This window comes from Salmo trutta, chromosome 1, assembly GCF_901001165.1.
Source record: "Salmo trutta chromosome 1, fSalTru1.1, whole genome shotgun sequence".
In the NCBI taxonomy this organism is placed as follows: domain Eukaryota; kingdom Metazoa; phylum Chordata; class Actinopteri; order Salmoniformes; family Salmonidae; genus Salmo; species Salmo trutta.
Window position 1 is genome coordinate 32,121,854 of NC_042957.1, and position 144,179 is coordinate 32,266,032.

The 144,179-nt window shown below is 42.6% G+C and overlaps 6 protein-coding genes across 8 annotated transcripts; 4 read left to right on the forward strand and 2 right to left on the reverse strand.

Annotated features, from left to right (window-relative positions):
• Window positions 1-7,273: 7,273 nt before the first annotated feature.
• On the reverse strand, window positions 7,274-23,592 carry LOC115194206 (tyrosine-protein kinase SRK2-like). The gene is made up of 8 exons (XM_029753685.1): window positions 22,712-23,592; window positions 20,720-20,841; window positions 17,606-17,769; window positions 17,033-17,201; window positions 11,557-11,715; window positions 9,085-9,266; window positions 8,698-8,863; window positions 7,274-8,380 (listed from the first exon to the last, which is right to left on the reverse strand). The coding sequence occupies exons 1-8, from the start codon at window positions 23,086-23,088 to the stop codon at window positions 8,172-8,174; spliced, it is 1,548 nt and encodes a 515-aa protein (XP_029609545.1). The 5' UTR covers window positions 23,089-23,592; the 3' UTR covers window positions 7,274-8,171.
• An 8,175-nt stretch (window positions 23,593-31,767) lies between these two features.
• Window positions 31,768-87,697, forward strand: LOC115194225 (5'-nucleotidase domain-containing protein 1). The gene is made up of 12 exons (XM_029753736.1): window positions 31,768-32,248; window positions 32,928-33,019; window positions 33,334-33,405; window positions 33,583-33,692; window positions 33,855-33,934; window positions 34,050-34,131; window positions 66,596-66,770; window positions 69,489-69,586; window positions 78,038-78,159; window positions 82,412-82,585; window positions 84,870-85,038; window positions 85,858-87,697. Exons 1-12 carry the CDS (start codon window positions 32,156-32,158, stop codon window positions 85,971-85,973), a joined length of 1,383 nt encoding a protein of 460 aa, XP_029609596.1. The 5' UTR covers window positions 31,768-32,155; the 3' UTR covers window positions 85,974-87,697.
• On the reverse strand, window positions 34,302-40,741 carry LOC115194222 (collagen alpha-1(X) chain). Its single transcript, XM_029753721.1, has 3 exons — window positions 40,633-40,741; window positions 39,974-40,118; window positions 34,302-36,789 (listed from the first exon to the last, which is right to left on the reverse strand). The coding sequence occupies exons 2-3, from the start codon at window positions 40,101-40,103 to the stop codon at window positions 34,934-34,936; spliced, it is 1,986 nt and encodes a 661-aa protein (XP_029609581.1). The 5' UTR covers window positions 40,104-40,118; window positions 40,633-40,741; the 3' UTR covers window positions 34,302-34,933.
• Window positions 87,698-87,948: 251 nt separating the features above from the next.
• On the forward strand, window positions 87,949-116,363 carry LOC115194213 (dermatan-sulfate epimerase). Of its 2 annotated transcripts, XM_029753707.1 has the most exons (7): window positions 87,949-88,111; window positions 89,954-90,044; window positions 90,385-90,859; window positions 100,696-100,949; window positions 107,520-107,759; window positions 111,676-111,883; window positions 112,920-116,363. In XM_029753707.1, exons 3-7 carry the CDS (start codon window positions 90,429-90,431, stop codon window positions 114,661-114,663), a joined length of 2,877 nt encoding a protein of 958 aa, XP_029609567.1. In that variant the 5' UTR covers window positions 87,949-88,111; window positions 89,954-90,044; window positions 90,385-90,428; the 3' UTR covers window positions 114,664-116,363. The 2 variants fall into 2 exon arrangements, with proteins under 2 accessions (XP_029609567.1, XP_029609558.1); XM_029753698.1 differs by lacking the exon at window positions 89,954-90,044.
• A 1,883-nt stretch (window positions 116,364-118,246) lies between these two features.
• Window positions 118,247-119,934, forward strand: LOC115194231 (NADH dehydrogenase [ubiquinone] 1 alpha subcomplex assembly factor 4). The gene is made up of 3 exons (XM_029753749.1): window positions 118,247-118,479; window positions 118,863-118,954; window positions 119,045-119,934. Exons 1-3 carry the CDS (start codon window positions 118,347-118,349, stop codon window positions 119,351-119,353), a joined length of 534 nt encoding a protein of 177 aa, XP_029609609.1. The 5' UTR covers window positions 118,247-118,346; the 3' UTR covers window positions 119,354-119,934.
• Window positions 119,935-123,606: 3,672 nt separating this feature from the next.
• Window positions 123,607-141,147, forward strand: LOC115194239 (probable G-protein coupled receptor 63). 2 transcript variants are annotated; one of them, XM_029753758.1, is made up of 2 exons: window positions 123,607-124,125; window positions 139,409-141,147. In XM_029753758.1, exon 2 carries the CDS (start codon window positions 139,538-139,540, stop codon window positions 140,798-140,800), a length of 1,263 nt encoding a protein of 420 aa, XP_029609618.1. In that variant the 5' UTR covers window positions 123,607-124,125; window positions 139,409-139,537; the 3' UTR covers window positions 140,801-141,147. The 2 variants fall into 2 exon arrangements, with proteins under 2 accessions (XP_029609618.1, XP_029609628.1); XM_029753768.1 differs by lacking the exon at window positions 123,607-124,125 and adding an exon at window positions 124,141-125,167.
• The last annotated feature ends 3,032 nt before the right edge of the window (window positions 141,148-144,179 follow it).

Genomic DNA, 144,179 nt, shown 5'->3' on the forward strand with positions numbered 1-144,179 from the left:
TCATTTTGCGACAATAAGCCACCTCCAACTTTGTTTTAGAGAACTTGGCAGTACGTCCAACCGGCCTCACAACCGCAGACCGTGTGAATGGCGTTGTGTGGGCAAGCGGTTTGCTGTTGTCAATGTTGTGAACAGTGTCCCATGGTGGCAGTGGGATTATGGTATGGGCATAAGCTACGGATTTGTCGTGCCATTCATCCGCCGCTATCACTTCATAAACTAGATTTAAAAATGTGCATTTAGAAGGAGTGCATGGGCGAATTTAGTTATTGTTCACGCCCACTTCAGAGTAGGCGTTCCCTAACGGAAATATGCAAATACATGCTACAATGCGCCAATAGGATCTCATTAGCTCGTGCTTGGCTCTGCCCCCCTCCTTGCTTGTTCTGTCCACTGCTTCTCCAATACGAAACCTAGATCACACTTGTAGGCGATGTCATGGCGACATTGGCTAGCTAAGCTCACGCGTAGAAACACTTCATCGGGTCTAGCAATCTTCTTGCACCGAACTGCGCATGTGCAAATCATAAAATCAAAGGTGCTCCTTCGATATAAAGTAGTGAAAACATGTCAGTTTGTCACTTTCATGAGGTTCAAGTAATAACTTGTTCAACTAAAGACATTGGCTTGAATCCACATTGTGCCTTTAGATTCAGAGAAAATTAACAACTAAGGAATAATTGTTCACTTCTCTCATTGACTCCTCAAACCCCAAACCCTGGCCTGGTCTGCTTAGTCTGTTGCGCAAGCGTTGCCTCTGGGTTTGTCTCTGGATTTAGAAACTCTGTGACCAATCTGTCTTGTAGGATGTGGAACTTGTATTCAAATTTGATATTGAGCATCCACCATTCAAAAAATGAAACATAGTTGCCCATTTTTATACTACTGGCTCTCTTATGACTCTTCATGAAATAGGTCCAATAACTATATACAGTTGATGTCGGAAGTTTACATACACCTTAGCCAAATACATTTAAACTTAGTTTTTCACAATTCCTGACATTTAATCCTAGTAAGAATGTCCTGTCTTAGGTCAGTTATGATTACCACTATATTTTATGAATTTGAAATGTCAGAATAATAGTAGAGAGAAAAGCTTTTATTTCTTTCATCACATTCCCAGTGGGTTAGAAGTTTACATACACTCAATTAGTATTTGGTAGCATTGCCTTTAAATTGTTTAACTTGGGTCAAAGGTTTTGGGTAGCCTTCCACAAGCTTCCCACAATAAGTTGGGTGAATGTTGGCCCATTCCTCCTGACAGAGCTGGTGTAACAGTCAGGTTTGTAGGCCACCTTGCTCGCACATGCTTTTTCAGTTCTGCCCACATATTTTCTATGGGATTGAGGTCAGGGCTTTGTGATGGCCACTCCAATACCTTGACTTTGTTGTCCTTAAGCCATTTTGCCACAACTTTGGAAGTATGCTTGGGGTCATTGTCAATTTGGAAGACCCATTTGCGACCAAGCTTTAACTTCCTGACTAATGTCTTGAGATGTTGCTTCAATATATCCACACAATTTTCCATCCTCATGATGACATCTATTTTGTGAAGTGCACCAGTCCCTCCTGCAACAAAGCACCCCCACAACATGCTACCACCCCCGTGCTTCACGATTGGATAGTGTTTTTCAGCTTGCAAGCCTCCCCCTTTTTCCTCCAAACATAACGATGGTCGTTATGGCCAAACAGTTCTATTTTTGTTTCATCAGACCAGAGGACATTTCTCAAAAACGTACGATCTTTGTCCCCATGTGCAGTTGCAAACTGTAGTCCGGCTTTTTTATTGCGGTTTTGGAGCAGTGGCATTTTCCTTGCTGAGCAGCCTTTCAGGTTATGTCGATATAGGACTTGTTTTACTGTGGATATAGATACTTTTGTACCTGTTTCCTCCAGCATCTTCACAAGGTCCTTTGCTGTTGTTCTGGGATTGATTTGCACTTTTCGCACCAAAGTACATTCATCTCCAGGAGACAGAACGCATCTCCTTCCTGAGCGGTATGACGGCTGCGTGGTCCCATGGTGTTTATACTTGCGTACTATTGTTTGTACAGATGAACGTGGTACCTTCAGGCATTTGGAAATTGCTCCCAAGGATGAACCAGACTTGTGAAGGTCTACAATTTCTTTTCTGAGGTCTTGGTTGATTTCTTTTGATTTCCCCATGATGTTAAGCAATGAGACACTGAGCTTGAAGGTAGGCCTTGAAATACATCCATAGGTACACCTCCAATTGAATCAACTGATGTCAGTTAGCCTATCAGAAGCTTCTAAAGCCATGACATTATTTTCTGGAATTTTCCAAGCTGTTTAAAGGCACAGTCAACTTAGTGTGTGGACATTTCTGACCCACTGGAATTGTGATACAGTGAATTATAAGTGAAATAATCTGTCTGTAAACAATTGTTGGAAAAATTACTTGTGTCATGCACAAAGTAGATGTCCTAACTGACTTGCCAAAACTATAGTTTGTTAACAAGAAATCTGTGGAGTGGTTGAAAAACAAGTTTTAATGACACCAACCTAAGTGTATGTAAACTTCCGACATCAACTGTAGCTAGCTAAATTATTACAAACGTTGTGACAGTGATTTTATAGTTTGCAATTGTGAGAAAATAAAACAAGCCATCTCCTGAACATATTCTGTGCAAGGACGCTGATCAGCTGTGTAGCTAACTAGTTAGCTAGCTCTTCCGTCAATGACCTAAAAAGCATGCTTAGCCTGTTTGAATGACCCTGAGTTGTAGACATGCAGCACTTGGGTTAGCTACTTTCAAGCTATCCCATTACCCTTTGCGAGATACAAGACAGATCAGTGCAGGCGGAATCAATGCGCGATCTGACGTAAGACAATGGGACAGGGACTCTGCTCCCCTACCTCAGGAATGGGACTGTATTATAATATGCAACCTTATAACACCTGCTGTAAATATAAGACACTATAACATAGTATTCATTTTAAAAGCCATATGAATTCTTAGTTTCACAAACTGCAATCTATGGAACAGGATTTTCACAAGGAGTGACATCGAGGTCACAGGGGTCACTATGGCGATGACAGCGTCTGCATCCCAACAAATATCAATTTAAACTTCTATAGCACTTTCCATAATAGAAATATCAAAGCACTTCCCAATCACAAACAAACAAGCAATATATCCAATAGAGGCCAGTTCATGGCTTGAGCAGAGGCAGCTTGAAGAGGGCAAGTCTGGGAACCAGCCTGAGTCTTATAGCCACAGGACTTCTCCTCTTCCACTCTGTGCAGCATCCACTTGGGTGATGCCTCAGCAGCTCTGGGCACCAGAAAGCTCACCACACAAAGTTCAGAATAGAAGCCAGTGGTCCTCTTTACGAACCCTCTGCCTCAGCACTGCTGGATTCCTCTGTCTCCCATTGCTTTCACGCTTCAAGCAACTCCTCACATTATGTTTTCAAAAGATCAGGAACTGGCAGCCAGGTGAAATACAAAAGCGGGTACTGTTTCCAGATGCATTTCAAAAAAAAATTTTGTATTACATTTGTAATGCACTTTTCATTATACAGAATAATCTCAAAGTGCATTACTAGCATTTCATTTATACATTTTTTCAAACAAAAACCTTAGCCAGTTACCTAGCTAACTAACCAAGCCAAGAGTTGACCTATCAGTCAATCTGCAAATCTGAGGCTCAAAACCAGCAGATATACGCAATAAAACGTATTGTTTTTGTAACCAACATTTTTAGTTTTTGATAACAATCAAAACCAAATGGCACCATATTCCCTATATAGTGCACAGTGGTGGAAAAAGCACAACATTTACATACTTGAGTAAAATAAAGTTACCTTAAATGAAAATGACTCAAGTAAAAGTGAAAGTAACCCTGTAAAACACTACTTGAGTAAAAGTGTAAAAGTATTTGGTTTTAAATGTACTTAGGTATCAAAAGCAAAAGTATAAATAATTTAGAAGTCCTTATATTAAGCAAACCAGACTGCACAATTTTCTTGATTTTTTAAAAATTTACAGATTGCCAGGGGCACACTACAACACTCAGACATTATTTACAAATGAAGCTTTTTTGTTTAGTGAGTCCGCCAGATCGTAGGCAGTAGGGATGACCAGGGATGTTCTCTTGATAAGTGTGTGAATCAGACAATTTTCCTGTCCTGCTAAGCATTCAAAATGTAACGAGTACATTTGGGTGTCAGGGAAATTGTAAGGAGTAAAAAGTACATAATTTTCTTTAGGAATGTAGTGGGGTAAAAGTAGTCATAAATATAAATAGTAAAGTAAAGTACAGATACCCCAAAAAACTACTTAAGTAGTACTTTGAAGTATTTTTACTTAAGTACTTTACACCACTGATATTGCACTACTCTTGACCAGAATTTGTACACTATATAGGGAATAAGGTGTCATTTGGAACTCAAAATGCTTGTTTAAGGCGCTCAAAAAGCTTGTTTGAGGCGCGGTGACGTCATTGATTATCTGAATGCATACAGGCTGGGATTTCAGCAGGAACGCTGGAAACTATTCCAACAGTTAGGACTACCTGAAACATGTTATAATGGAGAGGTATTTAGTATTATGTAATGTCTTGGTTCAGTTATAGCTAGGTCACACACTCACCAGATATGGCATCTTTAAAGCTGGAATCCTTATTGGTGAAACAGACATGTTCGTTTGCGACGTTACGACAACAAACATTTTGTTTCCCACTCGGACATCAGTGCAGGTGCGATAGTAGAGCACTGTGTACTGCAAAAAAAATGTTTTACCATGCTGCGCAACGCTCCTCAGATCTGCCCGCAACAAAAACAATAACATTGGTAGAGCGGCCAAGGATCGCTGTTTCCCCCTACGGCTAATTCCGTGTTTTAGTGCAACAATAACAGCATCTGCCCACCAGAGCCTCGAGAAATGTAACCACTCTCAATTAATAGACAGGGCTATAGATGCAAGGACTGACCATCCATGTTGAGGCTCTACAGTGTTTGTTTACCCACATTTGGAGTAAAACAAGCTTATATTTTGGGTTATGATGGGGGTACGACAGTTGAACTAAGCTCATGAGGCATTTAAGGGTTATATTCTAATGGGTATATACAACTAATTTAATTCCAAAAATGGATGTAGCAACTAAGGATTCTAGCTTTAAACTGGTTTCATGTCATAGCAAGGCAATGTTACGAACAGTTTTAAGTACAAGGAGAATGTTAGCACCATCATGTGGTAAGAATGGTAAATTACACTTTTGAAGAATGAGGTTGAAATGACTTATTGCTTTGTAATATTCTAACTTTAAAGAGCGACTGCCTTCAAAAAGTAACGAAGTCCTTTGAAAACGGCCTACGTGGCATTGATACGAGCCAAACAGTCTTTCTAGTGTCAAAAATTGATGCGTAAATAGGATAACTTTGGTCATAACGTCAGTCTTGTCTAAAACGGAGTTTGGAACATCCGTGCGTCACAACAGGTTGGGTTTTGTAAATGAAGGTTGGGTTTTGATTAGACGATGTACATTTGCCCATTGACATGAGATGAAAAGCTGTGTTGGTTGCTCTCTATCCAATAGCATAGTGAGACAGACCTGCCCAGCAGTCCCGAGTTTGCGTACGTAAGACAACACGTCAACACTGCACCAAACACCTTATTTTGATGTAAAATTGCGCAACTAAAACATCCGTTGCAAAAATGTCAACACTAATTAGATTTCGTGGATAAGGTCGAGAGCCATGCGTCCTCCGAAACACGACCCTGCCAAGCCGCACTATTTCTTGACACACTGAACGCGATGAAACAAGACATCCCGGCAGGCCTAACCCGGACGACGCTGGACCAATTGTGCGTCCGGTCTCTGCGACACAGCCCGGGATCGAAGCCGGATCTGTAGTGACGCCTCTACACCACTGCAGTGCCTTAAACCGCTGTGCCACTCTGGAGACCCGTTGAAATCGCGTTTTTCTAATGTGCAACAGAAAAACACGTGCCAATCGGAGTGTGGCTCTTTAAAACAATTTATTACAAAACAGAATGTATCAGCGGATTTAGTGTCCCTTGACCGAAACTGTTGGCAACATGTTATCAAATAATTAAAAATAATTACAATTAGCTATTCAGAACAAGGTATGGCACACAATGTTACTGTATATTCATATGTATACTGAGAAAAAATATAAACACAACATGCAACAATTTCAATGATTTTACTGAGTTACAGTTCCTATAAGGAAATCAGTCAACTGAAGTTAATTAGGCCCTAATCAATGGATTTCACATGACTGGGCAGGGGCGCAGCCTTGGGTGGGCATAGGCCCACCCACTTGGGAGCCAGGCCCAGCCAATTGGAATTAGTTTCCCTTAAAAAAATACTTTAATACAGACAGAAATACTCCTCAATGTCATCTGTCCAGGTGGCTGGTCTCAGATGATCCCACGGGTAAAGAAGCCGGATGTGGAGGTCCTGGGCCTGCGCGGTTACACGTGGTCTGCGGTTGTGAGGCCGGTTGGACGTACTGACACATTTTTTTAAATGACGGAGGCGGATTATGGTAGAGAAAAATATTAAATTATCTGGCACCAGCTCTGGTGGACATTATTGCAGTCAGCATGCCAATTGCATGCTTCCTCAAAACTTGAGATATCGTGTTGTGACAAAACTGCACATTTTAGTGGACTTTTTTCACCAGCACAAGTTGCACCTGTGTAATGATCATGCTGTTTAATCAGCTTCTTAAAATGCCACACCTGTCAGGCGGATGAACTATCTTGGCTAAGGAGAAATGCTCACTAACAGGGATGTAAACAAATTTGTGCATACAATTTGAGAGAAGCTGTGTGTGTATGGAACCTTTCAGGGATCTTTTATTTCAGCTCATGAAACATGGGACCAACACTTTACATGTTGCATTTATATTTTTTGTTCAGTGTATATTCTCACCACAGATTAATTAAAACAAATTTATACAAAAAAAGGTCTTATTCTTATGTATCAAACATGACATTCAATTAATCTTTCAATAAACACATTTAAGGAAATAATCTTGTTTTTTTTTATGAAGTGTACACTTTCATACAGGTTATGATCTACAAGTACAATCAGACATTTTTAAAAACGTATAAAATATTTTACAAAGTGATTGGTAATTATCAACAAGCACTTGTACAATTCCGGTCTCACCAAATAAGTCCAGTGTCACAACTTTTCAGTCATTGATCCATAAAATAGGCACGCTACAGAGCGAGAAAGGAGGTGGCACATTCCAACACCTCCGATCCATCATTCAATCAACATAAGGCCAATGCAGTGTGGAGAGCAAGCAGTCTCCGGTTATTCAATTCCAGTTCCTATTGCACAATAACAGCATCCCCACTATGACATACATAGACATTAGGTGAATGTACAATAAGATTTACTCTCCAAATCCTTCCCCCAAATCCAATTCTGTCCAGTTGAATCATATCTACTCTTTCTGTAAAAATATTCTATCAACATTACTCGGTCATTCCTATGTATTCATGAGTGTTCAGTGACATAGTGCCCTCTCTCACCATGCTTCAGGGTGGATAAAGCAAAACAAACAATATACGCCTGATGAATACTTGGCAGCCAAGCAGTGGAAGAATGCAGAGTGAATGCAGAACTATTTCGCCAATCTAGATAGCTCCATCAGTCTTACCGGAGAACAGCTGTTGTTATGAAAGCCCAACCGGGCCATGGACAGAGTTTGTGATGTCATCAAAGAGCATCTAGTGAGTTTAGCAGTCTCAGTATCACCGATTTAAAAGTGCATTAAGTTTGGCGAACAAAATCTTAAAAAGTGGGAGTGTCACAAACGACAGTTACAATAGAGGATTATCCGTCATAGTCATGTCGGACTTTCTTTAATGACAATACATGAGCAGCCAAATAAAACCTCCACAAACAATATTTTCTGATCAAACATTTTATGGTCCCACGTGTTCGACCGCAAAATATAATCCTAAAAAATAGATATTCAACCATAATGTGGTCAGGGAGAGGGCAGTTCAACAATGCTAAAATCAATGCTACCTGCATGCTAGATACAAAGTGTTGGGAGTATGAAATGCCTTTATTTGATTATATTACTTGTGGCACAGTGGACATACCCTACTTTCCTCTGCTGACCCATGAGCAGAGCATCATTGATCCCTGAAAACAGTACTAGTAATGGTGGGCGTCATCGTAGGAGTTCACATCCAGGTCAAAGAAGTCCTCTAGCTTCCACTGTAGGGTCTCAAAGGTGGGTCTGTCGTTCTCATTCTCCTTCCAGCAGTCAGACATGATCTCATACATCACCTTGGGACAGCGTGATGGGTTCGGCATCCTGTAGCCTTTGGGCAGCTGCTGAACCACCTCGTAGTTGGTCATGGCTGGAACAATAACAGGGGACTATAGTTCTGATCTCACACAGTAACACAATCTAACCTGATGCTGTGCATTTAGTGTGGATAAACTATGAACGCTCCCTTGAAATTGCAAGTGGTGTACAAATAGACAGGGTGTCAGGTGTTTTTTTTAAACTGTTGACTGTAGTGCATGCTACTCATACAATATTCCTACCCCGCCCACTTACAATAATGTACACTCAAAAAGTCCACGGTAGTAAATAACAGGATTAACACTGACTGATCACACCAGCTTTATTTTCTATTGAGTAATACATTAAACATGCATGTAAAAGTCTTACTTGGATAGGGCATCCCGCCAAAGGTCATGATCTCATATAGCAGAATGCCGAAGGACCACACGTCAGACTTGATGGTGAACTTGCCACTGTGGATGGCCTCTGGGGCGGTCCATTTCACAGGGAACTTAGTGCCCTCTTTAGCGTTGTAAACGTTCTCACTCTCCATCTAAAACAACAGAAATAAAATCTGAATCCTCAATACTTTAAAAGAGCAGAATAAATAAATACTTTTAGTGGGCCTCCAACAGTTTGATTTCATGTCTTAGAAAGAGAAATGGAGACTGGTCTTGAGAAAGACCTTGGCGCCAAATTCTTGACAAACAGTCCCAACTAATAACAAATTATCCCCTTTTCTTGTTTTTCTTACAAAAAGATGGAGATACCCACCATGAAGACTCTGGCGAGGCCAAAGTCAGCCACCTTGCAAATGTTGTTTTCTCCCACCAGAACGTTGCGGGCTGCCAGGTCTCTGTGGATGTAGTTCTGCAGCTCCAGGTAAGCCATCCCAGCAGCCACCTGGGCCGCCATCTCTATCTGGTCTGAGATTACCAGCTGCGTACCCTTGTCCTCTGTGGAGGAGAGAAGGTAAGTACCATGGTCAGAGAACTGATATTTCATTCTAATGAGTGCTTAAGTAAAATGTTGTAGTACAATTTCCAGAATAACAGTGTGCATGCAAAGGTATGACTATGCGATTCTTTGCAAAAGTTTCTGAAGTTTAGAGTCCCCCCTAAAACAATTGCTAGTAATGGCCGAATGTCTGCATTTGTGCCAGTGTGTAAGGGCGTCTAGTAAAATATAGGGGATGTAATGCAGACAGGGGCCACCAACATCAATTTCACATGGCTGCTCCAAGAGGTGACTATCACTCTGACAGGCAATGACACTGCATATTTCACGCTATGGCACAGCATCTCACATTGGGAGAAAAATTCAAGGAGTGCTAGCAGTCACCAGGGAGTCCATAACATCAGATTATATTAAATATACAGTGCATTCGGAAAGTATTCAGACCCCTTGACTTTTTCACATTTTGTTACATTACAGCCTTATTTTAAAATTGATTAAATAGTTATTTCCCCCTCAATCTACACACAATACCCCATAATGACAAAGTGAACAGGTTTTTAGAACAGTTATTTTTTTACATTTTTTTTACATTTACATAAATATTCAGACCCTCACTCAGCACTTTGTTGAAGCACCTTAGGCAGCAATTACAGCCTAGAGTCTTCTTGGGTATGACACTACAAGCTTGGCACACCTGTACTTTCTTCTCTGCAGATCCACTCAAGCACTGTCAGGTTGGATGGGGAGTGTCACTACACAGCTATTTTCAGGTCTCTCCAGAGATTTTTGATCAGGTTCAAGTCCAGGCTCTGGCTGGGCCACTCAAGGACATTCAGAGACTTGTCCCAAAGCCACTCCTGCAATGTCTTGGCTGTGTGCTTAGGGTCTTTGTCCTGTTGGAAGGTGAACCTTCGCCCCAGTCTGAAGTCCTAAGCAGGTTTTCATCAACTATCTCTGTACTTTGCTCCGTTCATATTTCCCTCTATCCTGACTAGTCTCCCAGTTCCTGCCGCTGAAAAACATCCCCACAGCATGATGCTGCCTCCCATGCTTCACCGTAGGGATGGTGCCAGGTTTCCTCCAGATGTGACACTTGGCATTCAGGCCAAAGAGTTTAATCTTGGTTTAATCAGACCAGAGAATCTTGTTTCTCATGATCTGAGTCTTTAGGTGCCTTTTAGCAAATGCCAAGCAGGCTGTCATGTGCCTTTAACTAAGGAATGGCTTCAGTCTGGCCACTACCATAAAGGCCTGATTGGTGGAGTGATGCAGAGATGGTTGTCCTTCTGGAAGGTTCTCCCATCTCCACAGAGGAACTCTGGAGCTTTGTCAGAATGACCATTGGGTTCTTGGTCACCTCCCTGACCAAGGCCCTTCTACCCCGATTGCTCTGTTTGGCTGGGCGGCCAGCTCTAGGAAGAGTCTTGGTGGTTCCAAACTCCTTCCATGTAAGAATGATGGAGGCCACTGTGTTCTTGGGGACCTTCAATGCTGCAGAAATGTTTTGGTACCCTTCCCCATGCCTTGACACAATCCTCTCTCGGAGTTCTACGGACAGTTCCATCAACCTCGTGGCTTGGTTTTTGCTCTGACATGCACTGTCAACTGTGGGACCTTATATAGACAGGTATGTGCCTTTCCAAATCATGTACAATCAATTGAATTTATTACAGGTGGACTCCAATGAAGTTGTAGAAATATCTCAAGGATGATGAATGGAAACAGAATGCACCTGAGCTCAATTTCGAGTCTCGTAGCAAAGGGTCTGAATACTTCTGTAAATAATATTTTTTATACATTTGCAAAAAAAAAACCTTTTTCACTTTGTCATTATGAGGTATTGTGTGAAGACTGATGAGGATATATAAAAAAAAATCAATTTTAGAATAAGGCTGTAACATAATAAATTGAGGAAAAAGGGAAGTGGTCTGAACACTTTCTGAATGCACTGTATGTAACTTTCAAAATATAGAAGCATGGCCCGTGTGATGCATTTAGCATATTCTTTACAGGCAACTGTATCACACAAAGTGAAGAGGGAGCAAAACTGTATCTTTTTTGGGTTGTTGCCAAATTAACACTTCATCTAAAACGTTCCCTATACACATCACTCAGTTACATAAATTAAAGAAAAGTCTGTACTGTATTTCAACTCTCTACAGTTGGCACATTGTTGAGGTGGTGTTCTAATCTAAACGTCCAACAACAACCAGGGTTCGGTACAATGAGGAAAGTGCAGTGGTCTTGTGTGTAGGTAGGTTACAATGCAATACACTAGTGTGTTCTTACGTTGGAGATAATCCAGCAGACTGCCATTCTTCATGAGCTCTGTGATGATGTAGATGGGTTCCTCCACAGTACACACGGCGTAGAGCTGGATCAGTTTGGGGTGCCGCAGTGTCTTCATGATATGGGCCTCCTGTAGGAAGTCCTTAGCGTCCATGGTGCCTGGGATAACAATAACATGTATATGTTGTATTGCACTCTAACACTAGCTGGAATTCAATCCAACCTGCACTGTGACGAGAAATGTTTTAAATGTCAAGTGCAGTCAAAAACGGGATTTTCCTGTGTTTCATATACTGAACAAAAATATAAACACAACAATTTCAAAGTTTTTACTGAGTTACAGTTCATATAAGGAAATGAGTAAATTTAAATAAATTCATTAGGATTTCACATGACTTAGAAAACAGGTATGCATCTGTTGTTCACAGATACCTTAAAAAAAGGTAGGGGGCCACCCGAGTGGCTCAACGGTCTAAGGCATTGCATCGCAGTGCTTGAGGCGTCACTACAGACATGGGTTTGATCCCAGGCTGTGTCACAACTGGCCGTGACGCAGCAATATTGGCCCAGCATCGTCCGGGTTAGGGGAGGGTTTGGCCAAGGGGGGCTTTATATGGCTCATCGCGCTCTAGTAACTCCTTGTGGTGGGCCGGGTGCCTGCAGGCTGACTTCAATCGTCAGTTGAACAGTGTTTCCTCCGACACACTTCCGGGTTAAGTGGGCGGGTATTAAGAAGCGCGGTTTGACGGGTCATGTTTTGGAGGATGCCTGACTAGACCTTCGCCTCTGCCGAGCCCATTGGGGAGTTGCAGCGATGAGACAAGAACGCAATTGGATATCACAAAATTGGGGAGAAAAAGGGGGCAAAAAAAACAAATTAATACACATATATATATACACACACACATACATACACAGTTGAAGACGGAAGTGTACATATACCTTAGCCAAATACATTTAATCTCAGTTTTTCACAATTCCTGACATTTAATCTGAGTAAAAATTCCATGTCTTAGGTCAGTTAGGATCACCACTTTATTTTAAGAATGTGCAATGTCAGAATAATAGTAAAGAGAATGATTTATTAAAGCTTTTATTTCTTTCATCACATTCCCAGTGGGTCAGAAGTTTACATACACTCAATTAGTGTTTGGTAGCAATGCCTTTAAATTGGTTAACTTGTGTCAAACGTTTTGGGTAGCCTTCCACAAGCTTCCCACAATAAGTTGGGTGAATTATGGCCCATTCCTCCTGACAGAGCTGGTGTAACTGAGTCAGGTTAGTAAGCCTCCTTGCTCAGCAAAAACACTTTTTTAGTTCTGCCCACAAATTGTCTATGAGATTGAGGTCAGGGCTTTGTGATGGCCACTCCAATACCTTGACTTTGTTGTCCTTAAGCCATTTTGCCCAAACTTTGGAAGTATGCTTGGGGTTATTGTCCATTTGGAAGACCCATTTACGACCAAGCTTTAACTTCCGGACTGATGTCTTGAGATGTTACATTTACATTTTAGTCATTTAGCAGACGCTCTTATCCAGAGCGACTTACAGTAGTGAATGCATACATTTCATTAAAAAAAAAAATTCTCCGTACTAGTCCCCCGTGGGAATCGAACCCACAAACCTGGCGTTGCAAACACCATGCTCTACCAACTGAGCCACACGGGACCTGTTGCTTCAATATATACACATCATTTTCCTTCCTCATGATGCCATCTATTTTGTGAAGTGCACCAGTCCCTCCTGCAGCAAAGCTCCCCCACAACATGATGCTGCCACCCCCGTGCTTCACGGTTGGGATGGTGTTCTTTGGCTTGCAAGCCTTCCCCTTTTTCCTCCAAACATAACGATGGTCATTATCGCCAAACAGTTCGATTTTTGTTTCATCAGACCAGAGGACATTTCTCCAAAAAGTCCAATCTTTGTCCCCATGTGCAGTTGCAAACCGTAGTCTGGCTTTTGTTATGGCGGTTTTGGAGCAGTGGCTTATTCCTTGCTAAGCAGCCTTTCAGGTTGTCGATATAGGACTCGTTTTACTGTGGATATAGATACTTTTGTACCTGCTTCCTCCAGAATCTTCACAAGGTCCTTTGCTGTTGTTCTGGGATTGATTTGCACTTTTCGCACCAAAGTATGTTAATCTCCAGGAGACAGAATGCGTCTCCTTCCTGAGCAGTATGACGGCTGCGTGGTCCCATGGTGTTTATACTTGCGTACCATTGTTTGTGCAGATGAACGTGGTACCTTCAGGCGTTTGAAAATTGCTCCCAAGGATGAACCAGACTTGTGAAGGTCTACAATTTATTTTCTGAGGTCTTGGCTGATTTCTTTTGATTTCCCCATGATGACAAGCAAAGAGGCACTGAGTTTGAAGGTAGGCCTTGAAATACATCCAAGTGGTATACCTCCAATTGACTCAAATGTCGTCAATTAGCCGATCAGAAGCTTCTAAAGCCATGACATAATTTTCTGGAATTTTCCAAGCTGTTTAAAAGGCACAGTCAACTTAGTGTATGTAAACTTCTGACCCACTGGAATTGTGATACAGTGACTTATAAGTGAAATAATCTGTCTGTAAACAATTGTTGGAAAAATGACTTGTGTCATGCACAAAGTAGATGTCCTAACCGACTTGCCAAAACTATAGTTTGTTGACAATACATTTGTGGAGTGGTTGAGTTTTAAGGACTCCAACCTAAGTGTATGTAAACTTCAACTGTATATATATATATATATATATATATATATATATATATATATATATATATATATATATATATATATATATATATATATATACATACATACATACATATATATATATATATATATATATATATACATACATACATACATACACACACACTGCTCAAAAAATAAAGGGAACACTTAAACAACACATCCTAGATCTGAATGAAAGAAATAATCTTATTAAATACTTTTTTCTTTACATAGTTGAATGTGCTGACAACAAAATCACACAAAAATAATCAATGGAAATCCAATTTATCAACCCATGGAGGTCTGGATTTGGAGTCACACTCAAAATTAAAGTGGAAAACCACACTACAGGCTGATCCAACTTTGATGTAATGTCCTTAAAACAAGTCAAAATGAGGCTCAGTAGTGTGTGTGGCCTCCACGTGCCTGTATGACCTCCCTACAACGCCTGGGCATGCTCCTGATGAGGTGGCGGATGGTCTCCTGGGAGATCTCCTCCCAGACCTGGACTAAAGCATCCGCCAACTCCTGGACAGTCTGTGGTGCAACGTGGCATTGGTGGATGGAGCGAGACATGATGTCCCAGATGTGCTCAATTGGATTCAGGTCTGGGGAATGGGCGGGCCAGTCCATAGCATCAATGCTTTCCTCTTGCAGGAACTGCTGACACACTCCAGCCACATGAGGTCTAGCATTGTCTTGCATTAGGAGGAACCCAGGGCCAACCGCACCAGCATATGGTCTCACAAGGGGTCTGAGGATCTCATCTCGGTACCTACTGGCAGTCAGGCTACCTCTGGCGAGCACATGGAGGGCTGTGCGGCCCCCCAAAGAAATGCCACCCCACACCATGACTGACCCACCGCCAAACCGGTCATGCTGGAGGATGTTGCAGGCAGCAGAACGTTTTCCACAGCATCTCCAGACTCTGTCACGTCTGTCACGTGCTCAGTGTGAACCTGCTTTCATCTGTGAAGAGCACAGGGCGCCTGTGGCGAATTTGCCAATCTTGGTGTTCTCTGGCAAATGCCAAACGTCCTGCACGGTGTTGGGCTGTAAGCACAACCCCCACCTGTGGACGTCGGGCCCTCATACCACCCTCATGGAGTTTGTTTCTGACCGTTTGAGGCCTGCTGGAGGTCATTTTGCAGGGCTCTGGCAGTGCTCCTCCTGCTCCTCCTTGCACAAAGGCGGAGGTAGCGGTCCTGCTGCTGGGTTGTTGCCCTCCTACGGCCTCCTCCACGTCTCCTGATGTACTGGCCTGTCTCCTGGTAGCGCCTCCATGCTCTGGACACTACGCTGACAGACACAGCGAACCTTCTTGCCACAGCTCGCATTGATGTGCCATCCTGGATGAGCCGCACTACCTTAGCCACTTGTGTGGGTTGTAGACTCCGTCTCATGCTACCACTAGAGTGAAAGCACCACCAGCATTCAAAAGTTACCAAAACATCAGCCAGGAAGCATAGGAACTGAGAAGTGGTCTGTGGTCCCCACCTGCAGAACCACTCCTTTATTGGGGGTGTCTTGCTAATTGCCTATAATTTCCACCTGTTGTCTATTCCATTTGCACAACAGCATGTGAAATTTATTGTCAATCAGTGTTGCTTCCTAAGTGGACAGTTTGATTTCACAGAAGTGTGATTGACTTGGAGTTACATTGTGTTGTTTAAGTGTTCCCTTTATTTTTTTGAGCAGTGTATATATATAAAAAATAAGGTGGATAGGAAAATCAGTCAGTATCTGGTATCTTGTGGAATGTTGTCCCACTTCTCTGCAATGGCTCTGCGAAGTTGCTGGATATCAACGGGAACTGGAACATGCTATTGTACACGTCGATCCAAAGCATCCCAAACATGCTCAACGGGTGACATGTCTGGTGAGCATGCAGGCCATGGGAAAACTGGAACATTTTCAGCTTCCAGGAATTGTGTACAGATCCTTGAGACATTGGGCCGTGCATTATCATGCTGAAACATGAGGTGATGGCGGCGGATGAATGGCACAACAATGGGCCTCAAGATCTCATCACAGTATCTCTGCATTCAAATTTACATCGATAAAATGCCTGCCCATTCCACTCTTTTCACAGCGTTGACATCAGCAAACAGTTCCTCCACACAACTCCATACACGTGGTCTGCAGCTGTGAGGCCGGTTGGACGTACTGACAAATTCTTTAAAACGACACTGGAGGCGGCTTATGGTCGAGAAATTAACATTTAATTTTCTGGCAACAGTTTAGGTGGACATTCCTGCAGTCAGCATGCCAATTGCACACTCCCTCATGACTAGAGACATCTGTGGCATTGTGTTGTGTGACAAAACTGCACATTTTAGAGTGATCTTTTATTGTCCCCAGCACAAGGTGCACCTGTGTAATGATAATCCTGTTTAATCCGCTTCTTGATATGCCACACTTGTCAGGTGGATGGATTATCTTGGCAAATGAGAAATGCTCACTAACAGGGATGTAAACTAATTTGTGAAAAAATATGAGAAATAAGCTTTTTGTGCGTATGGCACATTTCTGGCCTCTTTAATTTCAGCTCATGAAACATGGGACCAACACATTACATGTTGCGTATCTTTTTTTGTTCAGTGTACATACAGTACTTAAATTGTTACCCAGAAATGATTTGATATTGAGATAAAAACAGCTGCATTGGAACTTTAAGGAGATACAAAATTAAGGATTTGAAATAACGTGATTTTATGGGTTTAAGTCCTGTGTTTGTGTTGTACAGGCTATTTACCAGGTTTGAGGGTCTTCACTGCTACTGCAGTGGTGTCGTTCCAGAGGCCTTCATGAACCTCTCCAAATTGCCCAGCGCCCAGTTTATTCAGCAGTTTGACAGACGTCCGGTCAATCTCCCAGTGGTCGGCAGTGTTGTAGGACAGACCATGGGTCTGAGGCGCCTCCATCTGACACGAGAGAGATACAACAATCAGCAGAGACAGGAACTGTCCCAAAGCAGAACCTGACACCCTGTCCTCTTTACTGTTCAGGAAAACCACATGACTGTTGTTCTATTGTCCTTTGTGAACGGTCAATGGTGCTATACATGGTTGACACGGAACAGCATCAGGCTAGGATCAGCATCAGGCTAGGATCAGCATCAGGCTAGGATCAGCATCAAGCTATTGTATTAGGCCCACTATTTGAAGAGGGTTTCTGTGATCTGGATATCTTTAGCAAATTTGCCAGGCACATTAGTTCCATAAAGTGTGTGTACGTCAATTCAGATCAAGAGGGCCACTAAACAAATCCGATTTATCGCAATCACACGATACAGTAGTTAACAAAGAAAGTAAACGGAACACCATACCTTTTTACATGGTTCAAGCAGCCGTACACAGAGACCATCTTCCAGTTTTGAGTAGTGTTCCACCAACTCCCTCAGAGTTAGGAAGTTCTTGGACGCCGACACGTAGTAGCCTCCAGAGTCCATCTTCCTTACTTTGTAGTGCTTCACTTTGCACTGGTCCAGTACTGAAAGATCCATACAAAAGCATAAGGGCAGAATACTAAAAAGTGTGAATGAAGACAGTAAAATCAACCATGGCCATGAAAATGTGTGCCGAAGAGTAAATAAATGGGGAAAGTACCATGTTAAAATCTGTTTATATGGCCATTATGGAATAATGAGCTGCCTACATGAAAACACTATTTTTGGTGATTTGGCTCATTGTACTGAAGACGTTCAGAAATTACAAGTCCGTGGTAACAGAAGGATGCCGAGACAATGCCAAACCACAAAATATTGATTGCAAAGTTAAACAAACCATACAACTATGCACAAGGACTACTTTAAACAATTTCCACTGAAAAGTTAAAAACATATTTACTTGAAGAACAGTAGAGAAGTAAAGTTTGGTTAACAGAATAACAGGAAATCTCCCTCAGTTTTTTCGGTGACCATGTTTTCCAAAAACTCTTAAATATCTCCTCTGAATTAAGAACCAAAGATGTCTGCAGAAATAATGAGGTCTCAGTTATGACACTGAGTTTGACTAAAATTACGTTTTATTTTGGGTTATTGAACTACAGTAAGTGAAGAGAATGACGTCATGGGTCCCTGATCTGTACCATACAGAAATGCATCATTACGAATGTCATTCTCCTCATGGTGATGTAACCCCTAGTACACAAAAGGTAGAAAAATGTAATATCCTCTTTTGCATGTTTAGGTATTATTCTACACACTGGCTATTTTTCTAATGAGCTCAAACAAGACCAAATTTGGTTGGTCTGGACCAAATCTGTACCAATCATAGACGTCTATGTTTCGCAAGTTTGGACATCACAGTACAGCACAGTAGAGTACAGTAGAATGGAGTACAGTAGAGTTCAGTAAAGTTCAGTAAATTATACTGTACTCTACTCTTGTACTAAACTTTACTGACCTACTGAATACACTACTTATCTGTACTGTGCTGCCCAAATTTAGAAAACAGACACTTATGATTGGTTCAAATTTGGACTGACCAAATTTTAACTACTTTTTAACATCATGGATGTCCGGTGTCGGTGTTCAGTGGGTGAGAAGGCTGGTTACAGTAAATGGGAAGATATTAATCCAGTTTAAAAAGAATAAATATACAACAACAAAAAGTTACAAAACAACTGATTGTATCTCATGAAGGAGAAAGGAAACAGGGAGAAATATATTTTTAAAGCTGATCTTGTTTAATTTATTTATCATTTTAGGGGGAAAATGGGAAGAGAGGGGGCTCATGGGTAAGTGTCAGTAAGAACAGGCAGAGTTGACTAACTGGAGAGAGAGGGAGAGCGAGAGCGACAGGGAGAGAGAAAGAGCGACATGGAGAAAGAAAGAGAGAAGAACGACAAAGACAGATGGAGGGGTTGTCCAGACTGTTTTCACACTTTTGCTTTGACCACCACACCACAGAAAGAGAAAGAAAACAGTGGAAGGGAGGACAGTAGCAGGCGACCCAACTTTGGTTTGTGACAACTATGAATTCCCGTTGTAGCCAATTCAGTTGCAGGCATTCTATTACCGATTTGATAAAATAATGTTTTAAGCACTTAAATCAAACCACATTGTTATTAGTAAAAACATTAAGTAACAAGGGGTAGACCTACCAGTTAGTTATGTAAACTTTCATTATCCGGGAGAGGAATTAGAAAATATCTTAAAGACATGTGGGCTTTTGGTAACAGAATTACAAGACAATGACAAGACTCAATATTTATTTTTTTACACTTACAGAAGGCAAATAATTTCTACAAAACCAGAGCTCCCGAGTGACGCAGCGGTCTAAGGCACTGAATGAGGTGTCACTACAGTCCCTGGTTTGAATCCAGGCTGTATTACATTTGGCCGTGATTGGGAGTCCCATAGGGCGGTGCACAATTGGCCCAGCATCATCCGGGTTTGGCTGGGGTAGGCCGTCATTGTAAATAAGAATTTGGTTCTTAACTGACTTGCCTAGTTAAACAAAGGTTAAATTAATAATATAAATCTTGATATTAGTTGGCAGGGGTCTTTACTTCAACAATGCGTTTTTATGCATTTCTAATACCTTTTAAGACTTTTTCTGCTAGATGTTTAAGACCCCTTTTCCATTTGTTTGACCAGAAATCAAAGTATTTTCTTATTCCTAATTTTTAAGATTGAAAAAGGTTGAAGAATGTATATATGCATTAATAACATAAAAATAAACTCTTAGCTTTCATTTGACACCAAATTTCATGTGCTCCAACTACTTTATATATTAGTTAGTGCTCATGGGGCTTTTTACATTCAAACGCCCATGACTATTATTATGACTATTATATGACTATTATTATATTATATGACTATTATTATATGACTATTATATTATATGACTATTATTATATGACTATTATTAACATGAACAATGCAAAGGCAGATAGCAACACCACTGAACTTTCCTGTAATCAGGTTAATATGAGACTATCACATTTGTCGTGACTAAGTTTATACACCACTATAAATGTATAAGCAAGGGACTTTTTCCTTCCGACAGAAAAGGCCAGCCAGACTCATGTGGCCCTAAGTGATGTTATCACAGTCTCTTTTTGAGAATTAGAGGTCTCCCTATTTGTTTAACTTTATGACCTTGAACCATCAAACACTTCAGTGCACTATGGGAGACTGTGATTTACCCAGAGTGAAGTGGGGATTGTTCAGGAACGAAGAAACAACTTGAGTTATTTGTGCATCGAGTTCCCTCCTCATACCGGGATCACACGGAAATAGACTGATCGAAAAATAAAACCACAAAATACAATCCTGAACAATAGAGTCGAAAACACAAAATGTGTCAAACATCACAAAGTCATTCAAAACCTGTTCCAATAGCATATTGCGAGAGTGCATACTTGGTGGGTGACAGATCTGAGCTTTAGTCTCTTGCAGACGCGACAAGTACAAGACGACGACGCTGAGATTTACCTGAGAGTGAGAGCTCTCCTTTCTGACTCTCAGAGTGTCTGATGAGAAAGGCTCCATGCTGGTTCCCCTCAGACAGAAGCAGCTTCTCAGCATCCAGTCTCTTGGTGTCCGCAAAGTACCATCTGTATAGCAGAACAGGAGGAAACAACGGTCAACCCCAGCATCATAGATATTCACTGGCACTGCACAGTGATATTTACTTGGTGGGTAGGTACATTAAGGCGTTCGCCTAGCTTAGGGGTTTTACCAATACATCAAACAGATCTATACGATTGATACGATAGGCATCCACTGATCAAGTTAATCAGTTTATGTACACTACGAGACCGTGATACTTCAGTAAAACAAGTCCTGATTACCAAGACAAAACCCTCAAGGTTTCGCAGGATGCATCACACTCGGCCGTGACTGGGAGTCCCATCGGGCGGCGCACAATTGGCCCAGCGTTGTCTGGGTTTGGCCGGTGTAGTCAGTCATCGTAAATAAAGAATGTGTTCTTAACTGACTTGCCTAGTTAAATAAAAGCTCAATTTAAAACAAATAAACATTCCCACAGACAGTGTGTTGAGAAAGGCAAAAACTAGACTGCAGCTTAACTAAAACCAGTTTCATGGGGATGATCACCAGGACAATACTTGAGTCACACCCAAAATAAGATCACTGACTTTGTTCAGAAGATGGACACCTCATTAGTAAATATTGTTTTTTTTTTTTTTTTACATATGAAACACTTTACTTTGAATTGTATGTCTCACTGGCATTGATACATTGAATAAAAGGTGCGGTTAGTTGTTTTTAATAGGGTATGATAAGATTAATTATTTCCATAATTCTTGAACAGACCATTTCTGAATGGTACATGTTCCATTATTTCAAAGCATTACCCAAACATTACTTTTGACCAAGATACCCAAGTTTTACTCTACGCCATGTCATGCGAAGTGCAATTTCCTTGCTTAACCGGTTTCTTTCTATATTTAAACAGTGCACTTGTATGTGTGTTGACCCTACAAACGGTTTTCAAAATGTAAATACAGCTACATTGAATCGCTTTAGACTTTAATCACTTTTACAGTTGTATTTTCATCTGATCTGGATAATTATTAACTCATTCATTGTACTTCCTTATTAACTTGTTTGACCAATCACTTAGGTCTAGATACATGGAACAGCACTAATAGTGTGGCATTTGCCTTTTGACTTAATCTGTTCACAATATCAAAAGTTGGAGTGCATTAAACCAAACACCAGTGCTTTGTAAATTTCAAAACAATGACATTACTGTAGCCTATGTCAACTGTTGGTTAGTTGTGTGCCATGTGTTTGTTTGAGAGCAGTCACCCAAATCTGAGGCCTCATCTAGGACTAGGTTATGAGGAAGTGCTGGGAATCCATAAAGCACTTACAGTATGGTGACTCATCATATTCCACAACACCGAGTCAATGTGCAACTCTGAATTTAGCTCATCTTTGTATTGGGATAATAAACATTCAACACCAGATTGCACCAAGGCTATATAGAACATGCTCATAAACTGTGAATGTATACAAATATTTGCCAGATCCTCCTTGGAATGGTCCAGTGGTGTAGGGATACCAACAGGTCAGTTATGATGGTTAATCAAATAAGCACAACAGAAGAGTGTCAGGTAGATAGTGTCCCCTCCTAAAACGATGGCTAGGTGATCAGTGGGATCAGGGGTAAAGCAACTCTGGAACATGCCTCAAGTGTGTGAGAGTCTTTTCTGCTTTACTCTGGCCTCAAACTGCCCAAGAATAAGTAAAGGTTATAAGGGATGTAGAATGAATTTTAATAGGCTACTGTGTTTTCTGTAGCCCATTTTGTTCTTCGCCTCTTTGAATGAAGCCACCATTCATCAAACCTGACCTGGTGCTGTTCTAGTCTAGTCTATACAGTAGCATATATCAACTAGTTCAATAGAATCATTCACCCAGCGCATCATTTTAAATGTATATTGGTAGGCTACTTACGGCTCCGCATCCAGGCTCTCCACAGGTGCCACATAATTGGCTGGAATGTAACCCTTCTTGGTAGCTGAAATTCCAGTGAGTGCTTTTGCATACCACCAATCACCAGCACCTTTGTCTAGAGCGTCTAACATGTCCCCGGCATTGAAACTCAAGTCCTCCACGGTTCGGGCGGTATAATCATAGAGGGCGATATAAACGTTGCCCCGTCTCCCAAGGGGTATTGGTGGCAAAGCCCTGTTGGTGGGATGCTCCGCATGAATGTTTTTGATCACCACGATTTCGCTGAACTCCTTCCCCGGCTCTGAATCTGACGGCGGTTTATTAAAACACGGGAAAACAGTCTGACAACACCGCAAGCACGTACCTCGAATTTCCATTGTGAATACTCACTGGTTTATCATACTAAACCAGGTTGTGATCAAATAAAATGTAAGCCGTCCCCTTTTGGCGTTTATATTCCACTTCAGTTAGAACGAATTTCACATGGATTGGATCCTAAAAAGTTTCACTCATTCCAGAAACGTCTTGTCAACCCTGGTCTTTGGACTGGAATAGCACAAAACACCCTGACCAACAGTAAAATAAAGCGATTTATTGCACGAGGCCAACAGTCACCATGTTTCCTGGTTAGCCTAGTTTAATTTATCAATCTTCTGCTGAGGATACCTGTGTGCACTTTGAGCGCTACCCGCAGGGGTGTTTACTTCCATTGCACCGCCTGCAGTGCAATAAGTGTACCTGTATCATTCCTACACCATTCGTAGACAACTACCGTTAGGGTCTATTAGACTTTAATATCACCGAGAAATACTTTTTAAAAAAGGTTAAACTACTACACGCCTTTATAGGGTTAGTGTTCCCACATGTCCATACCTCTGTTACAGTCAGTGCCGTGTACTCATGGATTCCAAGGGAAACCAGGCTTCCCCCCCCAAAAAATGACCAAGAAAAAAAATACGTAATTTTATGTTTATCTCTATTTTTTCTTCAATTTGCAAGAGGCTGGATGTATATTACACTCTACGTGTAGGCCATTTATGTGACGTTGTCTGGTCCAAACGAGTATGACATTGTTGCTGCCTGCAGCATTGAACGCAAGGGAAGCCAGCGAGCTTGGACTCTCTTGACAACAAAAAAAAGTATAATAATTTCCTAATTAGCATTGAGCTAAACTGAGCGAGTTAAACTGTGAATGGTCCTGGCGCAACAGCTTGGATTTGCCATAACTCCTATCAAATCTCATTAAGAGCATAAATCATTGACTGAAATAGTGTTGCATTTTGATGTGTCGTTTTCCTCCGGTGGCTAATTTAGTTGTCACTGTATTAGACTAAGCATATTTGATGATGTCGAAATGGTGCTGGAATAAAGGCGGCAGATGCTGTTTTCTTTGTGACTTGCGGTAACTATCTGTGGTTCTAAATTAATAATTGTTTAGTGGTCCGAAAATTTTAACATTAACTTGCTTGACCATGCTGTAGGTCATGTAACTGTCTGTTATTGTACAAGTAATATCCTTTGTGAATTTAACTGGACAGAGGTTGCCCGGTGATTTCACCCACGCACTGCTACTGGTTAAAGCACGTGTTACCTTATGTTAATAGCTATCAAGCGTACTCCAAACACCTGTGTCGGAACAAGGCCGCCAGAAACGTGTTGTATGGTGAATTCAGAGAGTAGGACACCATATAAACTGGGACAGCGTCGTCCTGACATGTTTATTTATTGGTCTGGGAAGAGCAAAGATCGAAACTATTGTTGTTAATTAAGCCACATGATCAAATAACTAATAACTCGTTTTCTTCTTCGAGACTGGGTTGGCGGATCGCATCCAACTTTTAAGGTGCATACACCGCCACCGACTGTACTGGAGTGCGAGGCCAGTCATGGCCTACCTCATTACAGTTTCTTCATTAGTCGTGTTCCTCTAAGAAAGTGAAATGGAGCCCTAGACACCACTTCCCTCTGCTTTTCTCCCCCCACTACACCACACAAACCCAACCCTGTCCGGCCTCTATAACCCTTTCACACAATTTCTACTTCATACAGTTCACAAAATATCAACACATGCTTCACCGTTTCCTCCCCTAAACACTCACACAGACCTGTTTCAAATTAAATCAAATTTTTATTTGTCACATACACATGGTTAGCAGATGATAATGCGAGTGTAGCGAATTCCTTGTGCTTCTAGCTCCGACCATGCAGTAATATCTAACAAGTAATAAGAATTTCACAACAACTACCTTATACACACACAAGTGTAAAGGAATGAATAAGAATATGTACATAAAAATATATGAATGAGCGATGGCCGAACGGCATAGGCAAGATGCAGTAGATGGTATAGAGTACAGTATATACATATCAGATGACTAATGTAGGGTATGTAAACATTATATAAAGTGGCATTGTTTAAAGTGGCTAGTGATACATTTATTACATCCCATTTTTAATTATTAAAGTGGCTAGAGATTTGAGTCAGTATGTTGGAAGCAGCCACTCAATGTTAGTGATGGCTGTTTAACAGTCTGATGGCCTTGACATAGAAGCTGTTTTTCAGTCTCTCGGTCCCACCTTTGATGCACCTGTACTGACCTCGCCTTCTGGATGATAGCGGAGTGAACAGGCAGTGGCTCGGGTGGTTGTTGTCCTTGATGATCTTTTTGGCCTTCCTGTGTCATTGGGTGGTGTAGGTGTCCTGGAGGGCAGGTAGTTTGCCCCCGGTGATGCGTTGTGCAGACCTCACTACCCTCTGGAGAGCATAACGGTTGTGGGCGGAGCAGTTGCCGTACCAGGCGGTGATACAGCCCGACAGGATGCTCTCGATTGTGCATCTTTAAAAGTTTGAGTGTTTTTGGTGACAAGCCGAATTTCTTCAGCCTCCTGAGGTTGAAGAGGCGCTGCTGCGCCTTCTTCACCACGCTGTCTGTGTGGGTGGACCATTTCAGTTTGTCCGTGATGTGTACGCCAAGGAACTTAAAACTTTCCACCTTCTCCACTACTGTCCCGTCGATGTGGATAGGGGGCTGCTCTCTCGGCTGTTTCCTTAAGTCCACGATCATCTCCTTTGTTTTGTTGACATTGAGTGTGAGGTTATGTCTGCCTATCATCCACAACGTGACAATCAACATTGGGGCGGCAGGTAGCTTCGTGGTTAGAGCGTTGGGCCAGTAACTGAAAGGTTGCTAGATCGAATCCCCAAGCTGACAAGGTCAAAATCTGTCTTCTGAACAAGGCAGTTAACCCACTGTTCCAAGGCCATCATTGTAAATAAGAATTTGTTCTTAACTAAAATCAAAATTCAACCCCCCCAAATTAAAACCCTCTATCCTACATCCTTCCACCACATCAGCCTTCTCATTACGCTCCAACCCAACCTTATCTCCAATCCAATTAACAGTACCATCATCTCCACAAACAAGTCTCCCCTATCCGACCTGCCCGTCTTCACACTACTCAACACTGCAGCCGAATCATAACAGATCACCACTCTGAGTGGTTTCACCTCCTCCACCCATTTCGCAATCATTTTATTTGTATTTCCTATTGTGTCACTAGTGGCTGTTTTTTCAGCGCATGAAAGGGGTTGCTGCCGTTGCCATGGCGACCTAGATAAACAAAACGATTGATTCCTGTTTTCAACAGCAACAAATGCATCAAGCTAGAAAGCTTCCTCTAAAAACTGCAACAGTAGCTATCACACCTGTAACCACTTTACACTGTGCCCTAAACATTAGTCTTGTTATTTCGGAAATTAACGGAGCTGACGTGTATTTAAACCATGTAACTTTATGCAAGATGTTGGCTAGCTACTGTCAGTGTTTCTTCTGATTAACGTCGTTAGCTCCATGGAGATTGCATTGTCATCATTTTTAAGTAAAGCATTGTTTTCTCTGGATTGTTTTCACAGTTCACAAATTTGGCCAGTAAAGCCCACTGGTGTAAAGTACTTAAGTATTACTTATTATATTTACTTAAGTGCTACTTAAATCTGTACTTTACTACTTACATCTTTGACAACTTTTACTTATACTCCACTACATTCCTAAAGAAAAATGTACTTTTTACTCCATACATTTTCCCTGACACCTAAAAGTACTTGTTACATTTTGAATGCTTAGCAGAACAGGAAAATGGTCCAATTCACACACGTATCAAGAAAACATCTCTACTGCCTCTGATCTGGTGGACTCACTAAACACAGATGCTTCGTTTGTAAATGATGGAGTGTGCCCCTGGCTATCTGTAAATAAAGTAGCACCGTTTTCTTGTTTTTATCTAGTTTGCTTAAAATAAGGAATTTTAAATGATTTATACTTCTCATTTTACTTTCAACACTTCAATATATTTTTGCAATTACATTATACTTATTTTGATACTTAAGTATATTTAAAACTAAATAATTTTAGACTTTTACTCAAGTGACTTTCACTTACTTGCGTCACTTTCTATTAAGATATCTTTATTTTTACTGAAGTATGACAATTTGTTACTTTTTCCACCTCTGGTAAAGCCATGAAGAAATGCAACTCTTGTGAATTTTATTGGGCTGTTGTTAAGCATCCTGTCAAACTGTTAAGAAACACAGTGAGCACAGAACAGACATGATAGAGGGGGGCAGAGCGAGCTTCAAACAGGAAGCTCATCCCGCAAAGCACACGGTAAGATCATTGACATTCAGTGGCTATCTTTCTGTTTTGATGTTAAAGTGGAACTGGCAGCATTTTAGCAATATGAAATCTTATTGAAATCTGTTCATACACACCACCAGGAAGAATATGACACTTTGTTTTTGTTACATTTTCTGACAAGCGAGAACATTTAGATATGGTCATTTTCATAAATTCATAGAATGTTTGGGAATGATGTATATTAAGGCATTTGTGAAAATTCTATAGCAATATAGAATGGGAAAACGGCTGTGCGTTTTGGACAATTAATAGTCACTGCAGTAAATAAAACCTAGGAAAAAAAATAATCTGTCGTGTTCAGGACCGGTGTTTCAATGCAGACTGGTGCGCCATAGCCAATCAGAGCTACAGTAGGCCTATATGAAAATAAAGATTTACCATATGGGCCCTGCCATTCACTTTAAACTGGACTGTGTGTTTACAGGCAGTAACAACACTGACTTTAGATCATTAGAACGCATCACCAAAAGCCACAAAATAGACCAATGGATTTCTGCAAATATGGAAATACCACGGTAGTCCTCTTACATTTGGCAACTTCACCGTCCTATTGATCAAACAACCATGAAAAGGTAGGCTCTCCCCCTCAGTTGCCTATGCACATCAACAACACGATCAACCAATGCTAGCCAGTGCGAGTTGAGCTAAAATCTAACGAAGGAACACTAGATAAACCCTCAAACTTTTTCAGCTAGTTTGCAGTCAAAATTGCACTGATAAACGATTGGAATAGTAGCCTGCTCGTCTTTCTGCAGCATGCCTGCCAATGCATGCTTGTCCCAATCCACGTTTTGACAACTGAATGGGAACTTGCCTGACAAATACATTTGATTGACAACTAAGATAAACGACTGTTATCCACAGTTAGCTAGCTGTGCTGAACTTATGCTAACCATGACACCTGCTGCATCTCAAGCTCTAGCCACTGAAAAACGATATGAGGGGAAGTCGGCCACTCACTCCTCCAATGACATAACATCCTCACAGCAGCTAGCTAGCTAACGTTAGGCTCCGTGTTTTTAGCCAGAGGTGGGACCATGTCATTGTTTTACAAGTCACAAGTAAGTCTCAAGTCTTAGCATTCAAGTCAGGCAAGTCCGATTCAAGTCAAGACCGTCAAGTATCAAGTCAAGTCTCAAGTCCTAAACTTTGAGTTTCGAGTCCTAAACAAGTCATAATGTGCTCTTCACCAAATGTAATACCATTTCATATTTTTAACAATAGTATTACATTTACGCAAATCATTAATGCTTTTAAAAATATCTATATATTTATTACTTTCAAAATAAACGTTACATGTCCATTGAAATACATGGGTAGCCATGAGAAAGACCCCCCCCTCTCTCTGTGACAGCGTGGTAGGCTGTATCGGGTCGTGTGGGGTGGTTGCATAGAAATACATCACCTATAACAACCTTTGCCGTGTAGAATAGAGAATCTGGTACAGATCTATATATTGCATTTCTATCTAGAAAACTGTATCCGAATGTGGTGCCTCCGATGAAATAAGCCGCCGTTCTTCATTCATAATCAATGGTGAAAGCGCAAAACTGCGGAGGACAGCAGAAAGGGGGGTGGTGGGATTTGTGTGAAGCATAAACACAATCAGAGGTTCAAGCACTTGCCGAAATCAGCAGGTTAGGAAGAGTACACAACCATTCTAGGAGGCACTCTGCCACAAATGTGCTCATTTGATATTGTCCAGCTCTAAACAGCGTGGTGGCGAGTCAATCTGCAAGTCTAATATAGGCAAGCAGTGAGGAGCGCACATAACAAGCCAGCAAAAAGAAACTCATGTTTCATGGCTACACACTCATAAACACACAACCTCGTGTGATGGATAGCTGTCGGCTATATTAGCCACGCTTTACCGTTCTTTGTGCAGCTTCAAATGTCGAACAAAGTTGGACATTGTTGCGCCTCCGTTTGTAATGTTCTTCCCGCATGTTTTGCAAGTTGCAGTCCGTTTTTTGTTGATACAGCGTCTTCTTTATATTCGAAAATAATAATTCTGGGTATCATCATTCGAAGTGCTCCATCTGAATTCACCCGCCGACGTTCCTCTGCACTGCCACGCACAATTTGATTGGCTGCTAACCGATTCAAACTGCAATCCGTTAAATGAAGAGTTGATGCGCTGCACACTTTTTTAATAGCATCATTTTTAATATTTGGGCTTGGGGAGGGTATCAAGTCAGGTCACGAGTAATTGGTGTCAAAGTCGAGTTACAAGTCATCATATTTGTGACTCGAGTCCAAGTCATGTGACTCGAGTCCACACCTCTGTTTTTAGCATGATAAAGAAATACCTAGCTACATAAATGTATATGCTAGCCCGGGGTGTCAAACTCAATCAGCGCACAGGCCGTACTGAAAAAAAAACTAATTTGCGGACCAGCCTATTTATCTTTACAAAAAACGTGCAAGTGCGACCCAAACTGGCCATGCATTGTTTCATTGGAAAAAATATTGCCCTTTATAATATCAACTTATGTAGGGCTCCTGAATGGCACAGCGGTCTAAAGGCACTGCATCACAGTGCTAGAGGCGTCCCTACAGACCCTGGTTCGATCCCAGGCTGTATCACAGCTGGCTGTGGTCGGGAGGCCCATAGGGCGGCATACAATTGGCCCAGCATCGTCTGGGTTTGGTCGGGGTAGGCCGTCATTGTAAATAAGAATTTGTTCTTAACTGACTTGCCTAGTTAAATAGAAGGCCAGCATCCCGAAGTCGCCTCTTTGATGTTGAGATTGGTGTTTTGCAGGTACTATTTAATGAAGCTGCCAGATGAGGACTTGTGAGGCATCTGTTTCTCAAACTAAACACTAATGTACTTGTGCTCTTGCTCAGTTGTGCACCGGGGCCTCCCACTCCTCTTTCTATTCTGGGTAGAGCCAGTTTGTGCTGTTCTGTGAAGGGAGTAGTACACAGCGTTGTACGAGATCTTCAGTTTCTTGGCAATTTCTCGCATGGAATAGCCTTCATTTCTCAGATCAAGAATAGACTGATGAGTTTCAAAAGAAAGTTCTTTGTTTCTGGCCATTTTGAGCCTGTAATACATCCAACAAATACTGATGCTCTAGATACTCAACTAGTCTAAAGAAGGCCCAGTTTTATTGCTTCTTTAATCAGAACAGCAGTTTTCAGCTGTGCTAACATAATTGCAAAATGGTTTTCTAATGATCAATTAGCCTTTTAAAATGATAAACTTGGATTAGCTAACACAACATGCCATTTGAACACAGGAGTTGCTGATAATGGGCCTATGTAGATATTCAATTTAAAAAATCAGCCGTTTCCAGCTACAATAGTCATTTACAACATTAGCAATGTCTACACTGTATTTCTGATCAATTTGATGTTATTTTAATGGACCAAATTTTTTTAACTTTTCTTTCAAAAACAAGGACATTTCTAAGTGACCCCTAACTTTTGAATGGTAGTGTACATTTCTTAAAAACATGTTTTTGCTTTGTCATTATGGGCTATTGTGTGTAGATTGATGAGGAGATTTTAGTTTAGAATAAGACTGTAACGTGAAAGTCAAGGGGTCTGAACACTTTCCTAATGCACTGTATCCAACACATTATATATTTCGGAAATCCTCAGATGTGTGTCCCAATTTATCTAACCTGCTATTCCAGTCTACCAAATGCGAACTGAAAATATGGTTTTGACCCAGTGTACACAAATGGATGTCATGCCTCCTGTGAATATGATATCAACATTTTTTTGTCTGTGTGATTAGGAAAACTGAGGATTTCAGAAATGTATCTTGTGTTGGGCTAATACGTCGAAAGAGGTTACAGCAGACGGAAATGCAAAAAGTTTCCCACCCTAACTGAAAAATACTGTCGGCTACAACTGTGATAAAGCCTGTTAAAACAGTCTGGAGATGGAGTAGTGTTTGACTGTTTTTGCTGCCAGAGCCAGTCCACCTCTGAAAATTACATATAATGTCCTTATAGGTCCATATAAGGCTCTACTACTGTACACTCCTTAAAGCTAGAATCCTTAATTAAAACAATAACAAAGCGCCACCCCACCTCTGTTTTGGTGTAAATCTGATATATGCTAGAAATGTGACCACTCTCAAATTAATTGACAGCGCTTTGGATGCAAGAATTGACCATCCATTATATCAAAATTATAGTTTTACCTGGGGTTTGAGTATATACAGTGTTTGTTTACATTATTTACAAACATGGATTTAGCAACTAAGGATTCTAGCTTTAAGAGTAGATTCTTGGGCTAGGCCTATCCATATGGGTGGGCAAAATGTTAAGCTTTTAGTTTAGTTAATTAACTAGCATAAATAATTAAGGCTACAACTTTTTGAGAACTTCAAATTGTCTAGGATATGTGTGGACCCTATCAGAAAAGCCCCGCTCTTCGAATACCAATGCACATTGTTTTGATGTACTACGGTACACCCTGACCGGAAGCCTCGGGCCACAAACCTTTTGTGCACGTTCTGCGCACCTCCACCATGTATCACTATTGCGGTTAATACGGAATGTCAAACAATGAATGAACAATTCGTAGACCTTGATTTACTAAATGTGTACGATAGTGCCTGGTTATTGGAGACATTCTGTGAAGCATCCCCTTGTAACAGCAACCCACGTGTTGCCGTATAAACAAATATATTGGAGGGTACAGATTCGACATTGACAGATACAGTGTGCAGGCGTGTGTAGCCAACAGTACAATATCCTTGGTTTCGATTGTTTCTAGCACCCTCGTTAAAATGAGCGAATATTTTTCCCTTTCAGATTGTGATGTAATTGGTTTTGATTTGGACCACACTCTCTGTCGGTACCATTTGAAGGAGACCTCTAGGGTGAGTTTATTTATAGCTCACGGGCTGTTCTTGTGATTTCTGACAATATGATACTGTAACAATAGCTAGCCGGCTAGTTAGCTACTAAGTATACTAACGCGTGCATTCAACATAAACCATCCTTTCCAGCTGGCAGTGTCAAGTTAGTCGTTCATGGCTCGCTGCATTTGATCAATAGCTTATACTCACAATGTATGATGTAACGAATGGAATGGAATACATACATCCTAGCTACATGGTGTTAATATGGTAAACATTGCAGTTGCGATGCATGCGCCCCCCCAAAAACGACATTGTTATAATGCAACGTCTGGCTACCTACCTAACAACACTGTATAGTATGTGTTTACAGCATGCATACGTTTGATTTATACGCAATATGCTTGCAACAACAAATTAGCCAGCAGTCCAGCCAGAGTCACAGCTGAGTCTGTGTGACATCAGACTGCCAGCTGCAGAAACCCAATGGCATCCTCTCTTGTCAGGAACACATAAATGACATTGAAGTCGTGATTTATAAATAGGTTTACAGTGCATGCCAGCTCCATCACGGTAGTTGTCAATACAGCACAGTGTTTATGTATTGTACATACATAAAGGTTCAGTGTCACTGAATGTTCACCCCGCCGGTGGATAGAATAGAATGCAAGTGACCCTATATATTTGTGCTTCTTTGCAGCTGATCTATGAGAGCTTTACCAGGTATTTGGTAGAGCATAAAGACTATGACAAGGACCTTCTTATATTGACCCCTGCTTCCTGGGATTTCTGGTGAGTCTCAAGCAGCAGCAGCAGAATGACTGAAGTAAATACATTGTTCTATAGGCTGTAATCATTCATCACTGTGGTGTGCCATTGTAAATTCAGACTACCTGCATGCACCATTCCACTACTGTGAATGACTACCACATTTTCAGGTTAGATAAAGGGCACTTTAAAAAAAATGAAAGGCGTTGGATGAATGCATGGTGCCTCTGGGGAATATCGCTTACAGATTCTTATTGTTATTGCTTAGCATAGGTCATTGATCAACGTGCTTGTTCTTTGCCGGTGACCACTATGAAATGTGTGTTCTGTATGTCAAGTTTCAAAGGCTTAGTGGTAGACCTTGAGGATGGAAACTTGGTTAAGTTGGCTGAAGATGGAACTGTTTTACGGTAGGGTAACAGTAAACTACATGCTCTGATATTGAGTTCCTTTTATATTGATAGGAAAAACGCCTGTTTTGAAGTGTTTGTATCAGTGTACAATATTTGGGCATGCCTTTTTGTTACTCCTCTTTCCACCGCAAATGAATAAAAACCCTGATTTTTAAACCTGTTTGTTTTCATCAGAGCAACCCATGGGACCAATAACCTCAGAACAGAAGAGATCATTAAACATTATGGTTCAAAAAGGGAATGGAAAAACTTTAATAGCCTTAATACCTCATTTACAAAATCTAGTAAGTCTGTAATCTTGAATCTCTGTGTCCCATCCAAATTGTGAAAGCAGTTTTTTCTTTATTTTTGTAATGCAGTTACATTTTTATATATGTAAAGACTAAAGAGTGTTTATTGATTGGATTGTTTCTTACAATGAATATGTTCTGTTTTATTCTCTGCAGCAAAGTACTATTTTTATGACAACTATTTTGATCTACCTGGGGCTCTTCTCTGTGGAAGGGTTGTGGATATGTTGCGTAAGGTAAAATATAAATGTTTTTAAGTGAATTATGAATAGATAATGAATATGTTTACACTTTTTTTTCTTCTCCAAATTGTGTCTCCTTTCAAGAACATTATTTTGTTTTTGTGAACAGCGTGGGAATGAGGTGAATTCAGACTTCTGGAAAGACATTGTTGCTGCCATCGACCACAATTACAACACATCTGCATTTAAAGGTATGCTTATTACTTATGTAATAATCAATCACTTTCAGTTGTTGAAACAGTGCACCATATCAGAAATCACTATTTCAATTGGCCATATCAGTGGGCTGAAATAGTCCAACTCAAAACAATATTTTCAGATTTCGTACTGTAGACTGACACAAAAAGAAAAGACAACAGTATCAGTTTCAGAAATAAGACTTTATTCTTTACTTTGATCAATAAGTTGAACATAGCATAATGCATCCTCAGGCATATAGTTGTTTTTGACATAATACTTTTTTTGTGACTGTTTTTCATCCTGTGTGTTGCAATATCACACTGCTGGTTTGTTAAAGGTGTTGCGATCTGACTTACAACATTGCCTAAAAAACAAGCATGATTTCCTTTGCATGTATATTACAAGATATTTATTAAAGACTTTGAAAACAACAACAAAAATCTGCTATAAATGTTACAGGCAGTCAAAGAGCACCATTTTGTGAATTATTCAGACTGGTTTGTATTCCTTGATCATTGTTTGCTGAATACTTGTGCATATACTCGGAAAGGGAATAGTGATAACAAACAATTTAATTCCTAAATTATATTCTTCTTCTCATTTAATTTAAATGCCTTCATGAACCAAATGCCCTTCTTAATAGAATACTTGAGAGAATTGCTGCTCTTGCCTTTTCAGCCTTTTCAATGGCAAATTAACTTGTAGAATATTAAGTCAATCTTTTATTCTACAATGACAACCCAATCTCAATGGAAGTTATGAACTGAACTATTTCTTTAGGTAGTTTCTTTTAAGCTTTTCTTAGTGATTGTATCACGTTGAGGCAATCAGGAACCCAGAGAAAGAGCAGTGAACATTATCGGCAGCGAAGACACCATTGGTCTCCTCATCAGGGACCTGAATGTAGACTTGGTCATGGGCATTCAGCATAAGGACAGTGCTGCCAGACAACTGATCCAAGAAGCCCTTGTTGTACTCATCGTATGAGAACATGATTGGCTCACCATTTTTGTACAGTGCCACCAATGCATTAGCACCGTTAACATGCATATGGTAGGAGAAGTAGTAGAGACCTGGTACCTGGCAGGAGAAGATGCCAGTCTGGGGGTCATAGTGCTGCTCCCCATTGTAAATAATCTGGTTGAATGGAACGGGTGAACCCGCAGATGGGTAAGCCACCGTCAGAACAGCGCTGAAGGCGGACATAGGGGCCTTCATCATCTCATGAGGCATCATAATCTCATGGGACTTGATGGGCATGCTCTTCTCGTGATGGTAGACCATCTCACCAGGGGGACCAGGTGGGCCAGGAGGTCCCATAGCACCTGTGTTACCATCGTGACCTCTGGAACCAGGAGGTCCAGGTGGACCCATTGGACCAGACATTCCCTTGGCCATCTGGCCAGCTGGGCCGGGTGCGCCGGGAAGACCTGCATGACCCCTAGGACCTGCTTGACCTGCTGGACCTGAAGGCCCCACTGGTCCTCTTGACCCTGGGATGCCGCTCTCGCCTGGTTTCCCTGGGCCTCCAGGTGTGCCTGGGTGTCCCTTTGCTCCTGCAAGCCCATTTGAACCTGGCTGACCAGGAGAGCCAGCATGGCCCTGAGCTCCCTTGTTACCCTGATGTCCTGTAGCGCCGGTTGCACCAGGAGGGCCTGCTGCCCCGGGGATACCTGCCTTCCCTGCGTAACCCTGATGTCCCTGATCCCCCTTGGTTCCCTTTGCCCCTGGAGCTCCCAGCATGCCGACATCCCCTTTAGATCCCTGCACACCTGGTTCTCCCTGGAATCCTCTAGCACCCTGTGGCCCAGCTGGACCCATAAGGCCAGTAGCACCTGTTGCCCCAGTGTAACCTGTTGGCCCTGGCTCTCCTTTCTGACCGGTGGTTCCTGATGTACCAGGTGATCCTCTGTCACCTGGCATACCATTAGCTCCTGGTTTACCAACTCCTGGTATGCCAGGTGCACCTGGTTGTCCGGCATGTCCCTGGGGACCTTTAGGTCCCATATTTCCAGGCATACCTGGACTGCCATTCTCACCTGATTTTCCTGGTGCTCCTACCCCAGGGTTTCCACTGTGGCCCTTTGGCCCTGGCTGACCCATAGCTCCTGGAGCTCCATCCCTACCTGGAGTACCTGACTTCCCAGGCTCCCCAGGGTATCCAGTGGCACCAGACTTACCAACTCCGGGTTGCCCTGGCATACCAGAGGGTCCCATTGGGCCCACTTGACCGTTTGCACCTGGTGCCCCAGGAATACCAACTCCCCTCTCTCCCTTTTGTCCTTGCAGACCAGGGATACCTGGATGTCCTTTAAGTCCACTCTCACCCCTTGGCCCCATGCCTCCGGGCAGACCGTGTGGGCCAGGTTTGCCAGGAGAAGAGTATCCAGCAGGTCCTGGGCTTCCAGCGGAACCGGGTGATCCTCTTGGACCCATGGCTCCAGGTGCGCCAGTATGGCCCTTCTCACCAGGCATTCCATTACTACCTGGTTTCCCAGGACCACCTGGATTGCCAGGCTTGCCAGGTGCGGAGTAGCCAGCAGGTCCGGAGGGCCCGGGTGGGCCCTGTTGTCCAGGATGTCCCACGCCGTTATTGCCGGGAGGCCCAGGGGGGCCCATAGGTCCTGGCTCACCAGGGGATCCGGGAATACCTGGCTCACCTGAAACAGCTGTGGAAATGGATAAATGTAATTACCTAAGATGCCGGTAACAACTACAGTTAACTGTAATTGGTTTAGATTTTAGGATATCTTTTTTTCATCTCATTAAGTTTGTCAGTTTTTCCAGAGTAGATGATTAGATTTCAGTCAAGGTGAATTTTCCAGTCCGTTATCTGTTATCAAAGTATTCATGTAGTCCTGTTTTCATTCGGAGTGCATCTGAAATATTTGTCTATTTCATTTTAATTTGAATGGAAAGATATATTGATGCTCACTCGGTGATGCCCCAAATGGATCTTAGATGTTTTGAAAAGCTGATGACTCTGATATCTGCGCCCTATTTGTATGGGTGTGGATGAACAACTCTGCCATGCACCAGTTGTTACACGTATTGATCCAGTCATGGTTGTTGTGTCCTATTGAGTCCTGTTGCAAACATATAGCATCGGGGGGTTTCCCTGACCTGACTAAACTACCATCTCTCAGATGTCCAACCTGTGCAAAATAGAATTCATAAAGCAAAGTATGAAATTTCTCTTGAATTTCAGTTGGAATTTTTTGTCATTTTGCCTCTGCCTGTCTTTGCTCCATGTTTTTATTGACATTTGTTTAGTCACATCCATTTCTCTCTCTGTTAGACCACTTGCTTGTCAAATTGGTTCCTTGAGTAACCTATGCTTTGGTATTCCACTCTTAAACACCACAATGTCATTTAAACCAACGAGGCTCTGTGATTATGGAGGAAGGTTGTGGGAACTGACTGCTTTTCCCAGGGTCATTTTGACAGCACCAGTGGTCTGAGAATATGTTCATATAAACACTGGGGTCCTTGTACAATGCTCAGCATATTGAGACTACATTAAACTACTGTAGCCAGTTATTTTAGTTTCATTTGCCCACGCTATGTTGAACCCTTTAATTTCACAAGTTGTCTGTAGTGCGTGATTATGGTTCGTGGTCCTCCAGTTGACGTATGTGCATCGCCTTGAACTCTGGCCTAGGTCGTGAAATTCTGAAGGGATACTTTTATCCCCGTGTCTTTGAGAGGTTAGCCCACAATACCGCCACACCTTTGCCTATATCAATAACTTTCCTGAAGCCGTGTTGTTTGTTGCATATTATGCCTAACATTTTCTATAACCATTAATGTGTTCGCTTGAGCTATTTGTGTTAAATCCGGGACATTTTACCACTGTTCAGATATCAGAATTCAGTCCGTAGTGGTCAGTGTTTGCCTTGTACTGTAGCTTGGCTGCATCTCTGAGTTGATGACCCCGCCCCCCTTTGACTGACGCTGATAAAGGGACAGTGACCTTTGAAACTGAGTTTCCTTTTAGATATAAAACATCAAGGCACTAGCAGGCACTAGCAGTTTTTTATCAATTAATGTATTAATTGTATTATTAAAAGTGATTTTATAATTTACTGGCAAGGCTGTTGCTCCACAAGTAATGTGCGGTATAGTATTGCCATGGTGTAAGGTACATGCTACAGTACATGTACATGTACTGCTACAGAAGTCAGTAGGAAACATTTAGCTACAGTGACTGAAGTGGACTTGACGCATGATTTGTAGAAAAGCACATCAAGCGTTTGCCTTTTCCTGTTTTGGAATAGCACTTTGAGAACAAAATGGCCAGACAGGGCTGTAATTTGAAAGCCACTGAGGAGTAGGTTTGAAACCCGAGGAAAAACAGAAAGTGTCAAAACTGGACAGTTTGTCAGCCAAGTCAAACCTCAGAAACTGGAAGGTGATAACACTGTGGCCAGCTGTTCAACCTTGACTTGTCTAGGTAGGCCTAGGTCCTATGTCTATTGCCAGCCTCAAACCATACATCGTTCTATATATAGGCCGTGCCATGGCGCTCACATTATACATCCTGAGGATGGCACTTTTTAAAATCTTACAGCATATTTAAGATGATTTGCATTTTTGTCTACTCTACTTTAGGGCATTTGTTTTGAGATGTGTCTGGGACAATTTAAGCACTACAAAAGCTGTTTGTTTGGGTGTGCCCAGTGCAACGTGGTAACATCTGTTTGCATTGTTGACGTGTGGGAAAGTTTTGTATTTCTGTCAGAGGACACCGGCCATTTAAAATAAAAAATAAATAAATGCATCAGAACATCTTAAACAAAGCTACTGAGTGACGTAGTCTGGTTGAGCGACAACACTCGTCTCTGGACCATATTCTTGACAGAATGGTCCCGTCTCGTCAAGCCCCACTAGTCTTACTCTCTATACTTTCCCCGCTGTCTTCTGAGATTTCTCCTGAAGAGAGGATAGTAGGATATTTTGTAGGATATTTCAATATTTGTCAAGAGTGACATGGAATCTTGAAAGCAGTGTTATGTGGAAGCAAGCAACATTTAACTGGTGCGTTGGTGCTCTTTTCATGAGGCGTACAGAAGTGATAATTGCCCCTGGCTCTCACTTCTACAGAACCTCTGTGATCTGACTGTCAGCGTTGTTGTAGGAGAATGGTTATTATCTTAACTACTGTAATCATATTTTTATTATCCACTTTCTGTTGATGAATGACCGTGTCCTCTCTTGGGAGCTGTGGAAGGATGCATGGGCCCACGGTTTCCTATTTGTCACGACATCTATGGGCAGGTGAAAACCCTCAACAATTTGGACTGAGACATTGCCTCAGAATGCATCATTAAGTCTCAGTTTAAGTTACTTTCTCCCCAGTAAAGGATCATGTACTATCAATCCTGTTTCATAAGATAAGTATGTAGAGGTTTAATATACTACATCTGTGAGTGTTTTGGTAGCAATTAACTTCAACAGTAATGAAAGTTTTAAATGTAAAATAATGCTGCATATTTTGCTGTTTTACATTGATTTAACTTTTTTTATTTTTATATGTTTATTTGTCCATATCCCAAATACTTTTTTTTACCATGCTGTGCTTAGTTCCATTTGTTAAAGCTATATGGAATTCAAAACAGCCAAGTGTCTTCCAGTTTGACATTTGGGGTGTACTTGCACCCAGTATTTTCCTTTTGACACTGACGGCTATTAGGTGGCCAAGAAAAACTCCTGGCCCTAATGACAAACCTCCAGTACAGTCTAGAATTGTAATGAATTAAACCTTCCATCACCAAGAGAATGTACCGTAAAGCTGATACAGAATTATCTTCGGAACATTAACGTGCTAATAGACATGAATATGTTGAGACTTACTTTGGACATGGCTCTTAGTAGGATAATGCTGCTGCTGCTTGGATACTTTCTGTACATGGTAGTATCTCTCTGGTGTTGCCACGGCCAAGGCCACCAGGAGGAGGAGAACGCTTGTCACTCTGAGGTCCATCCTGTGAAGCTAAACCTGCAAGAAAGAAATGTAGAACAAAATGTTGAAATGTGAACGGTCTTCAACATACAGAGACACTACACTGGGATCTCCTGTATTTCTCATACAGTAGCTTTGCTGTTCTATTGTCACTACAGCAGGGCCTGCAACAACAAACTAACATTTCTGTGTCAGAATGACAAGAAACGAGAACAGTAGGGAACGTTGCAGACCCCAAATCTTTAGTCAGACTTCCAGAGCTAAATCAGATTCAGACCCCCATGTATGGGTCGTCCCTTCCCTCGCCAAGCGAATCATCTCATCACAATGATAGATAAGACACCTGCTATGAGGACGACTTGAGGCCAGATGCCACCAGTACCTACTGCCCCAACCTGATCCTCAACCATGCCCCTAACTGCCTCCCCAAAGACCCCAACTGCCTCCCCAATGGCCCAATGCACACTACACCTCACAGCACCAGGCACAGAGGGCCACACTCACATACACCCAGAGAGCAGACTAGAGAGAGCGGGCAGGGTACACTTACCAGCAGGCAGGCTCCAAAAGATCAGTGGGGGTCGGGAGGCTACTGTCCTGGCACGGTACTGTATAGTCCTTAGTCTGGCTGCTGCTACCCAGGCTACTGGGTACGGGGTATTTATACCAAATCTGTCTCCAGCATCACCCAGAATCTACCTAGTATAAAAGCCCCGCCTCGTTGTGATGTCAGCTTTAATGAGGGGTGCCATATCCTCAGAGAGAGAAGGCATGTCACTTCAGGATGATAGTCCTCTCATAGCATTTCAAAACACCACAGCTCCTCCCTCATCCATCCATCCTCAATGGAGCAGCACTGAACCAGATTTAATTCAGTTAAAGATACATTTTTATCTTTTTGTCTCTGAACTCTTTGACATTTGTGGGTATATGTGGTCGTATGTTCAAGTCGTAGTAATGCACAGAGCTATATGGGTATTCACTTTGATTCTTTGATGTCTTTGACATCTTAATTGCTGTGTTTTTTTAGATGAATTAGAAAAACAACATAAGTGTTCCCCTCTTCTACCCAGTTATGCATATTTTCGACTGCTCAAATACAGGTGCTGGGGAACAGTACATTCATTGTCTCCAAAATAATTTTATTGACAGAGTGAGTATTTTGCCCTGGAAAATTAAAGACTGTCTGTACTTGAGCTTTTTCCTCCTGTCACCCCATGGAGTCCCTCTCTGTAACAGTAAATAACACTGTGGATGGCCCAGACCATTGAGTCCTTATGGAGGGAACTTCCAGGCAACAAGTTTCAGACAAATGTGTTGTTTTCTTAACAGGATTTTCATGTCAGATTGTGGTAGAAAAATCAATACAGTATGTCAGCTTAATGAACTCTGGTAAACATTGCTTACGTTTATAGACATTTATTTACTGGAGAGTTAAATTGTTTCAACGGTGTGTGGTGTGGAGTGCATATAGCAGTACTGTGCCTCCACTGAGCCACAGTGCAGGATGGGTACACCAGAGGGCAGAGTTTAGTTTCTGTCCTCAGACCTCTGGTGGTCTGGCTTTCTCAAATGGCCATTGTCTCCTCCTTCAAATTATTTCGGGAAAGTCTACCGTGCACATTTGTCACATTTTTCTGCCTTTTAAAATTAAGTCTTAATAGGAATAAAATGTATCTACACAACCCGCTCCACATTTTGAAAGCGAAAGAAAAGTATAGAACATTTTCACAATAACATAAAATGTAAAAAAAAATAAAAATAAAAATGTATCATTAAATGCAGATGTCTTGTATTTTCAAGTATTGTGGTGGCAGCGTTATGTTATGGGCATGCATGTCACGGGCAGGGACTGGAGAGTTTGTCAGAATCAAAATAAATAAATAAATGATCAACACCCAGGTAAAAAGTTAGAGGAGACCCTGTCTCAGTCTTTTGGATACCTAACCCTGGGATAGAGTTTTTCTTTTTCAGTGGGACAATTACACAAATGTTAATGCACAACACACACCAGAATGGCTTTCCAAGAGGTGTTGATGATTGTTTCTAAGGGGTCTAGTCCCAGTCCTGACTTAAATCTGTTTGGAATTCAGAGACAAGTTTTTGATTTTGCTGTTCACCAATTATTCCTAACCAAATTTACTGAGCTTGAGCAATTTTGGCAAAAACAATGGATATGTTGCCGCAAGAGTTGTGCAGAGCTATTCAAAAATAATTTACAGCTGTAATCACTGCCAAAGGTGCTTCCACCAAGTATTACCTCTGGGGTTTAAAGACATGCGCAATCATTACGTTTTTTAATTTTTCATTAATTTAGAAAATGTTTTATACTTTTTCTTTTACTTTGAAAATGTGTAGCAGCTTGTGCAGATTTGTAGGAAAAAATCGGATGTAATCCCTTTTATAGATTACATTTTAAGGCGACAAAATGTGAGAACTGCGCAAAGGGTGTGTTGACTTTCACTAGGCACTGTATCTACTCTTACGTGCAGTATCTGCCTTTCAGAGTCTAGCAACTGTGTTTTGTGATGTCACCATGGGCTAGTAGGAAATGCCTACTCCCCAAATAATGACGTTGTTATTGCACACAATGTCAAGATAGCCTTCGATTTTGTATACAGAATCTGTGCCTCAAATTGCTCCTTTTGTATATTTTGTTTGTCTATCTCCTAATCTGCAGTATTTATCTTTATTCTTCTATGAGTTGTTTTGCACCTGTTAATCCTTGCCAGCTCAAGTCCTTCTGTAGTAGACTGAAATGGGCTCGAGGATGTTTTAGGTTTAGAAAAACCGAAATAGTGTATGCTTTTTTTTTTTCTCCGACATATTTCCAACTCTTACTTTTACAGCCCGCAGAAGAAAGCCAATCAAGCCACCGGGCATCCTTGGTAAACCCCTTTAGTTAAATGACAGAGTTGCAGGAGGTGGAGTCAACACTTAAAAACTTTACAGGCTCCAGTCCCCCCATCACACTTTCACCATGAAAGCTGTGTAGACCGCACAGTGCCAGCGTGTTTATTTTTTATCTGGGTCCACAATTTTTTGGTGTGTCAGGATTCATTCCTCCCTATCTAAAAGCATACTCTGTCATTTAACGTAAATGAATGCCTTGACTAGAGGCACACGAATGGAAGTGTACTGGAAATACCTTGTGGAGTATGAAAGGAGGAGTACCAGGTCTTACAGATAAATTTTTTTGCGCACGAGGATAGAAGTGAAACACCTTCAAGATCCCTCTATTTTGTACTTGTCATCAGTTTTGCATTGTGACCCTTGGGGGCCTGTTACAAAATGCATAAACATTGGCCTTTTTACAATAAGCATCGGTCACATCATATACATTGCCTCGTAGGACACTGTTACTGATTTACTGCCGAGGTGTGTTGGTCTCTCAGGCTCTTTTAGCTGCCGAAGCATCACCCAGGTGCGTGCTACACTTTCGGTGGTGGATGTTCCAGGCTACCTACCTACAGAGGAGGAGTAGCCGGGAACTTCAGAGAAAGCGGTGCCTGATGAAAAGTTCTATGCCTGTCTGACTGACGTTCTCCCGCCCTGGCTTTACCATCAACCCAACCTCCACTCAAGCCAGTTACTCCTTTACTGAACTGCATCCTCATCTGGCAGTGGAAGACCATCTCCCATGAACTGCCAGCTCCCTGAATTTGTTTTTTGTATGAAAAGCACTATATCAAATAAATGTATTCATTATTATTATTATTATTACAGCACACCTGAGCCACTGTATGATGTGGTGGCATTCCGAGTCAATGAAAGGCTCTGGAGAGAGCGCTGCGGTTGAAACTGTAGAAGAATATGCAGCTTCTCTCTCCAGACGGGACTAATTCACTTTCATTAGTTTTAATTACTATGATAATGACTGGAATTCTCACACATCGAAAATGGGGCCAACCGTTTACCCCGTTATCTTAGTGTGGGATACAGGCGTACTGTAGATCAAAAGTGCACTCTGCTATAATTTGTTTCTGATTAATAAGCACAAGGCCGATGTCTTAAATCTAGGCTAATTGATAGCGGAATCTTTTTCTATCTGTTTGAAATGGTCTTTTGTATTCGTCATTTTTTGTAATTTTTATGTCTGGTGTGCAAAATACCTACTGCTTTTCGTACTTTATTATTCTCATGGGTAAAGTTGGTAGACTGGTAGTTAGGACTACAAATAAAATGAAGACATTTTAAATCTTATAATGGGCAGCTCAGAAAAATCTCAATGATTTATAGCATTTTGTGTTTAGATTTATGAAATGTATGATTTTGCCATCATAATATCCCTCATAGTTGTCATAAAAATCATCATACATTTTCCCTGTGCTTGTCTTTGCTGCCCAAGTTCAGTTTTAGAGTGCTGTGGAAGGCACAGTCTGGGTTAGACAGATACGTTTTCTCTCTGTTATGAATCTCTCTCCTCTGTTTGTTCCCGGTGATTTGAGAATGCCACGCTGCCTGAGAGAAAGGAGGAAATAATTGCAGGTTGATGATATGACTAAGCTAGTTAGAAGAATGGAAAGTGGGAGTCTAAAGATGGCATGTTTTAGCTGGGAAGTGGCTGGGATACAGATTTAACATTTTAATAAACCCAATATGCCACTAAGAGGCAGTTGCAGCTTTATGAATGGAAGGATTGATGTTGGCCCTCCAGGCTTAGTGTGGGTGCAATTACAGAGACCCGAAAGACAAACGTCTCGAAATCACGGTCGGAAGCAGAACCAACCAACCTGAGGAGTCTGAGGTTGTTTCAGAATAGGAACCCGAAATGCATCCCTCCCAATTTTTTTTTTTGTTCTTTTCGAAGTTATAAGTATTTAATTAGAGAAATTACTGAAAAGCTGGTAATTGGAGAAAGAGGGGAATTTAGGCCAATGTTTTATTTTTCACGCTGAAGTCTGAGAATGTTTCAAATCAGATTTGGTTCCAATTTTAGGCTCTCCTTGAGGACCAGGTAATGGGAGGGGATTGTTAGAAGTCAATTATGTTCATCGAGGCAGGACGCAACACAGAAGCAGAGCCTTAATGACTAGTGCCTTTAAGTCTAACTATGCCTTCCACACCCTCCAGAGCCCTTTAAGTGGAACAAACGGCTCACATGGATGCTTGAGCCAATCCCATGGCTTTTGTCTGGTGTTGAGACACCGTCACTGTCGCTCAATCTTCTTCTAAATATCTTTGAACTCAGAAAAAGTAAGATTGAACATGTTGTCCAAAGCGCAACATTCTTGAGTCTGACAGAATTTTGCAAATTTGCAGAATATTTTCTACTATGGATCTAAAAGTATGCTGACCAAGAAGTCTGCCTCCCGGATTGAAATCTGCCGACTATATATCTTTGTTTGACTCTGAACTAAGCCAAAAGTTGTGTTGTATAAGGTGCATGTAGCTTAGGTTGATGTCTATTGCCAGCTTATCAGAGTTAGCTGTTTTTTGTAGGATTATTATAGTCATTTTATAGTGAGATGTGACATGCCATTAAAATGAGTAACTGGGGAAAGCTGGTATCCTATTTGGTTGGCTTGAGTTCCTGAAGAGGCCAAGGCTGCCATGTGTGCACTGACTGCATGTCTAATTTACATTACGTTAAACCTTTGATTAATGGTCACAATAAAGGAGGGGGAGTCTGCTTATATGGTTATATGCCTATATGGTTATATTCACCAAAAGCATATAATCTTACAGTCCTTTGAAAGACTATGGGATGTTTCCCATGTTTTTTCCATTATCCCTCACTCTGCTTCCCATGCACTTCTGTGTTGTTAATCAGATAGCTCCTGTCTAGTTTGTCATGTCCAACCCAGCCCCAAAGTCCAGCCCTTGAGCCTGGGGGCTTAGAGGGCTCTGGCCTGGGCTTGGCCGGGCTGGCTTGACTGTCTGGAGGTGGTGTTGGAGATAGGTGTCAGACGCCAAAGCTACCAACATGACCAGCCATGGTACTTTTTTGTTTTTGCTTCACTGGAAGGAGCTCTTGTGTTTTAGCAAATTACGAAGCTCCCAAAATAATCATGGTCGGATGAAAACAAAGAATAAGCCATGAATAAGCTATGGAAAATCCAAGCCATTACATGTTTGTAAACAGCCCATAGCTATATTTTAGGGCTATCTTAGTATGCTGCGTTTTCGCTTTGGTCTTTAGACCAGGATATGGTTGAAAACCTGAACTGCAGAGTGCCAAACCACCACTGGTATTCAAATGTGAAAAACCCACACTGATGCAGTAGGTTCACTTTTTAAGTTGCCTACCAACCGTACATGGATATAATGCCAATCCTCATACCTACAGTATGTTTTACACAGTGCCATTACACTGTAATGTCTGCACACACAATTTGTTTACGGTGCTTCTGAAGCTGCGGCCGATCATCCTTGGTGGCCTGCAGCACTAAAACATCTGGATATCCCCTTTCTGGGTTTCTGTCATATGTCAGATCTGTTTTTGTTTTTCATGGTTAGATCTTTTATTTTAGGTGTGTGGGTTGGGAAGAATCCCTGAACACCACTCTCAGTACGGTGGGAAGATTGTTTGGTAGAGTTTAAGAGGTAAGCTAGCTACTTCTTTTTTTTTTCAACAGAAATTCAGTGCCAATGAATGAGGAACAACTTCTGAATAACACTTTCTCTTGAATACCATGGTACCGAGGGATAAGCTCACTTTCCTTTTGTTGGAATTTAAATCAAATTACTCTCATTAGGCTGGCTAAAAAAAGGATTCCATATCTGCTCACCCAATTATTCTTGATGGTACTAAATTGTTTGGATAACAGTTTTTCTCTTATATTTTTAGCACACGTGTTAGAAAAATGTAAATGTCTAGATCTTTGTAGTTCACCACCATATGTGTTCCCTCATTTGATACAATTGTTGTTGGCCATGTACACTGAGTATACAAAACATTAAGAACACCTTCCTAATGTTGCCCTCAGAACGGCCTCAATTCGTCGGGGCATGGACTCTACTAGAAGTCGAAAGCGTTCCACAGAGATGCTGGCCCATGTTGACTCCAATGCTTTTCAAGTTGACTGGATGTCCTTTGGGTGGTGGACCATTCTTGATACACACAGGAAACTGTTGAGCATGAAACACCCAGCAGCGATGCAGTTCTTGACACACTCAAACTGGTGCGCCTGGCACCTGTTAACATACCCCAGTCAAAGGCACTTAAATCGTTTGCCTAGCCCATTCACCCTCTGAATGGCACACACATTGTCCATGTCGCAATTGTCTCAAGGCTTAAAAATCCTTCTTTAACCTGTCTCCTACACTGATTGGAGTGGATTTTACAAGTGACATCAATAAGGGATCATAGCGTTTACCTGTATTCACCTGGTCACTCTATGTCATGGAAAGAGAAGGTGTTCATAATGTTTTGTACCCTCAGTGCATAGGCCTAGGTGTTGTATGCATGTAACTATCATTAACTTAGCTCTTTCGAAATCCATACATTAAAGCCTGTTGAAACGTGTTGTTGTTTAGGTGTGTTTTGAGAACAGAAAGAGTGGGAGGAGAATTACACATACTTTCTGGCATGGAGCAGAAAGTTCAGAACTTTTAAAGATAGTGTTGGGTTCTCCTCTCATCCCAAAATGGGTGCTTCACGTGTCCAATTAGGCTTTGTGTGGAATCAAGCTTTTTCCCATTTTCTCCACGTGTTTGGCCTCCTGCAGTCGCAGGAGACGAATGAAATAGGGCTGTACAACACTGAACTTCGATTTCAAAGCACTTTCCTACCAGGAAAGAAATCATAGCATATAACCTATTTGAAAGGCATTTTGTCTCTGTGATAATTTGGTTTCATATGCAGACCTGCCAACCTGCGCGCATTTTGCGTACCATGCACACAATTTGAGGTCAAAGTTATCTGGTACGAAAAATTACCCGAAAATATGCAACAACAGGCTTCTAGTTGGCACATTGTGGTTTTTGACTGAACCGTCTGAAGTTGAAGCTGAGCCAATCAGACGCCTGAGCCAATCAGCTCTCCGCTCCGGCCTGCCCTCCATAGTCCGAGTACTATTTTTCTCCCTCAAGCTGGATGGCATCTCTCCACTTTGTCGGTTGATACCACTGATGTGTGAGGAAAAAGTTTAGGGAAAAGATAGAACGAGCTGTTTGCCAAATACATTTTCCAAAACTGTATGTGTTAGTCAAGCACATTACCACTACTATTTTGTAGTTAACTCCTTAGCTAAGGCATCATTATGACGAAGGTAGTAAGCTACAGCGTTTAGTCAACTAAGCGAGAGCACTTTCTTGCCCAGACATGCTTTGACTGCAAAGAAACGTGCGGTGTGCGGTTGTTCAGTGCGCGTCGCTGCGTGGATGGAAACAGACATGGCAGAGAGCTGTTAAACTAATACCGTCCTTCACAGAAAGTGATGTTAGTTGAAGATTAGTAGGACTATGTCAATTAATCAGATCTTGATCTATCCTCTTGATATAGCTGTATGTCAACAGTAAGCTAAGGATTTGATAATAGTAATTTCACCAATGACAACAAGGTGTGTTAAATGAAAGGTCTCCCTACTAGGCTACCAAACTGGATGGATTAGGTCAGGGATGGAGATCTGAAACAAGCTCATTATAGGCCTACTTTAGTTGTTTTATATTTCAAATAGCCTACAGTAAGCTAGAGTACAGTACTACAGTTGAAGTCGGAAGTTTACATACACCTTAGCCAAATACATTTAAACTCAGTTTTTCACAATTCCTGACATTTAATCCTAGTAAAAATTCCCTGTCTTAGGTCAGTTAGGATCACCACTTTATTTTAAGAATGTGAAATGTCAGATTAAAAGTCCTAGAGAATGATTTATTTCAGCTTTTATTTCTTTCATCACATTCCCAGTGGGTCAGAAGTTTACATACACTCAATTAGTATTTGGCAGCATTGCCTTTAAATGGGTTAACTTGGGTCAAATGTTTCGGGTAGCCTTCCACAAGCTTCCCACAATAAGTCGGGTGAATTTTGGCCCATTCCTCCTGGCAGAGCTGGTGTAACTGAGTCAGGTTCGTAGGCCCCCTTGCTCGTACATGCTTTTTCAGTTCTGCCCACAAATGTTCTATAGGATTGAGGTCAGGGCTTTGTGATGGCCACTCCAAGACCTTGACTTTGTTGTCCTTAAGCCATTTTGCCACAACTTTGGAAGTATGCTTGGGGTCATTGTCCATTTGAAAGACCCATTTGCGACCAAGCTTTAACTTTCTGACTGATGTCTTGAATTTTCCATCCTCATGATGCCATCTATTTTGTGAAGTGCACCAGTCCCTCCTGCAGCAAAGCACCCCCACAACATGATGCTGCCACCCCCGTGCTTCACGGTTGGGATGGTGTTCTTCGGCTTGCAAGCCTCCCCCTTTTTCCTCCAAACACAACGATGGTCATTTTGGTCAAGCAGTTCTATTTTTGTTTCATCAGACCAGAGGACACTAATCCAAAAAGTACAATCTTTGTCCCCATGTGCAGTTGCAAACCGTAGTCTGGCTTTTTTATGGCAGTTTTGGAGCAGTGGCTTCTTCCTTGCTGAGCAGCCTTTCAGGTTTTTTCGATATAGGACTGATTTTACTGTGGATATAGATACTTTTGTACCTGTTTCCTCCAGCATCTTCACAAGGTCCTTTGCTGTTGTTCTGGGATTGATTTGCACTTTTCGCACCAAAGTACGTTCATCTCTAGGAGACAGAAAGTTTCTCCTTCCTGAGCAGTATGACGGCTGCATGGTCCCATGGTGTTTGTTCTTGCGTTCTATTGTTTGTACAGATGAACATGGTACCTTCAGGCATTTGGAAATTACTCCCAAGGATGAATCAGACTTGTGGAGGTCTACAATTTTTTTGGGGCTGATTTCTTTTGATTTTCCCATGATGCCAAGCAAAGAGGCACTGAGTTTGAAGGTAGGCCTTGAAATACATCCACAGGTACACCTCCAATTGGCTCAAATGATATCAATTAGCCTATCAGAAGCTTCTAAAGCCATTACATAATTTTCTTGATTTTTCCAAGCTGTTTAAAGGCACAGTCAACTTAGTGTATGTAAACCTCTAACCCACTGGAATTGTGATACAGTGAATTATAAGTGAAATAATCTGTCTGTAAACAATTGATGGAACAATTACTTGTGTCATGCACAAAGTAGATGTCCTAACCGACTTACCAAAACTATAGTTTGTTAACAAGACATTTGTGGAGTGGTTGAAAAACTAATTTTAATGACTCCCAACATAAGTGTATGTAAACTTCCTACTTCAACTGTACGTTGCATCAGGTAATGGAATTATCCTGAATTTTCTCCCCAAACAAAATGAAGAAGAACACAGATTACTTTTTCACTAGACTATTCACATACAGAAAAATGTGAAACTGTCATTGAGACCACCTCAATTTAATTTAGGATCAAAAACAAGATTTCTGTGTTGGCAACCATTTTTTATATAATTTATGACTCTAGGTTTCAGGAAATGGCAGTTACAGGTAAATTATCCAACTTCCTTAAGCCAACATCAGCACCACCTTATCGGAAAATAAGGCGAGAGCCCTGATTTGTACATTTAAATGTATTTCTAGTCAGCTACTAAAGAGTAGCCAAGTACCCATGAATCTATAGCCTACCATTGTTGCTGAGGCAGTCTTCTGCCCACATCATTATTAGGCTAAATAAGATGCATTTGCCTGTGATTTGAACAGTGTGGGTGTTGCACGCACGCCTTTGTGGGGTCCGCGGGGCAGTTCCCCAAAAATGGCATCAAGCACCAGACACTGTTTGTGATGTGGCAGTCTGACAAAAGCAATGACGTGGAGTCCCAGATTGTTTAGATAAGCTACAGTAAGTGGTAGTGTTTGGAAACTTTCACTCAGCTGAGGTGAAGGTCGTGAAGTCAACTTCCCCCACTTGAAAAGGCTCAAGTTATTCCTCCACAAATCATAAACCAATCGTTGGTGAGGCGAAGGGAGCATGTGAGATATGAGCCAGGTTTAACTGCATTGGGCTCTATAACTGCACTTTAATGATCACTGGTGAGGGCTTGTTAAGCATGTCCCCGACTTAATCACTATGAAGACATGAAAGTCAGGTTCGCTCAGTGGAAGTATTTTTGACTTAGCAAAGGAAAGCAAAGTGATGAATAGAACCCTCAATTTTCTTGGTGTTTTCAGCAATTAAGTCAGAATTAATCAAATATAGCCTACCATCATCAGCAAAAATGGTTGTACTACGACTGCTTATTTTGAAGTATTTTGGTGCAAGGAAAAAGTGACTTTTTTGCTGATTTTGCTGACTTTTTTGCTGATTTGCTGATTTGGTAAATACCAGTGAGCTTACGTTTGCTTTTCAAGATACTGCTGATGACAATGAAGTATCACACTAAATGAGAGAATGAAAATGATCACCGAACAACTGTACATATCATCAAGGAAACGTGTATTAGCCTAGTCCACATGTTGTTAAAAGTGGATTAAAGCTGGAAAGATGTGTGTTACTGGCAAAAAATAAACATAACCACTGGAACAACTATACTTATCTTTTACTGCACATTGGGGACACCAGCACATGCAGTCTACTCCACCATTTTGCCTGAGTTTTACTGAGTGACTGGGAGGAGCACACATGAGAATATACGTTTTTAATTGTGCCAGTAAACTGGGGTATGGCAACACTGAAATGTGCTTGGTTTCCCTGGCAATCCTGCAGATCTAAATAAGAACTAGTTTGTTAGCTAATGCTTGTCAAGGGTAGCATTTAAAGGCAGAAAATATCAAACTAACCACGTCCTTGACCACTCATTGCCCTTCGTGTGTTCCATATATAGATTTGCCAAACTTGTTTTTCTACCCTTAGTTTGACCATTCTTTGTTATTCCTATTTCTTGGGTCAGTTTCCGCAGGCGCAGATTAAGCCTACAGCAGGACTGAAAAGCATTCTCAATAGAGATTATCCATATCGTTTTAGTCCTGGTTTAGGCTTAATGTTACGGCTGTCGTAGAGAGGGGACCAAAGCGCAGCGTGGTAAGTGTTCATACTTTATTATAGATAACGAAACACTTAAACAAAAGAAACAAAACAAAAGTCAACAGTTCTGTCAGGTCACTGAATAACAAAACAGAAAATAACTACCCACAAAACACAGGTGGGAAAAGGCTGCTTAAGTATGGTTCCCAATTAGAGACAATGATAGACAGCTGCCTCTGATTGGAAACCATACCTGGCCAAAACATATAAATATAAATACATAGAATGCCCACCCCATATCACACCCTGACCTAACTAAACAGAGAAAAACGGCTCTCTCAGATCAGGGCGTGACACTTAATCTGTGTCTGGGAAACCGCCCCTATACTCTGTTCCTTTACAAAAAAATGTATAGCACCCTTCAAATGTAATAAACACCAGAGCAGAACTGCTCCAAAGTATTTCTGAGCTGTGAGCCATCTAAAGCCTTTTAGATGTTGTTTTTATATACTTATTCAACCAAACTAATGTTAAAAATCACAAGAACAGTCTTTTTAGCCATGGTCCGTAGGTGCAATCTGTCAAGATTCAAACTGCTCTGGCCAACGGGGTAGAACAAAATCAAGTTTATGGCTTGTCATATACAAAAGCTGAAGAACTTACCCACATCCAGGTACTTTTTTTGCAGATGCTGGAGTTATAGGTGAATTGCTGAAAAAGAAAAAGGGGAAACAGCGCACGCTGCTGTTCATGTTCCCAGGTGATTTTGTTACAACGTTTCGACCCTTGGGTCTTCACGGATGACTGGTGAAGACCTAAGGGTCGAAACGTTCTAACAATAAAATCACCTGGGAACATGAACAGCAGTGTGCAGTGTTTTCCTTTTTATTTTTCATAGACATGGCATATGCCTTCAAATTCTATCTAATTAAAGTTTCCCTCACTACAGTACACCGCAGCCGTGATGAGTGAGCCACGCCGTTTACCAACCTTTACCTCCTGAAATGGTATTTATTTTCTGAGTAACTACCTGGTCTAACATAAGGGCCCCAACTGAGTGGAAGGACACTTGCTGCCAAAGGGTATATTTTTCTCACCTCAGCTTATCTAAAGCCATCTGGTGGCATTAAGTCATCACGGTCTACTTGGTTTCCTCAAGTGGATTTACTTGGTGGTCATCCATATTTCATCCATCTGTATCCATTCAGACTCTGGGCTAAAAGTAGTAATTGATCTGGTCGGGACTGCTCTTGTTCAGGACGGTCATCAGACTTTGGTGTACTGTCAAATTGAACTTTGGTGTACTGTCAAATTGAACTTTGGTGTACTTGTGAAATTTGAATGAGCAAAATAATTTTTATTCTGTGACCTTTTGGTTGTAATCTTTTAAGCACGCATGTGCAATGGTTTAATCTCGCAGCCTACTTGTCATGAATTGAGCGTGTACATGCAGCCCGTGTTGACATAGCAACTGTATCCATGTTTTTACAGCTTTGTAAAGCTACATGTTAAACTTGGTACCATGAAGTCATCCATGTCGTCACACGCTGTATGTTCCAAACGATACGACAGTGGAAAACTGGGCAGAAAGGCCATTTGGCTGTCTATGTTTACGTTTACAGTGCACCCATAACAACTGTGAAATGAGTTGGCTTATTTGCAGAAACATGAAAGGAGTGAATCATTGAGGCATTGTACTAGAGTAGAAGATCCCAGGCTCTCTGGTCTTTATTTCTAGCAGTCATTGTGGCCAGACTGCTACAGTACTCTCTGATTGCTCCGTGTTGTAGCCACTATCCATAACTCTTGGTTTATTTCAGTGGCATGGCCGTAGTTATCACAATTTTCTGCTTTTATGTTTTTAAGGTTGTCTTTGAAATGAGGTAGAAGCTTTTTTCAGGGTTGTGTCCGTATACAGGAAGGGCACAATTTACATCTGCTTGTCTCTGAGGAGTGTGTATCTCTAGTTGTGTCAACAGCATTTTCCATTTTCATTAGGGAGACACAGCTTCTTATTTGACCAATTAACATAAACACTCCATATTGTTAAAACTTTCAGGTTTTGGTTCTTGAATATTTTAATCTATTGTATGGTTTAGTTCATATTTCTGTTTGATAATGGTAGGGTGCAAGTATGGTGACCAGTGTTGCGTAATAAATGTACGTCTGTTTTCATACGACTTCTGGTAAGGCATCATGCTTCAAAGGGTGGGAATGTACACTGTTATGTCTGACACTTCAAATGATGTCCCCGTTTTGTTTGTTCTTTGATCTGTGTTAGATTAGTGAGATTAGACAAGCTTCTGTTTTGCATGCAACAATAACAGCAGAAGTACAGGTGTAGGATCTTAATTTGACCCATATTGTCACATTTGAACGTTTAGTCCGTAATGTTGCTTGATCAGTGGTTAGGCTTAGTATTTTATTAGGAGCCCCAACAGCTACTTTCCCTGGGCTGGCCAAAAGTAAGCTACATGAAAAGTGCAATACTGTTAATGTAACTGTGTGATTGTTGGTTTTCAGTGAATTTATGTAAATCACGAAGCTCATCTGCATGTGCAGAAAATCTCTCGGCAACAAAAGATGGATGAAATTAAGATCCTACATCTGTACATACCGTGCAAAACCAAATAGACCAGAAAGTCATTGTAGACTTAGGCAGCCATACTTCTAAAATCTAGGCAGATTTGTTTCTTGAGGGTGGGAGGGTGGCAAGTTTATTTGATCAGAAACATTAGTTCAGCATGTTTTTATATTCATCAATAGTCAATGTTTCACTGACATGCAACCATTATGTGGCCTCTTTAGGGGTGTGAAAAGACAGTTGTCATTCAGCACTATTTTCAGTATGCATGTTAGCAATTTGGGTTTAACTGTGTTGCCTGTACGGTAGCACCTTGATGTTGCCATAAATCATACTGTATGATGAATCCCATGAATAGGGCTTGCACAATTAATGTATAACCGTGTAACCGACGGTTATAGATAAAGACCGTCACGAACAGCTCAATGAATGACCACAATGCAGCAGCAGCACACATAGAAATAAAATGAATAGAACAGGCTTGGAACTTCTAACCCTGGCAGTTTGACTGGTAAACTCATGGGTACACTCGCAATGACTGCCTGGTATCGTTCTGCAATAATTTCCATGGTAATGTAGAATGTTAATTCAAATCATCCAATAGATGCGGCAAAGGGATCGATGGAACACAGACCTTTCCATTGACCAGATTGCCGCACATTCAGCAAATCTGATCTACCAAAGTGGATATTCGTCAAATCTGTCACGGTTGATGTATTGTAACAGGTCACCAATGTGGTTACTTAAGTCCGATGAGGATATATTTGGCTGTTTTCACTGCATAACGTTTAGAAGTTGTCCCTTTTCAGGTTTAGAAGAAGTGACTTCTAAATGCTAACTCCCATTCGTATAAGCTGGCAGCATAGCTAGCATACAGAAATTGGTGGTGGTAGTCTGTCTTTAATGCAGTTGATTGGTGACGATGACATGAGCATGTGTTGACATCCATACAAGCATTATACTCCCATTTTTACCTCAACAGTGTGAAATACACATATAAACAATAGCCTGAAATGTAGCCTAATTTTGCTGGGGGGGGGGGGGGGCAATAAAGAGATTGGGGATCTTTCCCCCATGGCCTTTTCCGCCACACGTTTCCATGGCAATTCCATTGTTTTGGTCGAGTTCGATTGACCTCTTTACCGCATCTATGCACTGTATTTTTTTGTAATGTCAGTTGAATCAACAGATCACAGCAAATATTTGAGCATATATTTTACTTCCTGCTTTGCTCCTATAGGTACACTTGCAATGGCTGCCAGTCCACCCGTTATGCCATCATTGACTTGAATGGAGACACCCATTCTCTTTCTATGGCAGCACATGAAGTCAGGAACGGAGGAGAGGAGAAAATGTGGTTTTTTTTTTTTGCTAGTGATTACTTACATTTACATTTTAGTCATTTAGCAGACGCTCTTATCCAGAGCGACTTACAGTAGTGAATGCATACATTTCATTTAATTTCATGCATTTTGTTTTTTGTACTAGCCCCCTGTGGGAATCGAACCCACAACCCTGGCGTTGCACACACCATGCTGGCGTTGCAAACACCATGCTCTACCAACTGAGCCACAGGGAGCCTACTTGCCAATTACCGTCATCCTAAATTCAATGAACGTCATAGCCCTACCCATGAATCCCACTTACGGTGTCTCTACCACTACCTATAAATAACTGTCTCTTTTGGGGCTAGGGACATGCCCAGTGGCAGATCTGAAAGCATTGTTTATGGAGATTGTACCTTTAGACAGGGGGGGGATCATTCATCTCCATAAGTGCCATAAGCCTCTGTCATTAAAACAGTACCTGGCTGGACTTGCTGCATGTTGGGACTTTTCACTTTCTGTTTCAGTCCTTTTTGCCTCCTTTTTTCCCCTTCCTGACTCAGCAGTTTTGTGACCAGTGGCTTCCACCTGGGAGGAGCATCATACCGTTTGTATTTCTGTATTTTGAAAGTTATATATCTTGAGAATGTGATTGCTAACATGTAAAACATTGTAGGACTATATCCGGGGCCTAAAATGAACACCCGCCAATATCCACATGTGGGTAGATTTAGATCTAATTTACTTGAAAGGAAAGTCTACTGAACTGAGACTTTGTTCTTTTGTTTCTTGGCTTTTAAAAATGTTTATTTTTTCACAAGCTAGGTTGTTTTTCAATGTTTGAGTTTCAACTTTTAGGAAAGAGAAGACAGCGCGGCTACTAGTCAGACTCAATCTCACAGGCACAAACATGACTTGAGTTGCCTTACCATGGTAACCTCTCACTCTTAACAGGGCAGGTGAACATTTTTGTCTCATCTGTGATATTTTGGCAATTTTTTTATTAAACAATATATAGCACATTACTTCTTACTAGTAATTTTTTTTAAATTGTTGAAACATTACCAAGCATGTTCAGATATTTTTTGTGTTTTGTTAGTGTAATTGTAGCCCCCAAAAAAGTATATTTTGGCTGGTAAAAATACTGAGTGGCTGGTAGCACTTTAGATATACCTGCCACATTAACAGGTAGACCAAAAAGTAAATTTTAGGTTCTGACTATATCAACAATGGACTAATAATATATGTATTTATTTCTATAGTTTTTGTGTGGAATTTTCCTTTAAAATACCACTGGTCTACTGAAAAATGATGCCACAACTTACCCATGATGTTCCACCGATTTAAGTCAATACGTCATCGTTTTAGTCAAAGTATGATATATTTGGGCTTGACGTGGGAAATCCGAAGTGGGACATTTGTGGAAATTTCCTTTATGAGATGACGTACAAATACTTTCAAACAATTTTTTGATTTCAGAGCTGGTGTTTTATTTGAATGTTGACACCCGCCAGCATGGCATTGTTTATTAATTAGAAACAGCTGCAAAGTTCTTCCTCTTCGCGACTTAGCTGTGCCAAACAGTCTGGTGTCCACTTGGCCGACCTGAGCCATGGAGCTAATTTAAAATAGGGGAAGCAAGGTTATGTTGGATAATTAATACATTTTCATAGATTTTTAGCTAGCCAGTATAAAAAAATGGAATATATACATTTTTATAAATGGTATAATAGCGTGATATGACTGCATTTTGCAGCCCCGCGCCCTCTGTTGCCCCAAGATGACCACTAAAGTTTTGCTCTACTACACGTCCCACTGCTTTGATTGGAGCAGCTAAAATTGTCTGTGCTATAATGAAAGGCACCTGTGAAAGAAAATTCAAGGAACTTGTTTATCTATTTTGTTGTGCCTTTGTTACATTTGTATTGGTGTTTTTTGTCCGATGCGCTCAGGGTGTTGTTACTGTAATTTGCGGCGTGCATCATTGTAGCCCATTATTTTACTTCCCCTGTGAGAACCATGAGCACGGGCTGACTTGGCTTCGCTGAACCGTAGTCGAAGCCTGCTAGCAGCCTACCTACCAAAGGTTGCATGCACCGTGTCTATTACAATGTAGAAAAATGCATGTCTCTAAACCTTTCAATAGTTATCCATATTTCCGCAGCTTCATCTTTTATGGGAGTTTTTGGAAAATGCCAAAACTTTGGCAATAACAAAAGATGGCAAGGTCAAAGATACTGGTTTCCATCTGTGGCGAAGTTTTCCCCAAATGCTTATGACAAATCCAGCTCCACAACCTAGCCAGCTAGCTAATCTTTTGAATACAGTGTAGTAAAGAAAAAACCCCAGCAGCAACAGAAAACATTAGCTACTGTAGCTAGATAAGGTTAGCATGCTAGCTAGATACACTTTCAGCTGCCAGTGCCCTATTTGTGGATGTTTCTTCACTCCATGTGGAAATCACCTCACCATTCCATCCCACCCCCAATTTGTGAATGTGTATAAGTAGCCTGAGTCATTCTTTGGAGGTGGCACCTAAACGAGCATTTCCCCTCTAGAACAGGAATTACTGTAACAGACACATGTATCTCATGGGCATGGACTTCTTGTAATCAGAGTATTCCCACTAGATAATATTAGAGGGCTAGTGTAATGTTTTGCATTAGGGTTATTATCTTTTGCGATACTAGGCCATGTCATGATATTTGCAGCAAATAATCCAGGTTTTTCACCCTGATGTATATGGGGAGTATAAAATGAGATGAAGCTTCACTTCCCTGAAGATCAGATCCTGAAATGCAGCTCTACCCAACTCTTCTTTTTCTAAGATGTCCATGCTAAACATAGTCTAGGTTTTATGGAATGACATTGCTATGTCCACACTTTTGCCTTTTGGGGGAGAGTGACCTATGCAACTGGCATCAGTTTCCCCAAGCTACAGTAACTGCACATTGGTGTCCCAAAATCACTATCCATTCATCTGAATTGCCATCTGTTGTTCTTCATGTGTCACTTTTCTGTCTCTTTTCTTTTTTTAAATACACTGAGCAAAAGCTATTTTACTGAGTTACAGTTCATATAAGGAAATCAGTCAGTTGAAATAAATCCCTTAGGCCCTGATCTATAGGAATACAGATATGCATCTGTTTGTCACAGATACCTTTAAAAAAAAAGTAGGTGCGTGGATCAGAAAACCTGTCAGTATCTGGTGTGACCACCGTTTGCCTCATGCAGCACGACACATCTCCTTTGCATAGAGTTGATCAGGCTGTTGATTGTGGCCTGTGGAATGTTGTCTCACTTCTCTTCAATGGCTGTGTGAAGTTTCTGGATATTGGTGAGAACTGGAACATGCTGTTGTACACGTCAGTCCAGAGCATCCCAAACGCGCTCAATGGGTGACATGTCTGGTGAATATGCAGGCCATGGAATAATTGGGACATTTTCAGTTTTCAGGAATTGTGTACAGATCCTTGCAACATGGGGCCGTGAATTATCATGCTGAAACATGAGGTGATGGCACGACAATGTTCCTCGGGATCTCTTCATGGTATCTCTGTGCATTCAAATTACCATCAACAAAATCCCAAATTGTGTTCGTTGTCTGTAGCTTATGCCTGCCCAAACCATACAGCCACAATGGGGCACTCTGTTCACAACGTTGACATCAGCAAACCGCTCACCCACACGACGCCACACACACTGTTTGCCGTCTGTACGGCACAGTTGGAACCTGGATTTGGCAGTGAAGAGCACACTTCTTCAGCATGCAAGTGGCCATCGAAGTTGAGCATTTGCCCACTGAAGTCTGTTACGACGCCGAACACGCAGATGAGCTTCCCTGAGACCGTTTCTAACAATTTGCGCAGAAATTCTTCAGCCTTGTATTGTCCCCAGCACAAGGTGCGCCTGTGTAATGATCATGATGTTTAATCAGCTTCTTGATATGCCACACCTGTCAGGTGAATGGATTATCTTGGCAAAGGAGAAATGCTCACCTAACAGGGATGTAAACAAATTTGTGCACAATATTTTTGAAAAATATATTTTTTAAATTCTGTGATGTTTTATTTCAGCTCATGAAACATGGGACCAACACTTTTACATGTTGCGTATATATATATATTTTTCAGCATATCTCAATATATCGTCACAACAGACTTGGTGAGCTGGTGTCCTTTTGAAAGGTGCTTATCTCTGTGGAAGGACTGGCCTTCGTAATGTCTGGTATGGTATCAGGTGCCAGGGGGGCAGACATCAGCCCCAGGCCTTCCGTTTTCGCATGCTCTCTTGTGGTCTTAATCACATGCAAATCCTCGCCTAGTATCATCTTTTTAAACTCAGACACTAAAGGATACTGGCTGCTGATGACAGATGGCACCCGATCCTGAAGGCGCAGATATGTGTTGAACCATCTTACAAAAATGTTTGTGTCCGTTCGCTACGGTAGACGCAGAAGGAAAAACAGATAAAATAAGAGTCTTTGTCTTTGGCTTTCTTGAACCATGCCATTATTGTTACCATGGGTCACAAATTAAGATTATCCTTGTCTTTTTGCTGGCCTCAAAGAGATAGAGAAATGCGTCATGGGACATGATGCAGCAATTTGTGGTCAGTCTTCTAAAAATGGCCAATGCTAGGCCGCTGGTGGCAGTTGCCACATTTTTCCCAGGGTTCAAGCAGGTGGAGCAAAAAATCTCCCCATGTTACCCTAGATTATAGCTTTCCTCTAAATGATTTATACATGGTCATGTAGTTGTTATCTATTAACTTCAATTAGGACTACATAAATGCACAGTGTATCTTCGTTTTGATAACCTATATCTTCCCTGTTGATTCTGTAAATGATAAGGAAAATGCTTGTGTGAATCGAGCTCTTTCCCCTTCACTTGTGGTGCAGCTGTTTGTGTGTTGCTGAGCACTGCCCTAATTTGCACTGTAACTGTTGATTTGTTCATCCTGTCGTCGGTCTTTGAAGTCTGTGAGAGAGAGAGAGAGAGAGTCTGTTGGACGTGGTGCTGGCCTCAGATGCTGGGCAGTGCTCCAGTCAGGCCTCCCCCTCTTACTGTTACTGTGCCCAGCCCCAGGCTTCAGATGGAAGGGAGCATTCCCCACATATCCACTTTTAATGCCACGTAAACACACACACACACACACACACACACACACACACAGGTTGATCGATAGATCAAAGGGTCCTCTTCTCTGTGCGCCACCATACCACTATGCCCCTGAAATCATTTTTGGGCTGACTGTTCGAAGAGCCCTGATGCATCAAGCTAGACAAATGAATAAGGATATGACTTCTCCTTTACAATTTCAACCAGAGAGGAAGGGAGGAAGCCTATTCAAGTTGTGTGAGTTTTGAAGGCACCAGTGTATCCGTATCTGAGTTTTAAACGTGAGATGCATTGGATACAGTAGGTACAGTGTAAAGCCGACATGGCCTGAGTGTTTAACGCTCTGTCCCAAGTGGCGCCCTATATAACGCACTACTTTTGACTGGAGACTTATGGGCCCTGACCAGAGTCATATGGGCCCTGGTCAAAAGTAGTGGGGAATGGTGTCGTATTTGGGACGCAACCTGAGTGTCTTAACTGTAGCAGGGTGACATTCCAGAGGGAGAGTAGGGTCCTGCAGGTTCCACCCAGCAGAGGTTGTCAAGCGGGCCAGGCAGACACTTTATACGCTGGCCAGGGCAGCCTGTTCTGTTTATTTGGAGATGAAATGGAGTGTGAGGAAAAACACTGGAGGGAACGACAGGGCTGGAGATCACAGCCAGATGTTTGTGAAATGATCCCAGCACCCTTTTTTCATAATTTCATAAAACTACTGGAATTTGACAGGGAGGTAACCACATGAATCCGTTTGTGTTAATCAGTTGTATAATCTTTCATAGGACACATTTTAATGTGAATCTGAAGAGTCGGTTGTGAGATTGATTAGTGCTGTTCTTTATCTGTTCGTTTCTTTGGTCCAATGCTGCCCTCTGCTGTTAAAGTTAGCTTTACAACACTTTTAACATGATAAATAAAGCTTCCACAAAAAAATCGGTTGTATATTTGTCTTCCTTTTGGCCGTACTAAATATATGCTTTTCTGTGCAATGCATACTTTGTTATTTTGGAAACATTCGGAGTGCCTGATCTCGGGTATCAGTCTTCCTATGTCGGAAGACTTGCACTTCATTAGGGTTGGTCTTGTTCTTGGTTAATGCAATGTTTCTGTTTTACCACATGATGGCAGCATGCGCAAATCTTTCACAGCCTGGAAGTCCTGTTTGTTTTGTGGAAGCGGAGGGTCATTTTCAGTACAGAGTGGAGCTTGACAAAATGTTTATTTTTTTTACACCATGTGGGAGCTGTAACAGATGCCCTTTAGTCTTTCACCTGTATATGCATGTTGCATATGGAAACACAACTCCTTCTTAGTACGCGGATGTGAGACTGTTTGTATTTGGCGTTTCACCTCCGACGCATTGACATTGCATATGACTAGGTAGAGATTTTTTATTTAACCCGTACTTAACTAGGTAAGTCAGTTAAGATCAAATTCTTATTTACAACGGCGGCCTACCCCGGCCAAACCCGGACGACGATGGGCCAATTGTGCGCCGCCCTATGGGACTCCCAATCACGTCCGGTTGTGATTCAGCCTGGAATCAAACCAGGGTCTGTAGGGACGCCTCTAGCATTGAGATGCAGTGCCTTCGACCGCTACGCCTCTCGGGAGATCTAGGATCAGCTTCCCCTCCCATCATCCTAACCTTAGCCATAGAGGGGAAGATGCAAAACTGACCCAAGATCAGCGTCTAGGGGCAACTTCACCCTACTCCCACGCTATGCAGCTAGCTGTTTATCCATGAGCCTCTGGTGTTTGTAGCTTATGATGACCTCTGGTGAGGTGAGGCCTGTGTTGCCTTGAGGGAGTGGAGAAGAGGGTGAGTGGGTGTGAGTGTGCTCTCCTATCCCTGCTGGCTGTAGTTTGGGCACTCTGACCCTTCCTCCCTAAGTGCTCCTCCCATCTCCTCTCTGCCAGGATAAACTCCTGGCCTGATGAATACACGCCCTACTCTTCTGCACCCGGGATGTTTCCCTAAGCCTTCTTTTCTCCTACTCGTGAAAAAAAGCAGCGCCACTTCTCACGTATTGGCCCGCATTTTACCGCCCCACAGCAAATTCAACTATGTCCGGTTTCAGTAAACTTGCATATGTGTCAATGTTCATTTTCAATTTGGCCTTAAACAAATGCATTCCTGTTAGGGTACTTCTATGCGACATGTTCCACGGATTCCTCTTCTCAGACAAAGTAGTAGAAAAGCGTGTATCAAATGACTCCCTCACATTATAAAGTATTCATTGCTTTTGATGCTGCATTCATCAGGCGTCTTTCAGTACGGCAGGTCAACTGGGATGGTTTGACTGAGATCAGAGCAGGGTACCATATTTAACTCTGGCCTAATATCTTGGGCGCAGCAGGGGATCTTTGAAGAGCAGGCTGCCCGTACCGCTGTCTCTCTGTGGGGGTGGGAGATGACCCGCACATCCTCCTAACCGCCTGCTGCTTCCTGTCACATGGCTCAGGGAGTGGGTGTCCCAGACAGTCCTAGTGCCGTTGTACTAATCGGTTTCCCCCGTCCACTCTGTGTCTCATTCTACATGAGCTAGTCCTTTCCTTCATTCCAATCAGACCAGTCAGCGTCAGAGTGTCTCAGGACAGTGTCTCATTATCCTGGGAAGACTTAGGCTGCGTCACACATGGTCCCCTATTCCCTTTTTTCAGTGCACTACTTTTGACTTTTTGATCAGGGCCCATAGGGCTCCGGTCAAAAGAAGTGCCCTATATAAGGAACAGGGTGGCATTTGGGATGCATACGAAGTGTGTCCGTGGCTTATTATTCTCTAATGAAAACCATAGACTGGCTGAGAGCCTTTGAACTTCAAACAGACAATCCACTGGGTTAAAAGGAGAGTGTGTCTGTCTTCTGGCCTGGCCTGCCAGGATGTCACACAGCCGTGTTGAATATTATTCCTCCACTTGGTCAGGGCTGTCTGCCAAATGACTTTTGTAATACTCCAACCTTTACGTGGAAATTCGAACGAGCGGAAGATCATCACTTAAACGTTACTCACTCAAGTTGTTGTTTATGAGGAAAAATAGATGCTCTGTGTCTCTATGATTGTTTCACAAAGTCTTAGAGGAAGACCGCTTTTTAGAGAGAGAGAGAGCGGGTTTGCTAATGTTCAACACTCGTCGTTGAATTGTTGTCGGGAAATTGCTTTGCTCTCCGTCCGGGCATGCTTACCTTGTGTGTGTGTGTGTGTGTGTGTGTGTGTGTGTGTGTGTGTGTGTGTGTGTGTGTGTGTGTTTGGGTTTGCTGAGTTAAGCAGAATTTCTGTTTCTCAAATGAACAATAAAGTATCTATTCTCAAGTACTAGCTACTACAGTGCATTTGGAAAGTATTCAGAGGCCTTGACTTTTTCCACATTTTGTTATGTTACAGCCTTATTCTAAAATTGATTAAATAGTTTTTTTTTCTTCTCATCAATCTACACACAATACCCCATAATGACTAAGCAAAAACAGTTTTTTTCTTTTGACATTTTATTTAAGAAAATAAAAAACGGAAATATAACATTTACATAAGTATTCAGACCCTTTGCTATGAGACTCGAAATTGAACTCAGGTGCATCCTGTTTCCACTGATCATCCTTGAGATGTTTCTACACGCTTGGTTGGAGTCCGCCTGTAGTAAATTCAATTGATTGGACATGATTTGAAAAGGCACACACCTGTCTATATAAGGTCCCACAGTTGACAGTGCATGTCAGAGCAAAAGCCAAGCCATGAGTTCAAAGGAATTGTCCGTAGTGCTCCGAGAGAGGAATGTGTCGAGGCACAGATCTGGGGAAGGGTACCAAACAATTTCTGCAGCATTGAAGGTCCCCAAGAACACAGTGGCCTCCATCATTCTTAATTGAAAAACGTTTAGAACCACCAAGACTCTTCGTAGAGCTGGCTTCACAGCCAAACTGAGCAATCAGGGGAGAAGGGCATTGGTCAGTGAGGTCACTCTCACAGAGCTCCAGAGTTCCTCCGTAGAGATGGGAGAACCTTCCAGAAGGACAACAATCTCTGCAGCACGCCACCAATCAGGACTATTGAAGAGTGGCCAGACGGAAGCCACTCCTCAGTAAAAGGCACATGACAGCCCGCTTTGAGTTTGCCAAAAGGCACCTAAAGGACTCTCAGACCATGAGAAACAACATTCTCTGGTCTGATGAAACCAAGATGGAACTCTTTGGCCTGAATGCCAAGCATCACGTCTGGAGGAAACCTGGCACCATACCTACGGTGAAGCATGGTGATGGCAGCATCATGCTGTGGGGATGTTTTTCAGTGGTAGGGACTGGGAGACTAGTCAGGATCGAGGGAAATATGAACAAAGCAAAGTACAGCGAGACTCTTGATGAAAACCTGCTCCAGAACGCTCAGAAACTCAGACTGGGGCGAAGGTTCACCTTCCAACATGACAACGACCCTAAGCACACAGGCAAGACAACGCAGGAGTGGCTTCGGGACAAGTCTCTGAATGTCCGGAGAAGTCTCTGAATGCGAGGCAATTTATAAACTTGATCGCCACTATAAAAAGCATCTAGACATTATCTCACATTTCTTTGAGACTAACATTTAGTTTTCAACAGCGGAGATTTGTATACACCTAGATGTCTGTCTCTCCGACATTTGCAACATTGATTAAATATAAAAATTTGATCTCCAGCTGTCCCATAGTAATGAACATCTCAGGACGGGAGACAGACAGGCAGCATTTCTCGGCCAGTTGAAATCATGAATCAGCTGGCATCATTTTTATGGATGTATACAAAGAAATGTCAATTGAAAAAAAGGAAACGAAGTGCAGCTAGTTTCCAGTCTTTCCAGCTTCAGTTTGAAGTGATTGTGTTAGCTGTGTTGTTGGCTAGCTCCTCTGAACAACAGTGTCCTAACGAGAGAGCACATTTTCTATGCCAGGCGAAATCACGCCTCATTAGCTCATTGTTATGGATTTATCCAAATAAATGTCACTAGAAAACAGCGTATGCAAAGGCAGCTACTTTGTTGTTATTCTGGCTGCACTGTTTGACGTGACTAAATTAGTCGTAGTTGGCTAACTAGCAAGCAAGTGATAACATTTAGAACGAACGACTGGGTAGCATCTCTGGCAACCGAACCGATAAAACTAACGACCGGCCGGCTTGGGTAGCAACCCTAGATTTGTGTCGGGACTATATCTTGTGGAAGGACGAAATAGTATGAATAAATTCATCAAAACAACATTTTTAATGAAAATGTCAATCATTATTATTATTATTATTATTATTATTTGAATATGTTAGTAACCCTTTGTATAAAAATGATAATGCCCTCGAAGCCGGTGTTTGGAGGATATATTGGCTCAGTTTGCAGGCCCTCAACCCGTGCCATATATCTTCCACAGGCTTCGAGGGCATTATCACTTAAATAATGCCCGCTCTAGAATGCCCTTCAAGCCAATCAGAAAGGAGTATTCAACAATGCCATGGTGTAAGTGAAGTTATTGCATGTGCATGTTCAGCATGGTTAGACATGTTTTTTTTTGTTTGCCTGTCCCTCAGAGGATGCAGGATGGTACTTCCCCAGTGTAAAGAGGGACCCTGGCCGTTACCTGCAGCCCTGCTCAGAGTCCGTCAAGACCTGGCTGAGGAGCATGAAGAGTGCTGGGAAAGTCCTCCTGCTGATCACCAGCTCTCACAGTGACTATTGCAGGCTCATCTGTGACCACATCCTGGGGTGAGTTAGTAGAGGGAATAGGCCTGGAGACCAGACCAGAGACCACACACTGCACTGACTGCACCCAGCCAGGTCCTAGGGCCCAGGACAAGACCCAGTCTGCCTGTCTTCGGCACCGTGTACCAACACTGCTTTTGACCAAATGACACACTAGTCCCTATATAATGCACTACTTTTTGACCAGGGCTTTTAGGGCTTTGGTCAAAAGTAGTGTACTATTTAGGGAATCGGGTGCCATTTGGGATACACAGCATAAAACACACCTCACTGGGGCCAGGCACTAACCAAACTGGTTGAGCCCCAATATGGGAGAGAATACCAGTCGGGGCTAAAGTCCAGACTTTTTTTATGGTTTTATGATGAGCCCTGACTGGTTTCAGCCCTACTGGCTCTTCTCCCGCAACCCACACTGCGTACAGCTCCCACATGCCTCTATCCGTCATTCCTTCAGTCACCCCCAGTTTTATATGGCTGTCTTGGGTTACAATCACCATCACACACCACTCGCACCCTGGTCAGCTAGCCCGCTGACCAGCACACCCTCTCACCACTGTGCACTGTCAGCTCTCATTCCCACTCAGCCCAGCAGAAATAAAACAGCACATTAAACTAGTAAGTCTTCCTATAACTTCGCCTGACCATATGCAGTGGTGATGTTTGTCCTAGCCGGCTTTCCATAGACTCATTATTACTAGCCAGCTGTGGGCTGACCTAGACCAGAGGACTGGACTGTGTCAGTATCACTGGTGCCTCTCCCTCTGCAGTGTACACTATGTGGTCTAGGGTTATTATTCTAGCCTAAACCCTCTTACACACTCGGTCAGGAGGCAAGAGGACGACTCGCGGAAAGCAGACTGGTGCTGTGGCTGAATAGAATGCCTTCAAGAAGTGTCTCTGCCCATTATCTAAACAGATACAACAGCTAACAGACACACTAACACGTCACCAGTATTACTTCACAGTGGAGAACTTGATCATGAGTATTAATCCATCCAAGGCCATAGCCTAGCTAAAGTAAGATTTGATGCCCATCTGGTAAGAAACCAACCACACAGATGATCTATTCTTCTGCTCCACTCTGCTAGTATAGCTGACCGTTATGGAGAGTTGGACTCAGGGGAGAGAGGAGCGGTGGGGGCTGAAAGTCAACCGTTTGTTCTGAATGTCTACTAGGTCTCCAGGGACCTCTATGGCCCAGACTTTCCCCCACAGCCATTTCCTGTCAAACAGCCTGGCCTGGCTCGGCCCAGTCTCTGCTGTTCCTCTCCCCCCCCGTCTCTCCTCCACTGTTTCACTGGCCACCCCCTTTCCTCCTCGCGACCTTTAACCCTCCGACATATGTCACCTCCCAAGGAGCCGCCACGTCAGGTGGGAGCCCGACTGTGCAATATAGTGTGTTCAGAGAATCAGTTTACAAGGCCTGAGGACGCCTGATTTATGTTGTGGTAACTGAGGCGAGGAAATCGCGCAGGCTGCGTCTTGTCCGTGTGGTAGCTCTGGGATAAGCTTTGCTTTGTTCTGCTGTACGGGCTGGCCTGCATGCTAATCCTCCTGTGTGTTGTGTTGTTGTCTACAGTAGCTGTTGTGGTAGGACAATGTCTGGCTTCACAGTCAACAGACTCAGACGTGTGACTCTTTCTCCTGCAGCCCCAGGCTGGAGTCTATGAACTATATGGATTTCAACACCTCCATAATGCATAGGCACTCCCCGATGAAGAATGCCCTTTCTCCTGATCTGACTTCTGTTTCCTGTCAGGAAGAACAACTCGTTTCTCCTGCCCTCTTAAAAGCCCACGCTTCTCTCAGTAGAGCAGTCTGGCAACTGTAGCCCTGCGGGCTGTGGGCCAGGGACAGAGAGCAGTCAGAAGTGTCACAACAAGACCAGGGCTGCCAGTCAGGCCCCTACCAACCAGGACCCATGGTCTGCTCCAGGAGTATCTAGGTGACTCCTTGGCATGGCCAGCCGTGTGACACAGCAAGATGAAACCATAAGTCTACAACAGATATTTTTATACTTCCCTGCTATGCTTTTTGCTGGCTAGAATAGGATGTAGCGATAATGTTATGCTATGTCAGGAATATGTTTGACTAGCTCCTAAGGCTGTAACTCTGAGACTGATGAGGTCCTGCATGTCTAAGGCCTAGCTTTAGAATGGTGAGGTTTATATCAGAAGACAGTGCTCTGAATGATCCTGGGCTTTGCCTCAGCTCAAGGTTGCCATCTGCCCACGTAGGGCTGCAGTGAGAGGTCTCTCTCAAAGTGTAACCCCAGTCAGCCCTAGCCAGGCCGGAACAGCAAACACCAATCCACCCAGCCGCATGGCTCTGATCTGGAGAAGAGCTCCAGATAAAGGAGACCGGATGCAACCCTGGTCTGTATGTCTGCTAGCTAGTGCTTGGAGCTGGACGCTGATGCTAACCTAGTGTTAATAATCACTATGACTGTATGTGTTTGTCTTTTTTGGTCTGTTTTGAGTTTATTTCTCTTGGGGAAATGTTGATATTGTTCCCTAACGTTTCCCTCCGTACCCTTTCCATAAATGCACTGTTTATGGTTGACTGTTTTTCATCAACTCCCTAATGTTTAGTTCAAGCAATGTTTTTTTAATTTTCTTGTGCTAAACAAATCCAGTGGGATGGAGTCCGAACTTTGACCTTACACTAAGCCTGTATTTGTTTGTAATAATCAGATGAATTGTTTCTCATTGGCTATTGCAGAAAGGACTGGGAGGAGCTGTTTGACATCATCATCACCAACGCCTTGAAGCCTGGGTTCTTCTCCCTGGTGCCCCAACAGAGGCCCTTCAGGACTCTGGGTGAGATCCTGCCGGCCTGCCTATCTGTATGTCTGCCTTTTCACACAAGATACCCGATGTACAGTACACTTCACACCAACACTAAGCACCGTGGAACAGCCCTTTGCCTTCATCAAAAAGAGCATTTTGCAGGGCTGTAGATTTTACACCCCAATGGGATTTCAGGATGGTGATTACTGAAACTTATCGTGGGGAACAGGTCTCAGGTTGGACTCCGTCAGGATTGTTAGTCAGGATTGTTAGTTGGACTCAGTCAGGATTGGCAGTCAGGATTGTTAGTCTCCATTGAGTGATGTTAACACACCAGGTTCCCAGTATCCAACAGTCAGGAGATAAAGCTGTGTTGAGATAAAATACTAGTTCTTCCAGCTAGCATGGAGGTGAGTCTTCAGACGTTTAAGGATTTTTAAAATATTTATTTTTATTTAACCTTTATTTAACTAGGCAAGTCAGTTAAGAACAAATTCTTATTTATAATGACAGCCTACCTCGGCCAGACCCTCCCCTAACCCGGACGACGCTGGGCCAGTTGTGCGCCGCCCTATGGGACTCCCGATCACGGCCGGTTGTGATACAGCCCAGGATCGAACCAGGGTCTGCAGTGACGCCTCTAGCACTGAGATGAAGTGCCTTAGACCGCTGCGCCACTCTGGATAATTAGGAGTACGAAACTAGGGTATTTGGTGCAGTTTCCTGTTGCAGGATCACTTTTCTGATTCTGATAAAATCAGAATACTTGTGGAGTTGGAATCCAGAAAGAAAATCCATGAATCTAATAATCTCTCAAAACCCAAGCGTCAAATCACTACTGAAACCAGTAGGATAAACTAGCATCAAGACAGGTGGTGGACATCAAACTACAGATGTAGGATCTTAATTTGAGCCAGTTTGCTACAGCAGGAAAATAATCCTGCAGCGACAGAAAAAGTGAATTATTTTGTGATTTGTAATTTATGGACATTTTTGTAGGGGAAAGTCAAGTCTGAAATTTCAATACGGGAATTACAAACTTCAGAAGCCTTTTTAAACCTCAAAATACACTACAAGTTTAAATGTACTGCATTGCAGAAAAGTGATCCTGCAACAGGGTGATCAAATTAAGATCCGACATCTTTTTGTTCATATTAGCTGTCAGTGTTTCTAATATGATCTGTGATCCACACATGGTCCCAGTTTTCCTGCTCAGGCAACTGATATTTAATCCCGATCGGTTCCTGAAGGTGTGCACCGGCTCTGGAATGCTCCCCCATCTGGACTGCGTTCCTGCCAGGAATAACACTGGAGGGAAGCATTATGTGTGAAACACAATGACCCAGCCGCTCAAATATTCACTCCTCATCCAGCCCTCGCCACGTTGGCAGATATAGCCTCAGTCAGTGGCTGGTTCTATTTCATACTGGATAAATATTTGATTTGATTTTCTTATTTCATCCATACAGAGATATTGGCCTCTGGGAAATAACATCACTGTTGTGCACTACTTATGTGCCTCTATTGTAATGTTCTAAGTGTTGCTATAGTGATGCTGTTATGTTGATCAGATAAAGCTGAGTTGACAAGGTCAGTCTAAGTTCAGGAGGAAAAGGCTAGTTTACTATCAGAAGGTCGAAATCTTGTCAACATATACCATGGGGACCGAAATGATTGACACCCTTGATAAAAATGAGAAAAAAGGACGGTATAAAATAAATAATTAAAATACTGAGCTATATTGTATGCTCCAAAGAAATGAGGAAACTATATTATTTTATACTAATACAATTGACCAGAGAAAGACATTTTGTTTAACAAGTAATCTTTTTTTCTCTCAAAAAGGTAAGGGTCAAAATGATTGACACCCCTGTTTTCAATATCTTTTAATACAGTACTTTACCTTGCAAAGATAACGGCACTGAGACTTTTTCTAAAATGTTTTATGAGCTGGAGAACACTATGGGAGGGATCTTAGATCATTCTTCCATACATAATCCTTCCAGATCCTTGATATCCTTTGTCTGCGCTTATGGACTGTCCTCTTCAATTCAAACCACAGGTTTTCAATGGGTTCGGAGACTGAGATGTCCATTGCAAAATGTTGATTTTGTGGCCAATTAACCATTTCTTTGTGGATGTGTGCCTGGAGTTATTGTCTTGCTGGAAGATCCACTTGCGGCCAAGTCTCAGTCCCGTTATCCTCGCAAGGTGAGGTATTGAAAACGGGTGAAAATAAATAATATACAGTGAGGGAAAAAAGTATTTGATCCCCTGCTGATTTTGTACATTTGCCCACTGACAAAGAAATGATCAGTCTATAATTTTAATGAAGGGTTTATTTGAACAGTGAGAGACAGAATAACAACAACAAAAAATCCAGAAAAACGCATGTCAAAAGTGTTATAAATTGATTTGCATTTTAATGAGGGAAATAAGTATTTGACCCCCTCTCAATCAGAAAGATTTCTGTCTCCCAGGTGTCTTTTATACAGGTAAAGAGCTGAGATTAGGAGCACACTCTTAAAAAGGGAGTGCTCCTAATCTCAGCTTGTTACCTGTATAAAAGACACCTGTCCACAGAAGCAATCAATCAATCAGATTCCAAACTCTCCACCATGACCAAGACCAAAGAGCTCTCCAAGGATGTCAGGGACAAGATTGTAGACCTACACAAGGCTCGAATGGGCTACAAGACCATCGCCAAGCAGCTTGGTGAGAAGGTGACAACAGTTGGTGCGATTATTCGCAAATGGAAGAAACACAAAAGAACTGTCAATCTCCCTCGGCCTGGGGCTCCATGCAAGATCTCACCTCGTGGAGTTGCAATGATCATGAGAACGGTGAGGAATCAGCCCAGAACTACACGGGAGGATCTTGTCAATGATCTCAAGGCAGCTGGGACCATAGTCACCAAGAAAACTATTGGTAGCACACTACGCGGTGAAGGACTGAAATCCTGCAGCGCCCGCAAGGTCCCCCTGCTCAAGAAAGCACATATACATGCCCATCTGAAGTTTGCCAATGAACATCTATCTGAATGATTCAGAGGACAACTAGGTGAAAGTGTTGTGGTCAGATGAGACCAAAATGGAGCTCTTTGGCATCAACTCAACTCGCCATGTTTGGAGGAGGAGGAATGTTGCCTATGACCCCAAGAACACCATCCCCACCATCAAACATGGAGGTGGAAACATGCTTTGGGGGTGTTTTTCTGCTAAGGGGACAGGACAACTTCACCGCATCAAAGGGACGATGGACAGGGCCATGTACCGTCAAATCTTAGGTGAGAACCTCCTTCCCTCAGCCAGGACATTGAAAATGGGTCGTGGATGGGTATTCCAGCATGACAATGACCCAAAACACACGGCCAAGGCAACAAAGGAGTGGCTCAAGAAGAAGCACATTATTAAGGTCCTGGAGTGGCCTAGCCAGTCTCCAGACCTTAATCCCATAGAAAATCTGTGGAGGGAGCTGGAGGTTCGAGTTGCCAAACGTCAGACTCGAAACCTTAAATGACTTGGAGAAGATCTGCAAAGAGGAGTGGGACAAAATCCCTCCTGAGATGTGTGCAAACCTGGTGGCCAACTACAAGAAACGTCTGACCTCTGTGATTGCCAACAAGGGTTTTGCCACCAGGTACTAAGTCATGTTTTGCAGAGGGGTCAAATACTTATTTCCCTCATTAAAATGCAAATCATTTTATAACATTTTTGACATGCATTTTTCTGGATTTTTTTGTTGTTATTCGGTCTCTCACTGTTCAAATAAACCTACCATTAAAAGTATAGACTGATAATTTCCTTGCCAGTGGGCAAATGTACAAAATCAGCAGGGGATCAAATACTTTTTTCCCTCACTGTATACTTTTGAGAAAAACTTGTATTTATTGTTAAACAAAATCTCTTTCTCTGAGCAATTGTATTAGTATAAAATAATATAATTTCCCCCAAAACTTTACCATACAATATTGCTCAGTATATGAATTCTTTTTTGCTGATCTTTATCAAGGGTGTCAATCATTTCGGACCCCACTGTATGTATATATAGTCCAGTTTAATTTGTTGACATTTGGACACCTACTCTTTCCATGATATAGTAGACTGACCAGGTGAATCCAGGTGAAAGCTATGATCCCTTATTGATGTCACTTGTTAAATCAGTGTAGATGAAGGGGAGGAGACAGGTTAAAGAAGGATTTTTAAGCCTTGAGACAATTGAGACATGGATTGTGCATGTGTGCCATTCAGAGGGTGAATGGGCAAAACAACAAGAACTGCAACACTGCTGAGTTTTTAACACTCAACAGTTTCCTGTTTGTATCAACAATGGTCCACCGCCCAAAGGACATCCAGCCAACTTGACACAGCTGTGGGAAGCATTGGAGTCAACAAAGCCAGCATCCCTGTGGAACGCTTTCGACACCTTGTAGAGTCCATGCCCTGACGAATTGAGGATGTTCTGAGGGCAAAAGGGGGTGCAATTCAATATTAGGAAGGCGTTCCTAATGTTTTGTACACTCAGTGTATGTGTGCAGTTTTATGTCCAGCAATATTCAAGAAGTTATATATTATTTTAAAGCTCACTAATTCTGGACCTACCTAAAAACATCAGCCTTATTTGATGGAGTGGCTCAAATATTGTATGTGTGTCATTGAATGGGTTCCTACACAGGACAGGAGTAGCTACATTATATAATTCATAAGAGCCCAGTTCCTGCCAGGTACTGTATTAGACTGAGAAGTTTTATAAATCAATCCTTTTACTTTGGCTGCTAGCATCAGACTCCTCCCAGCCTCTTATTAAGCGTGGGCTGCGTCCCACACGACACCCTATTCTCTGTATAGTGCACCACTTTTGAACAGAACCCTATGGGCCCTGGTCAAAAGCAGTGTACTATATAGGCAGTAGGGTGCCATTTGAGACGTACAGTGAAAACGCCACAGGATTTCACATCCTGATAGGTGACCGGTATTCTTTGTGGGCGTGCGCAAGTGTGTTTCTGTGCTCAGTTTTTCTGGGGTTCCAGAGACCACAGTCTTCTCATTCCACTTTCTCTTAAGGTCCCTGCATCCTCACAGCTGTTACTGTGTTTGTGTGTGCGTGTGCGTGTGTGTGTGTGCGCGTGTGTGCGCGTGACTGAATCGCACAAACTAAAGTCTGTGCTTTGTCTCTCTCTTCTGCCACAATATTTATAGCATATTTAACCTTAGCGTGAACCTGGTGCAGCCCACTCTGTCAAGGACTGTCTTTTTCTAAAAAAAGAAGGTAGAGGTTAGGTTCTCTTGCTGCTGGTCTTAAGCGCCCATCAGTCTCATAAAGACTGTTTTCTTCTCCTGTCCAGAAGTGCAGTCACCCACTTCAAAGTGTAGGGTTCCTAAAAGCTGTGCAGAAAAGGGTATACTTAAGCAATAAGGTCTGAGGAGGTGTGGTATATGGTCAGTATACCACAGCTAAGGGCTGTTCTTATCCACGACGCAACACGGAGTGCCTGGACACAGCCCTTAGCCGTGGTATATTGGTCACATATAACAAACCCCCGAGGTGCCTTATTAGTATTATAAACTGGTTACCCACGTAATTACAGCAGTAAAAAATACATGTTTTGTCATACCCGTGGTATACGGTCTGATATACCATGGCTGTCAGCCATTCAGCATTCAGGGCTCGATCCACCCAGTTTATAATGTACTAAACTCAGCAAAAAAATGTACGTCCTCTCACTGTTAACTGCATTTATTTTAAGCAACTTAACATGTGTAAATATTTGTATGAACATAACAAGATTCAACAACTGAGACATAAACTGAACAAGTTCCACAGACATGTGACTAACAGAAATGGAATAATGTGTCCCTGAACAAAGGGGGGGTCAAAATCAAAAGTAACAGTCAGTATCTGGTGTGTCCACCAGCTGCATTAAGTACTGCAGTGCATCTCCTCCTCATGGACTGCACCAGATTTGCCAGTTCTTGCTGTGAGATGTTACCCTACTCTTCCACCAAGGCATCTGCAAGTTCCCGGACATTTCTGGGGGGAATGGCCCTAGCCCTCACCTTCCGATCTAACAGGTGCCAGAAGTGCTCAATGGGATTGAGATCCGGGCTCTTCGCTGGCCATGGCAGAACACTGACATTCCTGTCTTGCAGGAAATCACGCACAGAACGAGCAGTATGGCTGGTGGCATTGTCATGCTGGAGGGTCATGTCAGGATGAGCCTGCAGGAAGGGTACCACATGAGGGAGGAGGATGTCTTCCCTGTAATGCACAGTGTTGAGATTGCCTGCAATGACAACAAGCTCAGTCCGATGATGCTGTGACACACCGCCCCAGACCACGACGGACCCTCCACCTTCAAATCGATCCCGCTCCAGAGTACAGGCCTCGGTGTAACGTTCATTCCTTCGACGATGAACGCGAATCTGACCATCACCCCTGGTGAGACAAAACCGTGACTCCTCAGTGAAGAGTACTTTTTGCCAGTCCTGTCTGGTCCAGTGACGGTGGGTTTGTGCCCATAGGCAACGTTGTTGCCGGTGATGTCTGGTGAGGACCTGCCTTACAACAGGCCTACAAGCCCTCAGTCCAGCCTCTCTCAGCCTATTGTGGACAGTCTGAGCACTGATGGAGGGATTGTGCGTTCCTTGTGTAACTCGGGCAGTTGTTGTTGCCATCCTGTACCTGTACCGCAGGTGTGATGTTCGGATGTACCGATCCTGTGCAGGTGTTGTTACACGTTGTCTGCCACTGCGAGGACGATCAGTTGTCCGTCCTGTCTCCCTGTAGCTCTGTCTTAGGCGTCTCACAGTACGAACATTGCAATTTATTGCCCTGGCCACATCTGCAGTCCTCATGCATCCTTGCAGCATGCCTAAGGCACGTTCACGCAGATGAGCAGGGACCCTGGGCATCTTTCTTTTGGTGTTTTTCAGAGTCAGTAGAAAGGCCTCTTTAGTGTCCTAAGTTTTCATAACTGTGACCTTAATTTCCTACCGTCTGTAAGCTGTTAGTGTCTTAACGATCGTTCCACAGGTGCATGTTCATTAATTGTTTATGGCTCATTGTTTAACAGTGTTTAAACCCTTTACAGTGAAGATCTGTGAAGTTATTACAAATTATCTTTGAAAGACGGGTCCTGAAAAAGGGACGTTTCTTTTTTTGCTGAGTTTATTCACTCAATGGAGATTCCAGCAGCCCTAAACCCTAGCTGTTTAACTGAGTTCTGTTTTCAGCTAAACATTAGATTTGTTTTCGAGGAACTTGCTGTTACCTCCTGCCTTGCCGTTTCTAGAGTGTGTGTAATGCTCTAGAAGTTGTGTGGTGGTTTACATTCCAACCGCTCTCTATCTTGTTCTGGCTATCTTCCAATGCCCCCTTGCTCAAAGTGAAGCAGACTGGGGTTATTGCTAAGCAGCAGCCCAACAGCCAAAACCAAAACCCCTCCAATCAACTAGGAATGACTAAGTGAAAAGTATTTGGCTGTTGTTGAGCATCAAGACATAAACCATGTACCTGAAGTCTGGAAAGATCCTTGAGTGTTATTTATGAACTGTAAATACTTCCATGAGGTCATTGACACACTTTCTTGTACTGTATGATGTGTGACTTCTGTGACTGAGTGCCTGAAAAATAGTTTTTTTGGGGGGGAGGGGGGTAGTCCTTTGGAAGTGTTCGTCTTCACTGAGAAGCTGACACATTGCCTGGTGGCTGAGGGTGTTTCCTAAATGGCACCCTATTCCCTATATGGTGCAGTACTTTGAACAGAGCCCTTATCAAAAGTGGTGCACTACGGAGCGAATAGGGTGCCATTTTGGGACGCACTTTGAGACGCGGCTACACCGGGCCAGACTGAGCCAATGCACCCACAGAGGTATGAGAGGAGGAAGCAGGCTAGCCTTCTTGGGCGTGTCCCAAAGGGCACCATATTCTGTATATAGTGCACTACTTTTGACCAGGGCCACCTTCATTACTTCATTAGTGTGCTAATACCGCGCCATTGGGGGCGCAGCCCATGACTCTGTTTTGACTCCGAGAACAGTTTTTCTCTTGCTGTGCTGATGTAATGGCCGCTGTACTCTGTGTACCAGCAGCAGCAAAGCTAAGAGCAGAGCTTAGAAGGAAATTGATATCCAGCCTTAGACCACATGCTGAGACCTAAATATGAACTGTTTAGGAAACATACTCATGGAAGTAGCTCCAAATAGGCTCATTTCCCCTGTGAAAAAATTGCCCTTTTCAATTATGTATTTTTATCCCTCACAAGAGTACTGTATATTGAACTATGGAAATATCCACATTGTTAGAATCCATTTTGCCCTGTTATAATTGTTTGTTGGCCCAGCCAATGTTGAGTAATGTGGCGGTGAGGCTTTGAGGTGTGGTTGTGTGTTGAGCGGTGTGGTCGTGTATGTTCGTGTCATTGAGCGGTGTGGTCGAACCGTGTGGTGACCCTGTGGTAAGGTTGCTCACTTTGTCTTGCAGTGAATGATGTGGAGGAGAGTGATGGGCTGCCGTCCCTGGACAAGCCTGGCTGGTACTCTCAAGGAAACTGGCCCCACCTCCACCAGCTGCTCAAAACCATGACTGGGAAACCTGAGCCCAAGGTTAGATTTGTTGATTCATTGATTGTTTGTTTGATGGGTTAGTTGATTCTTTTCTTCTCCTTACAGAGGAAGTTATGCTCATCTGGTGAAGTAACTAGCAAACGTTATACATGTATCCAAATAACCATCACTTCCATACTATCCTGGGATCTGTCTCTCAATGTTTATCCACAGGACAGTGAGCTTCCGTTCCTGGCAAACGCACAGAGATCAGACGTCCTATATAAATCAGCTCAGGGAGATTTGCACCGGTGTGACGGAGAGGGAAACATGGCCGCGTACACAGCCTATACGATCTCTGGCAGGCAGCTAGCTCGTCTGACTCTGAGACTCTGTTTATGCTCTGTCTCAGCTCTTGAGGAAAGGCCCCGGCAACAGCTGTGTCAAGCCCCTTCGAGTATACCCAGGCATGCTCATCATCATCATCCACGTCCTCAGCCTCTCCTTCCTCTCCCGCCTCCAAACATCCACCCCTCCAACCCAGCCAGGGGCGCTCAATGCCCCCCTCTGTTATCGGGCCACGTGGAGAAAGCGCTCGCGGAATGCAGTGTCAATCTGCACTTGTGGCAGCTTTAAGGCAGCCACTCTGGGGTGAACTGAGTCCGTCGACATTTTGAGTTCTTCACTTTTACCTGATAGGACTTAATGTAGGCCGGTAGGCCGGCTGAATGGGAGGCATTCCAAGCAGATTACAGTCCCATGTAGGTCCCCTGTAGCAGTGAGTACAGGCCTGGCTGCTATGTGTAGGATCACAACTTATACACGGAGCTGCCCGGCTCATGCAGACTCAGTGAGTCAATGATTGAAACGGCGCTAGTTTTTTATTCAATTAAAAGAGCAGTATAAGCCTGCAACAATCGTTTGGCGTGATCATAAGGCGTTCGCTATACATTGGCAATTTCACATATTCATAATTTACATAATGTTTGTCATCCAAGAAAGACAGCATCAGGATATTGCAGCTCAGTTGTGTCCTTACCATTTCATTAGTTGCATATCAGCAGCGTTGCTAAGTAACATGGATTATAGTCCTTATCTCCCTGGCCCTCTCATGTCAGATATGTGATCTCCCTCTTGTCTGTGTGCATCCCAAATAGCACCCTATTCCCTAAATAGTGCATTACTTCTGACCAGGGCCCTGCTAGTAGTGCACTATGTAGGGAATAGGGTGCCATTTTGGACGCGGGCTCTGTCTGTCCCAGTCAGGCCGCACACAGTGGAGCACAATGGGCTCATTAAGCTGGGCTTTCTGGGCTGCTGTGGCTTTTCAGACCTGTTTATCCAGGGGTGGCTTTACCTCTAATCGCTGGTCTGAGTGATGCATTGATAAGTGTAGGAGGGCACAGTGTCAGGGTGAAATGAACTGGGCTGGGGGGTCTCATGGCTGGGGGGTCTCTTGACTGGGGCTAGGGGAAGGGAGGGAGGCACAGGTTGTAGCTACAGTTGAAGTCGGAAGTTTACATACACCTTAGCCAAATACATCAGTTTTTCACAATTCCTGACATTTAATCCTAGTACAAATTCCCTGTCTTAGGTCAGTTAGGATCACCACTTTATTTTAAGAATGTGAAATGTCAGAATAATAGTAGAGAGAAGGATTTATTAAAGCTTTTATTTCTTTCATCACATTCCCAGTGGGTCAGAAGTTTACATACACTCAATTAGTATTTGGTAGCATTGCCTTTAAATTGTTTAACTTTTGTCAAATGTTTCGGGTAGCCTTCCACAAGCTTCCAACATTAAGTTGGGTGAATTTTGGCCCATTCCTCCTGACAGAGCTGTTGTAACTGAGTCAGGTTCGTAGGCCCCCTTGCTCGTACATGCTTTTTCAGTTCTGCCCACAAATGTTCTATAGGATTGAGGTCAGGGCTTTGTGATGGCCACTCCAATACCTTGACTTTGTTGTCCTTAAGCCATTTTTCCACAACTTAGGAAGTATGCTTTGGGACATTGTCAATTTGGAAGACCCATTTGCGACCAAGCTTTAACTTCCTGACTGATGTCTTGAGATGTTGCTTCAATATATCCACATAATTCTCCTTCCTCATGATGCCATCTATTTTGTGAAGTGCACCAGTCCCTCCTGCAGCAAAGCACCCCCACAACATGATGCTTCCACCACCGTGCTTTACGGTTGGGATGGTGTTCTTCGGCTTGCAAGACTCCCCCTTTTTCCTCCAAACATAACGATGGTCATTATGGCCAAACAGTTCTATTTTTGTTTCATCAGACCAGAGGACATTTCTCCAAAAAGTACGATCTTTGTCCCCATGTGCAGTTGCAAAGCGTAGTCTGGCTTTTTTATGGCGGTTTTGGAGCAGTGGCTTCTTCCTTGCTGAGCTGCCTTTCAGGTTATGTCGGTATAGGACTCGTTTTACTGTGGATATAGATACTTTTGTACCTGTTTCCTCCAGCATCTTCACAGGGTCCTTTGCTGTTGTTCTAGGATTGATTTGCACTTTTCGCAACAAAGTACGTTCATCTCTAGGAGACAGAACGCGTCTCCTTCCAGAGCGGTATGATGGCTGCGTGGTCCCATGGTGTTTATACTCGCATACTATTGTTTGTGCAGATGAATGTGGTACCTTCAGGCATTTGGAAATTGCTCCCAAGGATGAACCAAACCTTTTTTTCTGAGGTCTTGGCTGATTTCTTTTGATATTCCCATGATGTCAAGCAAAGAGGCACTGAGTTTGAAGGTGGGCCTTGAAATACATCCACACGTACACCTCCAATTGACTCAAATGATGTCAATTAGCCTATCAGAAGCTTCTAAAGCCATGACATCATTTTCTGGAACGTTCCAAGCTGTTTAAAGGCACAGTCAACTTAGTGTATGTAAACTTCTAGAATTGTGATACGGTGAATTGTAAGTGAAACAATCTGTCTGTAAACAATTGTTGGAAAAATTACTTGTCATGCACAAAGTAGATGTTCTAACAGACTTGCCAAAACTATAGTTTGTTAACAACAAATTTGTGGAGTGGTTGAAAAACAAATTTTTCAACCTAAGTGTATGTAAACTTCTGACTTAAACTGTAGTTACAAATTATGGAGAAAGTCGGAGTTAACCTGAATTCTGTTGCATTATCTTTCCCAGCCGTATGAAACTGTTTAGCATGAAAGCCTCTCTATAAAGTTTTGCCACTGTGTTGGAATTCCTGGCCCTGTAAATATTTATCCTACTGATCCGATGCCTCTGGCAGCAGTGGGGAGCTGAAAAACAATCGGTGCACTCCGCAGCAGTGTTCTCTCTCCATGTCTGTGGCCAGTTTCTGGGAAAGCCTGGAAACCTGATGCCTGAGCCCGCCCCAGCCCCAGACCTCCACAGGCCCAGCTCACAGCTCCACAGCCTGGGCCTCGGGCTGGCCGACTGTCCTGTTTATTTATGCGTGGGACTGCGAGGCCTGGTCAGAGACGCTGTAAAGGGCCTGAGAAGAGGAGGGGGTTTCCGGAGCGAGGCCTGCAGCCCACATGAATTCATTAGAGACCTCCACTCCTCCCTCACCCCCCTCCTCTTTATGGATGTCTGCCTCATCTATACCCCCCCCCCCCAAACACACACACCCCACTCTGCATTCCACACAGAGAGCTATGTGAAGGACTCTTTAAGCGTGTGTCTTTAGTCCCAAGATTTTCTCATTATCCTTATAGAACACTGTGGCCTGGGGTCATAACCTTTCTTCTCTCCTTAAATGGACCCCTTGAGAAGTCAGAGTTTTGTGATGTGCTGAAACTCAAGGAGCTATTTCCTCTAAAGAGCTGTTTCCATTATGGCAGCATTCTTGTTTTTTTTCTTCCTCTAGTTGTTCCCTAATCTGACACTCTTCTTAACCCTTTGTTTCCACTGGGTTTGCAAGGAATTCAACTATTTACATTTCAATAGTTTCAAAAGTAAGGAAATGGGTTGCCAGTCAGTTTTGGTATGCTGTTCAGCTAAGCCTGTCTTGACGTGTTTTTCTTGAGTACAAAACAGAAATGATGGTCAAAGAAGACGTGATGAGTTTTGCAGCCCCATCGTGTCTGGTCTAGTTCGCCCTAAGGGGCAGTAAGACACATGTCAGATTTATTGAATTTGACTACTGCTGAGCGCTCCCTTGAAACGAATCCAGAAAAAATTGCTATTTTATTACAGCACTTTACTAATCAGATGACGAGGTAGTTACTATAACATAGAAAAGTCAACTTCATTTACTGAGCAGCTGCGAATGTGGCCTCATTCATTGCCTGTCCTGTCTCCTACCCTATACAGGTGGTGTACTTTGGGGATAGCATGCGGTCGGACATGTTCCCTGCTAGCACGTTCGGGAAGTGGGAGACGGTGATGATCGTGGAGGAAATGGAGGGAGAGGGCGTCCCGAGGTGTGACGCAGCGAAGACCAACGAGGCCCAAGCGGAGCCTCAGGACAAGAAGGGAAAGTTTGAGGTTAGTTCACACAAGCAGCTGTTTCCGTTTAAAGCGCTCTCCCACCTTTCTACCTTGCTCCCTGAAAGACATATCCTCCCAACCCCCAGCCCCTTTGCTCTGCTCAATGCCACAATATACCCACCGTAGCGCGAGTCGTGTCTGAGTGGGTACGTGGGCCTGTTCATTTTGTAAGCGTTGTCAAAAGACTTACGGTGTTGTAAGTGTTCCGTGGCAGTTTTGTATCATTACAGTTCCACAGCTAGTGGCGAAATCTGTAAAAGCAGTCATGTTGAAACAAGTTTATATGAGTCTGTATCACTGCCTAGTGTCAGTACAGGAAAGTTGGCAAAGAAAATGTTCACGGCAATTGACGTACTGCTAGGAAGGAAACTATAAACACATTCTTACAACTGTTATGTAATATCGTCAGTGCTGCCCTCTCCCTCACTGACCAGGCCATAGTCTATCCATATCCAGAGGGGTCAGTGCTTCCTGAGAGGGAATTAGGTGAGTCAGCATATATGTTGCCAGGAACGATGAGAGGAACCACCTGGTTTGGATAGGACACCACTAAGGGTGTGTCCGTAAATTTACTCTGGATTGCCAGAGTGCGCTCAGAATGTGCTCTGAGCATTGCCAGATTGTCCGTTTCGTAAATACAGATCGTTTCGCTCTGGGAGCGTTCAGAGAGCACCCTGGACACTGCCCGAGGAGTAGGGTTGATCCGAGCGTTCTGTCCTCACAACGGCAGTCAAGCACCCAAGCTAACTGGCTATAGTTGTCTAGCTACTTCCAGACACAAATGAGAGAACACCTCACTCTGACCATTTTACTCCCCCTAGCAGAGCAGGTTTAGCTATTTTCATGTTATCCAGAGCGTTGGTGACTAAATGTGCTGCCGGCAACAATTTAATTATATATATTTTTTGGCCAATGTTTACTGACAGCGGTCATATTCAACGGGTGATGCGCGTTCGTAAATTCGTCAGTTATTCTGTGCTCTGGCACACTCAGACGAGAATGCTCTGAAATAAGAGTTGATAGCCAGAGTGTATTGACGAACGCACTCTAAAGACAGATTGGGCCTTGTAGATGGACAAATCGTCTCGGCCTAGACTCACTACCTCTACCTCTCTTTCTCATGCTCTTCTTTTCTCTTTCTCTCACTCCACTTCCTCTTTTCACTTCACCTTTCCTTACTAAAACTTCATTCCCCATTTGCCTCGTTTATGAGAAATTCATTATCTCCTGACTCCTGGAAGCTCCAGTAGGTCTCTCTCTCTCCACTGTGGTGTATCAGCTCTGAGCTGTAGCTCCACTGCAGCCAAAGTGTATGTAACACATTAGACAGTCTCAGAAAGCTGCCTGGAACAACATGTTTCTCATCAGTTTCCCCCAGATTCCTTTTGGTTACATTTTGGCTCTCAATATCTGGTGGAAATTTCCACATGAATAGGCAATGTAATGCTGTGCATCAATTTGCCAGTTATTAATGATGAATTATGAGGTTCTGTGTAGTGTAGAAACGCTCCAAACTAGGGAAGAATGATAAGTAGTTAGCACAGTAGTTTGAGACAGAATATTTCCATGCCTTGGATTCATTGAATCTTATTAATGACTTTTAACATAAACCGTTTTTCTCAGCGAGAAACTCCGCCTCTAAGTCTGGTTGGGAGTCGAAAAGCTTCACCATTCAGAATAACGTCTTCATCACACTTTCCACCAAGAGAGGGGAAAAAGTAGCAACAATTTTCATTTCAAGCATTGACCTTTGTCCCAAATGGACTGAATCCCATTTCAAGGAAGTATCTGGACGAGTTGACTAATTTAGATGTATACATTTCTTCTGCTACCTCTGTTTTGATTTGTTATCAGTCCATGCTTGTTAACCACATCCTGTTATTAACATCTTAGACAACTGGCACTGATATGTATGAGTAAGAAGGGTAGGGGTTTTCTCTTGGCAAAGTGACCAACTCCACACTGCTTCTTATGCTGAAATTCCTGTTAAAAAGTGGATCCATTATTACCCACAAGTTTCCTCCCTAGTAGGAGGACTTACATTTACAATTTTTGTCATTTAGCAGATGCTCTTATCCAGAGCAACTTATAGGAGCAATTAGGGTTAAGTGCCTTGCTCAAGGGCACATCGACAGATTTTTCACCTAATCGGGTCGGGGATTCGAACCAACAACCTTTCTGTTACTGGCCCAACGCTCTTAAACGCTAGGCTATCTGCCGCCCCGTACCTCTTTCTGGTCAGAGAATCACTCCCTCTTTAACCCATGTGATGTGCTTTCAGGACCAGGGCATGAAGGCGCCCTCTGCTCCATCAGAACAGTGGGGATCCTACTTTGTGGACGCACACAAGAGTGGTGAAGGGGATGAGGAGAGCCAGAAACTCACCTGGTGCTGCCATAGCATCCACAAATACAGCACCATGGCCATCCCCAGTGTGGAGTCTATTGCAGGTACAGGGAGAAGAGGGGCTACGGGGGCCCACTGACTCTGTGTTGCGTAATGACCTACCAAATTGCTGTATTTATTTCACCTTTATTTAACTAGGCAAGTCAGTTAAGAACGTATTCTTATTTACAATGACGGCCTACACCGGCCAAACCCAGGCGACGCTGGGCCAATTGTGCGCCGCCCTATGGGACTCCCAATCACGGCCGGTTGTGATACAGCCTGGATTCGAACCAGGGTGTCTGTAGTGACGCCTCTCGCACTGAGATGCAGTGCCTTAGACCGCAGCGCCTCTTGTCTTGAGAGAGGCGTGCTCTGCTAGTTTAAAGAGTAATTTGACCCCAGATATCCTCTACTACCTGTTCCTTATTCTATGCTGGTCACACTTTATTTGGATAGTCCAGATAGTATGACCATCTGTAGAATAGACTGTTGATAAGCAACTGCTTACTAAGGTTACGGTTATTGTTAAGGTTAGGTTTAGAATAAGGGTTAGGTTAAGGGGTTATGTTTAGGGTTAGGGTTAGTAGATAGATAGATAGTTTAAATGTTATTGAGCATCTACAGATGGACTATCCAAATAAAGTGCTTGCCGAAGTGCTTTCTAAAACAGTTTGTTCCTTTTTGTGAAGGTTTGGTTTGGCAAAGCTTTGCGCAATTTCCAGAAATCATAGAAGAAAATAAATTAGTCATGGACCACTCCTAGCTATTGTTGATGATGTGTGCAGAATGGAAACTTTGAGGGTTACATGTCCTAGCTAAGCAGGCAAAACTGGTTGATATGACATCATTTTCACTAGTTTATCTCTCGTCCTCCTCCGTAGATCTCCCTCTGGACTACAAGTTCCCCAGATTCTGTCCCAACAAACCCTGCACCACCGGCTACTACCCCAGACCCCCAGATTCCCTGCTGAAAAAGTTCCAGAGTCAGTCGTCTTAAAGGGTCCTCCTCCCAGAGACGCCCCTCACCCTCCTCAGCTTAAAGGGGAGGAATGTGCCTCCCATCTCGCCTGTAGTTCCACACCTGAACCACGTCATCTATCCCTCTAGGGCAGGAAATCACGCTCACGTTGATAGAAACCGTGGGAATGTAAAAGCACAGTATCTCTCTGCAAGTAACCTGGCTACATTTCAACGTTGTTCTGTACGTGGATTATTGTACATGTGTGTGAAAAAATGTGACTTGCCAATTGTATGTGTGTGGGTGTGTCAGCAAACAGTGCTGATTTAAAGCATATTATTCATATTGTTTCATGTGAAGACCACTTTTGTAATGTAGTTAGATAGGTAATTCATGTTCCAGTTAAACCCCCTATAAGTATATCATTCAATGTAAGTTAATAACTCTTCAGAGTACTAAAAAAACTTTACGCCCTGTAAATACTGTCCTACATTTGAGTTTTTTGGTGTGTTTCCTTACCTCAAAAACCTGATCTGACCTGGAGTGCAACGTTGCAGTCACAGCGATGTTGTCTGTTCTCTCCAGAGAGAAATTCCTAATAATTCATTATGTCCAGTATCCTTGGTATGATGTGTGTGTGTATAATACATAATAAACAGCCATTTTGGTTTTCTGTTTCACTGTATGCATTTCAGTGACAGTAACTTAAGATGTCCTTAAAGATAAAGCATTTCCCCTGTGTTTGTCACAGATTCCCCCGGTACTGCTGCTCATTCCGTGCACCAGTTCCGGAGTTCTACATCAACCGGCCTTCTAGGCTTCACTGAACTGTCTTATTACGCACTCCTGGTTCCCATTTCCCCTGATTAGTAATTGTGTATACTCTGTTCACCATTGTCACCATGTCCGTTGGTCCTGTGAGTACCTGTGTTGTTGTTTCGGCTTTCGTGCTGCGTGTTTTGTACCATTGTTATTACGGGTCTTGCCTCGTTCTTTTGTTTGGGTTGCATCCCAGTGTGTTTTGTATATGTGTTTGTTTTGGGCATCGTGCCTTTCATGGCATGTTGTTTCATTCGGGTGGGGTATTAAAACCCCCTATTACGTATTCCTGCGCCTGTCGTCAATAGTTTATACAACGTGACAGTATTTATTTTGTGGAAGGTGTTTAAGAGAATTGTTCTTGAAGAAATGGCGCAATCTGTCCTTAGTGTTACCTTTTGTTGTTGAAAGAATTGCAAATAATAAAACGGTAATATTGGATGCTTAAAGATTATGCTCTGTGTACTCTTATTTTTGGGGGGTGAAACGGTAAACTATAGTGCTGTTGGAGTGACTACTGTGTAAAAATGTGTTATACTTATGCTTCATATGCAGTACCAATTTGAAGATATGCTTTAACTGACTTCTGAATGGTTACATGTGTTGGTTAGCTGCATATAGACTAGTTGTATTATAATGTTAAGAAACAAGTCTTAATATGCTTGTAGAAGTATTTTTTTTTTACAGGAAGTACTTTAGAGAGGACAGCAGACCTTAATTGGTCATTGGATTATTTATGTTCTAAATGTGTGTGTTGGTGTTAAATGCAATTGCAGCTTTGGTGATTGTGTTCCATTTACTTTTTCCCCCATCTGATTTAGAAACTTTTATATGCTAATTTTCCTTATGTTCAATTCATTAGTGGTATTTTAGTGTTCTAGAGAAGATGCAGGGATAGTGTTCAATGTACTGTCTGTGAAATAAATGAAGTTATACAATTTTGTTACACACTGCTTTTTCTGATGATTTGAGTTTTCTTGAAAGTTAAAATAAAACATCAAATGTGTCGACGTCAGATCATTACAAAATGGGATTAGACTGTTTCAAATGTATTTTAGACGGGCTACTTTCAATTCTACACATATGTTCTCTCTACCTGGATGTTTGTGTCTACAATCAGTAATTTCTGTCTCCCTCCTACTTTTTTTAGTCACTTTCCTCTACTGCCCCTCCTCATTCGGCAGAATTGATGACGTTCTTGTCTCCAAAACCTTGCGCAAAGAGGGTATACTTTGTTTCACTACTTGAAGACTCAACGCATCGATGCATGTCGCGGGGATTACATTTATAACACAGAAATGACTTGTAGGGGGAGTGTCAAATCTGGACTACAATTGTACAACAACGGGTTTTGACAGGTAGGTTAATCTTGATCGGTGTACTGTTCTTTCTTTACAAAAAGCCACAGATCGAAAAAGACTTCCGATCCAGTGTTCTATCTGCGCGTATTTATATGTTAATGCCGTGTGTTAAACATTTTTTCGCTGTTGGAATAATAATTCACTAATTACATTTAAGAAAAGTACTATTTATGTAAGTAGATGTACATATTTACACGAAATAAAGAACTAAATATTTTTGTCAGTGTGACATTCGGAAACGGATGACAAAAGTCACATACAAGGACATTATCCAATAGATGACATTAGGTACGGTATGTACAAGTGTAGGATATTGTCGGAGTTGTGTATAGGTATTAAAATATGGCAATTATATTTCCTATGACCTGAGGGAAACTAGCCTACTAATATGAAAAAACCGGACACTTAGGCAAAAGTGTCTTTTTAAATGAGTAAAACATTATTTGTTAGGACGCTGGCGATCTGAATGTAGGCTATCCAAGGTAAGGAGCTGTGTGAGCAGCCAGGCAGGAAAGATACTCTGGAGCTACTTTACTGTAAATTGGTGGTTGCCACTGTAAACCCTTGAGTTTAGGGTTTGTATTAGGCCTACTTTCGAGTGACGGAGTAGTATAGAATAGTTTTCATAATACACATTCCACAGTCATTTCTTTGTTTTTCAACATGTGGTTATTTGAAATCGTCTTATAAAGTTTCAAGGGCACAGGTCTTTTAAAAGCTAAACGTCTATTTGAGAATGAATTACCCATTTTGTGCTATCAGTTTGTAACTTTTGTGTAAATTGAAAGAAAACAAAGCAGTCAAAGGTTAATCCAGCCCAGGAGAGGGACAGCTGTCCCCTCAGCTGGTTTCCTTTATTCCCCTAATCCAATCAGTGCTCAATCTCCATGTCCCTAAACACATAGCAGGAATAGGTTTCACTTCCACATCCAGGGTTCATGGGCTTTATAGCAGTAATGGTAGACTATCTGATTATGTCTTTAAATGGGCAATCTGCAGTTGTTACATCCATTTTTTCGACGTTTAAATTAATTCAATATACCCATTGGTTCTTGAAGGATAGAATTTATAGATCCCTCATGAGCTTAGTACAACTGTCATACCCCATCAGAACCCCATCAGAACCCCAAATATTACGTTGTTTTACGCCTTTGCAAACAATGTAAATGTAAACAAATACTGTTAGCCTCAAAATGGTTAAAACAAATAGTTTGTATATCATGGATGGTCAGTCCTTGTATCTATACCTCTGTCCATGAGTTTGAGAATGGTTATATTTCTCCAGCCCCATCCCTCAGCTGTTACAAAGCTTACCCCTTTGTTATCATTCAAACTACAGATGCCCCTTTAAACTGGAATGTGCCCGTTTATGAGGTCAGGTGTTATATCTAGCTAGTTGGTCAAGTGAAGCAACATCTGCAAAATAATGGACATTTAGCTCCCTTGTACCATTGGTGTACCATTGGTGTACCATTGGTGTACCATTGGTGTACCATTGGTGTGTCATTTTTAGTAGGTAATACTAAATTGTGTATTAAAATACACGAAAGAGAAAACTCACGCTAATACAACTGACCAGAGTCTAGACTCTCTCGACTTCCTTCAAATCACCACCAATTGATTTTGCCCTAGGCAAGTGCCGAGAGTAAGGCAATGAAATGGACGTCCACGTTCCCGAGAAGAGATGACTTGCACTACCATGGCGTTAAATGTACCATGTGATGTTCATCATTGGTTAAGCCAAACCAATATGACTGACGAATAGAATACCACAGAGACCTGTATGACCGTTAGAGTGTTGAGGACAATGATTCTGACTATGTGGGTGTACATGGCTAGACTCACCTGAGACACTGCCAAAACAAATGAAGGATGAACTACCCTGGTGAACACACCTCTCGCCAATAGCTGGATACAGTATCAATCTGAGGTATGATAGCACACTATACACATTACTGCTACCTCTTCTCAAGATACACATGGGGGAGGAGGAAGGGGGGGCGTCTATTTTGATTATTCATATTGATAAGTTGCATTTTTACAACAGAGATCTGAGCTTCCCTTTCAGTTGTCACAGTCTACAGTCTACTTGTAGCGTTTTCAAACTTGTCAGAACAGTAGGGGGAAGCCAGAATGATCAGGAATACAGCTGTATCCAATTATTCAAGGAATGTAGCCCTCATATGAAAAAGCTGGGGAGAGTTGAGAGAGAGAATATGGCTGGCTGGCTTTCTTAAAGTCGTTTCTTCTCCCTTTCCTTTCCTTCTCAGCTGAGCTCTGTTGGAAATGCCACTGCGCCCTCTCTGATGTGAGGATGAGGACCTACACCCGAGGGGCCCCCACAGTGTTCTTCATAAGTCTACTGTGGCCCCTGGTGGCCCCGGTGGTGGGGGTGGCGGAGGAGACGGTAGACCCCAGCGGAGGGATACCCTTCATGGGAGGGAACTACGATGGACACCCCATGCTGTACTTCGGCCAGGGCGAGGTGGAGGAGCTGCAGGCGGCGGCGGCTGGGACCCACCGGGAGATGGCCGCGAGGATCCGCGAGGCGGGGGAGGCCATGCTGGAGCACCCTGAGGAGTACCTGCCCCCCTGGAGCCCGGCCGAGTTCAGCGCCCGCTGGAACGAGGTGTATGGAAACAACCTGGGAGTGCTGTCTATGTTCTGTCTGCTCTACCCACACAGGGCCGGGGCCCTCAACCTGGCCAAGGATTACATGGAGAGGATGGCAGCTCAGCCTAGTTGGTATATTTTCTATCTTTGTTCTTCCCTTCATTTTGTGTGAATTTTCTCATCCCAGGTGTTGTAATCAATTGTCTGTGAATAGCATCCCTAATCTATAGGGACACGAAACAAGAGATACAATCAGATATGCCCCTGTGGAAACAGTTACTGTGTAGCTACTCAAATTCAACCCGTGAGTGAATTGCTCGCTTCTCAATTGCAGAAAATCGCTTAGTCTACCCTTAGCGGTAAGAAAAACTCCCACGTTTTTCTCATTACGTGAACAATACTGGTCTATTTGGAGAAGGTACAGATGCTGCCTGCTATCTGTATTTCTCCTTCCTATCACCATGTGACCACTGGGGATAAATGCCAAATCCTCCTCTCCAGAGGACCTTTGACTGACTCAATCCCCCTCCATAGTATCACTGTTCAGTTTTCACTGTGGCCGGACAGACCTGAAGAAGAGATGCCCTGTGGTCCAGGAAATATGTTTAGCAGCTGTATGAATTTATTGCTTAACATGCCCCCGTTCAAAGGAAATGAAATGTTCAGATGTTGAGCTGAATGGCCTGGTGCAGTGGGATGGGAGGACTAGGGTTCAGGTGGTGGTGAGAGGCTAAGAAACTCACTTTACCTGGGTTCTCAGAGGGGTAACATGGGAAATCTCATCTGCATCTCACATTGTTCAGCCCCAAACTAAGGTATGGGCTAATGACTCTCCCAGTCTATAGACTTAGAGGGGAATAGTTTAGGTAGTCTGGATGATGTTGTATTTCATTTTCATTGTACAGTACTGGGCTGTACTATCTTGCAGACTTCTTCACTTTCTGTTGCATAAGAATAATAAGCTAAGAAGAGGCCAGCAATGAGACTGCATGTTGTCGCTGTGTATCCCGCCAACCCTTACAGTACTGTACTTCAGAAGACCCCTGACCGCCTGGGAGGGTTGTGAAACTTCAGTGGTTTATTTTTTTTCCCCCTTGCAGTGCAGTTAGGAAAGTGCATTATAGCAAGCTTTCTCTGCACGTCCCAAGCCAAGGAATTCAGTGTTAAGGAGGGGTCTCTGATATATCGGGCAAGGCGTTTCACTGTCGCAGCCAATTTAGTCACGGCGCCTGCGTTCTCAGGACGTTCTGTTCTCTGCTATCAGCCTCGTGGTCAGAGGGCTTCCCTTTTTCAGTTTCGCCTGCTTTCTTTCATTGCTTTTCAGAAATAAGCATTGTCTCAGCTCCATTGTTTTTAATCCTCTAATTTAGCCATCAGCTGCTGTGTCTAGCCAACCTAGTTCAGAGAAAAAGGTTTTCTATAGGGTCGGTGTTAATGGGTACATTTACAGTTTATCATTAGTTCAAATTTGTGAAACTTCTCTGTGCCACAAGCTGAGAAATGAAAACCCACAAGGACGTTTTCACATTTTAACTACACACAATGTGAGTTCTCTCCTCAGCCGCACATTTACTAGGGTTTTGGAATCTCTCAGGGATCCTTAAAAGTGGCTCCAGGAATCAGTCAACTGTGGTATCTGTGACCTTCAATTATGTCTCCAACAACTTGTTGAGGAGAACCATATTCCATATTCCAACTCCAGCTTGTGGCGCACTGGTTGGGTTTTTAAGGCAGTTCATGTGTAAACACACAGAAGAGACGTCTTGTGTGCTTTGGCGTAATGTAATATACAGTACAGTAGTGACAAAGAATCACTCTTCACTCATTCTAACTACTTATACAGTGCATTAAACTTGGTTGGTGAACCAAAGACTGTAATAAAACATTATTTAAACTCCTTTTTTGATGAATAAAGTTGAAATCAAGGGCCCCTTTTTATTCAATTTCATTTAAACCCATGTAGAAGGAACATTTATTTCCAATGAACTTCCACAGGTCATTGACAGAGGGAAATAATGTATTAGCTAAATCGAATGGAAGAATTGCTGCCAGAGGGTGGCGGCATATTTTTGGCATTTATGAATATTAGAGTCGCATTTAAAAGAAAAGCAGGCAGCTGTTTTGATATTTGGCACTGAGTAAAGTTTATGGGTCCGTGTGATGAGTGGAATGGATTTCAACCTATGTCTTTTAGATGTTCTGAGAGGAACGACTGTCAAGATGGAGCTGAAAACGTAATTACATGGCACGCACTTTAATAGTAACTGCTCAAAATACAGGTTGCTTTTTGGATTTATATTTTATTGCCACATCTCAAGTCAATTTGACTATAATTACACAGAAAGAGCTTTTAAAGAACACCTCTTAGCAGGTGGTATATGAGATGAATGTATGGGCACAGACTATTTTGCCAATTGAACAATTAGTAACTCTTAGAAATAGAAGTCAGTCAGCATTCTGAGGTGCCAGCTACTTTACAAATAGCACATAGTGCACTTTAAACAGCACTTTAAAAGGCAGGATATGTTGGAGTTGGACTTTAAAGCATGTGTGAAAATGCTGTTTTGCATGTTCTTTTGTAAAGAGAACAAAAAGCTTTGTCCAAGGTGATTACAAGCTTGGACAAATTATGCAAATAGCCTGAGAAGGATTAGTTTAACTCTATACTTTTGATGACATTTCACTTTCCAGAATATATACTACCCTTTCTGTTTTTGCAGCCTTGCTTGGGCTAGTGTGAAAAGGGAATTTCAATCAATTCAATACTATTTGTAAAGATACTACATCGTGATATTACTGTATTAACCCTGTGAGACCCAAGCATAGATCCAAATGAGGAAAAACATGTATTTATCGTTCAGAAATACTTCTAATCGGCCTCTGATTATGAAAATAATCTGTTCGTTTTATTTCAAGTTTGTAGAACAATTTTATGGAAACGTTGCAAAAATACACCATTGAGCTTCAGTGGTAGGAACATTTTGTTGTAAGAACACTTTAAAATTCTACAAAAATCACATAAAAATCGAACAAAAGCACTGATGGGATGGAAAATATTATCTTATGGTATATAAACTATATATACAAAAGTAAGTGGACACCCCTTCAAATTAGTGGATTCGGCTATTTCAGCCACACCAGTTGCTGACAAGTGTATAAAATTGAGCACGTAGCCATGCAATCTCCATAGACAAACATTGGCAGTAGAATGGCTTTACTGAAGAGCTCAGTGATTTTCAACATGACACCGTCATAGGATGACACCTTTCCAACAAGTCAGTTCGTCAAATGTATGCCCTGTTAGAGCTTCCCTGGTCAACTGTAAGTGCTGTTATTGTGAAGTAGAAACGTCTAGGAGCAACAACGGCTCAACCGCGAAGTGGTAGGCCACACAAACTCACAGAGCTGGACGGTTGAGTGCTGAAGCGTGTAGCGCATTGAAATCGTCTGTCCTCGGTTGCAGAATTCTCTACCGAGTTCCAAACTACCTCTGGAAGCAACGTCATCACAAGAACTGTTCGTCGGGAGCTTCATGAAATGGGTTTCCATGGCCGGGCAGCCTCACACAAGCCCAAGTTCACCATGCGCAATGCGAAGTGTCGGCTGGAATGGTGTAAAGCTCGCCCCCATTGGACTCTGGAGCAGTGGAAACGCGTTCTCTGGAGTGATGAATCACGCTTCACCATCTGGCAGTCCAACGGACAAATCTGGGTTTGGCAGATGCTAGGAGAACGCTACCTGCCTGAATGCATAGTCCCAACTGTAAAGTTTGGTGGAGGAGGAATAATGGTCTGGGGCTGTTTTTCAGGGGGATAGGCCCCTAAGGGGCTAGGCCCCTTAGTTCCAGTGAAGGGAAATCTTAACGCAACAGCTTACAATTACATTCTAGACGATTCTGTGCTTCCAACTTTGAGGCAACAGTTTGGGGAAGGCCCTTTCCTGTTTCAGCATGACAATGCCCCCGTGCACAAAGTGAGGTCCATACAGAAATGTTGTTGAGATCGGTTTGGAAGAACTTGACTGGCCTGTACAGAGCCCTGATCTCAACCCCATCGAACACCTTTGGGATGAATTGGATCGCTGACTTCGAGATAGGCCTAATCGCCCAACATCAGTGCCCGACCTCACTAATGCTTTTGTGGCTGAATGGAAGCATGTCCCGGCAGCAATGTTCCAACATCTAGTGAAAAGCCTTCCCGGAAGAGTGGAGGCTGTTATAGCCTCCATGATCATGTTTGGTCATGTAGTGTACATCTGAAGTTGTCATATTTTGTCTGAAATAGCTAAATTGATCAACTTCATCTATAAAGATGGTGCCGAAGAACATGGCTGACATTTTACATTCTCCCAACCAATTATGCAATTTTGTTATTTTTTTGTGTAACTTATTTTTTAACTTATTGTGTACATAATGTTGCTGCTACCGTCTCTTATGACCGAAAATAACTTCTGAACAGAAAAGGGATTACTCACCGAGGACTGGAAGAAACTTTTTCCTTTAACGAGTCCGATGAGAAGGATATCCTGCTTTCACTGGACAGGCCCAGATCCACGCCTTTTGCGTGAAGAAAAGATACCGGAAAAGGGGACGCAGATCAGGGATCCTTCTGAGAAGCCGGAGGCGAACGAGCAAACTCCCAATGCCTTCCATTCTCCTTGCTAACGTGCAATCGTTAGAAAATAAAATTGATGACTTACTATTAAGATTATCCTACCAACGAGACATTAAAAACTGTAACATCTTATGTTTCACGAGACGTGGCTGAACGAAGAAACTGACAATATAGAGCTGGCAGGATTTTCCATGCACCGGCAGAACAGAGACACTACCTTTGGTAAGACGAGGGGTGGGGGTGTCTGTCTTTTTGTCAATAACAGCTGGTGCATGATGTCTAATATTAAAGAAGTCTTGAGGTATTGCTCGCCTGAGGTAGAGGACCTTATGATAAGTTGTCGACCACACTATCTACCAAGAGAGTTCTCATCTGTATTATTCGTACCCGTCTATTTACCACCACAAAGCGAAGCTGGTACTAAGACTGCTCTCAACCAACTCTATAAGGCCATAAGCAAAGAAGAAAATGCTCACCCAGAAGTGGCGCTCATAGTGGCCAGGGACTTTAATGCAAGCCCACTTAAATCAGTTTTACCACATTTTTTACCAGCATGTCACATGTGCAACCAGGGAAAATAAAATCCTAGACCACCTTTACTCCAAACACAGAGATGCATACAAAGCTTTCCCTCTCCCGCTCCCCTCCATTTGGCAAATCTGACCACAATTCTATCCTCCTGATTCCTGCTTACAAGCAAAAACTAAAGCAGGAAGTAGCAGTGACTCGCTCAATATGGAAGTGGTCAGATGATGCGGATGCTACACTACAGGACTGTTTTGCTAGCACAGACTGAAATATGTTTCGGGATTCATCCAATTGCATTGAGGAATACACCACCTCAATTATTGGCTTCATCAATAAGTGCATCGATGACGTCATCCCCACAGTGACTGTATGTACATATCCCAACCAGAAGCCATGGATTACAGGCAACATCAGCATCGAGCTAAAGGCTAGAGCTGCCACTTTCAAGGAGCGGGAGACTAATCCGGATGCTTATAAGAAATCCCGCTATGCCCTCAGACGAACCATCAAACAAGCAAAGCGTCAATACAGGATTAAGATTGAATCCTACTACACCGGCTCTGACGCTCGTCGGATGTGGCAGGGCTTGCAAACTATTACAAACTACAAAGGGAAGCCCAGACGCGAGCTGCCAAGTGACGCGAGCCTACCAGACTAGCTAAATGCCTTTTATGCTCGCTTCGAGGCAAGCAACACTGGAGCATGCACGAGAGCACCAGCTGTTCTGGATGACAGTGTGATAACGCTCTTGGTAGCCGATGGGCCAGACGGATTACCAGGATGTGTACTCAAAGCATGCGCGGACCAACTGCCAAGTGTCTTCACTGACATTTTCAACCTCTCCCTGACTGAGTCTGTAATACCTACATGTTTCAAGCAGACCACCATAGTCCCTGTGCCCAAGGAAGCAACAGTAACATGCCTAAATGATTACCGACCCGTGGCACTCACATCGGTACCCATGAAGTGCTTTGAAAGGCTGGTCATGGCTCACATCAACAGCATCTCTAGACCCACTCCAGTTCGAATACCGCCCCAACAGATCCACAGATGACGCAATCTCAATCGCACTCCACACCGCCCTTTCTCACCTGGACAAAAGGAACACCTAATTGAGAATGCTGTGCATCGACTATAATATACGGTGTCAGAGGAAAGCCCATAAAATTGTCAGAGACTCCAGTCACCCAAGTTATAGACTGTTTTCTCTGCTACCGCACGGCAAGCGGTACCGGAGCGCCAAGTCTAGGACCAAAAGGCTCCTCAACAGCTTCTACGCCCAAGCCATTAGACTGCTGAACAATTCATAAAAATCGCCACCGGACAATTTACATTGACACCGCCCTATTGTACACTGCTGCTACTCGCTGTTTGTTTGTTACCTATGCATAGTCCCTTCGCCCCCACCTACATGTACAGATTACCTCAACTAGCCTGTACCCCTGCACACTGACTCGGTACCGGTGCCCCTGTATATAGCCTTGTTATTGTTATTCTTATTGTGTTACTTTTTATTATTACTTTTTATTTTAGCCTACTTGGTAAATATTTTCTTCTTCTTGAACTGCACTGTTGGTTAAGGGTTTGTAAGTAAGCATTTCACGTTAAAGTCTGCACTTGTTGTATTCGGTGCATGTGGCAAATAAGGTTTGATGTGATATACACTACCGTTAAAAAGTGTAGACATTGTTAATGTTGTAAATGACTATTCTAGCTGAAAACAGATGGCTCACATGTCCTCAACTGGCAGCTTCATTAAATAGTACCCGCTAAACACCAGTCCCAACAGTGAAGAGGCGACTCCGGGATGCTGGCCTTCTAGGCAGAGTTCCTCTGTCCAGTGTCTGTGTTCTTTTGCCCATCTTAATCTTTTCTTTTTATTGGCCAGTCTGAGACATGGCTTTTTCTTTCATTTTCCTTTCTTTGCAAGGCCAGCATCCCGGAGTCGCCTCTTCACTGTTGACGTTAAGACTGGTGTTTTGCGGGTACTATTTAATGAAGCTGCCAAGTTGAGGACTTGTGAGGCGTCTGTTTCTCAAATTAGACACTCTAATGTACTTGTCCTCTTGCTCAGTTGTGCACCGGGGCCTCACACTCCTCTTTCTGTTCTGGTTAGATCCAGTTTGCGCTGTTCTGTGAAGGGAGTAGTACACAGAGCTGTATGAGATTTTCTGTTTCTTGGCAATTTCTCGCATGGATTAGCCTTCATTTCTCAGAACAAGAATAGACTGATGAGTTTCATAAGAAAGTTATTTGTTTCTGACCATTTTGACCCTGTAATCAAACCCACAAATGCTTATGCTCCAGATACTTGTAACGGCCGTCGTAGTAATGAAACCAAGGTGCAGCGGAGGATGTGTGTTCATCTTGAAATTTAATTGAAAAAGAGAACACTACAAAAATAAACAAAAGACGACAGCAAAACAGTCCTGTCAGGATTAACTCTACACAGAAAACACTAGACAGAAACAATCACCCACAAAAACCCAAAGGAAAAACAGGCTACTTATGTGTGACTCCCAATCAGCAACAACAAACTACAGCTGTGCCTGATTGGAAGCCACATGGCCAAAATCAACGAAACAAACCAACCTAGAAAAAAGAACATAGAACGCCCACCCAATGTAACACCCTGGCCTAACCAAAATAAAGAACAAAAACTCCTCTATATGGCCAGGGCATTACAATACTAAACTAGTCTAAAGAAGGCCAGTTTCATTGCTTCTTTAATCAAAACAACAGTTTTCAGCTGTGCTAAGATAATTGCAAAATGGTTTTCTAATGATCAATTAGCCTTTTAAAATGATAAACTTGGATTAGCTAACACAACGTGCCATTGGAACACAGGAGTGATGGTTGCTGATAATGGGCCTCTGTATGCCTATGTAGATATTCCATTAAAAAAAAAGAATTCTGCCGTTTCCAGCTACAGTAGTCTTTTACAACGTCTACACTGTATTTCTGATCAATTTGATGTTATTTTAATGGACAAAAAATGTGCTTTTCTTTAAAAAACAAGGACATTTCTAAGTGACCCCAAACTTTTGAACGGTAGTGTATATATACTGCTCAAAAAAATAAAGGGAACACTTAAACAACACATCCTAGATCTGAATGAAAGAAATAATCTTATTAACTACTTTTTTTTCTACATAGTTGAATGTGCTGACAACAAAATCACACAAAAAGAATCAATGGAAATCCAATTTATCAACCCATGGAGGTCTGGATTTGGAGTCACACTCAAAATTAAAGTGGAAAACCACACTACAGGCAGATCCAACTTTGATGTAATGTCCTTATTTCAAGTCAAAATGAGGCTCAGTAGTGTGTGTGGCCTCCACGTGCCTGTATGACCTCCCTACAACGCCTGGGCATGCTCCTGATGAGGTGGCAGATGGTCTCCTGAGGGATCTCCTCCCAGACCTGGACTAAAGCATCCGCCAACTCCTGGACAGTCTGTGGTGCAACGTGGCGTTGGTGGATGGAGCGAGACATGATGTCCCAGATGTGCTCAATTGGATTCAGGTCTGGGGAACGGGCGGGCCAGTCCATAGCATCAATGCCTTCCTCTTGCAGGAACTGCTGACACACTCCAGCCACATGAGGTCTAGAATTGTCTTGCATTAGGAGGAACCCAGGGCCAACCGCACCAGCATATGGTCTCACAAGGGGTCTGAGGATCTCATCTCGGTACCTAATGGCAGTCAGGCTACCTCTGGCGAGCACATGGAGGGCTGTGCGGCCCCCCAAAGAAATGCCACCCCACACCATGACTGACCCACCGCCAAACAGGTCATGCTGGAGGATGTTGCAGGCAGCAGAACGTTCTCCACGGCGTCTCCAGACTCTGTCACGTCTGTCACGTGCTCAGTGTGAACCTGCTTTCATCTGTGAAGAGCACAGGGCGCCAGTGGCGAATTTGCCAATCTTGGTGTTCTCTGGCAAATGCCAAACGTCCTGCACGGTGTTGGGACGTAAGCACAGCCCCCACCTGTGGATGTCGGGCCCTCATACCACCCTCATGGAGTCTGTTTCTGACCATTTGAGCAGACACATGCACATTTGTGGCCTACTGGAGGTCATATTGCAGGGCTCTGGCAGTGCTTCTCCTGCTCCTCCTTGCACAAAGGCGGAGGTAGCGGTCCTGCTGCTGGGTTGTTGCCCTCCTACGGCCTCCTCCACGTCTCCTGATGTACTGGCCTGTCTCCTGGTAGCGCCTCCATGCTCTGGACACTACGCTGACAGACACAGCAAACCTTCTTGCCACAGCTCGCATTGATGTGCCATCCTGGATGAGCTGCACTACCTGAGCCACTTGTGTGGGTTGTAGACTCCGTCTCATGCTACCACTAGAGTGAAAGCACCGACAGCAATCAAAAGTGACCAAAACATCAGCCAGGAAGCATAGGAACTGAGAAGTGGTCTGTGGTCCCCACCTGCAGAACCACTCCTTTATTGGGGGTGTCTTGCTAATTGCCTATAATTTCCACCTGTTGTCTATTCCATTTGCACAACAGCATGTGAAATTTATTGTCAATCAGTGTTGCTTCCTAAGTGGACAGTTTGATTTCACAGAAGTGTGATTGACTTGGAGTTACATTGTGTTGTTTAAGTGTTCCCTTTATTTTTTTGAGCAGTGTATTTGAAAGGATCAACAATTTTTTTGGGGGGGGCCCCTAGCGGCCGCGAATGTCACTTATGCCTAGAAATAGCACTGAACAGGCAGCGTTGCATTTTTACAACCGTGTGTCTCACAGGGTTAAGTCTTGAACATGTATTTCTTACAGATGAATATACTTATCTATCCTTTTCTCTGTCTTGCAGGTTGGTAAAGGATGCTCCCTGGGATGAGGTTCCTCTAGCCCACTCTCTGGTTGGCTTCGCTACAGCGTATGACTTCCTGTATGAGTACCTGAGCAAGGTGCAGCAGGAGCGCTTCCTGCAGGTGATTGGCAACGCTACGCGCTACATGTATGAGAAGTCCTACATCCGCGGCTGGGGCTTCCAGTACCTGCACAACCACCAGCCCACCAACTGTGTGGCTCTCCTCACCGGCAGCCTGGTTTACATGACCCAGGGTGAGTACCACTGATGTGTGTGTGTGTGTGTGTGTGTGTGTGTGTGTGTGTGTGTGTGCGCGCGCGCACACGGGCAGAGAAACACAGAGAAACACCATGATTACTGCATTATCAGCTTTCAGACGGTTCCTATAGTATTTACTCTGTAGCCTAGATATACAGTTAAAGTCAGAAGTTTACATACACTTATGTTGGGAGTCATTCAAATTCGTTTTTCAACCACTCCACACATTTCTTGTTAACAAACTACTGTTATGGCAAGTCGGTTAGGATATCTACTTTGTGCATGACCCAAGTCATTTTTCCAACAATTGTATACAGACAGATTATTTCACTTATAATTCACTGTATCACAATTCCAGTGGGTCAGAAGTTTACATACACTAAGTTGACTGTGCCTATAAACAGCTTGGAAAATTCCATAAAATGATGTCATGGCTCTAGAAGCTTCTGATAGGCTAGTTGACATCATTTGAGTCAATTGGAGGTGTACCTGTGGATGTATTTCAAGGCCTACCTTCAAACTCAGTGCTTCTATGCTTGACATCATGGGAAAATCAAAAGAAGCCAAGACCTCAGAAAACAAATTGTAGACTGGTTCATCCTTGGGAGCAATTTCCAAACACTTGAAGGTACCACGTTCATCTGTACAAACAATAGTGTGCAAGTATAAACACCATGGGACCATGCAGCCGTCATACCACTCAGGAAGGAGACGCGTTCTGTCTCCTAGAGATGAACGTACTTTGGTGCAAAAAGTGCAAATCAATCCCAGAACAACAGCAAAGGACCTTGTGAAGATGCTGGAGGAAACAGGTACAAAAGTATGTATATCCACAGTAAAACAAGTCCTATATCGACATAACCTGAAAGGCCCCTCAGCAAGGAAGAAGCCACTGCTCCAAAACCACAATAAAAAAGCCAGACTACGCTTTGCAACTGCACATGGGGACAAAGATTGTACTTTTTTGAGAAATGTCCTCTGGTCTGATGAAACGAAAATAGAACTGTTTGGCCATAATGACCATCGTTATGTTTGGAGGAAAAAGGGGGGAGGCTTGCAAGCCACACCATCCCAACCGTGAAGGACGGGGGTGGCAGCATCATTTTGTGGGGGTGCTTTGCTACAGGAGGGACTGGTGCACTTCACAAAATAGACGGCATCATGAGGAGGGAAAATTATGTGGATATATTAAAGCAACATCTCAAGACATCAGTCAGGAAGTTAAAGCTTGGTCGCAAATGTGTCTTCCAAATCGACAATGACCCAAAGCATACTTGCAAAGTTGTGGCAAAATGGCTTAAGGACAACAAAGTCAAGGTATTGGAGTGGCCATCACAAAGCCCTGACCTCAATCCTATATAATATTTGTGGGCAGAACTGAAAAAGCGTGTGCGAGCAAGGAGGCCTACAAACCTGATTCACCCAACTTATTGTGGGAAGCTTATGGAAGGCTACCCAAAACGTTTGACCCAAGTTAAACCATTTAAAGGCAATCCTACCAAATACTAATTGAGTGTATGTAAACTTCTGACCCACTGGGAATGTGATGAAAGAAATAAAAGCTGAAATAAATCATTCTCTCTGCTATTATTCTGACATTTCACATTCTTAAAATAAAGTGGTGATCCTAACTGATCTAAGACAGGGAATTTTTACTAGGATTAAATGTCAGGAATTGTGAAAAACTGAGTTTAAATGTATTTGGCTAAGGTGTATGTAAACTTCCGACTTCAACTGAATATAGATCCAGTAGATTGGTAGATTGGTCATTTTCTGCTCAGCCTATTCATTTTCCTCTTTGGAATACTGTGGCCTCTTCTTGGCAACTTCATTCCTCCTCAGTTACATCCTTCCTGTGTCACATTCGCCTTAAATGGATGGCTGCAGTCCAGTTCCATATGACTTCTGTGAGATTGGTTCCTCCAGGGGAGGCTTGCCTGGCAGTCCCCTCTGCCCCTGAGGAGAGAAGCATTCTGGGCTGGAATTTCAGTTCAGTCAGCCCTGGGTTATTCTCCATAGCACCACTTGCCTGGTTGTTCTTTAAAAGTAATTTCCTCGCCATCTTAAATAAGCATGCCCCTTTCAAAAAATGTAGAACTAAGAACAGATATAGCCCTTGGTTCACTCCAGACCTGACTGCCCTCGACCAGCACAAAAACATCATGTGGCGTACTGCACTAGCATCGAAGTCAGGAACCAACACACACAGTCAGTTAGGAAAGCAAAGGCTAGCTTTTTCAAACAGAAATTTGCATCCTGTAGCTCCAAAAAGTTTTGGGACACTGTAAAGTCCATGGGGAATAAGAGCACCTCCTCCCAGCTGCCCACTGCACTGAGCCTAGGAAACACTGTCACTACAGATAAATCCACGATAATCGAGAATTTCAATAAGCATTTCTCTATGGCTGGCCATGCTTTCCTCCTGGTTACCCAAAACCCCGGCCAACAGCTTCGCACCCCCCGCAGTTACTTGCCCAAACCTCCCGAACTTCTCCTTCATCCAAATCAAGATAGCAGATGTTCTGAAAGAGCTGCAAAACCTGGACCCGTACAAATCAGCTGGGCTAGACAATCCAGACCCTCGCTTTCTAAAATTATCCGCCGCCATTGTTGCAACCCCTATTACTAGTCTGTTCAACCTCTCTTTCGTATCGTCTGACGTTTTTGCTCTTTTGCACACCAGTATTTCTACTTGCACATCATCATCTGCACATATGGCCTATTTATTGCCTTACCTCCTTACGCCATTTGCACACACTGTATATATATTTTTCTATTGTGTTATTGACTGTACTTTTGTTTATCCCACGTGTAACTCTATGTTGTTGTTTTTTGTCGCACTGCTTTGCTTTGTCTTGGCCAGGTCGCAGTTATAAATGAGAACTTGTTCTCAACTGGCCTACCTGGTTAAATAAAGGTGAATTTTCTTCTTTCTTTTTTTAAATACAACGGAAACACGATTCTATAACATTCTGGATGGACCTTTTCCCAATGTTTTTCTTAGTAGATTCAGTGTGAAAGGAAGGAACATATGACAAAAAAAAGGGCCTTGTTATTTCCTGCACATTTGAAAACTGTTCCCTCTATTGTTTTGGTTTAAATGTCCTGGTTGTATATTCTTGGATGTTTAAGTCAGAGGCAGAGGCCAAAGGAAGTTGAAGTTGTTCTTGTTGTTCCCAGCACTGCTGTACAGCCTAGTTTGTTTACAAGGGAAATGTTTCTGGTAGAAAAAGAATGAGAGTCGATGTAAACTAAATGACAACAGGCTGATGGAGATGACTGTGGTCACGGTGGTTTTTCTTTGAGGCTGGTTTATGATAGTGAGCTGGGGGGGGGTGAGAGAGGGGTTGGGGGAAGGGGAGCGGCAGGGGGCAGGAGGTGCAGACTCTGGAGAATTATAGCACCCCTCTTTGTTTTGGATCAGCTTGTTTCTTTCAAGTTGAGGAAAAACAGAGTGGTCCAGCAGCATTGGTTGTTAACTCTTCTGTTACCTTGGAAAAAAATGTAATTTGGTCATGGCCTGGTGTCTTTGTGCTGACTGTATAAATGTTTAAAGCTGACTTTGCACTTCAACGTTTTCATTTGGCTGCAAATTGTTAAAGGTATCTAATTAGAAGGTGGCTTAACTAACATACAGTATTTGCTTTGAGTACGACAGATTGAGGAAACGTGCAAACTGTTCGCTTTCTCATTCTTGGACCAGTTCATTTAAGGGCCTAACTCCCGCATAATTATTTGACTGTGTGCTATGCAGACGATCCTATTCACTTCCTGCATACCTTTGTCACAGATTTATCATTCATATCCTGTGCAAATGTAACCGATGTGAAATGGCTAGTTAGTTAGCGGTGGTGTGCGCTAATAGCGTTTCAATCGGTGACGTCACTCGCTCTGAGACTTGAAGTAGGGTTTCCCCTTGCATTGCAAGAGCCGCGGCTTTTGTGGCGCGATGGGTAACGACGTCAGTTGTTGATGGTCCCTGGTTCAAGCCCGGGTTGGGGCGAAGAGAGGGACGGAACCTACACTGTTACACAAAAATATGACATTACGTGCAAATATTATTCCATTAAGATCTGAGTGAATAAATGGAACTTTGCCTGTAAGGTACTGCCAGAAGAAATCAAGAGCAAACATTGGTCTCATGTCACATTTCTTGCAGACCTATTGTATTGCACAGGTCTATATTACTCAGATTTATGGAAGAACACAGCACCTCTCTTCCTGTGTATTATATTATAGGCAACACCAAAAAGCCATTTTGAAGCATTCATTCATAAGGAAGGGATAGACTCCATCAGTTGAAAATAAAGGAAGACATACAGTATCTGTCCAAAGCATAAAACTTCTTAAGACCTGTATGAGAATGTTAAGCACAGCATGTAGATACTGTATGTATAGTGTATTCTTATCATGTCATGTCTTGATTGTGAGTCAGAAGGGATATTGTATGGGCTCTGTCCAAAAGGAGAGACACCGGGAGAGATGACTAGATCACAGGACAGCAGCTTATAGGGGATCAGCGCATTCCTGATGCAGGTGTCTGCATGTTGCTGCTTTGCGGCTGCCTAGCTCCGCTCCTAATTGAACAGTCATATGTGGCATAGTTTACCCTGAGTTCATCTATAGTCAAGCATCAGGATTTAAACCTAAGACCCTCAATCACCCACATCTCTGCTACGGCCACCCAGGTGCTTGAGTTGTATTATCTGGTGTAGTACGCTGGGACTCTGGGGACCATTCAAAGTCATAGCCACAGTCACACTACATTGTGTTGCTTCCTTGAAAGCTGTTATACATGAACACTTGATTCATTTGTTGAAAAGTGTCTATTTTACACCAAATGGGTTGAGTCAACGTAGTTCCCTTGTTATTTCAATGTAATTGACCTTATATTCAACCACAAACAGGGTTTACAGGTTTGGTTTAAGATTGTTGACAACTTAATCAAATGTCAAGCAAAATTGAATGTTTAGCTAGTGTCTTTGCCCGTTGGCTACAGTGTGGAAAATTATATTGCCATTTCTCTCTAGTGGATGCAGGTTTAAGCAATTGTCTAGACTTGTTCATTCTCCCAATACATGATTGTCATGTCAATAAATGAAGCATAAACTATTGGTAGACAACTATCATGTAATTATTATTTTTTTAAATTTAACTTTTATTTAACTAGGCAAGTCAGTTAAGAACAAATTCTTATTTACAATGAAGGTCTACCCCAGCCAAACCTTAACCCGGACGACGCTGGGCCAATTGTGCGCCGCCCTATGGGACTCCAAATCATGTCCGGTTGTGATAGTCTGGAGTCGAACCAGGGTCTGTAGTGACGCCTCTAGCACTGAGATGCAGTGCCTTAGACCGCTGCGTCACTCGGGAGCGTAACTCATTGATCCTACGTAACATTTGAAGTTATTCCATTCTTGGGAAATCATTCTTTGTTCATTCCTGAAAATGAACTAAGAGGAACCAGAAATGTCTCAATGTCTCAGCTAATCAAAATTAGTGAAGAACCTCAAAGGAGTAGAAGTCAAGTCAAATGGCACCATCTCTTGACCTCCCACATTCCTGCAGATCTCATTGTGATGGTGCTGGGGAGTTAACAGACAAGACTTTCCCCAAACAGCGGCTCTCAACGTGTGGATGACTAATGTGTACTGATGGGAGCTCCAGAGATCTAGAACCAGTAACATCACTAACAGCATGGCTGAAGAAAAGCCCCTAATAACAGCAACAAAGGCACATCATTAAATCCTAGAGGGGTAGAGGAGGACATTGCTAGAGCACAGTGTGAATGTATGGGATGTGATTGAGCCATGGGGAAGACGTTTATAGCTCTTGACTTCGTAGGGTTAATCCGATTTTTTTTTTTTTTTTTTTTTTTTAGTTCATGAATTCCTATATACATTGAGCCACTATGTCTAATAATGGAAAATGCAGAACAGTCCAAACACTGTGTGGAGCCGGGGTGTGAGCGTAGTGAGATGCCGTTTGTGTAAATGTGGCCTTTGTGTGCCAGCAGTTCCTGTTTGATGGTAAATACCTGCTCTGTGTAGGCCACTGGTCTCCCAGCCCAAACCAAACACTGGGGTGGACGCCGGCTCCGGGGCTGGGCTGTGGGCTGTGGGTTGTGGTGTCCGAGTGGATCCAGTCCACCGGGTAGCTGCCAGGCACCCGTGATGGACTGGGATTCTCAATGAACTGCGGCTGGAGTGTTTATGTGGTCACTTCTTCTCATAGAGAGAGAGAGAGGGAGACTATACATTAGTCTGGTATGGTAGTTTCATACTTTCCATGCATAACGGGAGGTTCCAGTATGATGTTCCTGGAAAGAAAATGGGAATGTGACTGACTGAGTAGCTTACTGTAACTCCATTTATGATCAACCTCACTTGAGACCACACTTTACACCGAGCTTAATTGGGGTATGTCTCGAGAAAACAAACACTTTAGCTGGGTGACAGCAGTACAGTACAAATGTTTGGGAGCCACTGCTCCAGAGACATTGACGGACATGACCTTCCTTCGAAACCCAATAAGCTGACCCTGGTTTCTTCTCTGTTCTGTTCCAGGTTACCTGCAGGAGGCCTACCTGTGGACCAAGCAGGTCCTGGCCATCATGGAGAAGTCTATGGTGCTGCTGCAGGACGTGACGGACGGCTCGCTATATGAGGGTGTGGCCTACGGGACGTACACCACCCGCTCTCTTTTCCAGTACATGTTCCTGGTGCAGAGACACTTCTCCATCAGCCACTTCGACCACCCCTGGCTCCACAAACACTTTGCCTTCATGTACAGGACCATCCTGCCAGGTAATACAGCTGTTATAGATGTTGTGTGTGTGCTCTGCCATTCAATTCAATATAACTTCATTTCTCCTCTTAATGGTGTTTTTTCTCCTCTTAATGTTTCCCTTTGAAGAAGTTGCTTGGCTCGATCCACTTTTTATCTCCTACAGTGCATTTAGTCTAGATGTCACGTGATAGATGCAAAGGTGATACAGATACTATATAGGCAGCAAGACAGGCTATTTTGAAATTAAATAGAGGGCACGTTAGCAATGAGTAAATATAGTTGAAGTCAGAAGTTTACATACACTTAGGAGTCATTAAAACTCGTTTTTCAACCACTCCACAAATGTCTTGTTAACAAACTATAGTTTTGGCAAGTCGGTTAGGATATCTACTTTGTGCATGACACAAGTAATTTTTCCAACAATTGTTTACAGACAGATTATTTCACTTATAATTCACTGTATCACAATTCCAGTGGGTCAGAAGTTTACATACACTAAGCTGACTGTGCCTTTAAACAGCTTGGAAAATTCCATAAAATGATGTCATGGCTTTAGAAGCTTCTGATAGGCTAATTGACGTCAATTGGAGGTGTACCTGTGGATGTATTTCAAGGCCTACCTTCAAACTCAAAGCCTCTTTGCTTGACATCATGGGAAAATCAAAAGAAATCAGCCCAAAAATTGTAGACCTCCACAAGTCTGATTCATCCTTGGGAGCAATTTCCAAATGCTTGAAGGTACTATGTTCATCTGTACAAACAATAGTACGCAAGTATAAACACCATGGGACCACGCAGCCGTCATACTGCTCAGGAAGTAGACGCGTTCTTTCTCTAGACATGAACTTACTTTGGTGTGAAAAGTGCAAATCAATCCCAGAACAACAGTGAAGGACCTTGTGAAGATGCTGGATGAAACAGGTACAAAAGTATCTATATCCACAGTAAAACGAGTCCTATATCGAAATAACCTGAAAGGCGGCTCAGCAAGGAAGAAGCCACTGCTCCAAAACCGCCATTAAAAAGCCAGACTTCGGTTTGCAACTGTACATGGGGACAAAGATCGTACTTTTTGGAGAAATGTCCTCTGGTCTGATGAAACGAAAATAGAACTGTTTGGCCATAATGACCATCGTTATGTTTGGAGGAAAAAGGGGGACGCTTGCAAGCCGAAGAATACCATCCCAACCATGCACTTCACAAAATAGATGGCATCATGAGGTAGGAAAATTATGTGGATATATTGAAGCATCATCTCAAGACTTCAGTCAGGAAGTTTAAGCTTGGTCGCAAATGGGTCTTCCAAATGGATAATGACCCCAAGCATACATCCAAAGTTGTGGCAAAATTGCTTAAGGACAACAAAGTCAAGGTATTGGAGTGGCCATCACAAAGCCCTGACCTCAATCCAATATAATATTTGTGGGCAGAACTGAAAAAGCGTGTCCGAGCAAGGTGGCCTACAAACCTGACTCAGTTACACCAGCTCTGTCAGGAGGAATTGGCCAAAATTCACCCAACTTATTGTGGGAAGCTTATGGAAGGCTACCTGAAACGTTTGTGTCACATCCTGACCATAGTAACTTGTTATTTTCTATGGTAGAGTAGGTCAGGGCGTGACAGGGGGTGTTTGTCCGTTTTTGTATTTCTATGTTTAGTTTCTAGTTTTGTGTTTCTAGGTTGGTTTTTGTTTGGCATGACCTCCAATTAGAGGCAGCCGGTTGTTGTTGTCTCTAATTGGAGGCCATGTTTAAGTTGATGTTTGTCCCACTTGTGTTTTGTGGGTGATTATATTTTGTGAGTGTGTTTGTTCCTCCTGCGTCACGGTTTGTTGTTTTGTCCTTAAGTTTATTTTGGTATCGCATTAAGTTTCACTGTCCAATAAATATGTGGAACGAAACCGACGCTGCATTTTGGTCCGATCATTCGAACAGCCGTGACAGTTTGACCCAAGTCAAACCATTTAAAGACAATGCTACCAAATACTAATTGAGTGTATGTAAACTTCTGACCCACTGGGAATGTGATGAAAGAAATAAAAGCTGAAAGAAATAATTCTCTCTACTATTATTCTGACATTTCACATTCTTAAAATAAAGTGGTGATCCTAACTGACCTAAGACAGGGAATCTTTACTAGGATTAAATGTCAGGATTTGTGAAAAACTGAGTTTATAAATGTATTTGGCTAAGGTGTATGTAAACTTCCGTCTTCAACTGTAAGTGTTCCTAAATGCCTTAGCAAACCTCTGTGGCACTTCTTGGCAACATTTTCCAAGTTATAAGTAGATTAGGCATGAAAACCCCCTGGGTGCATTACCCCCATGTTAGAGAGTGTGACTGCTCGTTTGTCTTGATATGGGTTATGCATGCGTTACCTTCCTGGGGGGCTGTCAGAGCTGTGCTGACCCAGCCCTCCCCATCTCCCCTCTTCCCTCATCTCCTCTGCTTTCCTCTTCTGGTTTATTTTCAGGGGGAGGGTAGTGCTGGAGGAGGGGCTCTCAGGTCTGGACATTTTATAGCCCCCTGCCAACACTCTCTGTATTGTGACTGGGGCTGGGCGCCACTGCTGCATTCAGAGAGCAGCTCTTAATTGCAGCAGCCAGGAGAACGCTGGACTCACTACCCACAATGCCAGCTTCCTCTCTCCCAGATTATCCTGCCTTCTGCCTGAGTGGACTATGTGACTGCACTGCACTCACTGACCCTGTACAGTCAGGTCTATAATTATTGGCACCCTTGATAAAGATGAGTGAAAAAGACTATAAAGTAAAGAATACAAATACTGAGCTATATTGTATGCCAAATAGCTATATTTTCATGTCATCTCATGGTCAGATGACATGAAGATATAGCTCTTTGGCCATGCACACCAGTGGTTGGTTTGGAGTCGAAAAATGGAAGCAAATGCAGAAAAGTACATCATACCTACAGTAAAATATGGTGGTGGATCTTTGATGTTATGGGGCTATTTTGCTTTCACTGGTACTGCGGGCCTTGTTAAGGTCAACAGCACTATGAACTTGACCAAGTACCAGGACATTTTTGCCAAAAACCTGGTTGCCTCTGCCAGGAGGCTAACAATACAGAGTCTTTTTTGCTGATCTTTATCAAGGGATCCAAAAGTTCCTTAACCCACTGTATGTCTGTCTCTGTGTTCAAATGATGGGGTTTGTTGGTGTTCCAATAGGTTAGACTGTAAACAGGAGCTGTGTTTTAAATGTATTTTGTGTTGGACTTACAAAGATAGACCTTGAACAAACGAATATCACCTCAGTGTTCCGGCATCCAGACCCCCACATCATTTGGATTGGGCATTTGTTTATCCAAGGTCTAGTTTTGCATCACAGCAGGAATGTTGTAAACAGACACTTTTTACAAAGGGTAAACACGCGTATTGTCGTACTGCTTGTGCACTGATTTTGGTTATTGCTGTTATTGTTTTTGGCTTACATCTGATTTATTGTCGTTAAATATTTACTACCGGTTGCTAGGTTTTAAGATCTCTTTTGGCACCAGACTGCCATTCTTTGTGTTGGGGAAATGGCTTCAGCGATAAAGCTAGGGAGCTACGATCTCAACAGGGCCTGTAGTTTGGCTCATTTCCTGATGTTAAGGACATGGCATGCATGGATGTGAAAGCTTTTGTTACCTATTCAGTAAAAAAAGGAAAGAAATGAATCATCATTTTTGTAGCCTATGTATTACTATGCATTCAATCAAATAGAAAGCTATGTGGTTTGTACAACTGAACTGGACCTTGGACAATATGTAGCTGTCGCTTCATATTTGTCTGAGTTTTATGATAATAACATTCAATATTCCTCTAACAAACCAGTACGAAAGGCCACTATATTGAAGTTGCCTTCTCCTTTATTTTAACTGTAAAATAATCCATATTGATCTTTTGCCCTTGCATGTTCCATCACACCAGGGTTCCAGAGGACTGTTGCCATTGCAGATTCCAACTACAACTGGTTCTACGGGCCCGAGAGCCAGCTGGTGTTCCTGGATCGCTATGTGATGAGGAACGGCAGTGGAAACTGGCTGGCTGAGCTGATCCATCAGAACCGGGTGTTGGAGGGGCCGGGACAGGCCGGGAAGGGACAGAGATGGTGCACACTGCACACAGAGTTCATCTGGTGAGAATCTCTCTCTCTCTCTCTCGTTCTGTCTCTTTCTCTCTCGCTCTTTCTCTCTCTATTGGTTTAAGTGTACTGTCATACACTGAGTGTACAAAACATTAGGAACACCTGCTCTTTCCATGATATAAACTGACCAGGTGTCACGCCCTGACCTTAGAGAGACTTTTTTATTCTCTAATTTGTTAGGTCAGGGTGTGACTTGGGTGGGCATATCTATGTTTCTATTTCTTCGTTGGCCTAGTATGGTTCCCAATCAGAGGCAGCTGTTTATCGTTGTCTCTGATTGGGGATCATACTTAGGCAGCCCTTTTTCCCACCTGTGATTGTGGGCACTTGTTTGTGTGTAGTTGCTTTCTGAACTGCATGTAGCTTTACGTTCGTTTTCGTGTATTATTGTTTTTCCCGGTGTCATTTTAAATGAAAGAAAATGTACGCCTACCACGCTGCACCTTGGTCTCATTCCAACAACGGACGGAACACCAGGTGATGTCACTTGTTAAATCCACTTCAATCTGTGTAGATGAAGGGAAGAAACATGTCAAAGAAGGATGTTTAAGCCTTGAGACAATTGAGACATGGATTGTGTATGTGTGCCATTCAGAGGGTGAATGGGCAAGAAAAAATATTTAAGTACCTTTGAACAGGATATGGTGTCAGGTGCACTGGTTTGGGTGTGTCAAGAACTGCAACGCTGCTAGGTTTTTCATGCTCAAAAGTTTCCTGTGTATATCAAGAATGGTCCACCATCCAAAGGACTTCCAGCCAACTTGACACAACTGTGGGAAGCATTGGCGTCAATATGGGCCAGCATCCCTGTGGAATGCTTTTTGACACCTTGTAGAGTCCATGCCCCAACGAATTGAGGCTGTTCTGAGGGCAAAAAGTATGCAACTCAATATTAGGAAGATGTTCTTAATGTTTTGTACGCTCAGTGTATATGCTGATTTACTCAGCAATTAATTAAATATTTGCTTTTAGAGCAACTGAATACAAATGTATGAAGTTTATTTCTTGTTTTATTTCCATTCTGCAGGTATGATCCCAGCCTGACTCCCAGAGCTCCTGCAGACTTTGGTACATCCCAACTCCACTACTTTGAGGACTGGGGGGTCGTCACTTATGGAAGTTCTCTACCCGCAGACACCAACCACACCTTCCTCTCCTTTAAGTCGGGGAAGCTGGGTGGACGGGCCATATTTGACATCGTTCACAGGAACAAGTACAAAGACTGGATCAAAGGGTGGCGGAACTTTAACGCTGGCCACGAGCACCCTGACCAGAACAGCTTTACGTTCGCCCCAAACGGTGTTCCTTTTATCACAGAGGCTCTGTACGGGCCCAAGTACACCTTCCTCAACAACGCAGTGCTGTTCTCCCCAGCTACCTCAGGAAGCTGCTTCAAGCCATGGGACGGCCAGGTCACAGAGGCCTGCGACTCCAAGTGGCTGAAGTACAAGGTGGGGCTGCCGGCGGACGCCCAGGGCAGGGTGGAGGCGGCTCTGGAAAGGCAGGGCATGGTGTTCATTCGTGGGGAGGGCCAGTCGGCCTACAACCCTGACCTGAAGATCAGGAGCTTCCAGAGGAACCTGCTGCTCCTGCATCCCCAGTTGCTGGTCCTAGTTGATCATATCCATCTGGAGACAGACAGCCCAACCAGGGCCATGAGTGCCTTCTTCCACAACACGGACCTGCCCTTTAAGGACACCAAAATAGACGGTGTGCACGGAGCCTTTGTCAGACATGGGGAAGACCCATATCAAATGTTTTGGATGGATGACACAGGCTTCAGTGAGAAAGGGGTCTTGGGGTACTGGAACTATCCCCGTGGTTACCCCTATAACGGCTCTAACTATGTGAATGTGACAATGCCTCTGAGGTATCCCCATACCAGGGTGGCATACATCTTCTTTGGGCCAGGGGTGAATGTGCAGAGCTTTAGTCTGCGTGGCGATGCAAACAGGGTGGACATTTACCTGGCCACCAACGAGCACACCTACACCATCTACCTGCTAACCGGGGAGGTGACCACCAAGCCTCTGTTCGCTATGGTGCTGGTGGACCAGAAGAAAATAGTATTTGAGAAAGCAGCAGGAGTGAAGAACGGCACGCCGGAGGAGGTGGAGGAGTATGTCAACGTAGTAGAGGACAACCTCCAGCACGCCAAGCCTGTTTTCCAGCAGCTGGAGAGACACATCCTGGGCCGGGTGCTAAACACGGCCAGCTTCCGCAAGACGGCCGAGCGCCTCCTCCAGTTCTCCGACAAGAAGAAGACGGAGGAGGCCATTGAGAAAATGTTTGCTCTGACTAAGAGACAGGGCAAGGGGGCCAATAAAGCCTTGGGGAACCTTGGGGACAAGCTCTCAGAGAGCCTGCCGGACATCTTTGGACAGATCGAGGTAAGGGAGAAGAAGGAGAGATCGAAGACAACAAAGAGGATTATTGAGGAGAGCCCCGAGGAAGATGGAGACTCCAGGGCCTTTATGGATTATGGAGACTCCAAAAAAGGCAGGAAGGGAGGCTTCGTGAAGGGTCGCAAGTTCAAGGAGGTCCACGTGTTGGCGACGGCCAACAGTGACAGTCTGTTGAACTCATCCTCTTATATCAGACTATTCCTCATATTAAACATAGCCACCTTCTTCCTGCTACTGTCTGTGTTATTGACACGCTTCCAGAGAGGCAGAAGTCTGCACACCCAGAGGTGTTTCTATGGCGTCCTGCTCATCGACAGCGTCATCTTACTCTGCCTCTACTCTTCCTGCTCTCATGCACAGTGTTGACATGATCACTGTGCGACGAGTGGAATGTCCATGTGCAGACCGATTGAACTGTTTGCCATGGGTGAATAAAATGCACCATACGCCTCAGTCTGAGCCAAGTCTACCTGATGAGTCTCCAGGAAATAATTAATTCCAAATAGGAATTGATAGATTTAATAACGAAATTAAGCCAGACCACCTTTGAGATCCTAAGCTTCTGTGGAGCTTTAAAATGGAGTCTGTGTGAACTTTTTCATGTAGTATTTAGAGTGGACCATGTTGCTTTATATCAAAGATTGCTAGCCACTAAAATGCAGATATCTGCCTCTCTCTGTGGACATTATAGAAAGAATGTACATATGTTCAAACAAGATATATTTTTGTGGTATTATTTCTACTCTGTAATGAAAAAATAACAATATGCATAGATGTGCAAATGTGATTTTCATTGTGTATTTGCTTTTGCCTGATGAATGTGGGGACTTTGCAGATAAAAAGCTATTGAAATATGTTACCTCAGTCGGTGGTCCTCTCTGTGTCCATAACTGCAGTATAATACCATTGCATTTAACCAAATTGGCTTACCCGCATAACCGATCACATTGTCACCCCCACCACCCCAATTGAAGTCTTGTGATATTGTCCTTAAGCTGTCAGGGTACATGCATTTCCATTTAGAGTAATACACTTGGGAAAGTAAATTTTTACTCTCCAACTGTAACAGATTTGCTTTCATGCTCTCGCCTGTATGACTACTTGCAGTATGTTGGTGAAGCCCATTCACGTATGCTAGCATAGATTCGTGTTATTGTCCATCACCAAACCCACCTAATATAATTACACAACATGCTCCTCCTCTCGATGTTATGATGTGGAATCGTTGGGAACCCACGTTTCTTGTTATTACCGACTCTTAACTAATGGGTCTACAGGCGTCACTACAGGGAGGAGGACCTTTGACCTTTGTGTTACTTTGGTTGGGAGGAAACAACTACTCTGCTAGTCATGGATATGTGAGGAAAGGGAGAACTCAAATGCTAGGAGAGGGGTCGATTTTTGGTGGGCATTGGTGGAGGAGATTTGGGGGGGGAATACTGTATGTAAATAGCCTTATACCTGTATAGACATATCTGTCGTCAAATGAGTGTATGATAAAGTTATCCTCCGATCAGGAGGTTGGTTGTATCAATATGTACTCACTCCTGCTCAGTCACACAGATAATAAGGAGAGGCATGCAAACAAGTCTTCACTTCCTCTGGTGTGTTTTGGACATGTGAGGGTGGGCACTGTCTCTCTTTCTGTAAATTCCCAGGTGTGTCTACTGAAAATGTGCACGCCAACATTACAGTTTAGAGTCTAGACACATGACTCCCCTGCCTGCAAGTGGGAGGAGCTACAACACATCGCTGTTGAATTCAATTTGATTAGGTGGGTGGGGTGCTCAATCCACTATACCACTACAGCCTAATCCTGCTGTATCTTGCCAATACATTTACCTAAACTATGAGTCATGGAAGCCCTAGTCTCTTGTGACAGCGCGGAGATTTAGTTCTGGGTGCCGAGATTATGAAAGCCCTCATGACAATCAAGTAGTATCTTTTGGTCAGGGCTGGCTAGCAACAATCAGAATTCATTGTTTTGTCATCTCATTAAAAAACGAATTTTCACTGCCTTTTATCATTGTCATGTCATTCAATAAAGAGTTTTATGCAAAATCAAATGTGATTGAAAGGATACCAGTATCGTGTCTCAAATGTTGTGTTGATGTACAGTACCTGTCAAAAGTTTGGACACACCTACTCATTCAAGGGTTTCTCTTAATTTTTTACTATTTTCTACATTGTAGAATAATAGTGAAGATATCAAAACTATGAAATAACACATATGGAATCATGTTAGGAACCAAAAAAGTGTTAAACAAATCTAAATATATTTTAGATTCTTCAAAGTAGCCACCTTTTTCCTTGATGACAGCTTTGCACACTCTTTTCTACAATGTAGAAAATAGAAAAAATAAAGAAAAACCCTTAAATGAGTAGGTGTGTCCAAACTTTTGACTGGTACTGTAGTACGAGTTCATCATTAATCTCAATGGCCGTGGCTGTGTTTAGGACTGATCCGACTGTCAGAAACATGACCCAGGTAGTGAGACAGCCAGGCAATATCAAATGTACGTAGTCCATGACCTTTGACACATTTTCATCATTGCTCAAATGCCACTTAAGCTGTCAATTCCTATGAACATGAGTAGTGGCACACGAGTCAATGATATACAGTGCCTTCAGAAAGTATTCACACCCCATGCCTTTTTCCACATTTTGTTGTGTTACAGCCTGATTTTAAAATGGATTAAGTTGAGATTTTTTAGAGTCACTGGCCTACACACAATACCCCATAATGTCAAAGTGGAATTATGTTTTTAGAAATGTTTACAAATTCATAAAAAATTAAAAGCTGAAATTTCTTGAGTCAATAAGTATTCAACCCCTTGCCTAAGTAGGTTCAGGAGCAAAAATGTGCTTAACAAGTCACATAATAAGTGACATGGACTCTGTTTGGAAATCTATGGCAAGAACTGAAAAAGGTTGTCCTGCAATGATGAACAACCAATTTCACAGAGCTTGAAGAATTTTGAAAATAATAATATGCAAATGTTTCCCAATCCAGGTGTGGAATGCTCTTAGAGACTTACCCAGAAAGACTTAACAGCTGTAATCGCTGCCAATGGTGATTCTAACATGTATTGACTCAAGGGGTTGAATACTTATCTAATCAAGATATATTACTGTTTTATTTTTCCTAATCATTTTTACAGATGTAAAAATATATATATTTACTTTGACATTACAGAGTATTTTGTGTAGATCGTTGACAAAAACATGACAATTAAATCCATTTTAATCCCACTTTAACACAACAAAATGTGGAACAAGTCAAAAGGTGTGAATACTTTCTGAAGGCACTGTATAGGCAAAATGTCTGTCTCTCCAATACTGTAGGCTACAGTATTTTGATATTTGTCCTTGGCAGTAGATCATTGCCAGATGTGCTCTGTAGGGTTCACTTATGTAAAGGTGATTTGGCTGGCCAAGCTACTCAAGAGAGAAAAAACACAATCCAGGCTCCTATATAATCCACAACCAAGTCAGACCTACTCAAACTCAACCTATAGATACACTAACAAATACAGATGTTATATTTACTGCATTTATGAATGTAAAACATGTATGATAATGTTTTCCTATTTTAAAAAAAAGAAAGAAAAAAAAAGACTGAAAACCTGTAAGACTCTAGTGTCACCTACCTACGATAACCAGTTCATCTTCGGGTTTTAGCGTCAGATTAGAAGTGTCACTCACACCCACTCATAGAACAAACTGTACACTACACCAGAGGCTTCATATAGGTGTCCCATCCTTTCTGCCTACCTACCTACACTATACTGTACTCGTACTGAATTGGCTCCAAGGTTCTGCTGCCACCTGTCGGTAATTGTGTGCCTAGCGGGCGACATTATGGACGTGGAACAAAGATGCTTGATGTCCTCTGCACCAGACGGGGTCGCTGTATAATTTCCAGCTACCATGATAGAACCGTCTCGCTCTCCGTCGAAAATGTTAGAAACCGCTCCTTGGAAAGAGGTCTTTGGAACGGTCGAGCACGGAATGTGCGTTGAGAGTTCTTGGAGGTGATTGTGTCCAAAATGGGGGCACGCGTTGCACGGTTGTTTAGGAATTTTAATTTAGAAAACCGAGTACATCGTGAGATTGGGAAGGCAAAACCTGAGGTGGCACCCCGACATTTGACCCATATTGACCCTGTTCAGAGTACAGAGGGTGAGTACATAGGGCTTTTTGTTATTGCATTGTGTAAGTCGGAGGGTCAACTCAACCGGTAGCCACGCCAGCCAGGCTGTTAGCAAGTATACCATAGCCTGCTGTCCTGGATAGTTTCTTAACGTTACAGCTTTGTAGCTATTTGAAACCAAGGTTTTAGTGTTGAGTACGTATTTGTGGTTTCCAATTCTGTAACAAGCACAAGCTAAGATACCTAACTAGCTAGCAGCAAAGATGGCAAATGACCCATTCAACACTAGGGTTCACCCTCTGCTTCTAACGTTATGATTTGCTGCCAGTACATACCAGTCTGTATCACAGTCACACATCTTTTATATGTTGTCCTTTGTCCCCTGAGGCCTAAACGATTTTGATTCCTTCAGTTACTGAGATCAATGATGCCATCCACAAGAGAAACGACCCCCTCCTGGGGTTGCTGAAGTCGGTGTATGTGGAATCAAAGGATCCAACCGAGGTGAGAGCCTAAAATAATGACTATTCAATTGACATTTCAAATGAGGGCTATTTGCTTGATTGGCACCCTACTCTGTTTCAATACAAACAGGCTCCAAAGGAGATCACTGAGGAGAACGTGGAGGAGCGCAGACCACTGAAATTCAGCCTACCGGGGGACCCCTATGGGATTGTAGAGATCACTGATGTCCCTAAAGGCAAACTCTCTATTGTTGAGGCCCTAAAAGCTCTTAACAATCACAAGAATGCTCCCCAAACATGGACATTGGACAAGGTTGCCCAGGAGTACTCTCTTGACTTGAGAGACACTAAAGCGCTTCTAGAGCATTTCATCCCCTTCGAGGTTAAGATCATACCTCCCAAGACAAAGGACGATGCAAAGCAGATCAAAGATACCTAGGACAAATATGCAGTACACCTGGACTTTAAAGACATCTATCAGCCAAGTGAATTATTTATTTATGTTCATGTACTATAAGGTTGTCTGCCTTGCTTCAAGGTTCAGGATAGGAATAGAGAACGTGTGGAATTATTTGTTTTTCTGTTACGAAACGAGGGAGACGCATGATTTAAACCCAGTACACTACTGTTCAGAGCCTGACATGTTACTGCTACTCCAAGAAAGCTAGCTTCATTGTGGGAAGGGTAATCAGTGTTGTAAACGGCAAGGTCATAACACTACTCCATATGATTTGTGTCAATCTTTAGTAAATCTCAATACAAATTTGAATAATGACTAAATCAACCAATTCTATAATTGTATGAATGATGCGATATTGGCCTGCAAATCCATTCATACTACTTCGCTAATTACTTCCCTAACAAGGCCTTCATCCCTGTATCACAACTGACAGTAAATTGACTGTCACTTGCTAATTTGGCATCTTTCTACTCTCTTCAATTTTGTACTCTTACATTTTTCATTTATATGAACCAATGTTATGTATTTTTGTAATTCCTATTAAGAGTGGAAAACATTTTGATGTTGGATTTTTTTGTCTTCCGTGGGTATCCAAGCAAACACTTGTGTTAAGTACTGTTTCATGATTATATACACCACATGACCAAAAGAATGTGGACACCTGCTCGTCGAACATCTCATTCCAAAACCATGGACATTAATATGGAGTTGGTCTCCTCTTTGCTGCTAAAACAGCCTCCACTCTTCTGGGAAGGCTTTCCACTAGATGTTCGAACATTGCTGCGGGGACTTGCTTCCATTCAGCCACACGCATTAGTGAGGTCGGGCACTGATGTTGGGCGATTAGGTCTGACTTGCAGTTTGCATTCCAATTCATCCCAAAAGTGTTCGATGGGGTTGAGGTCAGGGTTCTGTGCAGGCCAGTCAAGTTCTTCCACACCGATCTCAACAAACAATTTCTGTATGGACCTCGCTTTGGACATTGTCATGCTGAAACAGGAAAGGGCCTTCCCCAAATTGTTAACACAAAGTTGGGAGCACAGAATTGTCTAGAATGTCATTGTATGCTATAGCATTAAGATTTCCCTTCTGGAACTAAGGGGCCTAGCCCGAAACATGAAAAACAGACCATTATTCCTCCTCCACCAAACTTTACAGTTGGCACTATGCATTCGGCAGGTAGCGTTCACCTAGCATCCGCCAAACCCAGATTTGTCTGTTGGACTGCCAGATGGTGAAGCGTAATTCATCACTCCAGAGAGTGTGTTTCCATTGCTCCAGAGTCCAATGGTGGTGAGCTTTACACCACTCCATCTGAAGCTTGGCGTTGCGCATAGTGATCGTAGGCTTGTGTGCGGCTGCTTGGCCATGGAAACCCGTTTCATGAAGCTCCGGACGAACAGTTCTTGTGCTAACGTTGCTTCCAGAGGCAGTTTGTAAGTCGGTGGTGAGTGTTGCAAATCAGGACAGATGATTTTTACACGGTAGCACTCGCCGGTCCCGTTCTGTGAGCATGTGTGGCCTACCACTTTGCGGCTGAGCCGTTGTTGCTCCTAGACGTGTCCACTTCACAATAACAGCACAGTAGACCAGGGCAGAAATTTGACGAACTGACTTGTTGGAAAGGTGGCATCCTATGACGGTGCCACGTTGAAAGTCACTCAGTAAGGCCATTCTACTGCCAATGTTTGTCTATGGAGTTTGCATGGCTGTGTGCTCTATTTTATACACCTGTTAGCAACGGATGTGGCTGAAATGGCCGAATCCACTAATTTGTATATATAGTGTACCCCGCCTCTAGTGTCATTTAATATCATCAAAAGGAAATGTAAATGACAAACTATTGATCAGTAACATAATGACTGCTTTCAAGTGAGTACTACAGTATAGTAGTGGTCATCGTCGGTCACTAGACCTTTGCTATAATTTGAAAACTTCCATACACCTTTTGGATAAGATCACTGTTTGTGGGAATATCCTTCCTAAAATGTGTCATACACTGAGTGAACAAAACATTCGGAACATATATAGACTGACCAGTTGAAAGTTATGATCCCTTACTGATGTCACTTGTTAAATAATTTATTTTGCCCATTCACCTTCTGAATGGCACACACACACAATCCATGTCTCAAGGCTTTAAAATCCTTCTTTAACCTGTCTCCTCCCTTTCATCTACACTGATTGAAGTGGATTTAAGTGCCTTTGAACGGGGTATGGTAGTAGGTGTCAGGCGCACTGGTTTGTGTATCAAGAACTGCAATGCTGCTGGGTTTTTCACTCTCAACAGTTTCTTGTGTGCATCAAGAATGGTCCACCACCCAAAGGACATCTTGCCAACTTGACACAACTGTGGGAAACATTGGAGTCTACATGGGCTGACATCCCTGTGGAACGGTTTCGACACCTTGTATAGTCCATGCCCCTATGAATTGAGGCTTTTCTGAGGGCAAAAGGGGTTTCAACTCAATATTAGGAAGGTGTTCCCAATGTTTTGTACACTCAGTGTACTTTGCAGGGCCATTTATTTCATAAAAGAGTAGAATCACGATGATGCTGTTGTTTACTTTCCGTGAACGTTGATGATGTGGATTATTGTGATGTTTCATTTAATAAATCAAACGCATTATTTTATCAAAATAGTGGACATTGTTTAAAAAAGAACAACAAAGCGGACACAATTTGAGTTTGCTATTCACAAGAAGCATTGCCTGATGTGAACCATGTCTCGAACAAACGAAATCTCAGAAGCCCTAAGATTACCAATTGTTGACCTGCGTAAAGCTGGAAAGGGTTACAAAAGTATCTCTAAAAACCTTGATGTTCATCAGTCCACGGTAAGACCAAGTTCAGCACTGTTGCTACTCTCCCTGGGAGTGGCTGTCCCGCAAAGATGACTGCAAGAGCACAGCGCAGAATGCTCAATGAGGTTAAGAAGAATCCTAGAGTGTCAGCTAAAGACTTACAGAAATCTCTGGAACATGCTAACATCTCTGTTGACGAGTTTACGATATGTAAAACGCTAAACAAGAATGGTGTTCATGGGAGGACACCATGGAAGAAGCCACTGCTGTCCAAAAAAACATTGCTGCACGTCTGAAGTTTGCAAAAGAGCACCTGGATGTTCCAAAGCGCTACTGGCAAAATATTCTGTGGACAGATTAAACTAAAGTTGAGTTGTTTGGAAGGAAGGAACACACAACACTATGTGTGGAGAAAAAATGCACAGCACACCAACATCAAAACCTCATCCCAACTGTAAAGTATGGTGGAGGGAGCATCATGGTTTGGGGCTGCTTTGCTGACTCAGAGCCTGGACAGCGTGCTATCATCGACGGAAAAGTTCCCAAGTTTATCAAGACATTTTGCTGGAGAATGTAAAGATATCTATCCGCCAATTGAAGCTAAACAGAAGTTGGGTGATGCAAAAGGACAACGACCCAAAACACTGAAGTAAATCAACAACAGAAGAAAATACGCCTTCTGAAGTGGCCCAGTCAGAGTCCTGACCTCAACCTGATTGAGATGCTGTGGCATGACCTCAAGAGAGCGGTTCACACCAGACATCCCAAGAATATTGCTGAACTGGAACAGTTTTGTAAAGAGGAATGGTCCAAAATTCCTCATGACTCTTGTACAGGTCTGATCCGCAACTACGGAAAATGTTTGGTTGTGGATATTGCTGCCAAAGGAGGGTGAACAGGGGTTCACATACTTTTCCCACCATGCACTGTGAATGTTTACACTGTAAATTCAATAAAGACATGAAAACCTATAATTGTTAGTGTGCTATTAGTTTAAGCAGACTGTGTTTGTCTATTGTTGTGACTTGGATGAAGATAAGATCACATTGTATGACATTTATGCAGAAATCCAAGTAATTCCAAAGGGTTCACATACTTTTTCCTGCCACTGTATATAATTAATTTATGTCCAAAAATGGAAAGAAAGGGATGCAGGCCATCTATTACATGCACAAAATGTGTAATATTAAGAACATCTAACGACCAAACCCTATACTTTATGGAACCTTGAAATATTGTATTTATCTCTGTGCTTGATTGTATACAATGTGACAATACAACGCTTATATGCACGTGCCCTGTAGGCCTAGTTCTTGAACCACAACGCTACGCCTCTTTATGGCCATTTGTCCATTTCAATTGGAGCTCTAGATAATGGGTGTGTCCTAACAAAGGACCCTACCCGAGCTGTCCATACTATTGGATGATGGGACTGTCAGTTAACCAGTATACGGACAGTGATCGTAGTTCGTAACAGAGATGGAATATTATACCGTGAACCACGAATAGTGGAAGACGAAATTATCATTCTCAGGATAACAGAAAGATGAGGGTTGGAAAGAAAATGAAATGACTGACAATGAAATTGTTTAATACCTCTTTGAGTCATGATTTTGACTTGTAAACCAATCTAGCGATGTTATCTTTTGTCGTTGAACCTATTCCCTGCAAAACAAAGACAGAATGATACGCGGAACTACATTTTACTTACCGCTTTTGTTGAATTGTGTAGGTGGCACTGCCCGTTTTTCTCACTGTAAATAATGTTATTTGATTAGATTTATTAATTCGCGTGCAATGAGAGATTAATACAGTATATCTAGTTGTGATTTCGAGGAATTACAAAAAGCATCTGGACAGCGAATTGGATCAACTGAAAGACTGAAATGAGCTGCGAGGAATTGTCTGTCTACTGAAACCCAACGATGTCAACCTGGAAGGAAAACGGTAATTTCACTTGAGGATTCTGCTGTAACAAACAATATACTCCTTGAAAAGTGGTTTTACGTAAACATATTTTCAAACAATTCTGCTTGTTTGATTAAACTAATCTTAGGTTCTCATCAAACAAGCATTTGATCTTACATTTAATTCCACAGTATAATAATAATGTTATCAAAAATATCAAAATAAATAGGCCTACACTCAAAACAATGCTGGGTTAAAAACAACCCAATTTGGGTTATTTGGTAACCCAGCGCTGGGTTATTTTGATCCAGCCAGTTGGGTTGTTGGAATTACACAAACATGGGTTAATTTGTAAGTAAAGAGACTTGGGGCTTGTAGGGATAGCCCAAGGCTTAATTTTACCATCAGTTGGGTTTTTATTCACTTTCATGCTGGGTCTTTTTTAATGTAATCCAGATACTTGTTTTTGGCCACATGTGAGAGTAAATGTCATTCCTGTTGATCATGTTAAGTTTGTACATTGCACATTTAAACTTTCCTTGATTATTTTTGCACATTAGATATTCAAATATAAAATGTATAACATTATTATGAACATATTATAACAGTGGTAGCTATCCCAACGTTGGGATATAAACTCAGCGGCCAGTTTATTAAGTACACTAACCCGTTCAAGAAAATGGTTCACCCTTACAGACAGTGAGTCATGTGGTAACGTGAGCGACTTTGAGCGTGGTGTGATCGTCTGTGGCAAGTGCGCCGGTTCCAGTATTTCAGAAACTGATGGCCTCCTGGGCTTTCTACGTACAACAGTGTCTAGGGTTTACCGAGAATGGTGCGACAAACATAAAACATCCAGTCAACGGCAGTCCTGTGGGCGAAAACATCTCTTTGATGAAAGGTCGAAGGAGAATGTCAAGAATCGTGCAAGCTAACAGGCGGGCCACAAACGGGCAAATAACGGTCCTTGTCCCAGATGGGTGATTGCAGCAGACGACCACACCGTGTTCCACTCCTATCAGCTAAAAACAAGAAGAATCGGTTCCAGTGGAATGGAAAAACAGATTCTGTAATAGAGAAGGTAAAAAAAATATCCCAGCAATAAAGTAAGAAATAATGAATTGCTGGGTCAAAAATACATATATAACAATAACCCAGCAAAAGAGTAAAAAGCAACCCACTGCTGTGTCATAATAACCACATTTTTGGGGTAAATAAAACATCCCAACATGGGTTATTCACGCAACCCAGCTGGCTGGGTCAAAGTATCCCAGTGTGTGTTTTGTCCAATATTTACCCAGTGCTGAGTTACCAAATAACCGACATCGGGTTCATTTTAACCCATTATTTTTTTTGTGTGCAGTACATTTGGAAAGTATTCAGACCACTTTACTTTTTCCACATTTTCTTACAATGCAGCCTTATTATAAAATGTCTAAAATAATTTTTTCCTCATGAATTTACACACAATACTCCAAAATGACAAAGTGAAAACAGGTTTTTTGAATTTTTTGTAAATGTATCAAAAATAAAAGCATGAATACCTTATTTACATAAGTATTCAGCCATTTCCTATAAGACTCGAAATTGAGCTCAGGTACATCTTGTTTCCATTAATCATCCCTGAGATGTTTCTATAACTTCATTGGAGTCCACCTGTGATAAATTCAATTGATTGGACATTATTTGGAAAGGCACACACCTCTCTATATACGGTCCCACAGTTGACAGTGCATGTCAGAGCAAAAACCAAGCCATGAGGTCGAAGGAATTGTCCATAGAGCTCAGAGACAGGATTGTGTCGAGGCACAGATCTGGGGAAGGGTACCAAAAAATGTATGCAGCATTGAAGGTCCCAAAGAACACAATGGCCTCGATCATTCTTAAAGGGAAGAAGTTTAGAACCATCAAGACTCTTACTAGAGCTGGCCGCCTGGCTAAACTGAGAAATCGGGGGAGAAGGGCCTTGGTCAGGGAGGTGACCAATAACATGATGGTCACTCTGACAGAGCTCCAGAGTTCTCCATCTTCTGTGGAGATGGGATAACCTTCCAGAAGGACAACCATCTCTGCAGCACTCTACCAATCAGGTGGCCAGACAGAATCCACTCCTCAGTAAAAGGCACATGACAGCCCACTTGGAGTTTGCCAAAAGGTACCTAAGACTCAAGATTCTCTGGTCTGATGAAACCAAGATTGAACTCTTTGGCCTGAATGCCAAGCGTCATGCCTGGAGGAAACCACGCACCACTCATCACCTGGCCAATACCATCCCTATGGTGAAGCATGGTGATGGCAGCAGCATGCTGTGGGTATGTTTTTCAGCGGCAGGGACTGGGAGACTAGTAAAGATGAGCGGAGCAAAGTACAGAAGGATCCTCAGGACCTCAGACTGGGGCGAAGGTTCACCTTCCAACAGGACAACAATCCTAAGCACACAGCCAAGACAATGCAGGAATTGCTTAGTGACAAGTCTCTGAATGTTCTTGAGTGGCCCAGCCAGAGCCCAGACTTGAACCCGATCAAACATCTCTGGAGAGACCTGAAAATAGCTGTACAGCGACACTCCCCTCCCAACCTGACAGAGCTTGAGATGATCTGCAGAGAAGAATGGGAGAAACTCCCCAAATACAGGTGTGCCAAGCTTGTAGCGTCATACCCAAGAAGACTCAAGGCTGTAATCGCTGTCAAAGGTGCTTCAACAAAGTACTGAGTAAAGTGGCTGAATGCTTATGTAAATTTAGTATTTATTTATATATATATATATATATATATATATATATATATATATATATATATATACTACATTTAGATCATACTAAATTCAGATCATACTAAATTCAGATCATCTATATATATGATTTTTTTTATATAATTTTTTTTTAAATGTCTAAAAAACAGATTTTGCTTTGTCATTATGGTGTATTGTGTGTAGAATGATGAGGGGGGAACAAGGTTGTAACGTAACAAAATGTTGACAAAATGAAGGGGTCTGAATACTTTCCGAATGCACTGTATACACACACAAAAACAATAAAAAATCAACTAAACTCAGCAAAAAAGAAATGTCCTCTCACTGTCAAATGCCTTTATTTTCAGCAAACTTAACATGTGTAAATATTTGTATGAACATAACAAGAATAAACAACTAAGACATAAACTGAACAAGTTCCACAGACATGTGACTAACAGAAATGGAATAATGTGTCCCTGAACAAAGGGAGGGGGGGGTCAAAATCAAAAGTAACAGTGGTGTGGCCACCAGCTGCATTAAGTACTGCAGTGCATCTCCTCCTCATGGACTGCACCAGATTTGCCAGTTCTTGCTGTGAGATGTTACTCCACTCTTCCACCAAGGCACCTGCAAGTTCCCAGAAATTTCTGGGAGGAATGGCCCTAGCCCTCACCATCCGATTCAACAGGTCCCAGATGTGCTCAATGGGATTGAGATCCGGGCTCTTCGCTGGCCATGGCAGAACACTGACATTCCTGTCTTGCAGGAAATCATGCACAGAACGAGCAGTATGGCTGGTGGCATTGTCATGCTGGAGGGTCATGTCAGGATGAGCCTGCAGAAAGGGTACCTCATGAGGGAGGAGGATGTCTTCCCTGTAACGCACAGCGTTGAGATTGCCTGCAATGACAACAAGCTCAGTCCGATGATGCTGTGACACACCGCCCCAGACCATGACGGATCCTCCACCTCCAAATCAATCCCGCTCCAGAGTACAGGCCTCGGTGTACCGCTCATTCTTTCGACGATGAACGCGAATTCGACCATCACCCCTTGTGAGACAAAACCGCGACTCGTCAGCACATTTTGCCAGTCCTGTCTGGTCCAGCTACAGTGGGTTTGTGCCCATTGGCGACGTTGTTGCCGGTGATGTCTGGTGAGGACCTGCCTTACAACAGGCCTACAAGCCCTCAGTCCAGCCTCTCTCAGCCTATTGCAGACAGTCTGAGCACTGATGGAGGGATTGTGTGTTCCTGGTGTAACTCGGGCAGTTGTTGTTGACATCCTGTACCTGTCCCGCAGGTGTGATGTTCGGATGTACCGATCCTGTGCAGGTGTTGTTACATGTGGTCTGCCACTGCGAGGACGATCAGCTGTCCGTCCTGTCTCCCTGTAGCGCTGTCTTAGGCGTCTCACAGTACGGACATTGCAATTTATTGCCCTGGCCACATCTGCAGTCCTCATGCCTCCTTGCAGCATGCCTAAGGCACGTTCACGCAGATGAGCAGGGACCCTGGGCATCTTTCTTTTGGTGTTTTTCAGAGTCAGTAGAAAGGCCTCTTTAGAGTCCTAAGTTTTCATAACCGTGACCATAATTGCCTACCGTCTGTAAGCTGTTAGTGTCTTAACGACCGTTCCACAGGTGCTTGTTCATTAATTGTTTATGATTCATTGAACAAGCATGGGAAACAGTGTTTAAACCCTTTACAATGAAGATCTGTGAAGTTATTTGGATTTTTACTAATTATCTTTGAAAGACAGGGTCCTGAAAAAGGGACGTTTCTTTTTTTTGTTGAGTTTATATTCATTGAGCTTGTCTGACGCTTTAAGTTTACGGTTTGATGAAATAAGACACATGCCTCAAGAGGGCGCCAGAGATCTAGATAACCAGAATTTAAAAAACTTAACCTGACCCAATTATTCTCCTCTTGCTCCTGCTGGCTTTCATAGATTCTTCCATTACTCTCCTGAAGTTGCCGGTAATAGGCTACACGAGGAGTCGGCAACCTTTCTCATGTTGAATCCCAATTTATCTTACAATTTTTACCGATCTGTGTGCCAGTTATGGTTTTCATATAAAAAAAGTGAAACAGTTTCGATTAATTTATAATAACATCTTCATATCTCAACATCATTGGCATGTGGTTAATCAAAATTCTAGGTCCAGGCCCAAAGCATGCGCTAGCGAACTTGCAACATTGTATAAAATATTATGGGCTCTCAGAGTTTCCCTCACGAGTGAGCTCGGGACAGACACAGCTGTAGGCTGTTTGCGCAAGGGATATTAAGCAGTGCTTAACTTGGGCAGGAGCTCAACGGAGCTGAGTACCAGCACCTCAAATGTTCTACTGCTTGGCTTGAGCTCCTGTTCCTCTTATAGAATATTAGCTCAAAAGTATTGTGTAGCTCCTGCACCTAAATATAAACAGTACCAGCACCCAACTACCGGAACCTATTTCAGTCCAAGTCAAGCACTGATAAGAAGTAATCAGGTAGGCCTATTTTACGACGTTTCCACTGGATCAGAGCATTACATTTTTCCCTTTTAACGCTGAGTGGTTATCGAAAGGGAGAGATCTGGAAATATTTTCCAAATACATTGAGGAACTATCATAATTCTCAATAGATGTAAAAACAGACTTTGTTTGCTTGTTGTTTGAGGTGAAGAAAACATTACTTTGAGAAGCTCCACAGGTCATTAGTGTTGGTACGTTAAATCAATTAGAAATACTAATCAGATCCCCAAATGGGCACATTTTATATGCCTACATTTGTTCGCAGGCCAGGTAGCCTATAGGCCTACTTCTATTCGTGTGTGTCCTTACTCAACATTGACAGGAGCGCTCCAAACAAAAGACAACAACTAATTGACAAAACTCGTAAATGGAATGAAATATACCAAAATGTGTTTCTCACAAGTGTAGCATAGGTTGAATGCATGAAAATAAATGACCATAATCAAAGTAACAAACATTGTAGATGAGAAATTATAGGAATGAAAAGTAAATGTACTACTGATGGTATGTAATGGGGAATTGATATAGACTAACAATCAAATGCAAACAATTCACACAATGAAATTATGAAACAATGAATGTGCACAAATTTGCGGGAGAGAGCCCATTCTGGAGAGGAGTGCATTGTGCATCTGGGCGCATGGTCAAGCCGACTTCCGCATTGGCCATGCAGCATTTATGGTGATATGGACTCAACAGAGGTCAGGGAATTCATACTCTTTGCGCTTCGTGGATCAGTGCAGAACTGTTGTCAAGGAAGGGAGTTAAAAAAAAAATGTTTTACCTTTATTTAACTAGGCAAGTCAGTATAGCTAGGTCAGGGGTGTCAAACTCATTTTAGCTCAGGGGCCACATGGAGGAAAATCTATTCCCAAGTGGGCCGGACCAGTAAAATCATGGTATATATAACTTAAAAACAACAACTTCAGATTGTTTTCTTTGTTTTAATACGATCAACATAAAACATAAAGCTGGAGCCTGAGGACAGTGTGTCCACAATAGTACAAGCACAACATCACTATTAATCATAAAACACCTTAAGTTTATTTGAACATTCTAAAGAAAAAGAACACACAAACACACAATGCCTCAGTGATTCACAGAAGTATATCACAGATCACAGAACTATATCAGGGTGTCTCATGCAGCACTTTAAGTGGGGTTGCATAGTTTATTTGACTCCTGATACCTGGCATCTTTTAGCTTTCACCAGTGCATCAATATCAGGCGTCACATCCTGAGTGGCAGCCAACTTCAGGATGTGATTCAAGTGCTTGTGCGTGAGCCTTGAGCGCAGCTTTGTTTAATTTATGCTCATTACAGAGAAAACTTGCTCACAAACATATGTGGTTCCAAACATGCACAACAGTTTTGCAGCGAGGGCTGTCAAGTTGGGGTAACCTGGCAAGAGATTCTGATAAAATGTGTCCAAGCCAGCTGCGGCAAATTTGCCCTTCATATCCGAGTCACACTGCAAGTCTATTATTTCAAGTTGGATGCTGACGGGCAGATCAGAGGGATTCACGGTGAATGGCGAGCAAAAAACGTTGAAGTCTTTCTCCAGTTCACCAAAAATCTGAAAGCGTTGCTCAAACTCCCGTAACAGTCCCGTTATTTTATCTTTGAACCGCTTCATGTCTGCCACATGTTGGGTTGCGCACACATTTTTCAGACAGGGGAAGTGAGCTGCATCACCACCGGCGAGTTGCGTCTCCCACAATGACAGCTTCAACTTGAAAGAACGTATGCTGTCATAATACTGCGTGACGACTTTGTTGCGCCCTTGCAGCTGTTTGTTCAAGTTATTCAGGTGCTCTGTAACATCCACCATAAATGCAAGGTCCTGCATCCATTCTGCGGAATGAAATTCTAACACTGGTTTGCCCTTTTCTTCCATGAACTGTTCAATTTCTTCTCGTAAATCAAAGAAACGCCTAAGCAGAGCAACTCGGCTTAACCATCTTACCTCAGTGTGGTATGGCAGGCCATAGATGTGGTCTTTCTCTCTGAGAAGGCTGTCAAACTGACGGTGATTCAGGCTTCTGGATCGGATGAAATTAACAGTTTGGATGACCACCTTCATGACGTTATCCATCTTTAATGACTTGCAACACAAAGCCTCCTGGTGCAAAATACAGTGAAAAGTCCAAAAATCACGTCCTCTATTTGCAGATTGCACTTTCTCTCTGAACTTTGTCACAACGCCTGCTTTTTTCCCGATCATTGAGGGCGCACCATCTGTAGCCAGGCTGACAGCGCGGGACCAGTCCACTCCGACCCTGTCCAGTGCGCCGACGAGTGCGATGAAAATATCAGCTGCTGTCGTTGTATCTGTCATCGGCACCAACTCCACAAACTCCTCGGTGACGGTCAATGTGTCATCAACTCCGCGGATGAAAATGGCCAGTTGTGCAACATCTGTAATGTCCGTGCTTTCATCAATTGCAACTGAAAACCCAATAAATTACTTTACTTTTTGCTTCAACTGGCTGTCCAAATCCACTGAAAGATCTGCAACTGTGTTTCTTGTCAGGCTGATATTTGCAAAAGCCTGGCGCTTTTCAGGGCACACAATCTCCGCTGCCTTCATCATGCATGTTTTTACAAATTCACCCTCACTAAATGGTTTTGAAGCCACTGCGATTTCATTAGCAATGAGGTAGCTAGCTTTCACTGCAGCGTCACTGATGTCTCGGCTGTGAGTAAACACAGACTGCTGTTTCTTCAGACCCGCCAACAGTTCATTCACCTTCTCTCTTCTCCGCTGTCCTTGAAAGTTGTCATATTTGTCGGCATGAAGACTCACATAGTGGCGACGAAGGTTATACTCTTTCAGCACTGCAACATGCTGTGAACACACCAAACATACAGCTTTTCCATTCAATTCTGTGAATAAATAGGAGGATGACCATTTTTCTTGGAACACTCTGCACTCTGCGTCCACTTTTCTCTTTTTTGACAGAGACATATTGGGGCAATGAGGGTGCCAAAGCACATAATGTTAAAAGTAGAAGCCGTAATAAATATCGCGGGCAAAACAAAGTAGCTCATCCGGACTGGCTGCACTTGCTTGACCTACTTGCTCTGCTCCGGTATAAACAGTTTGCTTGCTTAACACAATTGCTATTTCGCCATCCAGTGGACGCAATTGGAACAGCAGTTTATTTTATTGAAAAATTGCAGCTCATTTTTATACTTTACAAAATCATCTCGCGGGCCGGATTAAATCCCTTTGCGGGCCTGATCCGGCCCGTGGGCCGGACGTTTGACACCCCTGAGCTAGGTAATTTATTCCTGAATGAAAATCAGTAATGTTAGCTAGCTAGCTTTTTACTCACTGTTTTTGGCCAAGCACAACACCTTTCCCATTTGTCCAGGGTTGCCAGGTCAAGCTAAATTTGTAGCCAATGACTACTCAACCTGCCCACAAGGCCTGAAACTATCCCAAAATGTGTTTTTTCGCAGCAAGAGAGGAGTTGCCACATTTAGCCAATAAACCCTTTTTCCATTACGTTACCGAGTGAATTAAGAAGGAATCTCAATTGAACTTCTAACGACTTAAGAAGCAAAATTCGGTTTTCCATCTAAATAATAATTATTGTGAGCTAATCTGACTAATAAAGGAGTGAATATGTTGCAAGAGAAAATATAATTTCAAATATAAACTTAAAAAAACTGATGTTAGGCAATTTTCTGGCAATTGTGCCGTTATTATGTGCCAGATGTTAAGACTACAAACCGTTATAAATTTGTAAGATTGACTTGTAATTTCAATAGGCATTGGCTGGCCTACTGCCTTAAATGTGGTTTTATGATTGTAATTCAACTTTGCCATGGTTTGGTTAGCTAGATGCAGGTAACCTATAGACTAGCCCCTGATAGGTCTACATCTAATTTCAGATAGCGTACAGTAGCCTAGGCAAGATGTAAAATGAATGATTTATCCACTTGCTTAGTTCAAATACACAGCCTAATTTATTCAACATGAACAGAGAGGCAATTTCTAGGTAGGAAGTGGTTGAAGTGGTTGCCCAATAGCCTGCTGGAATAGGCTACTGAGGATGGGGTCATAATTTCAATCACTGAATCAAATATAAAATATGGATATGAACTGAATAGGCCAATGCTTGTCAACAACAGCAAGTGTTTTTTTTTAACCTGCAGCCTAATCTGACTGATTGTTACCATCAATCTAATGCACTCTAACAACAGCTGATCGGCAATTGCGATAGGATTGTGACCATGATCACAATTGATAACTTCCAACTTGATTAACTACACAAGGTCATTAATAATTGCTTAATAACACAAGGCTACAACAACAATAAACTGAAATTATAGGCTTCTTATTAAATCCATTTGCCAGGTACAGGTAGGCTACACAAGCGGCACGAATTGATTTGCAATTACCCCTGTGATATCGTTTCAACATATTTTTTGTATAAAAGTGTGCAAAGCTGTCATCAAGGCAAAGGGTGTTTAACACTTTTTTGGTTCCTAACATGATTCCATATGTGTTATTTCAGAATTTTGAAATTATTATATTAATATTTTCATAATATTGTACTATGTAGAAAATAGTACAAATAAAGAAAACCCCTAGAATGAGTAGGTGTGTTCGAACTATTAACTGGTACTGTATATTTTTAAGAAATTGCCATGGTGGCTGCGGTGCAATTTAGAAGTAGCCCAAAAACCTGCAACCCCACGACCAATACATTTTCACCGTGACACTGTTTTCAAAGTAGCCCAATTTAGCATGAAAATTGCAGACATGGCAACCCTGACTGCCTAGTAGACTTGCTAAACAGCTGCGACAATTCTCATTCACGAGCTTGCCAGATCACTTTGATCATCTGGATTTGGTGGGAGAATTAACCGACCCACTGGGCCATATCTCAATAACCCAACATCAATAACCCAGTATTAACAACCCAAGCTTGCTATTTTTAAAGAAAACAACACAACTAAGTGACCCAATGCCTGCAACCCAGTAGTGTGTAGGCTATGAAATGATATACCCTCACAATCAATAATTTCCAGTGATGAGATATTCTTTAAATAGGCCGGCACATAATATTTGAAAATGACAGCTGTAATGGCTGACTGTAGGCTATAGTTTTAGTTTAATCACTAGTAACTAATTTCTACACCTCTTACCATGTTAAACTGGACTACTGCAGAGCTGCCAACTCTCACGCATTTGGGATTTTCCTTGAAGGTTGGGTGATTTTGAGAAATGAATTGTTATAAAAATAACATTTTTAAACACCCAGCACATGGGAAACCTAGATCAGAGGTGGTCAACCCTCCTGGAGAGCAATCAAGATTTTCTTCCCGACCTATTTTAAAGAGATGGTTCACCCAAATGACAAAATACTATATGTTTTTGTCCTTACCTTGAAAGCAATCTATGGACAAGGAGACTGCAGTCTATGATTTGGTCACCCACTGACATCAACCATTAACCTCTCTGGCGCATGTGGGACGAACTCGTCCCACCTACGTAACAGCCACTGAAATCCAGTGGCGCGATTTTTGAATCGTTAGAAATACTATTACTTCAATTTCTCAAACATATGACTATTTTACAGCTATTTAAAGACAAGAATCTCGTTAATCTAACCCCACTGTCCGATTTCAAAAAGGCTTTACAACGAAAGCAAAACATTAGATTATGTCAGCAGAGTGCCCAGCCAGAAATAATCAGACACCCATTTTTCAAGCTAGCATATCATGTCACATAAACCCAAACCACAGCTAAATGCAGCACTAACCTTTTATGATCTTCATCAGATGACACACCTAGGACATTGTGTTATACAATACATGCATGTCTGTTCAATCAAGTTCATATTTATATCAAAAAACAGCTTTTTACATTAGCATGTGACGTTCAGAAAAAGCATAACCCCCGCAAACTTCCGGGGAATTTACTAACAGTTTGCTAAATTACTCACGATAAACGTTCACAAAAAGCATAACAATTATTTTAAGAATTATAGATACATTACTCCTCTATGCACTCGATATGTCCGATTTTAAAATAGCTTTTCGGATGAAGCACATTTTGCAATAATCTAAGTACATAGCCCGGCATCACAGGGCTAGCTATTTAGATACCCACCCAGGTCAGCCTCCACCAAAATCACATTTCCTATAAGAAAAATGTTCTTACCTTGCTTGTTCTTCGTCAGAATACACTGCCAGGACTTTTGCTTCAATAACAAATGTTGGTTTGGTCCCAAATAATCCATCGTTATATCCAAACAGCGACGTTTTGTTCGTGAGTTCTAGACACTATCAGAATGCTTCATCACGGTCTCGAGCATGGCGCATTGGCGTGACAAAAATGTCTAAATATTCCATTACCGTACTTCGAAGCATGTCAACCGCTGTTTAAAACCAATTTTTATGCCATTTATCTCGTAGATAAGTGATAATATTCCGACCGGGAATATGCATTGAGCCTAAACAGCCGAATAAGATTTCTCCTCAGGAGCGAATCGTGCACGCGCCTCATTCAAAGGTCCTCTGAGCCGCCACTTGCCAAAGCCGATAATGTGTTTCAGCCTGAGGCTCCCTCGTCAACCTTCAGTTATTTCCCGGGTTCTGAGAGCCTATCGGAGCCCTGGGAATTGTCACGTTACAGCTAAGATCCTTACTTTTCAATAAACAGATGCAAGACGCACGACTCCTTGTCAGACAGGGTACTTCCTGCTTGAAACCTTGTCAGGTTTTTGCCTGCCATAGGAGTTCTGTTATACTCACAGACACCATTCAAACAGTTTTAGAAAATTCAGAGTGTTTTCTATCCAAACCTGAACAATAATATGCATATTCTAGCTTCTGAGTTGGTGTAGGAGGCAGTTAAAAATGGGCACATATTTTTTCCAAAATTCTCAATACTGCCCCCTATCCCAAACAGGTTTTAATATGAATATTTCCTGTGCAGAGCATTGGTGTAGTGGTAACACTCCCCAACACTTTCTACCTGACAACAGGGATCCCTGCTTCCATCCTCCACACTGCTTCTCCCATTTGCCTATTTCCCCATCTAATTTCATTAGTGTCTGAATAAAGTGTCAAACCACCTAAGATTTCACCCCCCACCATTAAAATAAATCTCAATTTTGAGGGTTAAATTAATGTTCAAAGCATTCTGAATACACCTGACCTGTGTTTTTTTTCACCCTGGTCATAGTCTTAAGCCATGTCAAATACGTAAAATTGCAGGAAATTAGCTTTGTAAAACAGTACAATTTTCCTAGGGGAGGACCCCCAGACCCCATCTAGGCAAAATCTTACTCCAAGCTTTCTTCAAAAGTCAGCAGCCCTGCTACTATTATTTGTAACTTTGCTACTCTTAAGAATTACTCAGCTTTATTATGTTTTATTTCACCTTTTGATAACTGAACAATATTATCCAGCTCAGTAACAAATGTGTAATTACAATTCCTAAACTCAAAAAGAGAAAAACAATTTCCATTGTTGACTGCTTTTTCAACTTTCTCCCATAGTCTCAGGCTAGTTACCGAGGCGAATAATCATCTAAGGCTAAACGGACTATATGATACATCAACTAAATCATTCAAAATAGTATGACACACACCTAGTTTATTTTGTAGTGGTTATTAAAAGGCTCAAAAGCTTTTTGAAAGAGATACAAAGCGACCAGATAGAAATACTAGCTGGATGCGGGTCCCTGTTGCTAGGTTCCACAACTACTCAACATGCAGTGTTATCATTGACTTGCAAGGTACCAGGCAGATCCTTTTTAGCAGTTACTATGGTTTCTGTGGATATATGTACATGAAATGGAAAACATGTTCCTCTAGTATTTTTCTTTCTCTTCCATCACATTTTTTGAAATGACTGTATTATGCTGAATATCTGAATAAGGACTCTGCTTGGACGAATACTGTTCTAACCAATCTAATTCATGTTTATGTTCTATTTAAAAGTGATAGGTTAAAAGGGTGCTTTTACGGGTCATCTTTGTGTATCGCCGCCAAATTACTTTTGAGTCATTCTGTATGAAAATGGAACAGATACTGTAGGCCGTGATGCGCCCTTTCATCTAGCACGAAGGATTGCCTTTTGGATAACTGAAAACCCTATAATGAGGAAATTGACCGTATACTTCATTTCAGGAATGATGTACAAATTAGAATACAAGACTGCTACACAGTGCAGAATTGGTGCGACTTTATCTTATCAACGGTGTCTGTCACAGCATCCTAGTGAGAGGAGAGGGCAGGGCGTTAAGATGAGTCCGTGTCAGTGAGAAGTCAGGAGGCAGACACAGATTTCAGTCTGAGGCTTGTTTGCACACATCCACACGTTATCCTTCTTGTTTTAATCATAATCTAGCCGTGCGTATTCTAACCCTGTTGTCAAGGTAAGAGGAGGAACACACAATGCCCCAGTCAGTGTATTATTGCCTAATAATACACTTGTTCCTGTTCTATTATGGTAGCCTGTTTATCTAATTAATACAACATTTTACCCTCTCTTTTGCTCTGGTGGGGTAACTTTGTTATAATTATAGTTCTGCGGCATGGTAAATGGATAGAATTTGCCTCAAGGTTTCAGACTAGCAACAGCCGTCACACAATCATATCCTCCCGGCAGTGTACAGAAAAATTAGAACAAATTTAAATTTTTTACTGACAGTTATTTAATAGGCTTTGAATCCCCTGTATCGCTTTGTCTGTTCAACCCACATGGAGTGACTAAACCTAGAAATGAGAGAAGAGAGCATATTTGAAAGTGCTGCAGAAATCTAAGACAAAATCACGTTCATGGATAAGACTGCTTATAGTCTGCCTCTTTTAACACCGCCAGTCCTAATCTTCCATAGGAAAAGCGGGTCCAACATTTTCTGTTTGACGTTTGCCACGGAGCCATTGTAAATTATACCAGCCAGTCTAAAATAACAGTATCCAATGTTTATATTACTGATAAGCCTTTTTTATTGAAGTCTTGAGTTGTCCCCAGAAAAACATTGACTTGGAATAAAAATCTCTCCCTGGCACGGATCAAATAATTCATGAAATTGCTAGGACATTTTGGCGATAGAGAGCATTGGTAAGCCAGTTTTTTAAATTTAATTGAATTGAACCTTTATTTAACTAGGCAAGTCAGTTAAGAACAAATTCTTATTTACAATGACGGCCTACCCCGGACAAACCCAGACGATGCTGGGCCAATTGTGCACCGCCCTATGGGACTCCCAGTCACGGCCAGATGTGATACAGCCTGGTTGTGTTGGCATGCTTATAATAGTGTATAACCGGGCTTACATGTAAATAGCCAGACTGCAACTGCATACTGCCTTGAGTCTTCTTGTGCATGATTACGTTCAGAGACTTGTCCCGAAGCCACTCCTGCGTTGGCTTGGCTGTGTGCTTAGGGTCGTTGTCCAGTTGGAAGGTGAACCTTCGCCCCAGTCTGAGGTCCTGAGCGCTCTGGAGCAGGTTTTCATCAACTGTGGGACCTTATATAGACAGGTGTGTGCCTTTCCAAATTATGTCCAATTAATTGAATTTACCACAGGTGGACTCCAATCAAGTTGTAGAAACATCTCAAGGATGATCAATGGAAACAGGATGCACCTGAGCTCAATTTTGAGTCTCATAGCAAAGGGTCTGAATACTTATGCAAATAAGGTATTTCTGTTTTTTTATTTTTAATACATTTGAAAAAATTGAAAAAACCTGTTTTCTCTTGGTCATTATGGGGTATTGTGTGTATATTGCTGACATTGTTTTTATATTTCATCCATTTTAGAATAAGGCTAACGTAACAAAATGTGGAAAAAGTCAAGGGGTCTGAATACTTTCCGAAGGCATTGTACATGCAGATCAATGTGTATATAAACGTTTCAGTTTGACAAAATTTCATTTGATACACAATATTGTCTTTTGAGAAAGGCAACATTTTAAAACAAAGAATACCCATTTTAAGGTATTATCATCAAGGAAAAACAGACATAGCATTTGACGTTTATGTTCTCTTGCTAATGTCCCCACTTTCTGTTTTGCCTCCATTTCCATTTCTGTCTCCCCAGGATCTCTCCTCCATGCTAAGATGCTGGCTTCTTCAGTTGGACTAAGAACAGCATCCAAGGCATCATTTTTGGCAAGAGAAGAGCTCCAGTAACGATGCCTAAACCCGAGCCTGCACCCCCCGTGGAAGAATGGTTTACTCCACTGTCGTTCCCCCTGTGGAGGCAGGGGAGACCAATAAAGCCAGCCTCTGCTGCCTCGTCACGGCAGGGCTGCTGAACCTCTCTGACCACCTCCTCCACGGCCAGCCTGACACGGAAGACATGTCCATGGAAAACAGCTCATATGGCTCCTCCTTTTCACCTCTGGAGCTGGACACAGTCACGCGAACAGCCGAGGCCCAGGGGAGTGTTCAGGGCGTCAGCCTGCCCCTCCAGGTGTTCTTCTGCATGGCCATGGTCTCCATCCTGTTGGTGGCCTTCCTGGGGAACGTGGTGGTGGTCCTGATGGTCTACCAGCGCGCCGCCATGCGATCCGCCATCAACATCCTGTTGGCCAGCCTGGCCTTTGCAGACATGATGCTGGCCGTCCTGAACATGCCCTTTGCCCTGGTTACTGTGGTGACCACACACTGGATCTTCGGGGATGTCTTCTGCCGAGTGTCGGCCATGTTCTTCTGGCTCTTTGTCATAGAGGGCATGGTCATCCTGCTTATAATAAGCATAGATCGGTTCCTGATCATAGTCCAGAAACAGGACAAATTGAGTCCCCACAGAGCCAAAGTGCTCATAGTCATTGCTTGGACTGTCTCCTTATGTTTCTCTTTCCCACTAGCCATAGGCCACCCATCTCTCCAGATCCCCTCTAGAGCTCCACAGTGTGTGTTCGGCTACACCAGCGAGCCGGGTTACCACGCCTACGTGTTGCTCCTCATGCTGGCCTTCTTTTTCATCCCCTTCATGGTCATGCTGTACACCTTCATGGGGATCCTGAACACCATCCGGCACAACGCTGTGCGCATCCACAGCCACCCGGACAGCATCTGCCTGAGTCAGGCCAGCAAGCTGGGCCTCATGAGCCTGCAGAGGCCCTTTGAGATGAACATAGACATGAGCTTCAAGACGCGTGCCTTCACCACCATCCTCATTCTCTTCTCGGTGTTCACCGTGTGCTGGGCGCCCTTCACCGCCTACAGCCTGGTTTCCACCTTCAGCAGCCCCTTCTACCACAAGGCCAATTTCTTTGAAGTCAGCACCTGGTTCCTTTTGTTGTGCTATCTCAAGTCGGCCCTCAACCCTCTCATTTACTACTGGCGGATCAAGAAGTTCCGCGACGCCTGCCTTGACCTGATGCCCAAGTATTTCAAGTTTCTTCCTCAGCTGCCCGGCCACACAAAGCGACGTATCCGACCCAGCGCTGTGTATGTGTGTGGGGAGCATCGCTCTGTGGTCTAATATCACTGGACTGACTTGGTGGACACTGACTTCACTGCCATGTAGGTTTTGTTTGACCATTTATCCAATTTGTTCTCGCCCAGTCAAATGAATGAGTTGTGATTGCGGTTTCGACAGTATATTTTAGCTGAGTAGAATCTGTTTACAAAGCATGTCAATTAACTGCTTCAGTGGTTTTGAATATGGTCACAAGGCCACCAAGATGACATTTTGTCATTGATATTTCTATGTAATTGTTTTGTGCCTATTAGTTAGTCTATACCAGTCATAATGCTGCTACATCTGGTGAAAATTTGCAATTTCAGTGTACTGTACTTGAATCTAATAAACATTTTTGACATTTCTTACCTTGTTAATACAGTCTTTGTTTTTTGCTCCTGGTTTACTTCTTTATGTCTCATGTTCGATTTCATGGAAGCTTTCTGCAATTATACAAATGTCATAAAGGCAGAGAAATGTCTAAAATGTTTGACTCAGCAACCCACTCAGACAGAGCTTTATAGAAAAATGGTTAAACAAATGTAAATTGCAGCAATCTATTTGTTTAGATGTTCGTCTCAACATGGCCTTGAATCCTATTTGTGTACCATACACTTTAGAGACGTAGTACTACACTGTGGATGAGTGAGGATACACTCAGTATACCAAACATTGAGTTGCAACCCCATCTGCCCTCAGAACAGCTTCAATTCGTTGGGGCATTGACTCTGCAAGGTGCTGAAAGCATTCCACAGGTATGCTGGCCCATGTTGACTCCAATACTTCCCACAGTTGTGTCAAGTTGGCTGGGATGTCCTTTGGATGGTGGACCATTCTTGGTACACACAGGAAACTGTTGAGCGTGAAAAACCCAGCAGCGTTGCAGTTCTTGACACAAACCGGTGCGCCTGACACCTACTACCATATAAGGCACTGCATCTCGGCGCTAGAGGCGTCACTACAGACCCAGGTTCAATTCCAGGCTGTATCACAACCAGCCGTGATTGGGAGTTCCATAGGGCGGCGCATAATTGGCCTAGCGTCGTCCGGGTTAGGGTTTGGCCGTCATTGTAAATAAGAATTTGTTCTTAACTGACTTGACTAGTTAAAAAAAGGTTAAATAAAATAAAACTACAATACTCCATTCAAAGCGGTGGAGGGTGCTGAGGGGAAGACGGCTCATAATAATGGCTGGAACGGAGCGAATGGAATGGCATCAAACACATGGAAACCAGCCATCTTTTATCTTCCTCATTCACCCTTTTAATGGCCCACCATACACAATGTCTCAATTGTCTCAAGGCTTAAATATCCTTCTTTAACCTGTTTCCTCCCCTTCACATACACTGATTGAAGTAGATTTAACAAGTGACATTAATAAGGGTTCATAGCTTTCACCTGGATTCACCTGGTCAGTTTGTCATGGAAATAGCAGGTGTTCTTAATGTTTTGTACACTCAGTGTATGTACGTATGCATTATATTGAGTGATAGTTCAGCAAGACTATTTTCTGTGTTTAGCAGTTAATGTTTTTCTAAAGGTCAGGGTTAATGAAGCACATCTCTGCATCACCCAGTGGCGTCTCTTCATCAGGGACCGGACTTCCTGTCAGCCCCTCCACTGAGCGGCTACACACGTGTGAAACATTTCCACTGTGCATTAACACATGATCTCACCATACGCTTATTTCCATAAGTCTGCCTCCATCTTGGCTGTTGATATTAGCTACACACACTTCAATGTTGCATTTGTCACACCGCTTATAAAACAGTGTTGAATATGGAAATGGTCATGGCCTATTACCAGTCATGTCTGATGCCTGGACTGTTGGAAAGTGTTTATGCATATGGTTCTGTTTGATATGCTAAGAGGTTTTAGTGGAATTCTCCTGATGTATTTATCTGGAATGGATAGTAATAGTTGAACAGCTAACTTGATCAAATGAATTTCAAAGCCATTTATTTGAATGTGAACTTAAAAGACACATACAATCAAATGTAATCTCTAAAGAAACATTTTGGACATTAACATAGAGAGAGAGTGAGAGAGAGAGAGAGAGAGAGAGAGAGAGAACGAGGTGGCAGAGTGAGCAGACAGGTCCCAGGCAACATCATCTAAAACAGATGCTAGACTGAAAGGTCAAAACGTTGATTTCCAATGTGGACATTTAGCCTCAAAGAGACTTCTGCCTCTGTGACCCTTTGCAGCCGGGCTAGGTCCATTTAGAGAAAGATAAATTCAAAAGAACACAGTTGGACCAAGGCGATTCTTCTCAGCTTGAAGAATATAAAGGATGGTTTTCTTAATCGGCTTCCTCTTTGGAATTCATTATTCTGCCAGCAGTGACTAATGAGTGTGCTTGGGGCTTTGAAGCTCACTTTAATCATAGCTCCGAGCACTATTACTAAGCAACAGCAACTTGGGGGTGTCTCAAGAGAAGGTGGATCTGGTATTGTTCAGGAAAAGGTGTCTTCTTCCTCTTGAGGAGCCTTGTGTTTATATAACATGCATTATATACTAAACAAAAATATAAATGCATGTAAAGTGTTGGTCCCATGTTTCATGAGCTGAAATAAATGATCACAAAATATGTTTAATACGCACAAAAAGCTTATTTCTCTCAAATTTTGTGCAGAAATTTGTATACATCCCTGTTAGTGAGCATTTCTTCTTTGCCAAGATAATCCATCCACCTGACAGGTGTGGCATATCAAGAAGCTGATTAAACAGCATGATCATTACACAGGTGCACCTTGTGCTGGGGACAATAAAAGGCCGCTCTAAACTGTGCAGTATTGTCACACAACACAATGGCAAAGATGTCTCGAGTTTTGAGGGACTATGCAATTGGCATGCTGACTGCAGGAATGTCCACCAGAGCTGATGCCAAAGAATTCAATGTACCATAAGCCACCTCCAACGTCGTTTTAGAGAATTTGGCAGTACATCCAACGAGCCTCACAACTGGAGACCAAATGTAACTATGCCAACCAAGGACCTCCACATCTGGCTTCTTCACCTGCGGGATCGTCTGAAACCAGCCACCCGAACAACTGATGAAACTGTGGGTTTGCACAACCGAAGAATTTCTGCACAAACTGTCAGTAACCGTCTCAGGGAAGCTCATCTGTGTGCTCGTCGTCCTCACCAGGGTCTTGACCTGACTGCAGTTCGGCATCGTAAGCGACTTCAGTGGGCAAATGCTCACCTTTGATGGCCACTGGCATGCTGGAGAAGTTCACTCTTCACAGATGAATCCCGGTTTCAACTGTACCGGGCAGATGGCAGACAGCATGTATGGCATAGTGTGGGCGAACGGTTTGCTGATCTCAATGTTGTGAACAGAGTGCCCCATGGTGGCAGTGGGATTATGGTATGGGCAGTTATAAGCAATGGACAA

Excerpts from the sequence above, each read along its gene's own strand:
- LOC115194206 (XM_029753685.1), bottom strand. The coding sequence starts at position 23,088 with ATGGAAATTCGAGGTACGTGCTTGCGGTGTTGTCAGACTGTTTTCCCG. Across the intron at positions 20,842-22,711 it reads GAGAGCCTGGATGCGGAGCC|ATGGTACTTTGCGGACACCA; the intron begins GTAAGTAGCCTA and ends TCTGCTATACAG. Across the intron at positions 9,267-11,556 it reads TCTGCTGGATTATCTCCAAC|AGGACAAGGGTACGCAGCTG; the intron begins GTAAGAACACAC and ends TCTCCTCCACAG.
- LOC115194225 (XM_029753736.1), top strand. The coding sequence starts at position 32,156 with ATGAGCGAATATTTTTCCCTTTCAGATTGTGATGTAATTGGTTTTGAT. Across the intron at positions 33,693-33,854 it reads TACCTCATTTACAAAATCTA|CAAAGTACTATTTTTATGAC; the intron begins GTAAGTCTGTAA and ends TATTCTCTGCAG. Across the intron at positions 82,586-84,869 it reads ACAAGAAGGGAAAGTTTGAG|GACCAGGGCATGAAGGCGCC; the intron begins GTTAGTTCACAC and ends ATGTGCTTTCAG.
- LOC115194222 (XM_029753721.1), bottom strand. The coding sequence starts at position 40,103 with ATGGACCTCAGAGTGACAAGCGTTCTCCTCCTCCTGGTGGCCTTGGCC. Across the intron at positions 36,790-39,973 it reads TACTAAGAGCCATGTCCAAA|CTGTTTCAGGTGAGCCAGGT; the intron begins GTAAGTCTCAAC and ends CCATTTCCACAG.
- LOC115194213 (XM_029753707.1), top strand. The coding sequence starts at position 90,429 with ATGAGGACCTACACCCGAGGGGCCCCCACAGTGTTCTTCATAAGTCTA. Across the intron at positions 90,860-100,695 it reads ATGGCAGCTCAGCCTAGTTG|GTTGGTAAAGGATGCTCCCT; the intron begins GTATATTTTCTA and ends TCTGTCTTGCAG. Across the intron at positions 100,950-107,519 it reads CCTGGTTTACATGACCCAGG|GTTACCTGCAGGAGGCCTAC; the intron begins GTGAGTACCACT and ends GTTCTGTTCCAG.
- LOC115194231 (XM_029753749.1), top strand. The coding sequence starts at position 118,347 with ATGGGGGCACGCGTTGCACGGTTGTTTAGGAATTTTAATTTAGAAAAC. Across the intron at positions 118,480-118,862 it reads CCCTGTTCAGAGTACAGAGG|TTACTGAGATCAATGATGCC; the intron begins GTGAGTACATAG and ends TGATTCCTTCAG. Across the intron at positions 118,955-119,044 it reads AATCAAAGGATCCAACCGAG|GCTCCAAAGGAGATCACTGA; the intron begins GTGAGAGCCTAA and ends CAATACAAACAG.
- LOC115194239 (XM_029753758.1), top strand. The coding sequence starts at position 139,538 with ATGGTTTACTCCACTGTCGTTCCCCCTGTGGAGGCAGGGGAGACCAAT.